Source organism: Calypte anna, chromosome 4 (assembly GCF_003957555.1).
Source record: "Calypte anna isolate BGI_N300 chromosome 4, bCalAnn1_v1.p, whole genome shotgun sequence".
Lineage (NCBI taxonomy): Eukaryota > Metazoa > Chordata > Aves > Apodiformes > Trochilidae > Calypte > Calypte anna.
In genome coordinates, this window is record NC_044247.1 from 4,781,006 (window position 1) to 4,923,101 (window position 142,096).

General features: G+C 43.1%; 3 protein-coding genes across 5 annotated transcripts; all 3 read left to right on the plus strand.

Moving 5' to 3' along the window:
- Nucleotides 1–1,962: 1,962 nt before the first annotated feature.
- WDR44 (WD repeat domain 44) lies at nt 1,963–28,679 on the plus strand. Of its 2 annotated transcripts, XM_030448854.1 has the most exons (20): nt 1,963–2,142; nt 9,034–9,067; nt 12,216–12,290; nt 12,799–13,429; nt 13,561–13,691; nt 13,786–13,878; nt 16,201–16,337; nt 17,311–17,394; nt 17,687–17,793; nt 18,782–18,933; nt 19,486–19,624; nt 19,720–19,784; nt 20,961–21,074; nt 21,877–21,999; nt 22,848–23,039; nt 23,224–23,325; nt 24,662–24,777; nt 26,167–26,294; nt 27,026–27,157; nt 27,612–28,679. In XM_030448854.1, exons 1-20 carry the CDS (start codon nt 2,066–2,068, stop codon nt 27,704–27,706), a joined length of 2,727 nt encoding a protein of 908 aa, XP_030304714.1. In that variant the 5' UTR covers nt 1,963–2,065; the 3' UTR covers nt 27,707–28,679. The 2 variants fall into 2 exon arrangements, with proteins under 2 accessions (XP_030304714.1, XP_030304716.1); XM_030448856.1 differs by lacking the exon at nt 9,034–9,067.
- A 6,832-nt stretch (nt 28,680–35,511) lies between these two features.
- DOCK11 (dedicator of cytokinesis 11) lies at nt 35,512–108,953 on the plus strand. 2 transcript variants are annotated; one of them, XM_030448857.1, is made up of 54 exons: nt 35,512–35,673; nt 52,444–52,560; nt 52,784–52,873; nt 53,594–53,676; nt 54,768–54,837; nt 56,286–56,381; nt 57,384–57,518; nt 58,754–58,931; nt 59,442–59,521; nt 60,979–61,062; nt 63,038–63,178; nt 64,783–64,992; nt 65,344–65,466; nt 66,448–66,530; nt 67,995–68,117; nt 68,286–68,362; nt 69,548–69,732; nt 69,823–69,888; nt 70,052–70,144; nt 70,530–70,653; nt 71,370–71,491; nt 71,919–72,005; nt 72,898–72,987; nt 74,453–74,571; nt 76,781–76,850; nt 76,928–77,053; nt 77,606–77,677; nt 78,063–78,209; nt 78,690–78,773; nt 79,594–79,705; nt 82,970–83,148; nt 85,163–85,279; nt 85,872–85,947; nt 86,248–86,351; nt 88,095–88,206; nt 88,356–88,422; nt 88,919–88,966; nt 89,168–89,245; nt 89,488–89,630; nt 90,305–90,420; nt 92,168–92,305; nt 97,011–97,193; nt 97,868–97,981; nt 99,637–99,852; nt 99,931–99,988; nt 101,419–101,525; nt 102,476–102,598; nt 103,445–103,558; nt 104,089–104,235; nt 105,258–105,468; nt 105,793–105,983; nt 106,627–106,727; nt 107,301–107,439; nt 108,814–108,953. In XM_030448857.1, the coding sequence occupies exons 1-54, from the start codon at nt 35,572–35,574 to the stop codon at nt 108,934–108,936; spliced, it is 6,294 nt and encodes a 2,097-aa protein (XP_030304717.1). In that variant the 5' UTR covers nt 35,512–35,571; the 3' UTR covers nt 108,937–108,953. The 2 variants fall into 2 exon arrangements, with proteins under 2 accessions (XP_030304717.1, XP_030304718.1); XM_030448858.1 differs by lacking the exon at nt 89,168–89,245.
- Nucleotides 108,954–116,043: 7,090 nt separating this feature from the next.
- On the plus strand, nt 116,044–132,461 carry IL13RA1 (interleukin 13 receptor subunit alpha 1). Its single transcript, XM_030449066.1, has 10 exons — nt 116,044–116,229; nt 119,470–119,621; nt 122,149–122,284; nt 124,029–124,149; nt 126,290–126,474; nt 126,859–127,013; nt 128,406–128,538; nt 128,978–129,074; nt 129,566–129,650; nt 131,212–132,461. Exons 1-10 carry the CDS (start codon nt 116,151–116,153, stop codon nt 131,338–131,340), a joined length of 1,272 nt encoding a protein of 423 aa, XP_030304926.1. The 5' UTR covers nt 116,044–116,150; the 3' UTR covers nt 131,341–132,461.
- Nucleotides 132,462–142,096: the final 9,635 nt, after the last annotated feature.

The following is a 142,096-nucleotide window of genomic DNA, read 5'->3' on the forward strand; positions in this document are numbered from 1 at the left end:
GCAATGCAGTTCCCCCGTTGGCAGTGACTGCCCTGGGTGTGAGCTCCTGGATCAGTGACAGCAAGAAATAGAGAAGTAATCACATAGCTTTAGCAGATTTGCTGCTATCGTAAGGCCAGTCCCTCTAAACCAAGCACCACAGATTTTCTGGGATGGTCCCACCACATGCATCCAGGGTCCAGGGATGAACCCAGAGCTCCAAGCCACCAGAGCCCAGGGCATTAGCAGGAGCTGCTTCCTCCCAGCATGAAGTAGGAAGGATATCGAGGTCCTGGAGCAGGTCCAAAGGAGGCAACCAGGCTGGTGAAGGGACTTGAGCACAGACCCTATAAGGAGAGGCTGAGGGAGCTGGGGGTGTTAAGGCTGGAGAAGAGGAGGCTCAGGGGAGACCTCATCACTCTCTACAACTCCCTGAAAGGAGGTTGGAGCCAGGGGGGGGGTTGGTCTCTTGCCAGATGACTTTCAACAAGACAAGAGGGCAGGGTCTTAAGTTGTGCCAGGGGAAGTTTAGGTTGGATATTAGAAAGAATTTCTTTACAGAGAGAGTGATCAGACATTGGAATGGGCTGCCCTGGGAAGTAGTGGATTCTCCGTGTCTGGAGGTATTTAAAAAGAGACTGGATGTGGCACTCAGTGCCATGGGCTGGGAACCTACCTATCTATCATCGGGTTGGATTCAATGATCTCTGAGGTCCCTTCCAACCCAGCCAATTCTATGATTCTATGGATCTAAAGTTACACCTCCTACTTTGTTTCTTGGCTCCAGCCTGCAAAAGTTAAAACTGTTTCTGTTTTTTCTGTTGTTAGTCATACACATGGACTGGGAGTCTAACCTGTAATTCTGGCTTTGCTGCTGCTATTAAACATTCACACTGTGCTTTTCTAAATCAGGAGCAGAAACCTTTAATTTGATTCCACTGGAGTTTAATCTAGGACTATGACATTTCAATTACTTAGGAATGCAAATTTAACATTTAGCTGTACACATCCAAAATTAAACCAGAAGAAAGAAAAATGTTGTATATAAGCAACTACAAGGATTTTATTTAAAGCCAGTCAAAGCTGTAAATTTAGGGGCAAAAATCTAAACAAAGATCATGCAGTAACCACTTTTGCCTGTTAGGCTGCCTGATAAATGGAGCTCTGTTCAAACTCAAATGTCTGAGACTTCCATTTCTCCCTATTTTCTATTTTTTCTCCGTTTCTCCCTAAATTCTGGGTTCCTTCAGTGGGTGGACTGAGAGAGAAAAATCAGGTTTTTTGCTTTTTCCTTTTCCATTGTATATTTCCTTGTCTTTATTCACAAAGTATTTTGACAGTGTTTAACTAGATTTATTTATTTAATAATATAAATAATAATTTAATAATATTTAGTTATTTAAATGTTTAGCAGGGCTAAACATTTGCACCTGATTTACTGAACTCCACTTGCACACACCCAGAAAGGCCTCAGTCGGCGCCGTTTTGGTTGGGCAACCTCCTTTAGGAGAGCAAACAGCAGAGAAGCAGAAAAACGGGCAAAGTCCCGTAGAGCCCCGGCAGCCCCGGCCGCCACACCCACGCAGGAGGAACGCGTGGGGGGAACCCCAGCAGCGGGGCTGCCCCGTCACGCCCCACGCCCCACGCCCCCCACCCTTACCCCCAAACCATGACCGGGGGAGCTGGGAATGCCCTGGTTTCCCCCATTACCCCGCGCATCCTCCGCGCATCCCTCCGCGCACCCCTCCGCGGAACTCCCCGCACCCCTGCGCGTTCGCCCCGCAGCCACCGCCCGCCCCCGCGCGTCACGTGACCGAATACCGCCCCGCCCTTTGACGTCACAAACGGGGATGGGCGGGGCTGGCCGCAAGCCCTGGCCCCTCCCTTCCCGCCGTCGCTCGCGCTTCCGCCCCGGCAGGGGGCGGGTCGGCGCCGCTCTCGCGAGAGCTCCTCGCTCTTTCCTCCCCCCACCCCTTCTCCCCCCTCCCTCCCGTCCTACCCTGAGGGTGGCGGCTTGCCGCCCCAGCGCTTTGCTGCCTGCGGCTGGGCCCGGTTCGGCCCGGGCCCGGTTCGGCCCAGCGCTCTCATGGCCTCCGACAGCGACACTGAGGAGTTCTACGATGCGCCCGAGGACGTGCACCTGGCGGGCGCCTCCCCCGCGCCGTGAGTCCGGCCCGGCCGCTTCCCTTCCCTTCCCTTCCCTTCCCTTCCCTTCCCTTTCCTTCCCTTCCCTTTCCTTCCCTTCCCTTCCCTTCCCTTTCCTTTCCTTTCCTTTCCTTTCCTTTCCTTCCCTTCCCTTCCCTTCCCTTCCCTTCCCTTCCCTTCCCTTCCCTTCCCTTCCCTCAGCGCGGCCCTGAGTGTGAGGCGGCCGCCTACGGGCGTTGGGGGCTCTTGGGGGGGAGGAGGAGGGAATGGGGGTCCCGCTCCGAGCTCTGCGTTCCCCCCCGCCTGACCGCCCCGGGCTGTGCGGGCGTGGAGCGGGGTGTTCGGGCCGTGCTGGGAGCGGGCAGGGGGGGGGGTTGGTTTGGGCGAGTGTCAAGCCCGAAAGTCAGGAGGTTGGGAAGAAATAGAGCAGTTCTGGATGTACTTGCTAAGGCTTGTGGGCTCGGCGGTAGCCATTATCTTGATGAAATAACATCTGCCTGCCTTGGCCTGGCTATGTGTAGCTTTTAGAAGAGAGGCGTGGAGGTGGAATGGGGACCGACAGTAACATCTTCTGAGGAAAAAAGAAAAGAGAGAGCTTCCTCAGTAACAGTCTGACAGTTGTAAAACAACTTGTAGTCTGCTCCGTCATTTGTTTTTAGTCGTGTTGTTTTGATGTTTCTTGTATTTAGGCAGTATGAGGTTCTGTGTAGTGGAGTTTTAACAGCATTTTAGAATGTAGATTCCAAGCACTGTTACCCCAAAACTTAACTGTCACCATATTGCTGATCTTAGCCAAATATGCTCCCTCTTTTTAAAACTGTAAATTTCTCTTTCCAGTTGTGTGCTTAACAGGTTAAGGCTTGCATCAGTTCTGTATTACATGTAGTCTGGACCAGACCTCTCTATTATCTGGCCTTACAGGATGAGGTTTCATGTAGCTTGCTACATGAGCAATAAGATATGTATTGTCCATTTGAAGCTTTAATAATTGACTAAGGTCTGGTTTTAATCTTGTGTGTCAGTGGTCACTGGATGCCTAGAACAAAGGAGAGACCAGATCTCCTTACCCACACATCCTCTAGCAAAGCTTTTCTGAACTTCGCTTTTTACATAACCAGGTGAAAAAACGTGGCATACAGTTCTGCAAGATACAGTAAGCCAAATTAACAGCACTTTTGCTGAAATAAGGTTTTGTTCCAGCTGCTTACCTTGCTCTGGCACTAGTGAGTATCAATCTTCTGTTAAATTGCTTTTACTCAAAGTAATGAAAAACAGCTGAAAAACTGAACAGCTTTTGTTGTTAAAAAAGTAGAAGTTAAAACAGCTGCAACCTGGATGAGTGGGTTCAGGAAAAGGTGTGGGATTTGTGTGGCTGGAAGAGGGAACCAGATCTTTTGGTAGAAGTGTGCCATTAAATCTGGCCCAGTTGCACATCATACTTTTTATGTGATATAGATAATGCCATATCTCCTGACTTTGCAGATTTCCTCCACCTGTATCTAAGCAGAACTTGATAATACAAAATCACTCACAAGAAATTACAATGAAAGGTGTTTCTAATTTTTCTGTTGTTCTTCTGTAGCCTATAAGGATGAATAATTGACTCAAGTCAATAGAATTCTGTTAGCTTGAGTCAAGCAGTGAGCTGATCTCAGAGGGGTTAGTTTGCATTACAGATCCTAAATCTGTAACTCAGTCTGCTATTGAATCTATGCTAGCAATATAGAGAGTATTTCCTCTAAATAAGCTTTGTGTTTTCTTGAGAGAGAATTTCACATTTGCATTGGAGACTTTTTGGAAGCAGGCTTATAGACTGTCATTTTGAGACCTGTGTGTGTCTGGTGGTGTTTTGGGAGCCACAAAACCTTGTGGGAGGATGCATCTGGAAACAAGGGTGTATTGGACTTGCAGTTTGAGGCATTTGCTTGTGCACTCTGAGTTCTGATGATCAGAAAAAAACATTTGGAAGTCCTTTTAGTTGGCATATGCTATAGCCAGTTTTTATCAAAGCAGTATAGATATGTTTGCCCTCATTAAAAATGTGGGGTTTGTAGTTTCTCTCCCCCTATGATGAGTTCCGTGTGGGGAAGTTTAATAACTTCTGATATAGAAATTCTGAAAGTGGTGACAGCTGTTAATGTAAACTTGTGTACTTCTTTGCTATTTATTTAGTAATTGTCTTGTGATGTGGGAGAGTGGAATTTTCAAGCTGGATGCCAACTCCCATTCCTACTGTCAGTCAGTAGGTACTGTTGCTTAAGAGCATCTCTCAAGGGAAGCACCATTTCTGCATCCTCAAGTACATTTATAAGTGGTGCTCTTTAAGAATTAATTTACAAATATTACAGAACTTGTTACAAAATATTTCTGTCAGATGATAATGAACTGGCATAGCTCTCCTGGATTGATGACTTCCTTAAAGTGAAGTGTGTTTAAACCAGATGTTTGGAGGCTATTGTATCCTTTCTGGCCAGTGCTTCCCTTCTGTTGCAGATCTTGCCTTTTTACATGTAATGCTACTTCGACAGGATGTGTGGAGCAAGCCCATCTGTCAACCAGATCCCTGACAATGTCTCTTTATATAGGCAAATCTATAGACTCTATTCTGGACTCTGGAAAAAAGATCGAGGTGGCTTTGTGGGTTGGTCACAGCCACAGGAGTGGAGGGGGGAGAGGTAGTGTGATAGAAACTGCTTTTATATAAACTCTGTCACTCTGCTTTCAAAAGATTATAACCACAAAAGAGATTTAGAAGAAGACCTTCACATTTAGAGGCATGAGCTGTCCCATGAAAGAGGGTGTCAGTTTTGAGAGAGAGAAAATAAGAAGTGAGGCACACTTGTGTGGATGCAGGCATGTGACAGACGCTCTTACATTGTAGTTATAAGAAAAGTGATCCACCCACTCTGAAATCAAGAGCTGTCAAACCTTACAGTTTGAATGTCATATGCTTAGCAGTAAGGGGCAAGTTTGTTCCTGGTGTACTCATCCTAAACATTGTTTTGAGGAACCAAACAGAAGAGATGGGATTCAATGGGTGGGGTAGCTAAACATACTCTGGTAGATACATTTAAATTTTTCAATTCCAACTTCAGTAGTCTTTTTGAAATTCCTTCAGTGTTCTTCATGATTAATGTAGTTTTCTTCTCTGCAGGAAGATGGAGGACATGCTTAGTTGTACCTTGTTGACACAGGACATGTTTAGTACAATTTTTGTTGGTGTGTATTTTAACCAGCATGCAAAGCTGATCCTGGCAGCAAACAGATGGTGTGTGCAGTGTTAGTTATGTTGCTGTAGTAACTTCAGCACTGCAGACAATTTTCTGCATTCTGAGGTAGCTGAAGTTCTCCACGAGTTTTGCCAGGCAGCCCCAGCAGTGTATTACAGTAATGAATGAACCCTTGTGGTTCTGAAGGTGTGGACTGCCACAGGGGGTCCATCAAGGATAATTGAAGCTTCCAGGCCAGCCAGAGGTTAGAGGGAGGCAAACATCATGTGCCTCTCTACAAACCGAAGGACAGCAGTAAATCCAGTTAGCTGGTTACTCAATCCTGTATGTTCTGTGCAGTGTACTCCTATGATACTTACACTTTAAACCTCTTTTCATCTGCCTGTTTGCACACCTGCCTTGTAACAATATACATCCTCCAGGAAAGCAGGCAGTGTTGTTCTGGGATTTGTTCAAGGCCAGTCATTCACATAATTCTTTTGTTTTGTGGGGTTTTTTGGGGGTTTTTTGTATTTGGGTATATGTTTTGTTTGCTGTCACTTGACAAAAATGTGTTGAAAATGCAAAGCTTATTTCAAGTGGGTACTAGGCTGGAGTTACCTGGTAGTGGGAGTGGAAGCCTCCTACTCAGTATTTTGATTAATTTGACAGATAAATAAATAAATTTTAAAAAGTTTTACAGCAGTTTAGTTCACTTTCAAATTAATCAGACGTGTTTATGTTTGTGCAGGCAAAATGGGATTTTTCTTTTAATTTTGTTTAATCTGGGTAGATAACCTTGAACCCCTCCTTTCTTAAACAGATGTTACTGTGGTATCATGGAACAAAACTTGTTAGAAGCATTTCATGTGAAATGCAGTCTACAAGATCTATTGTTATAATTTTTTAATACTACCACTGACTAAACAGTCATACTTGACAACAGGTTTTAAGTTTTTGCCTTATGTTTTCTGTGGCATATCTCAGTCTTGATGTTCTGCTTGATAACCCTGTAAAGCTACAGACCTCTCAAAACAAAACTAAGATGGGATTTTATATATGTAGAATTTATCTTCATATAAATACTTTCAGACACTTTTCCCACTATATAATACTTCTTTTGAAGTGCAAGCATTTCAGATGCTGCATTCATAAAGCTAGTGGCCTTAAATTAAACTAGGGAGCAGAGAATGCTGGTAAATTGAGATGATTGGGAAGACCATCCCACAATATCCTGGCACTGTAAAAGACTTCAGTTTCTGAACTTTAAGTGTAATAGCCCATAGGCAGCAACTATCACAACTAGGAGAGTGACTTAACTGTAACAATATTTACAAATATGTAGCTGAGATAATCTCATACACAACTAAACTTATTTAATTATATTATAAATTGATCTGAAAGTGGTGTAATTGCCAAACACTTTAAAAACTTTTGCAACTTTTTGAAAACATGTAATTTCAAGGCTGAAGCTTCACCTTAACATGGATGTGTGCTGCATCAGTCCATCAGCACTGTGTTGTATCCTATACCTGCAATCTCTGTTACTGTTATCACCAGTTTTTTCACCAAAGGAAAGCATGAGAGTGGGAAATAACATTTGTTTACTTTGAGTGCAGATTTTCAACAAAACTAAAAAGGTAAAGAAGCCTGAAAGGGTAGAATCTTTTGAACCTCATCTTTTGTTTTACCAGTGGAGGAAGAATTTGCCTGAATTAGCTGAATGCTAATTTGTGACAATGGTGATGTCACAACAGAAAACTGAAGTATCTGTTTGCAGATGTTGGATTTGCATTTTATTTAGGTTGTAAAGTTTCAGCAGTGCCTTGTACAATAGGACCCTACACCTTGCTGAAGCCTGAGCATGTGTTGTGATTATAAACATTTTTCATTGTTCATCTTGTGGACTTGATGAACTGAGCACAGACCTTATGAGGAGAGGCTGAGAGAGCTGGGGTTGTTCAGCCTAAAGAAGAGGAGGCTCAGGGGAGACCTCATCGCTCTCTACAACTCCCTGAAAGGAGGTTGGAGCCAGGTGGTGGTTGGTCTCTTTTGCCAGACGACTTTCAACAAGACAAGAGGGAACGGTCTTAAGTTGTGCCAGGGGATGTTTAGGTTGGAGATTAGAAAGAACTTCTTTACTGAGAGAGTGATCCGGCATTGGAATGGGCTGCCCAGGGAAGTAGTGGATTCTCCATGTCTGGAGATATTTAAAAAGAGACTGGATGTGGCACTCAGTGCCATGGTCTAGCAACCGCAACGGTGGTTCAAGGGTTGGACTTGATGATCTCTGAGGTCCCTTCCAACCCAACCAATTCTATGATTCTATGACACGTGTTTCTGTCCCTATTTCTAGGGAAATCCAAGAGTTGATAGTGGAACTGAAAATGTTTCAGTAATCAGAAATTCAGCACAGGCTATGGCTTTTCACAGTGGTATACTTTGGAAGACAGGGTTTTTTTTGTCAAAATACTAATTTTTGCCTTTTTTTAAAAAAAAAAAAAAAAGAGAGAAGAAGCACAAAAAACCCAACATCCAAAAGCAAAAAAACAAACCCAAACACTGAAATTCATAAGTGAAATGGAATTAGTTTTCTTTTTCAGAAAGTATTGTCCCTTGAAACATTATTTTTGAGAAAGGAGAAGCAAATTAGACTGAGATCTCTACATTTTTCTGTATTGCAAGATGATACTCAAAGTTGTTGAGTGTCTATGACCTTAGTAGCTGGCTGGGGTGCTTGTACAGTGCAGGCTGTAGTTCATTAGGTAGTAAGCTTTTAAGGAAGTATTCTCTAACTTGATCTCTGCTTGTGGCTGAGAATCATAGAAGAGCCCAGTTTGGAATAGACCTTGAAGGATCATCCAGTCCAGGCTTTCAACATATTTTCATTTGAGCAAGATCTTGTACTCAGAGTAGGCAGTGGGACTCAGTATTTATATATCTTCTAGAATTCTGAAGGTCTTACAGAAAATGTTTGTTCAGGCTATAGGAGGAGTTGATGTTTCACTAATTGGATTGAGTGGTGACCTGAGAGAAGTAATTATTTGATACTATTCCCCTGAAATACCTTGTTCTTTGATTTAATTAGTGAAGTAAGAGGTTATGCATGAGTAGTTGCTAATGCAGTTCCACTGTTTCAGGGTATGCATTTTGGAAAGCAGTGTAAAATTAGTTCCCTTCTGTTATCATCTAAATACTTCTACCAAGTGTCTTGACTAGAAACAAGACCTTACATTTACTGGTGAGGCTGAAGGACAGAATGGCTACAATAGTGTTGAGTCTCCAGATGGCAGTTCAGACACTTGATTTGCAAGCATTTCTGCTGAGAGTTTTGGTTTCTTTAATGTCCATCATGTGCTCCCTGCACATGCTAATTTTAAATACTCTGTCACACAAAATTTTAAAAATCTCTACGTGGAATAACATCAGTTTATTAAGAAGAGGTGGTAGAAAGAGGATTCTTAGAAGATTGTGCTGAGAAACTTTCAGGGGTTGTGAAGCTGTGGATCTGTGTGCATTATAGACAGTTGTGCACTTAACTATTTGGAGCCTTTTATGTAAATCCACTTTACTGCTGGTCTAAAGTATCAAATACACACTCACTGTAAAGGAAGACTGTATTATAGGCTCTTTAATATGAAGCTTACTGTCAAGAGATTTTTCTTCTTGGAGCTCTACTTAAGTCTGTTTTCTCTAACAGGTCACCAATGAAAGCTGGGTCCCATGTGTTAAAGGTAAGTTTCTTCTTCAAATCAATCAGATGCTTGTTGATGAACACAATGTTGAGGGTTTCTACCTGAAGTACTAAATCTGCCACAGACAGTAAATTATAGACTCCCCTTGTTGAAGATAGCAATTTTTGTGCTTATTTCTCTCCAGTTTTACTCTTATTTGGGTATGTTAACATGTCTTGAAGCTAATTTTATTCCAAGATATATATATGCAACTTAATTGAGTTCTACCTAATTACCATACTACCCTCTATCAAGTGATTGAGTGGTAAGCAAGTCTCTGTACCACTTGGTGTTTGGTCTTGAATTTATTAAAAATTGTTGACTTTGTCCTCTTCTGTCTTCAAAACTAAAAAAAAAATCTTAGTGTTTGCAATGCAAAAGCCTCCCCTCTAGGTTATGTGAAGATAAAACACTATATTTAGCTTAATGAGACATCATTGCCACTTCCCACACAAGTAATTGGTATGCTGCATCTGTGCATAGTGACAATACAGCTGAATCTGGCACACATTTAGGAAGTGAGCATTTAGAACCTTGTACACGTTACACTCAGTTCCTGGTCTCTTAAGGGCCAGAGGTGATGCTGTGTGTGTAACACTTACACAGAGTAAAGAAGGCTTGTTATTTTGTCCCAAAAGTGTTTGGAAAGCAAAGTGTTTCTGATTTCTCAAACTCTGCTTTGAATCTCTATTCTCCTTACAATGATACCCTATCTTGTGCTATGTCTTATGGAACAGAGACTTTATCTCCTATTTTTTGTTCTGTTTAATGTCCCTTTAGTGATGAATTACTTCGTGTGTGAGCCTTTCAAGAAATATCACTGTCATTCTGTCTAAATTCAGTACAATCAACTTAAACTAATGTCTTGTTGGCTGAATTGTTAGCTATGAAGTTCTGTATGGTGCCTGTAGGTTTTTTTCTTTTTTAAGTATCTGTATAAACCACTTGTACAAGGCTATGTTTTTGAAGGTGAAAAAAGTATTTGCTTCTCTACATGGTACCATATCCTTTGGGTGAATGTGTGACTAATGGTATAGTTTGTCTTGGAATGAGTAAGAAGTATTTTATAAGCCCAGATAACAGCAGTGGGAGTTTAATGTCAATAAAACTGTAAATTAATATAATGGACTTCTGTAGTCATTGATTACACCTAAGTATTTAAGTCATCATACCTTTGAAGATACATTTTAGGGATAAAACAAAATATAATTTCAATTTAGATTAAAAAAACTTGGTGGAAGGAGGAGAAGGGAACAGAAAGGGAGGAAGAATTTTTTCTGTAATTGTAGCTGTGTTGGCATGATGTGCCATTTCTTGAGGTCAGAACTCTCAAAAAAAGACATGTCCACAGGAGTTGTTTGGTTTTTGAAGGTACATTATGCTGGTATGGTATTGAGTTTCCGTTTAAGGTGCTAAGGGTCTAAAAAAGCCTAAGGAGTAATTTCTAGGTAGCTGTACTAGACAATCACTGCAAATCTTGTCAAGGTCCAAAAAAATATGGGAAGGTCTTTTAAAGAGAGATTAGGTATCTCATACATTTCCAGAACTGCATAGGAGAAATTAAATTAATAGCCTAACAAAGTTTATTGACAGCCTTTGAGGCCTTAATGTTGTTGGGGAGACATTTAAGGGCTGCTGACATCAGCAGAAGAGTTTTGTATCTGCAGACAGGAAGGAGTATAACAGCAGTGTTATATCTGAACTCAGGGAATCAGTTGAGATGTTTATTTATTTAAGAGTTTTAAGTGTAGGAATTTAATTCTTTGAGCCCATTTTGGGTTTCTCTATTAGACAAATACAGGCTTTTATCTGTAGCTTTGGTCACCAAATAGATGGTGCAGGATGATAAGGCAGTGGAGCAGATTGCACAGCGCTGATGTGCAGTCCCCATCCTTGCATATAGTCAAAACCTGACTGGACACATCTTTGAGCAACTTGTTGGCTTTGCTTTGAGGACTACAGAATCTGCAAGTAAAGTAGGCTTTTGAGTAAAGCAATATCCTTCTATGGTATAAACTTGCTTTTCTGAACTGAATTTTTTCCAGGAATTCATGAACTATGTTCAGCTCACAACTAGAGTATTTTCAGTCCATTTTTAAGACAGGATTTTTATAGAATAAACATGCTTAACATGCCAAAAGTATAATCTTATTTTTAAATACGTGGGGCTGCTTATCTTAGGTATGATTAATTATTTTTTTTTTATTAAATGAGACAAAATGTTACAAAGATTTACTACATTATTTTGGCATACAAGGCCACTTCTACTGAATTGCTTTTATTAATTTTTGGTAGGATATGCTGAAGTGCTGATGCCATTTGCACATCTCTCATCTTGTTAACCTGCAAGATGAGTTCACATCAGCAGTGTAATATCCTAGTAGTGTTCTTTGTGCATTTATAAAAAATAGTGTATTCAGTTTTGAGTAGTCATGCAGTCTCAAGATCATGTTTCAAATGCTCTGAAAATTTTCTTGGTTTTTTGCTTAAATACAGTAATTTCATTTGTTCTGCAGTACTTCTGAATTTCAGAAGGATCTTGCATGAAGATGACTGATGGCAAAAATAGACAATGTGCATTAGGTGTAAGTTAAAGAATGTAAGATTTCCTGTCAGAACCTCAAAGGCGTATTTGTAACCACTTGAAAGATACACCTGACTTAACTTGGAAGTTTCTAGAAAAATTTCTGTTATGCACTGTGATAATACATGTATCCTTTCCACAAGTTGATAAAGAAAACAAATACTTTAATACAGATTTTTGTTGCTACAGATACTTAAATATGTTTCTCTAACCTTCGTGCTACCTTCAATTTTATTTTAGTTGAAGATGAAACCACTTAAGATGGCTGCATTTTTTTTTTTAACAGAATCATAGAATGCCAGGTTGGAAGGCACCTCAGGGATCATCTGGACCAAACTTTAGTGTGCAGGCTTTCCCTGTGTGTGTGGTGGTGTGAAATACTCCTCAAGTGTGCTGTGCATTACTGTTTAGACATCTATCTGGCAACAGTAGTATGTGAAAATGTAGAATTCTTTTTGTCCTTTATTCTATGGACAATTTGGTGGAGCTATAATTTTATTAGGTCATCTTACTGAGGGGCTTCCTACCATCATCTTATGGTATCTGCTGGTTTTTTTTCCATAGCATATGGACAACAAGGAACACATAGCTGGAAATGAAACCTTTGTACAAGAAACGAAACAAGATGACTCAAAAGAGGTTAGTGAAATATTGCTTTGCACTTCTAGCATCACAATAGAAAAACTTAGATTTTGGTTTGGGTTTTTTGTGTGTGTGTTTGTTTGTTTTAATAACCAGTCTTCATCCTGAAACTAACCTAGTTTGGAATTTGTCATTACTGTTAATAAGAGTGTCCATCTCAAGGCAAATGTGAAACTAAGCATTCTAAAAACATCTGCAGGATTCACCAGTGTTGAACTATTTGTGTAGATTACAGGATTGTATTTAGCAGAACTCTGAAGAATGAACAGAGCTTGTTTCATAACTTTGTCTCAGATTGTATTAAAGATGAGTGGAAATTAGTTGCTTTGTTTTATTTTTCTGTTATGCCTATTTCTGCACCTAGGTCTCCAGAAATTTTAAAGAAAATGTATTCTGTAGCCAAAGTGACTCTTAAATGTAAGAGTCCTTGGGGATGTTGTACAGACTGATTGGTAAGTGTACCCTAGAAATGCCTATTTAATAGTAGAATGGTTTTGGTTTTTAGATTATTGACAGTATTATAGAAGAAAGCCAGAAAGCACAACAACTAGATGATGATTCTTTAGCTTCTAGAGGAGAAGGACTGACTGTTTCAACTTCAGATGCCAGTTCTTGGATTTCTGGAGCAGGTATTATTAGTAGCATTCCAGAAGTATTAGCTGCTAAAATATCATTACAAGAAGACCCTGGTGAAGCAGTGTATCAGAGTGTGTGTAAGGACATTGAATTTGAGGCAGGGAAGCCTTTGTTTACTCCTGAGCAACAGGAAACTCATAAGCTAACACAAGTAACAAATGCAACTGACCTTACAATGAATGAAACTGAAGCACAACAAGAAACGTCAAAAAATGAGGACAACACAGACAAGAAAGAGGCAAATCCTTTAGAGCAAGTGGCTTCAGAAGTATCTACCAAAGAGCTTTCTACAGCAGAAGAAATGCCTCCAGCAAAGCCACCAAGGCAGCTTACTGTAGAACCTGATATAGTTGCTAGCACAAAGAAGCCTGTCCCAGCACGGCCACCACCTCCAACAAATGTTCCTCCTCCAAGACCACCTCCACCTGCACGGCCAGCTCCACCACCACGCAAGAAGAAGAGTGAACTGGATTTTGAAATGCAAAAGCCTGCTTTAGAAGGTAAGTATTCTGTTTTGGATGGCTTTAGTTACCTATGTGGTTACTGTTTTTGTGTTTAGAGTGAAGAATCATTTAGTAGACTGTCCATGGCAAGTGTTGAACTCTTCTTTTTCCCATGAATCTCTTTTCAGTTTCTCCTGAGAACTTCATAGCTGGTGGTCTCCTAACTCCAAGTACAGTGACAGAAGGCATGCCCAAAGATTCCCAGCCTTCTTTGGATTTGGCAAGTGCAACTAGTGGAGATAAAGTAGTCACTGCACAGGTATCAGGAAAATATTTTAAGCTTAATAACTGTAACATTTTCTATCAATTTAGTATTACACTAGAGATAATGTGTTCTGTCCCCATAATTTCAGGAAAATGGGAAAGGAGATGATGGCCAAACAGCAAATGAAGTACTTGGACCACAAAGACCAAGGTCTAATTCTGGAAGAGAACTTACTGATGAGGTATTAATGACTGTAGTACATAGTGCATTCTTGTGGTTGCTTTTCTGGCCTGTCAAACAAATTGGAGTAATCACATGTCACTCTGTGCTCTGAACCACTCCATGCTGGGACAGGGGAGGCAAAGAGGAGTGGTGGCATGCTGGCTTTGCCCACGGGAGCACTTTGTGGTCCCTGAGTCATATCATAGAATCATAGAATAGGCTGGGTTGGAAGGGACCTCAGAGATCATCGAGTCCAACCCTTGATCAGCTACCGCCACAGTCACTAGACCATGGCACTGAGTGCCATATCGAGTCGCTTTTTAAATGTCTCCAGGGACGAAGAGTCCACCACCTCCCCAGGCAGTCCGTTCCAATGTCTGATCACCCTTTCTGTGAAAAAATTCTTTCTAATAGCCAATCTGAACTTCCCCCGGCACAATTTAAGACCATGCCCTCTTGTCTTATTGAGAGTTGCCTGGGAAAAGAGACCAACCCCTGCCTGGCTCCATCCTCCTTTCAGGTAGTTGTAGAGAGCAATGAGGTCTCCCCTGAGCCTCCTCTTCCTCAGGCTGAACAGCCCCAGCTCCCTCAGCCTCTCCTCATAGGATCTGTGTTCGAGTCCCTTCACCAGCTTGGTTGCCCTCCTTTGGACCTGTTCAAGGACCTCAATATCCTTCTTGAACTGAGGGGCCCAAAACTGAACACAGTACTCAAGGTGTGGCCTTACCAGGGCTGAGTATAGGGGCAGAATCACTTCCTTGGACCTGCTGGTGACGCTGTTTCTGATACATGCCAGGATGCCATTGGCCTTCTTGGCCACCTGGGCACACTGCTGGCTCATGTTCAGCTTCCTGTCAATCCAGACTCCCAGGTCCCTTTCTGCCTGGCTGCTCTCCAACCACTCTGTCCCCAGCTTGTAGCGCTGCATAGGGTTGTTGTGGCCAAAGTGGAGGACCCGGCACTTGGCCTTGTTGAAGCTCATCCCATTGGAGTCAGCCCATCTCTCCAGTCTGTCCAGGTCCCTCTGCAGAGCCCTCCTGCCTTCCAGCTGATCAACACTTCTCCCCAGCTTGGTGTCATCGGCAAACTTGCTGATGATGGACTCAATCCCCTCATCCAAGTCATCAATGAAGATATTGAACAGTCCTGAACAGGACTGATCCCTGGGGGACACCGCTGGTGACCGGCCGCCAACTGGAAGCAGCCCCATTCAGCACCACTCTCTGGGCCCGGCCCTCCAGCCAGTTCCTAACCCAGTGCAGAGTACGCTTGTCCAAGCTGTGGGCAGCCAGCTTTCTCAGGAGGATGCTGTGGGAGACGGTGTCGAAGGCCTTGCTGAAGTCCAGATAGACCACATCCACAGCCTTCCCCTCATCCACCAGGCGGGTCACCTGATCATAAAAGGAGATCAGGTTGGTCAGACAGGACCTGCCCTTCCTAAACCCATGCTGGCTGGGTCTGATCCCCTGTCCATCCTGCAGGTGCTGTGTGATTGCCCCCAGGATGATCTGCTCCATAACCCTGCCAGGCACTGAGGTCAATATGTAGTATTAGTGTTTGAATGTGTCAGCTGTAATAGATCTGAAAAGCTGTGAGTTCATGTTTGCAGCTTGCACACATTTTACAACATTTCAGTGTGAGGGAACACCAGCAAACTTGGTGTTTTGTTGTGTGTCTGAAAGGGGAAGGAGTCGCTAGGAAAATCATTCACTGATTGCTATTAGGAAATAGTTTGTTCACTTAATGACTTCCATTAATTATAATGATGTTATTGAGCTGCTTCCAGTTTTTGTTTGAATCTATATGTGTAGAGCTTTTTTTGCTACTGCTGAACAGATGCAAGATCATGAACAGATCATGAGATGCTCCAAAAAACATTTTTCATTTGTGTAATACTAGGTAGGCCTAAATGTTTTTTCTTTGTTGTTAAGAGTTGTCTTTGACTAAATCTAGGCTACAGCTCTTAGAATAGCTGAAAGGGAGAAGGCTTCAAAGTCTTTTAAGTACATCATACTTAATACTTAATACCTCATACATCATACATATTAGCATGGCAGGTGTCAGCCAGTGCTGATGTCTATACAGCTGAATTTCTGATTTAGGAAGCTGAAGCTTGTGATGACATTGTATTTCTTCATCTGTGTATAGTGGTTGATGATAATTGTGGTAATTCTCTAAAGGCAATTGTAATTTAAACTCAGCCTTTGTGAAGTAAATATCTAGTGAGCTACAGAATTTTCCATTAATGTAAATAATCTATGAGATCGGGTGGTTTATATTTTGCCCTACGTTTTGGAGTCTAATCAGATTATCTTGATGTCACATCTTATTTTTTCCACAGGAAATTCTAGCAAGTGTAATGATAAAAAACCTTGATACAGGTGAAGAAATACCCCTGAGTTTGGCAGAGGAAAAGTTGCCAACGGGCATTAATCCCCTAACTTTGCATATTATGAGGAGAACGAAAGAATATGTCAGGTATGAATAATAGTAACTTTCAGGTCTTTCCAATACTGTTTCTGTCATGGTTTTTCATACAGTGAGGCAGCTCTTAGGCAAGAAAAGTCTCAGTCCATCAGTCTCTGATTAATTTGAGTGCTAACTCCCAGTTCTCTAGGAACAAGGTTGTCTATTAAATTGTTTTAACTACGTTGATGATAGTGCTGGAACTTGACAGGATGTCCCTGAAAACTGAACTGCAATTAGTACTTGATGTGTTAAATATTGTTGTTTCTATACTGAATTAAACACCGTTGAGGGTGAAGTACTGTGTATTGCTCAGGCTATCACTTCCTGTAGCCTTTTCAGTGGTCAGTTTGCTCTGGTGCTCTGAACGTTTCTGGTCATCAGTGTAGCTGACTATTTTGAGGATTTCCTGTCTCTAGCAGAGCTTTACACCCTTTTAATGTTTAAAATTGGATCTGTCTGTAGAGTTTGAAAGAAAAGTAAAGTTTCTTAATGATCAGGAAGCTGTGGCAGTCTAGATTTTTTTTTTCAAAGACCTAGATTTATGTGAATTATATATCAGATAACTTCAGGTTTTTTGCATTGCTGGATTGTCATTAAAAGCTCTCTACCATAGGGCTGTACTCTTCTGTGTACAAACTTCTATTTCATAATTCACCAGTATTTGTTTGATCTGTGGAAAGCAAGGTATGAATAAGGTGGCATATTACAAATTCCTAGATGTAATGTATTTTGTCTGCTCTTAGCTTTGAAAGTGTCACAATAAGCTTAAAGTTTATTTCTCTGGCATTTAGAGCATATATACAGCTTCAATATCAAGATGCCTAAGAATTGAAAGAACTGATTTATTGCTTGGTTGACATCACATCCATGTATTTCTGACATATTAGATGAAGGAATGGATGGATCCTGAAATGTAGATCCTACTTTACTTATCTCATTCGTTAATGATTATGAATTAAACAATTACTTCTGTATTTCCTAGTAATGATGCAGCACAGTCTGATGATGAAGACAAAATGCAGACACAGCAAACGGATTTTGATGGAGGGAGGTTAAAACAAAAAACGTAAGATGCTGTTTCTTGTCCTTACAAAGAAAAGGCAGGTTTTGTTTTTCTACACTGAAGTCTTCCTTCTGACTTCTGAACAAGTTAACCTTTCAAGTACAAGTGAATTTACATAAGCCCATTGCTCTGCAGGTAAAGTGAAGATTACATGACTGCTGGCAAATGAAATGCTTATTTTATGAAGCATTAATGGAGAGATAATATTGCATTTCAGATAAAAACTATTGATTCATAATAACAAAGAATGAGAATTTGCCAGTGTTGTGTTGAAAAAGTGCCCTTGCTTTTTAAGGACCCAGCTGAAAAAGTTCCTTGGCAAATCTGTAAAGAGAGCAAAGCACCTTGCTGAAGAATACAGCGAACGTGCTGTAAATAAAGTTAAGAGTGTTCGAGATGAAGGTCAGTGACACTGACTTTTTATATTTATTTTTTTTAAATAGGGTAGTCTGTTTTTCCTTGGGCTTCTAGGAATCAAAGCTGTCTGAGGGACAATATACTGCTGCTTACTACCCCTATACAGTTGATGTGGCTTTTTAGAGTTAAAGTTTGTGGCTTGGTTGGCATTCCAAAACTAGTGGGCTACAAGGGTGAATTCTTGTAAAGTAGTACTTGAGACCTTTTCAGCTATACCAGTTGAATGCTATTTTTCTGTTGCACTGTTAGAAAGCTGCCTAGGTATCAAAATATACATTTTTTTGAAAGTCATTCCAGCAAAGGTAGAAGTGTGGGTTGTCTTCGTGACTTGAAAAAAGTGAAATTGTTTCCTGACAACCAGTACCACCATTAGAATTCTCATATAGCTTAAGCTGCTGTTAGATTTCCCTCCTACAGCTGCATTATGCCCTCCTGTGCTGTACTATGTACTGTTCATCAGTGTTTCTTCTAGACAGACATCAAATACTGCAGTAAGACAGTCTAACCACAACCTGAAATAAGTGCCATATAACTGTTGCACTTCATCATCTCATCTTGCCACTGGCTGTTTGCCCCAGCTCTTTTGCAGTTCTGCTTCCTGGGCAAATCACCAGCCCATTTCAGTGTTTTAAGTCAGAGGAAGCCAATACAATACAAGAGAATTTTCAGCATGCATGAAACTGACAGCAATCCCTTGGTGCAGGATCTGTGGAATGCAAGAACTGGTGCAAAGAGCAGAACAAAAATAACAGTAGTTCTTATTCTGAGTGGATTCACTGCAGACTGGAAAAAGCTTAGATGTATTTTTAACCACTGATGCAGCAGTATTCCTGTTTTGGTTTAAGATCTTAGTATTTCTTACACAAATTTGCCAAATCAAGACTAATTTGCTCCTGGAAAGTACCAGGAAATGTTTACTAAGAGATAAAATGTGTGCTGTGATACATACTGTAGAAATTTGTGTTCCTTTTAGTCTTCCACACAGATCAAGATGATCCCTCTTCCAGTGATGATGAAGGAATGCCATATACAAGACCAGTTAAGTTCAAAGCAGCACATGGCTTCAAGGGGCCTTACAATTTTGAACAAATTAAAGTTGTTCAGGATCTCAGTGGAGAGCATATGGTAAGTCTCTCAAATCTCATCTATTGACTCTTTGGACTTTGCAATGGAGAAGGAGTAGTTGTCTTCATGGGCCTTGCAAAATCCTCATGTAAGGATTAACAAATATTTGTAATACTCAGCTTGATTGCCAGAACTGATGTTACCAAACCCAATTTCTATGTTAACAAAGACAAAAGTGTGAGTACAACTTATGCTAACTTCATGTGCAGCTACAAATACTGGTTTTACAAATCAAACATAGGGATAAAAGTCACTCAGAACCCTGGCTTGCTGACAGTTATTAACCACACCAATTTTATGTAGAATGCTCTGGTGGTGCTTAACTCCTCTCCTACAGCAATCTGCCCTGTGGGCTGTTTCTTCCAATCTGTTTCTGCAAGTAGATTGCACAATCCACCAATATTAACAATTGCTTCTCGGTGTTGTAACCTACAATTTATTTTACTTGTCTTCTCTATATCCTAAATATTGTCAGTTTACATTATAGAAAAGACTTGATGGTATGAAAAAAGACACTTCATCTAATAAGCAATGATCATCTTATTCTGACAGGGTGCTGTTTGGACGATGAAATTCTCTCACTGTGGTCGGTTACTTGCATCTGCAGGACAGGACAATGTAGTGAGAATTTGGGTTTTAAAGAATGCTTTTGACTATTTCAATAACATGCGGATGAAGTACAACACAGAAGGTATCTTGCTATGCATTGCTAGAGCCCTGAAACCCTAGAAATGCTACTTCTTTGGGAACTTCAAGCTGACCATGGTGTTTCTGCCTGTCTTGTAGGTCGTGTTTCTCCCTCCCCATCTCAGGAGAGTCTGAATTCTTCAAAGTCTGATACTGATGCAGGGGTATGTACACCTAGGTACCGGGAGGGGAAGAAGTGAGGTTGTTGTGTTGTTCTGTAATGCCACGTTTTCATTGTTACTTTATCCCAAAACATTCAAGAGTTCTTGACCTGTGTCTTTCAGGCATAGAAAAACTGTCTTAACAGTATTTGATTGCAGGTGTCTATTGATACCCCATGTGTATTGGATGCAAGCAAAAAAGTACATGACTTAGCTTAAGGTATTACAAAATCTCTGTAGCTTCACTGGGGCCTTGAGGCAGAGTAGATTTCTAGGTGAAATGCCAAGGGGGAAAAAGCTACATTGTTGAATTTCCTGTCTTGGTGCTTTGCCTCAGAGCATTACTTAATTTAACATCTGACTTCATGGTGTCCTTTCTGAGGAAGGTCAAACTCAGAAGCATAATAAAGCCTGATCTTTTTAAATTTTTCACATCTTAGAACAAAATAGAACATGACTGACCAACATATTGAGACACTCTTATTTGTAGAGTGCTCAGATACTTGGTAAACTTGCCATTGACATTATTTAAGAGAGATTTTTCTATTTATGGATTCACAACAGGTGACAAAATCTGTTGGGAAAAATCTGCAGAGATTTTAGCAGTAGTGTTAGATGTGCACTCACACTCTGTGTGTGGGGCAGAAATATTTCCTTCCCATAGGTAAGTGAATAGGCTTGCTTAACCAAACACCCCAGGGATGTTGTTTTTAATGCTTTTTTTTTTGTTGGAGAACTTTTGTATAGAAACTTTCAGAGGGTTTTATTTTGTACCCATTTATTCTGAGGGTATTTTATTAGGAAATTATGCTTGATAGGTTCTTGAAACATGGAAACTTTAGCTCACAGTTTGTTCTAAATTGGAATGCAGTTTTCAAGATTGATAAATTTTGTCCCAAAAGCTTATCTTTATATACTTAAATTGCTGTCAGTCTGATTCCATTGAGGTGAATGGATGTAAAATATAGAGCTTCTTAATTATGGAATTTCAGTATAATGTTTCAAAGCTTCAAAGGTTGTAGTTGAAATTTACTTATTACTGCTGTATTGTATATTTTAAAGTCATGAGAATTGGTCTTCAAATCCTTATTGGCCCTGTACTTTTTGTAAGCAGTAATTGCATTATTGTTAATTTTCCCAGCTAACATTTTGTAATGTTTCTGTGCACTTCTCTGGTAGATTTGCAGTGGAGTTGATGAAGACCCAGATGATAAAAACGCCCCATTTCGTCAACGACCATTTTGCAAATACAAAGGCCACACAGCAGATCTTCTTGATCTTTCCTGGTCTAAAGTAAGGCACCTCAGCTGAGACTCTGCAGTTCTCCTCTGTATTCATTGTTTTCTCAGTTGCAATTGGGACCATACATCTAAACAATATGGAACAATCATTGAAGTAAAGAGAAAAGATTTGTAGAGAGAACACTTATCCTAATTGTTTCTGCTAGAATAAAAAGAACAAACTTCTTGTGCCTCTCTAATTAAATGTTGTCTTAAAAAAATTTTAAAAATCAGGCTAGTAACAATTACAATTGTGTAGTTAATAGTGGTGAATTGTTTAGAGTGGGAGGAATTTCCATTGAGCTGTGTGATTTCTGATTTATGGTGTTCCTGCTTCCCTGGTCTTCAGTATGCCTCACTGGTTTTATGTAGTGTACAAATTCTTAGGTTGCTGAATTTATACATTCATCTTAAAATCAGAGTTAACTTGTGTTTAACTTTCATAATGTTTCACCTAAAGCTTGGAGTTAATTCTCCACACTGGAATACATCAGTAATTTTAAGAGGAAAGTGTGGGTGAAGGATCTGAGGGAGGAAGGACTCACCCCTTCTCTGAAGCCTGTTGTGCTTTCTTCTCTGAATAGTTCTACTACTTTCCAAATACATTTCTATTGAGATTCTTAGAAACTTTATGACTGGGCATCAGTGTATTGAGCTTAAAGAAAGCACCAATCAATAATAATAATGTGAATTTTAAAATGTGAGAAGATAAAATACTGAATAGCAACAGAGAAATTGGTAACTTTACCAATCAGATTGACTCTATTTTCAGTTACTTATGTATCAATTAATCATAGGATTCTCTTCTTTCACAGAATTATTTCTTGCTTTCTTCTTCTATGGACAAGACAGTCAGATTATGGCACATATCAAGAAGAGAATGTCTTTGCTGTTTTCAGCACATAGACTTTGTCACTGCTATAGCATTCCATCCAAGGGTAAGTGTAATTGCTTTCTTCTAGAGGCAGAATTTGAGATCACAAGGCCTCTTCCTTTACTTTCAATTGAAAATATAACTGAATAATAGCTTATGCACTTTAAAAATATCTTTATTAGATAAATATTTAGGAGCTTTAAGTGGTCATTAAACTTTACCAGAAGGGTCCATACAGTTTGACCATTTGTAAGCATGATTTGGAAGGTGAATTGTGTACTGTTTGTAGCACTGCAGATCATACACTTTTTAGTAACTTAGTGAAAAATCAGAATTTCCAGTGATGGAAGCTGTGATTAAATTAATGGAAAAATGATGAAATAGGACAGATGTCCAGAGACCACAGTCCTTGGGGATGTTTAAAACTCGACAGGTTATAACTCTCTACAGACTGAGCGATCTTCCTGAGACTGTCCCTACAATGACCAGGAAAGGTGGACCAGAAACCTTCAGAGATCCCTTCTAACCTGTCTTTTTTTTTTATCATTTCTAAAAAATAGTAATAAAGCTTCCTAATGTTAATAAAACTCAAAGTTTTACTTTCTTTCTAAAAGTAACTGTGGTAACAGCAGTAACTGTGAACAGTTCTCTAACTTGAGGTATACACACTGTGTGTGTGTGTGTGTGTGTGTGTGTGTAATCCTGTCAAAAATCTGTTAGAAATTGAACTCTGTTTAGCAGTAATTTTAACATTGTCTTATCAGCCTTTTTAAACATTATCATCAACTCTGATGTGAGCTCTTATTTGGAAGGTTCTGAAAAGAAGTTGTTTGGAAATGGGGCAGGAAGGTTTGAAGGAAATCAGGACCCTCTCATAGCACAAGCAGAGACTAATGTAGTTTGTCCTCTCAGGATGACAGGTACTTTTTAAGTGGTTCATTGGATGGGAAGCTCCGACTCTGGAATATTCCTGACAAAAAAGTGGCATTATGGAATGAAGTAGATGGGCAGACAAAATTGATCACAGCTGCCAACTTCTGTCAGAATGGCAAATATGCAGTCATAGGCACATATGATGGAAGATGCATCTTCTACGACACAGAGGTAAAAAGTTTTTGAGAGTATGGTTCATTTGGGGGTTTTTTAACATAAATAATAGATTTTAAAACTGTGCTTATTAAAAGCACATTTTTTTAATATCAAGAAACAAACCTATTAGAACTTAAAGCAAAGTACTTTAAAGTTTATACACAATTTTTTCAATTAGGATGCATTTTAATCTTTTCAGCACTTGAAGTACCACACGCAAATACACGTGCGTTCTACCAGAGGCCGAAATAGAGTGGGAAGAAAAATTACTGGCATTGAACCCTTGCCTGGAGAAAACAAGGTACTATCTTTCAGTGCAACTTTGGCTTAGTATTGACATCTCATATTTCTATCCAGTGCTTAACAAGTTTGTGTTAAGTCTTGTTTGAAGTCACTGACTTAAATAAGGTCTTTTAATGCTACTTAAATCAACACTGCTCTTTGCTGATAAAGACTGTGCAATATTTAATAGTGGTGAAACAGACTTTTTTTAAAAATTGCATTATGCTCCAATTAATGGATAGGTGAGAAGATGGTTACAGGTGGCTCTCAATTAATATTTTTTGGCATAACTGCCCTCTCTCAAGTTTAATATTAATTCAGCAATTTGCTTCATAAAGAAGCTGAAAAAATGCAGAAAGCTCAGAATCTGTTATTCAAGCAAGTGCACTCTGTTCTTCAGAATCAGTCCTTTTGGTTACCTTTAGTCTAAGCTGAAGCCTTGTGTTGAAAGGGTCAAATCTCATTAAGGCAAGAATGTTATTTTATACATAATATAGTCATAACCTAAATTTGGAATATTTCCCAAACATGTATTTAAAGGTGATACTGGGTCAACAGGTGGCTCTATTAGAGTAGTAAATCAGTGGTTGTTTTCACCTACATTGTATTCTTATCAAAGTCACAGAAATTACTTTATTTCAAAGACATGCATAAGATTCAGAGATCAATAATGCCATTGGGTTTGCATGAAGTGCTCTGGATTGGCAAGTTAGATGATGCAGTGAAACAGCTCAGCAGGAACTCTTGAAAACTAACAGGAAGTTCAGTAATCTAATGGTCTTTCAAGTCTTGTCACAAGTTTGTTGCATAAATGATGAGATAAGTAGAGGTCAGTATTTGCTATTCTGCTGGATCCTTTCCTAGTGCCTTGAGACCTCTTGCTAACCTCCAATCTGCTCCACTTCTAATGTACCATAAAAAGGCTCATCACCTCAGTACCCTTAGGCATTTTGACAACCCTTTCATAGACTTTTCTGTTTTATAAGTGTTTTTAAGATTCTAATTGAAAAATGTGAAAAGGAAGAAACTCAGATCAACCAAGAAAAGCTCAGTTTACTGTTTACTATTTACCAGTTTACTGTTACTTTGGAATATGTCCAGAAATTGCCCGACTGGTCTTTGGGCCCACATTTTACTTGAGTACAGATCAACTGTTCTGGTTCAGACCAGCAAGAATGATCTTGACAGTGAAGTTGTCTTCTTGACAGAAGATGAGAAAGAAAAAAATGACTTTACTGTTTCTTTGAGTCTATTCTTGATCTGTTTCACTTTTTTTATCAATTCTGTTCGAGTTCAACTCTGTTGCTCCTATGCTAATGGTTTCTACTTCTAAACTTCACTTTGTTTTTTTCTAGATACTAGTGACATCAAATGATTCCAGAATCAGATTGTATGACCTCAGAGATCTGTCTTTATCTATGAAATACAAAGGTTATGTCAACAGCAGCAGCCAAATCAAAGCCAGCTTTAGGTAAGAACAATATAACAGAAATGGAGCTGTTGGATTTGGGAAGTGCTCTGCCTCAAGTACAGAGGCTTTGGTTTAAACAATCACCTTGGTATGCAGCTGAGCCTTTGAAATGTCACTTGGCTCAGAATACCATCAAGAATGACAAAGCTGCCTACAAACAACTTCTATGGATGAGAAAATCCTTTCATGTTGACAGCATTATGCATGTCCATCCCTATTGCTCTAAATACTGTGCCAGAACTGATGGGGTTGGGACACTGCATCTTTTCTCCCCTCCATGACAGTGGTTTTATTTCATTAATTTTGTTAGGTATTGTTTAAGATGTGTTGGTCACTCAACTGTTGCCCAAGGTTGTTGGTCACTGCCTTTGTTTAATCACTGTCAGAAAACAGCCTGCAAATCTGAGTTGGAATTGGTTTTTTTCTCCTTTCTCTCTGCTGGCCTCAGATGCTTTTCTGAGTTTATTATTGTGACTGTCATGGAAATACTGGGGTTTAAGGTAGTAAAAAAGAGGGAGTAGTAGAAGAGGATTATTTGCTCTGTTCCCTCTGATCCTCAAAAAAGCCAAAGGGGAAAAACACTTGGGTGTGTTTAACCTGGATATTTGAGCAGAGGAGGGCAGCAGTACTTAAGGAATAATGCCAAGTTTAATCTTGGTAGTCAGCTGTTGGCCTTTGAAAGCACCTTTAAGGCTGACCCAGTATCTCACACAACAGCTGAGGCTGGAAAGGTCCTATGGAGCTCACCAGGTCATCTTGTCCAGTCCTTTCCCCCCAAAGTTAATTTCCCAAATTAAATCATCTGTACTTACAGGGCTGTAGCATAGGTGGCATTTAGATATGTAGCCTATTCATGCAGTAGGTAAATTAAAAGTAAATACTTGAGCTGGATTTGCAGGTAGTCACTGTTGGTGTGCCTTATCCAGTCATCTGCTTAAAATCTTGTTGAATGCCTTTCATCTTCACCTGTGTAGATGTATGTTTGGTTTTGGCCATGATTGTATTGTGAACAATTGTTACACAGTGTCAGGTGTTCACACAGATTCTAGACTCAAACAGATGCAAATTGTATTTAAAGATTATGCCATTTTTGTGTTGTTGAGTATAGCTGTTAGACTAACCCTCTTCTGTGCTGGAAGCTGCAGGAGAACAGCTTCTGTGCTATTCATGAGAAGTATTTTTTCTTCTGGAGGGAGAGCATCAGAAGCTTGCATGTGCATTTATTTAAGGACTAAGTCTTTTTCTCCGAGGTGCAGTCACTAAAATAAAGAATCAGTTTGAATTGTGAACTTTGCCTGATTGCACGTGTGAAGCTGCAGATCATCCAGAGAGGTAAACGTTGCTTGAACAGCTAAAAGAAGTAATGCTTTTCCTTCTTTGAATCTTTAGCCATGACTTTACCTACATTGTAAGTGGTTCAGAAGATAAATATGTTTATATTTGGAGTACATACCATGATTTGAGCAAGTTTACATCTGTAAGAAGAGACCGTAATGACTTCTGGGAAGGCATTAAAGGTAAAAATCAAATTTGTTCTACATCTTGTTTTTTTAAAACTCATCTGATTAAAAAAATTTAAAATTTTTATCTTCTAGTTTTTATTTGCTCAGTGGTGCTGTTTGTTTAGTTTGAGCAAATTATTAGCAAAATGCACTGCAACTGGTGAATTTTCAGTAAGTGGACTGTCAGAAAACCTTGTATACAGGGAATTCTCTACAGGTGAATGATTGGGATGGCAACAGACAGAGTAGCTAAGAGTTTGTCCAGCTTTGGTTAAAGATTCTGAATTATTATAATGTTTTGCTGGCAGAACTTTATTGTAAATGTGAAGTAATCAAAATAACTATCAATCCTTAGATCCTAAATGGAAAAAGGTGACTTTGAAAACAAATGCAAGCTCTTTTTTTTTATTTCATGTAAGGATTTGGAAAAAAAAAATCACAAAACCCCTCCAAAAAACAACAAAAATCACTTATCTCCTACATGCACACACAGAGATTTGTGAAAAGGCAGAACTGTATTTACATCAAGTGTGTTTTGGGCTCTTGGGAGTTTTAGGTACTTAGAGGAACTTACGAGATCCATAAGCATATAGAACATTGATAATTGCTCCTTGAACTATTTTACTTGATAGTAAAATACTCAATAGTACTGAGATTATTGAATATTTACTAAAATTTATCTGCTATTCTTGTAAAATTGCAATTCCTTGAAACAAGGTAATCAAACTTGGATTGTTTTTCTGAAGCACACAATGCCGTGGTCACATCTGCCATCTTTGCTCCCAACCCTGGTTTGATGGTGTCACTGGAAAATTCTGAAAAGCAAGAAGCTGAAACCAAGGAGGAAGATTCTGAAACATCAGATACCATACCCTCTGGTAGGTGCTTAAGATGAGCTCTGGTTGATAACTGTGGTAGCAAGAGAAAAAGATTAGGAAGAGTACTTTTAATTTGGGACAGGGGTTTATTGAGAAAAGTCCTTGTGGGGGCATGGATCCATATTCCTACCTTAGATGCTGAACAGCTTGGCAGCTGTTGCAATCTTAAAACCTGGGAGAATGTGAAGTGAAAGGCAGAGCTCTTGTCCTGTGTAGTTAGGAATATTATTCTTATGGTTGAGCTGTACCAGCATATAATGAAAAAATCCCTGTCTTAGAAATGCAGGTGCTTCTTTAAATATTGGCTAGATGAGAGTAATATGATAGACAAAGAAGGATGTCACATTGATAGATTATCTTTTAGTGAGAACTTGATTTTTACATATTTTAAATATATTTTATTTATATATTTTCTAATGAACTAACAGTTTATTTTCTTTATTTTGTTATTAAGGAGCTTTGAAGACAGATCACACAGAAGTGCTTTTATCAGCTGACTTTACTGGAGCAATCAAAGTCTTCATTAACAAAAAGAAATATGTATCTTAGTTGTTTTGCAACTGACAGCATAAAGCTGTGGTACTCTTGGATTAAAATTCCATAAATAATGTGGGCAGAAGCAAAGTGTCTAATAATGTTACAGGCTGATTTATTTTTAAATCTTTATTTTAAGGCTACTCAGCTACTGGATCCTTGGAAGGCACTGTCTCCCTATTAACACCTGGGCTTGTAGAATAGAAAGGAATGTGTAAGGATAAACCTGCCAGACATTAAACTCCAAACTTTCTAAGAACGGTTGTTTCTCAACATAATGGTGAACCTGTACAGGTTTCTGCACAAAAATGTATTCACTAATGTGTGTGCCTTTTGGTTATATGCACTAATTTGAACATATATCAAAAGGATTTTAGTGGCGTTTGTGGCCACTAGATGTCAGGAGTGGGGATGGGAAGGGTGGAGGGATGGCTGGAAAAAGACTGAACGATCTAGTTTGATTTTTGCACAAAATTCCATTTGAGAAAGATCTTGAATTTGTAGTAGCTGTTGTTCAGAATTTTAAGTTATGCAAGTTTTTGATGGGTCAGCAAATGTGTAGATGTTTTTATAAATTTCTCAAGTTTGGGACATGAACATTTTTTGTTGTCTTTTATTGTGGACTTCAGATTCCTTTCTTATATATAATTTTTTTTGCACACTGGAGCACAATACTGGGTAAAGAATTCTCTCATTCCTTGTTCATGGGCACCAGGATATACTCACCTTCCAGCTAAAATTAAGCTGCATTAGAAAGTTCTTATATTTTACAACTATGTAAAATAAACAGTTTACATTTTTTAAGCATTGTAGCTTAAAGTTTTAAGTTCTTGTTTGTCTAGTGCCACTGAATTTTGAAAGTCTTTGTAAATATTCATATAATACACCTATGAAGTAACATTCTGGGCACCATAACCCATGAAATGTTATTGATGGTCAAGTGTTTCAGAGAACAGATGTATCATTAAACTTGGTCACACACTTGGAATTTGTTGCTTCTTTTCTATTTTGATTCATAACTTTGTGTTTTGTCTAAGTAATTTTGACCTCTCTGGTTATTGATCTAGCATGCATTTGTTAACTTGAATTCTGCTTCTCCTGATCTTACCACTTTTTGATGACAGCTTTTTTCCTGAAGTAATGGGGAATGGACAGCAGTCCCTCCCAACTTGGTGTTGTCTGCAGATTTACTGAGGGTGCACGCAATCCCATCATCCAAATTATAGATACAGATATTAAACAGGTGTGGCCCCAGTAAGGAGTACTGGGGAGCACCACTTGTGACTGGGACAAGTGTTTGGTGTTGTCAAATGCAAGTAAAGAAGCTGTTTTGTAGAGTTTGAACACCATCACTTTGCTTGCAGGTACCTTCTCACTGGTGTCTTGGCACATGTGGCCTTCGTGTCTCTGGAACAAGAATTCCAGACTGGAGGAAAAGGCATTTTGACTTTGCATTGGTTTTTTGGGTGGATGCTGCTTTTTCACGTGTGCTGCTGTTTCATTCCTGCTGTCCTATTCCACTCACTTTCCCCATATTACAGTTAAAATCATAACTACAAAACAAGTAATGGCAGGAGAGAGCACTTACCAGCTGATAAATACAAGTAAGAGGGAGAGCTTTTCAGAGGGACTGATGACAAGGCTCCTGTCACCCTGCAGTGTGTGAGGCAGATATGGGACTAAGTGGCCTTCAAGAGGGATCCTGCAATATTAATGGCATTCATCTTGACAGCTTTTAAATGTTCTGTGCAGACAGTCCCCTCTGTAACCTCTTTATGATCTGAATGTTTTGGGGTTTTTTAAGACAAACATGACTGCTTCGAAGACCTAAGTTGAACTGTAGCTGCCAGAAACTATTAACAACAAGTCCAACACAAAACCCTAAGTGAGCTTAAAAAAAGGTTATTGCTGTTTTGTCATTATCAAGGATCTTGTGCAGACAGTGAACAAAAGAGATCTTGAGGATGTTTTACTTCAATGTACCTTGATAGTGACCTTCTAGCACTTTGAACTGATCTAGTATCCGCTTTTGTCCAGAACCTTCAAGTTCTCCTTGCAGATAAATGTTAAGGTGCAGGTAAAGGCTGAGTCTGTTTTGTTCAGTCAAATGCTTTCACTGGAAGTACCTCAGGTTGAATGCTTGGATTAGGAAGTGATGTTCCCTTGAACACAAGCAAAGCATGGGTGGAGGCCTTTAAAAAAAAACGACACTTCCCCTGATCCTGGAGAGTTGCTCTTCTCTCTGGAAGTTGAACTAAGAGCCTACTTAACCTCCTTTAACAGAAGTTGTTGACATACATGTAATAAAATTTCTGCTTACAGAATGATTGAAAGTTTGCGTGAGGCAGAAGTGAGGAACTGCCATTGTACAGGACCTTGGTGCAGGAGATGTCTGAATTAACTCACGAGGATAAATAAAATTTATTGACTGGATTGTCAGGTGTCACCTGAACTCTTCCTTTTCAACTTCTAATTTCTATTGTAACTGACTCCCATCAGACAGTTCAGGCAGCAAGCAGCTAGGGATGGAGACAAAGCAATTTCTCTACTACCTTTGTCTCTTTTCATGCTGGGCATCGAGCCAAGTGCACGTTCAGAGGTAAAAAACCATCAACAGTTCAAGTAGAAAAATAATGATTACTCTGGATCTTTAAATGCTGCACAGCTCATGCTTTCTGAAGTTAAAAAGGGAAGTATTTAGTTGGTAAAAGGGAAGTATTTGGTTGGTTGGTGAGGTTTTTTAACTGAGAACAAGGCTCAACTCAGCCACTGACGTGATGCTCACACTATTAAATGTGAGAGCGTTAGCCCCAGAAGTGGCAGAATTGATTTAACAGGCACAGAAAAGCTGCTGTATGCTTTTTGTGCCTTCCAGCAGCAATCTGCTAGTGTTCAGGAGGATGTTGGAAACTGGCCACTCTTTAAACCTGATTCAAAGTGAACGTGCAAGTGTAAGTGCTAAGCTACTTTCTTCTGCTGCAACCTTCCATGCTGCTTTTTTACTGGAATATCAAATTGTTAGGATTTAGGCCCAGCCAGTACCAACAAGGTCTCCACTTGCTCATCCCCCACCCCCACTGTGGGGCAGGAGGGAGAAAATCCACCCAAAGCCTCATTAACTGAGACAAGGGTAGGGAGGTTTTCATTGCCCAATTACAGTAACAGGCAAAAAACAGACTCAACTTGGGAGGAAGAATAAAAAACCTAATATACTCTACAAGGAGAAAGAGAAGACATGGCCAGATCTCAATACCTTCCCCCACACACAATCCCTCCCTTCCTCCCAGGCCTGGATCACTTCACTCCCATCTCCCCCTCAGCATCACAAGGGGGTGCAGAATGGGGGTTTGGGGTCAGTTCCCCACACCTTGTTTCTGATGCTCTTCCTCAGGGAAAGGAGGACTCCTCACATTCTTCCCCTGCTCCAAGGTGGGGTCCCTCTCATGGGAGAGAATCCTTCACGGACCCCTCTGACACGAGTCCCTCCATGAGGTGCAGTCCCTGAGGAACCCTCAGGTTACCACAGGGTCACGGCTGCTGTGGGAACAGTCACCTCCTCCAGCACAGGGTCCTCTACAGCTGCACATCCACATTTGCCCCTCTCTGATCTCACAGAGGCTGCACCTCCACATCATCCCACCCCTGACCCTTCACTGGCTACAAATCCACATTTACCCCCCCCCATGGTCCATGGGCTGCAGGAAAATCTCTGCTTGGGCACCTTTCCCCCTCCCTCTTCACCGACTTTGACTTTCCTCTGGCATTTTTCTCTCATTTCATTCTCTATTCTGCTCTATGGGTCCTTTTTTCATATGTATTTTTGCAGTTTCATTTCCCCTTTCTTCAATATGTTACTGGCAGAGGCACATCCAGCTTCCTGTGTCTGTTTGGCCTTGGTGGGGCAGGGACTGGAACCAGGGGAGCTTCCAGTAGCTTCTCACAGAACTCAGTCCCTGCTACCAAAGCACCACTGCACCAACCCAAGACAAACGATGCAAATTTATGTGTATTTTGTCAGTGTCTGTTTTCTATGTATTTTCTCTCTCCAGTTATATATGTGATAGATATCTCACATAGGCACATTGTTTTGTGACTGTGAGAACAAACTGGAGAGCTTTAAGGAACTAGTTTCAAAGTTCTGAGGACATGGGTACTGGAGTCATGATTCCAGGTTCTTTATGGTAAAGGCTACAGCTGCTACTTCTGCTTTCCTAGGATTTTGCTAATTACATTGGCCTGATACAAGGAGGCTTCTCAGTTCACATGGCAGAAGTTGGTCGTTTTCCTCTATGTTCTTTGGTGACAGTGCTTCAGGCCTCTGTGTGGAATTCTGATTGGGGTATAATGCTAAGTAAATGGAGCACAAAAAACTAGTGAAGCAAGTGCTGTGTAGAAAAGGACATGAGTACTTGTTTAAGCCTGTGGGTAAAATCTTCTGTGCCTGCAGTAAGCAATGAGCAAATGCTTAGAGTTGTACAGTGAAATTTGTGCTTCCAATAGCTGGAATTCCTTTGACTTTTGTATGGTTCATGCACAAATATAATTATATTCTTAAGTACTCTCCTGAATAAAGACTGTTACATTATGGTGATTATCAAGAAGAGCTTATTACAGAATTATGATACTCAGGGGAGACCTCTGGAGCTATAGTCCAACACTGCCTGCTCAGATAGGGTCAAGTAGCTCAAGTTGCACAGAACCATGTCCACCTGGGCTTTTAATATTTCAAGGGACAGACACTATATAGCCACTCTGCTATATAGACCTGTCCCAGCATCTGACCAGCCTCACAGTGTTTTATTGTCATCTTTCATTCTTTTTTCCACTAATTATTCTGTATATTTAAATATCCCAGTAATACTTCTGTCTTTTTAGTCTTCCTGGGCTTTGATTAGGTGAATTTGCATCTGTTTTTAAAGTAGCTGCGAAATGCTGACACAAAACTGAGATTTGTGTTGGTGTTTAAAAGTCACTTCATTTTCATCTCTGGCTTTTCAGTGATTTAGCCTGAAGACTTAGATTCATGGAAGACTTACAGCATGGAAAGCTCTGAAAGACCTTGCACAAAGTTCTTTCAAACTCAACACTGCTGGAGCTTCTTCTAGACTGTCCCCAGTTAAAGCATTCAACAGTTGGAGGCCTTGTTAACTTTTTCAGTACTTAATTGGAAAGAGCAAATTAAGTTCTTACTGAGGTCAAACTTCCTTCAAGATGTTGTAGATGTTCTGAACTGTATTATCTCTAGTACTACTCAGATTGCACTTGGATTCACTTTGGGTAGATTTGTGAAAGGTGAAGTCTGGAGTTGATTTTCCTCCAATCAAATGGTGCTGCTCTTGGGCTTCCAGTAAATGCAGGTGCCTGGGAACAGGGCAGACAGTCCATCAGCTGTAGCCCATCAGCTGGAGAACCTGCTGCTCAGGGCTCTTGGTTGAATCTTCTGAGGCCAAAAATAAGCTGCAGCTGTGTACATGAGAAGAAAATGCAAGTGATTTCAATGATGTTTATGGTTTGGAAAGGCCCCAGGGCAATATTACATCAGGGACCTCAAGACTCTAGTCTCAAAAAAGGGGCAAAGAAGTTAATATAGTTGAATCTGAGAGCTCCCTATGGCAGGCTCTGTTCAATAAAATTTGGTTATCTGAGGCAGTGCCATTTCTCAGCACCTTCAAAATGCCTCTGCATGTTCTTAGATGTCTTTTGTATGCTGATAAACAATTAGTGGCCTTTCTTCCCTGTGATAAAGGAGGTGAAACCTCCTTTCAATCCTTGAAACCTTGGGCTTGTCTTGTCTAAGTGGTGCTATGGCTGGTGTTGACTTGCCTTAGTACTCCTTTTACTTGGGACTCTTATTCTGATGTTTGGTCTTCCTGAGAGGGAGTCACAGCTTTCTGCATGTTTTCATGTGATGTATCCTTCCCATTTGTTCTATTTTCCTTTTGTTTTTGGCTTAGCCCCCAGAAAACAGCCTCTCTGTTCACTGCTCCTCTATGACTGCTCAGCTCAGTTGAGTGGGATGCTGATGGGCAGCTGATCGGATGCAGCCCCTCAGTGGCACCACCCCAAGCTCATAACCTTAGTATGAGCTTTTTGCTTCTGACTGGATAAACAAGGGGTGAGTGCTCAAGGGATGATTTTATTTCCTGTCAAGTGACCCATCACAGCACTCTTCTCAGCCTTTTGGCAAACACTCTTTCCAGAGCTGTTCCTAATCCAGGAAACTGAAGGCAGAGATGCTATTGCTGGAACTGCAGACCCCTGTTCGTCAGTGCTGCATTCACTCATGCTCTCTGCAGTGCTCTGAGGAGCTGCAGGGCCAGGGGCACTCCCCAGCAAGCAGGATGAACAGAGCTACCCCCTTCTATGACAAGCACCATTCTGGTACCTGTCCTCTCATGGCCATAAGAATAAAACCCAACTTGTTTTATTTACCCGTATAGCCATAGCCCAGCTCATCACCATGTGGCTGCTGGAACTGTATGGTGTGACAATTAGAAGTAGCTGGTAAGACCTTTGCAAGAATGTGAGGATGTGGATTGGTGTGGGGATAAGGGAACCACAGTGTGATGCAGCTGGAATTGTCACATTTTTTGCTTCTTAATTTGGAAAAGTTTCGTGTTTGTGAAAATGCTACTTCTCCAGCTCATTAACTCCCTTTTTTTCCTGTCCCTCATACTGTAGATATTTGATAATTAACAACAAATATCTAGATTTGGTTTTCCTCTAGTGTAAAAAAAATCAGTGATGTTTAATATGAAATGGTGTCTGCTGCCCCTTCAGTGAAGTCCTAAAAAGCAGAACAATAACTGGTTTGCATGCTTTAGAAGTCACAAATAACATTTTGAATTATTTGGATCATAACAGCTATATTTATTACCCCCCTACAGATTTGCTCTCATAATCTAAACAGTTTCTTAATATGTTGTGCAACTTACAGCATGCTTATATTTCCAATAAGGTCCCTGTAGATCGTATTTAATCAGCCACATAGCACAATATGTGTAAATGCCCTAGGAGTATGACTACATAACTTTATCCGATGCAGTTATTTTCTGTGAAGACACAGCATGCAATAAAATAAGTAAAACGATTTAAAAGTAAGGCTTTAACATACCCAACACAAAGGATCAATTGCTATCTTGGCAGCTATTATAATTTCAAAAATCACCATCCTTGCAAACAGTGCCCAATGACAGAGGAACAAGTACTGGGAATTAACATCAGCCTGGCTTTTGCAGACAGGCAGGAAAATGGGTTCATGTCCTCTATAATCAAAGCATTTCCCTATAGCAAACCCTATAGGCTGGAGATGCTCAGCAATAAGATTTTCTCCTGGATCCAGCTTAGCTTTACAGAAGCACAGCTTGTACAGTAGGGACATACCTTGGGCAGAGCAGCATGGAGAGTGCAAACAGCCTGTCTGCCCCTCTGAGACCACAGCTCCTTGGCGCAGGAGAGTTACAAACCTCCAACTTCAGCAAGAGCCTGGCTGCCTTTGGGCGAGCCCAGGCACCTGCCACCCTTACTGGGAAAACTGCTGCTTTTCCCCTGGAGCTCCATCAAGGCAGCCGGGGAGCACGTCCCGGAGCGGGGAGCACATCCCGGAGCAGGCAGCATCCGTGGCACCGCGCCACCCGGAGGCTGCAGCCTGGGCTGTGCGTGCGATGCGGGATGAGCCCAGCGTGGAGAGGGGACCGCAGCACCTGCTGCGGGGACAAAGCGGGGCTGGGCGGGGTCTGGGGCGGACCGAGCAGGGCCCTCCCTTAGCTCCCGGCTCCGCCCGGCGGTTCCGCCCGCCTCGGCCCGTCCCCGCCGCGCCCGCCCGCCCGCCGGCAGGGAGGTAGGAGCCCGCGGGGCTGCTCGGTACGGACCATGTCGCCATGTCGGAAGTGAGGAAGTTCACGAAGCGGCTCAGCAAGCCGGGCACGGCCGCCGAGCTGCGGCAGAGCGTCTCGGAGGCGGTGCGAGGCTCCCTCGTCCTGGTGAGGGCCGGGCGCGGCTCGGGGGGCGCCGCCGCCGGGACCCTGGTTCGGCCCGGCCCGACTCGGCGGGGCTTTGGGCCCGCGGAAGGCGCGGCAAGGGGAAGGGGCACCCTGAGTCGGGCAGGGGATGCGTAGGGCAAGGTAGAAGGGGATGGAGAAAGGGCAGAATTAGATCGGGGCTGGGCAGAGCAGGGGATGCGCAGGGCACGGCTGGACTGGGGTTGGGAAGCGCTGGGCGAGAGATGGGCAGGGCGCGGCCGAGCAGGGGAAGGGAAGGGCGTGGACAGAATCCTCTCTTTGGGTTCCCCTCTGTGCCTTCCCATCCCACCATCTGCTCCACTTGCTGCCACCGTGCCGGTCTGAGCGTGGTTCGGGGGTGCGGGGATCCCAGGGAAGGAGCAGTTTGCTGCCCGGGTTAGTGCTGGCGTGTGGGACCACGGATGAAGGAGAATTGTGCAGGGCATTGAGCAAACAGGTAACGGAGATCAGCCTGCATAGGGTGCAGGCAATGTAAAATTAGGAAATAAGTAGGACAGGACTGAAGGGCATGGCCTGAGAAGGTGAGAGGGAGGCATTGGCGTCAGCTGAGAGTTCAATGTGTCCCAGGAATTATGCTCAAACGTCTGGAGCAAAAGTCATGTGCTGTATGGGATGCATTTCATGCCTGCATGTGGGATGATGCTGCAGCAGGTTGTCTTTATTGTGCTCACAGCTCTGCAAACGTTGGCTGCTGTACCCTGGGTGGATGCTGGGGTTGGATCAAAGCTTCCATGGGCTTTGTTGCATGGATTGCACTGTTACTCATTGAATTACTCTAGCGTGCAGTCAACTTTGTCCTTGACTTTGATGGAAGGTTAGTCAATGGGTTATGCAGAAAGTGCACTACAGGTTCAGCAAGTAATCACTATTAGTTCTCTACTGACAGATTAAATGGCCTGTTCTGTTAAATTAATTGAGGGTTTGAAACAATTCTAAAAAGAGTTTCCTTGTAAATTTGCTGAGTTTTTTAGCTGAAAAAGCTTTAGGAATTATCCGTTCTAATTTCCTAGTGCCATGCCTATTGCTTCCTACGTGCAGTTGTTCAGGGATCCTTATGGGTTACCATGTGATTTGTCTTCCCTCTTCCATCAACAAAACATAGAGACAAATGCTTTGTACAAATTGATGGAACCTCTCATTAAAAATGAAACTGTTTTTCTAGGACCTGAAGAGCATTGGTATCCTATGGGCAGATGTTTTACTTGGTGCCAGTACAGGGTGCCTTCTGTCAGAGAGGGGTGGTGGACCTACAGATGAAAATAAAACTCTTACAGCAACCCAAAGGATCCAGCAGTGTCCAGCATCTATCACCAGCTGCTTTCTTCCTGATCTATCTCTAGAGTTTCACTGTCCACTCTGTCCCTGCCGACTCTCTCTGACAGGCAGATCCTCCAGAGCTGCTGAGCTGCTTAGTGTGTTTGCAGCCAAGTGCTGGAGGAGGGTGAGGGCAAGTGGCTCTGATTCCTAGGTCTTGGCAGAGTTTCCTGCTTTTGACAGTTTAGCAGCAAGGGATAAATCCCAGCACTTCTGCATCATTAGAAAGAGCCGTAAGACACTGCAGTGTTCAGGGAGCAGGGAAGGAGATAGCATAAGCTTGTAGAACTGTCTCAGAAGGAACTGTGGATGCCCTCAGTGATAAAGGATGAGGTGTGTGCTCCTCAGGTTGCTCTAAGGGAAAGGTGGTTCCTCTCCATCCACCAGACCATCTTCCTTGCAAGGAAGGGATGTCTGTGTTAAGGGGGTAGAGAGGGCATCGTGGGAAACAATGATGGGGAGTGATGGAGAGAGGAAGGCCAAAAAGCTGTAGTTTCTGAGTCTGGTCCCAAAGCAAAGTTCAGCCTCAGTGCTCCTGAGGTGGGCAGCAGCAGAGCACAGTGTAGGTGTATCCCCTCCCCATCTGCCCCCTTGCCATGGGCAGAGTAGGGGAGAGCAAAGGCCACAGAATCAGGTGTGCTGTCAGGCTTCAGTTCCAGCTCTGCCTCACCCTGGGACAGTGGTGAGCTTTCCAGTGCCCTTGTGGGAAGGGGGTGGTTGTGGTTCCTTGTGGGAAGCAAGGGCTGGTGCTTGGTAAGTGGATGGAACAGGCTCACAGGTGTGTGGCACAGTGTGCCCTGGGGCTTTCTGGCAGTCTGAAGGAGGCTGGAGTCACACCAGTGACCTTGCTTTGCAGAATCCCATCCCCTCCCTGCAGCTTGGGCACAGCAGGGAGTGTTAAGTCCATAAGAGCAAGCGAATACTTTAATACTCCTCAAGACCATGAGGACACCTTGTCCCTTGGTGATCCTGTCAGATACCTTTGCTGTCTGCTTGCTTTGGGATAATCATAACTGAGACCACAGGGATCTGTGGTGGTGAGTGTGGATGAAGTGAAGGGGTGGGGAGCAGAGTTCATGCTGTGTCTACTAGAGCACACAAGGAGTGGGCTCTCAGGGATAAGGGTTGAGGTGTGTGAGGTACTTTAAATGCATTGATTGAGCTCAGCATTTGGGGCGTTCAAGTCACTTCCTCAAGACAAGGAACTGTCTGGAGTAAAAAGCTGTTTGTAGTCGGTGAATGAAATACTAGCAAATAAAAACATCCTGGTGACAAAAGCATTTGGTGTTGTGGAAGTGGTTAGCTTGGATGGAGCCATAATTTGTGTGTTAAAGGAGATGCATCTCCAGCCAAGAGATCTGTGATGCTGTGTATCCAGCCTGAGCAAGTGTGATGTCTGCTGTGATGCAGCTTTGAAAGTCTGGTAGGTGCAGTGAAGCTCCTGGCATGTTGGTTCTGTTCCTGATATTGTCTTTGTCTCATGCAGGAGAATATTTACATTTCTCTTTGGTGCTCGAAGCTGGAGTGAAGTTGGTGGGAGTTTTGTCAGTGACTTCTGGCAGAGCTTTGGTCTTTTGAGCCTGTGAAAGAGGAATGTTGGATGGATGCAGTGGGGGTCAGACATCATCAACAAAGGGATGCTGTCCCATTCCAAGGTGTCCTGGGGTACCTGTGTGCTATTCATTTCCCTTTGGACCAGCTGCTAGGATGCAGTCAGTGCTATCAGATGTGATATCAGTGAAGCTGTAATCCTGAGCTGTAGCAGCAAAGGTAACCTCATGTGGTGAGGAGCTCACAGGCTCCCTGTGGATTTGGGATCAAGTGCAGCTTTCACTCAGAGCTCCTTTGTTTCCTCTTAACTGCACCGGTGTTCTCAGCACCACTGCTATTCTTCTGGCCTGGCATCACAATTGCAGACAAGCTGTTTACACAGGTCTGAGCCAGGAGAGACAGTTTAGTGGGAATCCCTTTAAAGTCCATAACCCTGTGGAGGGGAGTGGGAGCTCTGGAGGTGCTGGAGGCAGACGGGGTGGGTGGGAACACGAGTGCTCTCTGCCTGCTTTTCTTTGCAAAGCTGTAAGGCAGCTGTAAGGCAGCTTGTATCAATTTCAGCTTTGAATGGTCCTTGATGGGTGCCACTTGATCATAGCAGAGAGGAAAGAGTTTTGGCAGATAAACAAGGTCACTTTAAATAAACAGACAAATTTAGCAAAAGCATGAAGTTGGCAGGTGGGATAAATGACATGCTAAAAGATGCAGGGAAATTACAAGATTTGGTCAGAGAGGATCAGTCAAAGCCTAAGTGATAACTAAAAACATTCCTAACTAAGAGATCACCTGCAGCATTTTAAGTGTGGAACACCAAAGGTAAAATACTGTGTTAGAAGTGCAATTTCTGAGCCAGAATACTAATAAAACCTGGAAGAGGCATCTAAGCTAGACCTCAAGGAGAGCAGCCAGGGACCCAAATTTGACAGTTGGCTCAGACCTTCGGTGCAATCTCCCTCCTCCCATCCTCTCTGCATTCAGGATGTTGCTGAGTATTAATGGGAAAGTCACGTAGCAGGGCAGCAGAAACCTGCACTGAGGTGCTGGCCAACACAGGACCTGGACAGCTGCAGGAGCATGACAAAATGGAGATTAATTCCTGCCAGGAGGATGTAGATGAGTGCTCTGGTGTTTGGTCCCCTGGTCTGGCAGAGAAGCCCAGATACCTCTCTATCCCATCTTTGCTTTCTTCCCAAAAGTGTTGTGAGGCATTGTAGAGTTGAGCAGTTCATGTGCGTGTGAATGAGGTCTGTATCTTGGATCTTGTTGCACTGCCAGGAAAATAGCAAAGGACCTTCTGTCTCAGGGTCCAAGTCAGCTGCATATGGTCACTTGCGTCCCTGTGTGCATGTTAGGCCAGGGCTGAGCCTCCCCTCTCTCTTTGGGAGTGATGTGCTCAGTACCTGCTGGGCCCCCAGAAGGAGAGGGCTGTGTCTCAAGCCAGTTGCACATTTTCCAAAGGTGTCATTCACTGTGTTGTGACAGAGAAATAAAATGTATGGGAGATCAGAGGAACAAGCACTTGACAAAACCCTGGCAATCCTTTTTCCCACAGTGCTGCCAAACCAGTCATCTGGTGGCAATTTTAAGTCTCCTACAGTTGCTCTGATTTTCTTCAGATCATTTCTATACAGACCAACTGAAGATATGTTAACTTCTTCACCTGAGAGGTTTACAAAGGATGCAAAGCCAGGGCATCCTATCTGAGAAGGAGGAGCTGCAAAGGCTTTACCCATGCTGAGTGTCACCCAGCCCAGTGGTACATCCTCAGTGGCAGGTGGTGACAAGCAAGGGTTGGACTCGATGATCTCTGAGGTCCCTTCCAACCCAGCCAATTCTATGATTCTATGATTCTATAATCAGAGCTCTCAGCCACACATCTGCATGGGCAGGAACTTCCAGCAATTGCAGTGTGGGAGAACCACTGCTTGCAAACAGCTGCATTGGTTCTGGCCATACAGAGATATTCAAACCGAGTGTCAGCTCCTCTGTGTTTCTTTGTGCTTTCAGATTTGCTCCCTGAAACCTCACTGTGAGGTGGCAGGCAACATGCCAAGAGAATGATTTCGTTTGATCCTGGATGGGCTGGGCTTGTATGGGTGGCTCAGTTTCAGTCAGATGCAAAATAGGAGATGAAACGGATGAAAAGCTCCTTAACTTTGATATTAAGAAGGTTTTGACTAGAGGCAAAAAGGCATTTTGTTATTTCTGTGGTTTATTTCAGCTTAAGCTATATTATTAGTGTCAGAATTTATACTCATGTAGAGAAAATCAGCTTTCTGCGTCGAATTCCCTTTTAATAAGCTAAATTCACTTTGATCAGTGTGAGGTCTGTTTATATGCAGCATTTGTAGTGATCTTGGTGCTCTGGAGAGACACAGAATATATGCATTTTCTCCCTCAGATGTAGCCAGTACACTGTGTTTACATAATTTAAAAAGAGACCTGTATGAGGCATGGGAGGAAATTCTGCCCCTGAGTCAGTGGGAGTTTTGCTGTGGTTCAGCCAGGGCAGGTTTTGCCTGATGTGGCAGGGTGCCTCCAGCATCTGCCACCCTGGTTTGCTTCTGTGACTTCTGTGAAAGTGTTTATGGAGGGATTATTGCTCACAGGGGCTTATTCAAGAAAACACTTAAACGCATTCTTAAAATTAATCACATGCCTTTGTGAATCTGGGCTCATGCTGTAAGGGACTGAATTTAGCTCAGTGCTGGCTGGGTGCTGTGCCATGGCATCCTATCCTATGCACGTGGCTTGGTTTCCTCTTGCCTGAGCCCACACTGGTGGTGCAGTGGGTGAAGGGCATCATTTTAGGGAGAGGAGCAAGGTCCCAAGGACCCTGTGCAGCTACCTGGGGCAGCTTACACATCTCTGGCATCTCTCTTGTCAATACCCAGTCCAGAAGAGATGAGACAATACTTTGCTCACCAGTGCCCTGAGGAATTAGTGCTATAGGATGAGCTGTAGTCAATACATTAATTTCTTGAGGTTTTTGGAGGTTACCACAAGCTTTTAATGGTCAAGCTTTTAATGCCCAAGGCATTATTTAAATATGTTGTCCTACCCATTATAGGAAAGCTCTAGGAAAAGAACAGAGCATCCAGCCCTAACACACATGTGCATATACTTCTTACCACGTTTTGCTAGCCATGTGCCCAGGGTTTTAGCACTTGCTGGGAATGGTTTGTTCTGTGCCAGTGACAGTATTGGGAAAATGCAAGTGTCCCTGCACTGACAGCATCTGCCCAGACCTGCCACCATCAGTGCAGTGACACTCCTGGAACAGATGGTTGGTGGTGTCTGCAGACAATGCCAGCAATGCGGGTGAGGATTTGGTGCACTCAAAATCAGGTGAGGGGATGACTCTTGGGCTTTGTCTCAGCCATTTCTGATATCTGGAGATATTTGCAGAGATTTCCTCCCCAGGACCAGGACCATTTGAGCCTGGACTACCTGCTGTAGTGTGTATTGTAGTGTCCTTTTATATGTGCAGCTTCATGGCTCATACAGTGTTTCACTGAGCCCTTTGCACACTGATTTATTATCTCTAATGATGCAAAATTACACAAAGCTTTTGACATTTCTGTGGCTTGAGAATGTCACAGTCACTGTCACACACAGCAGCTGAACAGCAACCAGGCTTCAGAAATGCATGGGCTTTATCTTCCCTGGTTAATTGGCCTCCTCACTTCTGTCCAAGAAATAAAACTGTGGTTTCATATGCCTTTGTGGCCACTGCTGTCATCTCAGAAATATTGAAGTATGTTTCCCTGCCACCATCTCCCTCCCTCTCTTTCATTACCTTAAAAGTTACAAATCAAAGCTCTCCCTTGCTGGCTCCTCTTTCCTTCAGTACATCCCTGACTTAGCTTTTCTCTGCCTCCTGCTGCTTCTCTAATGGGGTCAGGTCTGCTTGTTCCTGACCCCTTTCTCACCCCTCTCCTTTCTTGCTGAAACACAATTTTTTTCCTCTCCCTTATTAATATCTCCTGCCACAGGGCTGTCCCCAGGGAGCAGGTGCAGCTGTAAGGACACCCAGCCTCTCAGTCCAGGGGGCTTCCAACTCCATCATCCTGCTCCATGGCTCCATGCTGGGTGACATCCCCACTGCAGCCTGGCCCCTCTGTTCCCAGAGTGGGGACTCAGCACAGGTGCAGCCAGAAAGATGGATGTGTCCTCTGTGCAGTGACAGGACCTGCTTATGTCGAAGTGCTGTACTTTGCTCTCTGTAGACCAAAGATGCCCTCATATATAACTGCATTTTGGCAGTGGTCATTGGGCTGTGGGTTGGAGCTGCCCTGCAGTGTCTGTGGGTGGAGCAGGGCACATCTCCTGATCTCCTGGCAGGTCTGGAGGAACTCAGGTTGGCACCTGGCCCCATGCCTGCCAGGGCTCTGCCAGCCTGCCAAGGCCAGGGCTCTGCAGCTCAGACCTTGGGGACAAAGAATTAACTGGACTGGGGGACCTGAGGGAAGTGCTGTGCCTGCTGGAAAGGGGTGGAGGAGCACAGAAAGACCAGAGGCTTGGAAGGAGCTGGGTTTGTGGTGGGAGCAGGTAGGAAGGGCAGTCAGGAGAGGAGAAAAGAGCCACCATCACTTGATGATGATGATGGTGCTGGCTGGGGTGGGCTGGACAGCTGCCAACAGATGCGTGCTTTCCGTAACAGTGTGAGGGTCCAGGAAAGCTGCAGTGACCTTAGAGAAGTTTCCCTCAAAGTTCTGCCTTTCCCTCTGTCTGGGGAGCCCTAAGCACTCCCTTGACTCTTTGTATAATGCTGGACAACATATGGATGTCTTCATCTGGGGCAAACTTTGAGATGGTTCTGCCAGCACCAGCATTTCACCTGCAGGTGGGTTGAGATGTTGTAGAGCTGATCAGCTGCAGAGCCCATCCACAGACCCTTCAGCATTTCCTGGGGAGTGTAACTTAGCAGCTCCTGCAGCCTCCTGTGTCTGCACCCATTGCCTTCAAGACTGAGCATAGATGAAAGGCTGAGACAAGCAACATCCTGGGCTGGTTAAACCACCACTGACATCTCTGGAGGTGACTTCAGTCTGGGCATGTTTGCTGTATTGCTAAGGCAACCCAGAACTGTTTTGTGAGTTCCTGCTCCCCAGAGATGCTGTGGGCTTGGGCAGGTGTCTTCAACATTGTGTGACCCCCTTCATGCCCAGTGATACCCTGGGGAGTTTTGCCTGATGCCTTCAGGGAGTGGCTGTGCACTTGGCTTGGCCCTGTGTACAAGTCATTTCTTGAGTGAAAAACAAGAGTTTTTAAGAACAGGCAGGAAAGGGAGGAGTTCTGCTTATGTGCAATTAATTGGTTTAAGATGTTCTGAAGCTGGCTATTTTAGAACTGGATGCTAAATATAAAACTGATACTACATAAATAAATTATGAAATACCAGTGACATCTGAAAAGCACTTTGGGATGCTCCAGTTAAGAACTTACATAAATAACATGTATCACTGTCATTGTAATTACTATTTTCCTTTTTTAGCATGCCTGTGCTTACAGAATGTTTTGAGAAGTCGTATCTGATGGAAATTCAGCTGGCCCATAGGAACAAACATGCTTTTGCCAGTTTCTGTTAATGCTATTGTTTTCAGAGGAGAAAGTTAAAGCTGTGCTATGTTTTTTTATCTTTCATGCTCTGCAGCAGATGCTCAGCTTCAGCTGGATGCAGATGCAGCTCTGCTGACATAGAGCTATGCTGATCCCTCCTTCTGCTCCTCATGCGGAAGGGCTGGATTTGAGCCAGGATGTACCCGTGCAGGCAGGGACATGAGGGACTTCAGGTGTAGTGTCTGGAGACTGGAGAAGCCCTGGCAGCTTGTATTGAGCTGTCACTGGTGTCTCTCATGCACAAGCACTCAGTGATCCTAATGAAGGTCAGGGCACAGGGGACAAGGGTACTGAAAGTAATCTCAAGTGCTTGCCCTAATTCAGTGCCCTGTGCAGGAGCAGTGCTGGATCCCCTCAAATATCTGCTTATGTCAGAGGTGGACCAAGCCCTCAGTTACCACTCACTTCTAACTATGCTATTCCTAATGATTCTGTACTTGTTCAGAGCACTGGTTTCAGAGGGGATGTGCAGAGGTGATGTGAGAAGGTGAAGTGCAGGTGGCTGGAGCAGCCTGGGCTCCTCCCAGGTTAGCTGTGAGCTCTCATTGCTCCAGTGCAGTTCTTTCTGACTGCTGGTTTGAGTGATTGATCCACTTCTAAATAAGTGGAAGAGCCATATGCTGATTATTCTGACTTCCTGGAATTCCTAAGACAGTTTGAAGATGTTTCAAGGCCGGAAATATTTGTATTTGCCAGGCCTAAGCAAGCCTCTCCAAGCTGGTGAGTAGCACTGATGCTGTGCTGCTCTCAGAGAAGTGACAATAACTGCAAACACTTGCTTTGTCACTGAGGAATTTGGTATTACATTGAAAAAGGAGACATCCAGGTTACAAAATACCCAGAACCCAGTCTGCCCTCTGTGGTGCTCAGATGAGGTTCTGCTGCCTTCCGGGGCACTGAGATAACTTTTGCACAGGACTTGAGCAGGGGGGAGGGAACAGCAGGAGAGGGGAAGGTCTTTGCTTTTGCTTTTGGGTGGAAAGCCTGAGTCATTTCCACTGCAACGGTACCAGAACTCTGTTCCTGTCCTCCCTTTGCCTGTCACATGGCTTTTTACGTCTCAGAGAGCTCCTGTTAGATGCAGCCATCTCCATTTAATGCAGACTAGAGGGAAAGAGGTGTACAACAGCCTTGTGCTGTCTGTACAGTGTTTCAGAGCTGGAGTGTGGCACAGGCTGGCACATAATTCCTTTATGGAGATGAGTATGTGGGGACTCTCACCAAGACCCCTGGAAATGATGCTCTTGCAAGTGTCTCTCCTCCTGTCCAGCTGCTGAGCTCTCCATTGCCCATTTCTGAGTCTAAAGAGACAAAGCCAGTCCTGTGGCTTAGTGTGGGGGTGCTGGAGAAGGAAGAGGCTGCTTGCCTGGACTGCAGCTGGGAAGACATTTGTTTTCCAGGGTATAGGATGTGTACTGCAGAGGGTAAAGGAGGTGCTGAGGTACTCTGCCAAAGGAATCACCTAACAAGTGCCCTGGGAGCCCACACTGCCTGAGGGAGCATCTGTTTGCTGCTGGGAGAAGAGAGCCCTCTGAGGGCTGGCATGCCCTATGGCCATGTGCTGCTATCTGCTCCTGTGTGTTGGCCCAGCCCCTTCAAGCCTGTGCCTTTGTGTCCTCTTTCTTCTCTGGGCCACTGAGCACCCATGTGCTGTGAGCATCCTCACAAGGCAGCACTGCCAGCTTCGTGCTGGGATGCAGGATTTGGGTGAGCAGGGAGGGGTGCAGGATGGGCCACCCTTCCTCTCATGCTCTTACTCTCTGACCAGTGTGAAAATAGTTTTGGCCTGCTCTACCCAGCTTTATTGACTATTTTTTGTGGTTTTACTGTGGCTGATGTCTGTGCATCTCCCCCTGGGCCCTGCTCTTAGGTCCAGCTGAGTTCTGGTTCCACAGCAGGCTGCTGTGCACAAGCTTGCCATCAGCCCGGGAGGGATGATGCTTCATTGCCTCCCTTCTGATTTCCTCCCAAAAATGTGGCTTTGCTGAGACGCCCACAAACCTCTTGGCAGCAACAAGGCAGTCATGTTGTGACTGCTGCCATGTGTGCTGGCTCACACTGTCTCCCAGTCTTCTCTTCCTCCCCCAGTTCTGATTCCACCTCTTCCCTCTCTCCTGTGCATTTGAATGCAAAGTCTTTGGGGTACAGAATTTTTTCTCCCAGGGGAAATGGTAGATTCCCCCACTTCGAAAAGTTTGAAATCTCAGCTCAACAGAGTGCTGAGACATCTCACATAAGCAGTGATATTAGAAGGTCTGAACCAGATGATCCTTGAGGTCCCTTCCAACCTGACATTCTGTGATTCTGTCATGCTGGCTTTGCAAAGGGTTATGGCAGTTCCGGACACTGGATTCCCAAGCTCAGGATTTCTCACTTTTCATTGGTCTTTCTTATGCTAAAGTTCGTGGAATAATGAATTAGGTTTGAATCTCAGCTTTTTTAAAATGAAGCTGCATACCCCACCCTGCAGACTTGAGTTAGAGCATGGAAAGGGGATCAGATGGCAGTGCAGAAACTAGAGGCAGAAAAAGTAAGGAATCATTAGTGTGCTATTAAAATAAAACAAAATAAAACCAAGCAAACAACAAAAAACTCTTAAAGACTCCAGAATTTGGGAGAGCCCTGACCCAAGATTTTTGAATTTCAGTATTTGGAAAATCTTTTTATGGATAGAAATTCCGTGGTTCCATGTGTCCATATGCGTTGCCAAGTGAATTTTCTCAGTTCCCGTTTAAATTCTCCTATGTACAGTCGAGTTGCATGACCAAAATAAAATAAAATTAGTTCTCTTTGCAGCCTTCAAGGTATTCTTGCATTTCCAGATTGCTCATTGCAGTGGGAAGCGATCCCTTGCTCCCCTGGGCTGTTGTCAGTCTCAAAAGTTACGTGAGCATGACTGGTATGTCCAAAGGGTAGTTTATGCTTTCTTTTCCCACCCTTTGGCTTTTAATCAATTCCCCAGATTGACCCTGCCTCCAATTTAATGTGTATTTCAACTACTTGGCCCTTTGGGTTTTGTTTTAAAATGTGGTTTTCCTGGGCTTTCCACATGAGTACAACTGATGAGGCAGTAGAGAGGCTGTAAAAATGCTCGCTGGATTTTGAGAAACAGTAGAAACAGTCCAAAACAATACATCTATTTGTACGTGTGGTCCCTCCTATTTCCTCTTCTCTCTTCAGCTGCTCCAAAGAACCATCACTTTTAATATTTGGATCACTCATCTCTCTGGTTGCTCTGTGAGCCTGGATGCGCGCACTAAGCAGAGCTTCTCTGTGGAGGAAGAAAGCACCGGGTGCTGGGTGATGGCAAACCCACGAGTTTTTTCAGTGGAAGGCACAGAGGAAGTGTTGCAGTGCCAGGCGGAAATGTGTGTATGGGTGTGAGTGTGTGTGTGGCCCTCAGCACCCAAAGAAGCCAAAGCCAAGCAGGGTGCAGCTCTTGGGCAGGGCTGTGGGTTGCTGGGTTTGGCTTCTGCCGTGCAACAGGCAGCACCCTGGCGCTGGTGTGGGTGCAAAGGGATGAGCAAAATGATTGGTAAAAGTGGAGCCAAACCAGAGAGGTTTGCTGTGTTCTTCTCTGGATATTGTTTGAAATGAGAGCCAGCCTGAAAGGACTGATAACACAAAAGCTTTCCTTTGACTGCAGCTTTTTTTTAAAAGAAAACGTTGTTCCTTCACTTTATATACGTTCACATCAGTTGGATTGTACTTGCCATCCTGGGAGAAAAGGATCACAGAAAAACATTAATAACATAATTAAAACATTGGCATTTTTGTGTTATATACAGATGCAGAACACGAGAAGACAGGTTGGATCTGGTTTTCAGGCAGTGAAAGTTTAAAACAGAAATGCTCTTTCCAGCACTTCCCCACATGAATTATCTCCAGCTGTCATTGTGGGTCTTTGTTTATAAAATCAAAAATAAGGATTCTTTTTTAAGCTTTACAAATGGATACAGAAAGGTGACAACTTAATCTGACTTCTTAAGATTCCCCCCTCTTGGTTAATGGGTAAACCTTTCCCTCAGACTCTGGTGGTTTCTATCTGGTGGGGGGTTGTGCTTAGGCTATCAGAGGGCTGGAGGACGAGCAGGACACTGAGGGTGAGGACCTTTATTTAGGGTTTTCCTTGTGCCAGTCTCTTTGAGCTTGCCCTTGGCCAAAGAGCCTTGCGTTGGTGTTTGTGGGCATGTTTCTGTTGAAGTAATTTCATTGAATTTCCTGTTAAAATGCCAGCCAGCTTGCTTGCTGGTGGAGTCAGTACTCTAACAGATAGGCTGTTGTTTTGCCTCTGCCTTTGTCCAGGCAGAGCCTCATGACCCAGCCTGGATGCAGGCTTGAGCACAGCTCTGCATGGCTGCATGCTCAGGGAAGCAGAGGGACAGAGAGATCAATGTGTGTTTTTTGGGAATAGGTTGGTGTTTGGGGCTTGAAACAGTGGTGGGGTTGTTTTGTTTTCTTTTTTTTTTTTTTTTTTTTTTTTTTTTTTTGAGAGGTGAATGGGCTCATCTGGGAGGGTGCACTGCCGACTCGTTGACATTTGATTTAAATTGTGTTTGTGTGGTTTTCCACCAAGAGGTCTTTCCCACAGGATTTGATTCTGATGAGCTGCAGTGCTTTGGGCTAGGAGCTGCTGATAGGTATGCTCAGGGTGCTCCAACACAGGGGCCAAGGGAGAAAACAGCTCAGCCCAACCTACCCATGTGGCTGATGCACAAAATGTCAGAGGAACCCAAGGAGCATCACAGAGAACCCATCTGCCTGCCCAGGGTGCATTGCTGCTGCTCTGGCAGCACTGAGTGCACTTTTCTTTCCTGCAGAAATGGATTGGGTTTGGTTCTGGACTGGCAGCATTTCTTTGTACTTGGATATTGGCTTTCCCTGTGGGGGAATTTGTGGTTTCTAAGACTCTTAATTGCTTTAAGTGTAATAGTTTTTTCTCTGCTTTCATAATGACTTCGGTGGGTGCCATCTGCTGTTGTGACAGGGCTGAGCACCACAAGGTCGAGCCCTGAATGCTTTTTGTGCATGAGGTGGGTATTTTTTCAGAAAAGCTAAGACTTTGATTTTCAGGGCTTAAGGCTTTACCTCCAGACTTGTTGGTTCAATAGAGTGGGCCAATGGGTGAAAAATACTTGTGTTGGCTTCCTTCTTTCTCTACAGGTCTGTTTGCAGAGGCAGCATCATGCCTGATCTCACTAGGCAGCCAGGACAGTTTGGGATGGACAGAGGAGTCTGTGTTTCCTCAATGGCAGGCAGGGCACAGGCCACATCTTTACATGAGCAGCTGCTTTGCTTGCAAACAGCTTGACCTACATCTTTTAGCTTCACTTTAGAAACATTGTTATGGCTCCTGTGGCAGCCTGGCAGTGTTGTGCTGGGTGCGAGCATCTCCAGGCACAGTGCTGAGGGTGATGGAGGTATGCAGTTTGCTGAAACAGAAAAATCACACAGCTTGGGTCAGGAGAGCTTTAGGGACTGCACTTCTAACCACTCCAGAGGAGAAATGCCTGCCCATGGCTGCTTCAAAGACCATCTGGGTTACAGCCCTCAGCAGCCTTGCTACCCCACATCCCTCCCCTCCTGGAGCTCCCTGGGTCATTGGCTGCATGTCCCAGAACTCAACTGGCCCTCATGGGATGCAGATCACAGCACCAGACTGCACAACTTATTTTGTCCAATATCACTAAATCAAGAAGAGTGGAAGGTCTGTGGTGATTTACTTTAAGGAGCTTTTTCAGTGTTATACAGGTTTTAAAGAGTCTCATGAGAGGATATGGGACCCTTTGCAGTCACAGCATGTTAGGGGTTGGAAGGGACCTGTGGAAATCATCCAGTTCAGCTCCCTGGTCAGAGCAGAATCACCTGAAACAGGTTGCACAGGATGGCATCCCGGTGGGTTTTGAATGTCTCCAGAGATGGAGACTCCACCATCTCTCTGGCCAGCCTGGTCCAGGACTCTGCCACCCTCAAAGCAAAGAAATTCCTCCTCATTTTTAGATAGACCTTTCTATGTTGAAGTTTGTGCTCTTTATCTCTTGTTCTGTCACTGGGCATCACTGGAAAAAGACTGACTCCAGAGTCCTGACACCAACCCTGAATGTATTTTGAAGTGTTGATAAGATCCCCCCCTCTGTCTTCCCCAGAATAAAAAGACCCAAGTCCCTCAGCCTCTTCTCATAAGAATCTAGTCCCCTAATCATCTTCGTAGCCCTTTGCTGTACCCTCTCCAGCAGGTCCTTGTCCTCTGGGAACTGAGGAGCCCAGAAGTGGACACAGGACTCCAGATAGGGCCTCACCAGGATGAGTCTTACTCAATAAAGAGTCCTTCCTCTTTAATTGTCATCAAATGCCACGAGGGTCACTGCCAGGACTTTGTCTTGGTGGTCATCAGAGATGCCAAAGATAGACAAGAAATATTAGAAATAGTATCAAAACCTCACCTTTGAAAAAGAACAAGTTTAGAAACAGAACCCCAGTTTCAGGATCATGTTGCAAAATAGAAAAGAACTGAAAATGTTGTGTAATAAATAGGGAGGCCTAAGTTCTGGGTACCCCAAGCCACTATTTAATGCCATAGTGATTGGAAAGGCTCTTAGAGACAATCTGATTTACTGTTACAGCTGCTGTCAGGGCAAGGTGAGAGGGGGAGCTGATGAAAGCCATGCTTGGACTCATGGCACTGCTCTAACCAGGTCACACTGCTGAGTTTTGCTGGGATTGTTGCCATGATTAGCAGCAAGAAAAGCAAACTGGGAGGTTGGCAGAGAGCTGTGTACCTTGTCTGTTTGGTCCTGCCTGGTCTTATAGGGTGGGCAAGCTTTGGAGTTGCCTGGCCCCAGACCTGCAAATGGGACAGCAGCTTGTGAATGTCCTGTTAATTCACACTAATTTGCAAAGCTTGGCAGATTTTCAGAGCACACAGTGTTATCCTGAAATGGGACCAGTGTTTCAGATGCTTAACCAAATTCAATTAACACAGTTAAAGTGCATGAGGCTGAGAGAAAACAGTTCCTTTTCTCCATCTACCTATTGGGTTTTTGGGACACCTGTTTCTCAGGTGTCTTCATTTGTTTGGTGAGACTCCTGTGCAGCTCAGATCCTGATGAGGCTTTCAGGATCCAGGATGCTTCCTGTGCAGTGGGGCTGACAGCATCTGCCACCCATCAAATTCACTGGGGAGCAGCAGCACCCAGGCAGGCTGGCACCCAGCATGAGCTGTCTGCTTGGTTCTCCCACTGATGATCCAGTGGGCTTCTCCTGTGATGGCTGCAGTGCCAAACAGACCCTGTTTGATTTTTTTTAATTCTTGGTTTTTTTATCAAGTACTAGAATATGGCTGCAAAGGAAAGTCATCAGTTTGTTTTTAGTGTAGAGTTTAATTTTCAAAACTGCAGTGCTAAGTGCCTGACTCTAGCTTATGAAATCTGAAGTCTAGGGCTGGGCAGCTGGAATTACATTTTCCTGCTTCAGAGGTTTGTGTTTTTCTCTCAGATTTTTTTCTGGGCTTGTAAGACAACTGCAATTGTCAACGTAATGGTGTTTTCCTGATAGTTTTTACTCATGACTCCAGGGATTTTGAAGAAGTTCTTGCTTCCCAGAAATGTAAATGTGAGCAGAACCGAGCCCTTGATTTTTCCAGCTTTCAGCTGTGTCTGAGGTGTGATTTATGGAGAAGGTTTTCCTGCCTTTCCAGAGGGATGTGGCTCTTCCTTCCACCAGATTCCATCTCTGCAGGTTATAGCACCTGGCTGGCTCTCTTCTCCCAGCAGCACATTTCTAGAGAGATCACAGCTCTCATCAGCTCCTCTAGCAAAACCTGCTTGGAGCTTGAGTGGATCCAGTGTAGGAGCCATAATTTTTTTTGAGCTGTACGGATGAGCTGCTTGTACATAAAGAGGCTGAAGCTTGCAGCTGTTAAAGCTGTGGCCTGTCTGGGAGGATTTTTTGCTCCATTAAGAAATTAGAGACTGTGCTTTGACAGGAACAGCACAGTGCTTTGTTTGTTTCTTCCTGTAGCTTATTATCAGGCACAAATAACTTAACCCCTCATCTCCCTCTCTGTAAAATGTGCAAATCATTGGTTACCTACATCGCATGAGTACCAGGCTGCTGAAGTAGCAAGCAGTTCATTAGTAATACAGTTTGAAAATTAAGGCTAAATTAAGCACAAAATGTAAGTTATTGGTTATTTTATCTATTTTATATATATATAAATTTTATTATCTTCTATTTTTCCTGCAGGAAAAAACCAAAGTGGTTGAACCCTTGGACTATGAGAATGTGATCCTTCAACGCAAAGTTCAGATCTACAGTGACCCTCTCCGGGACCTGCTGATATTTCCAATTGAAGATGTATCTGTGAGTTTGTGCAGGCTGATTCTCTTGTTTGAGGCTCTCTCAGCCCCAGTCCTGTTTATTTACCATAGAAAATTTCCACTGTTAATGCCACGTTGATTTTTGGCTGTGTTACTGACGCATAAACCAGAAATGACCTTCTGGTGCCCACCGTGTTTGTTTATAGCAAGTATCAAGCCCTAAAGACCCCCTTTACACTGAAACCATGTTCTTTCTTTCCCTGCAGATCTCAGTCATTTGTCGGCAGAGAAGAACAGTCCAGTCTACAGTGCCAGAAGATGCTCTAAAAAAAGCTCAGAGTCTCTTTGTCAAAGAGGTAAGGGCTGAAGCCCAAGCAACACCTGCCTTCAGCTATTCCTGCCTTAGGCAAGATGTTCTGCCGTAGCTCCTGGTCTGTGAGGTTGCAGATCACTTAGGTTTTCCTGTGTGTGAAGTACCAGTCAGTGGCAGAATGACCATGTCAGAGAGTTCTCACACATGCCTCTTGTGTGGTGCTTCTTTCCAGTGGTTATTGGATGCAGCAGACAAGGTTTGTGGTTTTGCATCGCCTGCCTGAGCTGCAAGGTGTAGGGGGTGCAGCAGGGTGGGCTACACAGCCTCCCTGGAGCATCCCCAGGGCCACAGGTTTGTTCTGTAAAATGCCATTCTCCTGGACCATTCCATCCAAGTGCAGTGAAGATCCATGCCAAGCAATTGTCAATGTCAGGTTAGAGTTACGACATTTCTAAGGGCAGAAAATTGGTACTTTCTGGAAAACTGTCCCCTCCCACATCACTTCTCCCTTTTTAAAGCCTTGGAGTGATGTAAATCCAGAATGAGCAGCTGCGTGGCAGACCAGATGCTGTGTGATTTTTGTCTGTGTGCTGAAAAGGTTCCTTATGAAATTCTGTATTGCAATACAAAACAAGTGAAGCAGCTTGCTCAGACCTTTCCCACTTGAGCTTACCTCACCCAGCAGTCTGTAACCATCCAGACTTGTGCAGGGTTTTGTTTTGGTTGGTGTAGCTTTCAAAGAGCCGTATTGTTTTCCTTTCAGTGCATTAAAACCTACAGCTCAGACTGGCATGTGGTAAACTACAAATATGAGGAATACTCAGGAGACTTTCGGATGTTGCCATGGTAAGTGTTGTGCTCCCTTGGAATACAAATGCACAGTCACAGGACTGGGGTTTGGTCAGGCTTAGGAAAAACTGTCTGCCCTTTTTCCTGGGGCCTGTCCCACCAGAAGCATCCCCTCTAGATGTATGTTGTACTGAAGTTCAGAGAGCCAGAGGTTAATTTTATCATGCTGTTGTCACTAAGCTCTGTCAGGGAAATGCTGACAATACTGCCAGCACACAGTGTGGGTCATTAGTTCACATGCTGTCCACCAGTGTGCAAACAGCCCCCTCCATCTAAGATGAGGATGGATTGCAGTCTGGGCAGAATAAATAGTGTTGGCAATGTCTGCTCATCCCAAATTGGGAGCCTTGTTGTTTCCCCTCATATTCTCTGCATGCTGGACATGGTGTTCCCACGATGAGCAGATCTTTTCTGTGCTCCATCACTGAGATGCAGTTTTACAGGTTCAGTCTGGTGGTGTATATTGCTGTTAATGCTGGAGATTTCTGTGCTCTGAAATGCTGGGCTGTGCCAGTGATTCCAGTCCCAAAGCTAATTGGGTTTTTCAGACAGGGATATACATCTCAGATTGCTGCTGGATTTTCATTTACTCTCTGGTGGTACCTGCTCTGCTCTTGCACTCCATGCTCCATGCATGTCTGGACCACTCTTCAGGCTGCTTGTACAGACAGCATGATAAATGCTTTTTCTCATTAGCTGGCCAAAATGGGGTCTGTTCTGAGGATATTGCAGGGAAATGAAGCAGCAGTGGGGCAACACTGTTGATCAAATAGTATTAAAGTCTGTGAATAATCTTGCAGTCTGATCTTGCTGCTTTTTTAGCAACATGGTAGATAAATCAGCCTGTGGCATCTCTGTGTTGCATAAATGCAACTCAGCAGAAACTCTGCAGAATCAGATGGCTGACATGGAGAAAGCTAATTACCTACTTCATTGTGCTTAGTTTCCATGAAATGGACTCAGAATTTAGCTCTCTCCAGCTGTAAGGGGCTGTAGGTCTCCAGCATCAGCTGGATCCAGCACCAGCTGCTGGCTTGGAGGACTCTTGTTTCCCAGTCATTAAAAGTGGAAATGTGTTGTGATTTCAGCAAATCCTTTAGGCCAGACAAGATTCCAAGCCATGTGTTTGAAATTGATGAAGACTTTGAAAAAGATGAGGTAAGGAGATTATTTTTATTTTTTTTTTACATATTCTGCTCTAAAATTCTGTTACAAAGCAGATTTCACAAGGCAAAGTCATAAATCAGTTCCCAGGAATGGCCTTCTGGTGAGATGCTTTGTACTGTGAAGATGGGACCAAAACAAGGTTGGTTGTGGAAGACTGTTCCAAGTGTTTTGGCATTTGTCTGTTTTGACATAGCCATATCTAAAGGATTCAGTTACAGCTTCCTGATGGATCTTTTACATTTGGATTATGTAATGGAAATTCAAGTATAAGAAATCTCTTGATGGGAAGAAAGTGAACCATTATAAAGGAGAAATCATGGGTTGTTTTAACTGAGGAAATAAAGCATTAGATAATTTATTTTCTCATTGTAAGTTTGACAGGAAAAGGGTGAAAGCCTGCTATTTGGGATGCAGGAGATAATAAAAACCAGTCCCTTTATAGCTTGTCTGCAGACAGTGCAGGTCTGCTTCCACTGCTGAGTCACTGGAAATCCCAGGGTGAGGTTTTTTCACCAGTCTGGGATCTCATTTCACTCCCTCCCCTGTGGAGGTCACAGATAAGTGGGGATGGAGGAGTATTCTCTCTTTCTGGAACCACAGGACAGGAACGAAGATGGAAATCCCAGGTGGGATGCCAAGAACAACCTGGTTGAGTCACTTGAAAATTTTTGCTTTAATAATATGAAACCACTCAGTTACACTTCAGCTATTGGTGTTTGCTGGGTTTTGCCTATATTTAAAATGGGGAGTGGATTTCTACAAAAGGAAATGACCAAGTAAGTGTGGGTTTCTGCATTTTGCAACTTTCTGAATAGACCAGTTGGAACATTTCCTTCTTCCTCAGGTTTTTGAAATACTGCCCAAGAGCCAACATGCATTTCATCATTGCAAAATGTGCAGCTCTATCTGTGTAGATGTAATCTGTCTTGTTTAAAGGGGGCCCAAACGAGCCTTTTGTGCCTCTGTCTTGGAAACAGAAAACACTGAAGTTTTTTGTGATGACACTGTACATGTAACTGTACATGTTACACATACATTCCACCTGTTACTGTATTGCTGTAGTTAAAACTGTATAGTATTCCTGTGGGGACATATCCTTTGTGTCCAAGAGGAGTTTTGCATGAGAGGCTCTTCACTGGATCTGAGTGATCTGAGAGGAGAAGGGGCAATGGTTTAAAACTTGAAAAGTGGATATTTAAATTAGATATTAGGAGGAAATTCTTTACTATGAGGGTGGTGAGACATTGAACAGGTTGCCTAAGGAAGTTTTAGATGCCCCCTCACTGGAAGTGTTGAAGGATGGGGTCTTGAGCAACCTGATCTAGTGGGATGTGTCCCTGCCCATGGCAGGGGGGTTGGAACTGGCTGATCTTTAAGGTCCCTTCCAACCCAAGCCATTCCATATGATCCTCTTTTTCTGGCATTTTGCTGTCTTACAGGATTCCTCATCTCTGTGCTCCCAGAAGGGTGGTGTGATAAAGCAAGGCTGGCTGCACAAAGCAAACGTAAATAGCACAATCACTGTTACTATGAAGGTGAGTTTGATCCAGCATTCTGTAGAGTATCCCAAAGCGGACTGGAAAAACCAGCCTGGTAACAGCTGTTGACCCTTTCCACCTTCAAATGTAAGACTAATGCACTTCAAATCATGACAAGAGAGATGAACAAAAAAGGCTGTGTTCTATTAAACCTATATTAAACCTAATCTATTAAAAATTGTTTTCTGAATAAGCAGCTGGAGCCCAGAACAGGAAAAGGATTTAAATAACTGAAACAGCTGCCCTGCAAAGAAGATTTTCTGAATTGGTAGTTTCCTTGCTGCTAGAAAATATGTATGGATGCCAGCTCTGAACTGAAATTACAAGTCTTTGTTCTAAAAGCAGGGGTGATATCATGGAGGAGATGGAGCAATACTGGCCCAGAAGCAACAGCTGCATCACCTCCTATTCTCTGCCATGCATAATCCAGCATGACATTGCTTAGATTTGGAAATGGGAGCTTTTTAATATCTCCACTCCAGGTTTTTGCTGGGGTAATAACCCTGTCTGTTGTTCCACCACACAGCTGCCTTGTCACAGCACAGACAATATTAGGGAGTGCTAGGAGTTCTCACATGTCTGTTCCAAATTCTTGTGAAGAATTGCTTTGTAATTCTGACTGAGGACTTTATCAAAAAGGCTCTGGAAATACCTGCTCTAGGAATCTTCAAGCAGTGTGCTGATCTAAATTTACTGTGCAGTGTAACTTTGAGATAAATGAATCTGGAACCAGCTGAGAGACAGCTGGAAGCGTGGGGCTTTGTTTTAGATGGACAAACCTGTAATAACAACAAGGACATTAAAATTAAAGAAGTTGACAAAATCTCTCTTTACAAAAACAAATCATACTCAAAGGGGTGAATGTGCAACACCAGGATCAACTGTGTTTCTTCTTAGGGTATTTTCTTAATAGCAGGAGAGCAGATACTGAAACTGAGACTGGTTTGTGATCTGCAACAGCCTGAATGCTTGTGCTAGCAAGACTTTGTTCTTTTGCAGGTATTCAAGAGGAGGTATTTCTACCTGTCACAACTCACAGATGGCTCCTATATTCTTAATTCCTACAAAGATGAGAAAATTTCAAAAGAATCCAAAGGCTGTATTTTCTTGGATGCCTGCAATGATGTTGTTCAGGTAGGTGTGCTTCCTGCATGGCCATGCTTGTGCTTACACATTGCTTACACATTGATCCAAGGCAGATACACTCTACCAAGGTCTGTGTCATCAAGGAGTAAAGACATGAGTTTACAAACCAACCCAGAGCTGGTTTGCCCTGTCAGCCAATCTGATTAAAAGGCAGGCAAGGAGTTTTGTGAGTGCCACGCTTTGGGCCAGGAAGACAGCAAGTGGAAGAATTGCTGTCAGAGTAAAATGGAATCATTTCATCATTACCTCATCTGCTGTATCCCTGCACTGTCCATCTCTTTTATCTGGTTTTCATAGGTCAGATGCCTTCCAAAACATCCCAAACAATGAATCCAGTAAGTAATTGGTGTGACTTAGTCTTGGACACCTTCCTCCTCTGCTTGCTGCTCAGCAGCTGTTAGTTTCTTAAGTTACTTCCCAAGATGTCCATTTAAACATACAGCCCTTTGGGACTTATGACCTGCAAAGGGCTTATAATGTTTTAGGAACAGGTATTTGTCCAGGGCTTAAACCTGGGTTTGCTTTGTTATGCCAAGAGTGAAGCAGAGCAGGGGATTGCTACTGGGCCTTCTGCTGTTGCTGTCTCTGCAGAAGCTTCCAGCACCAAGTGTGGTGGAACTGGTACAAGTGCAGCTTGAGTTACTCTGGTGGTTTGCTTCAGCATGGCTGAGTCAGAGCTGGGGGCTTCCATTGACCTTTCTGAACACAATAAAAGCAGTAGTGTGCATGCCTTGGTGATGCACAGATTGTACTCCCCAAGTTGCACCAGATTTGCCTTCGCTTCTCATTGGAAAGTGTTGTTTAAAGCCAGCAAAACTCAGGAAAATTCCATTGAACCATTTGCTTTTAAGGTAGCACTTAGATGCCTCCAAGTGTCCTGGAGTGCAGCATTACTTATGGTGTCAGAGAAATGCAGTTCCTGGTTTCTCTGGGTAAATCTCAAAGGTACACTGATGTAAGGAGGTTGTTTCTGTTCCTCAGTGCAGTGGCTGTGACTCAGTATGGGGTTCTTACACCCTCAGAGCAGTTGGCAGCTGTGGAGCTGTGTGCTGCTTGAGCACAGTGATTACTGCAGGAGAGATGCTGTGTCAGGGGGGAGGCTTGACTTGTTAGGTGATTTTTTTCCCTGTCGTGTTATTTCAGTTCAGGACCCCCACGGCAGATATTGTGCTGAGTCACTGAGGAAAATGTAATGGAAATCTTGCTCTTTCTCTTTTGTTCAGTGTCCTAAAATGCGCCGTTATGCGTTTGAACTCAAGACAATAGACAAGTACAGTCACTATCTGGCAGCTGAAACAGAGCAGGAGATGGAAGAGTGGCTAGTAACTCTGAGAAAGATCATACAGAGCAACACTGAGAGTTTGGTGCAAGAAAAGAAAGATACCGTGGAATCTGTGCAAGGTCAGTTCATAAATAAACATCTACCTTCTCCCTTCTCCAGCAGGATGCAAGCAATGTGCCTGATGTGACTATATATATATGTATATGTATACACACTCATATACACTTTATATATGTGTGTGTGTATATATATGCATACACACATATGTATATACTTTTCTTTCTGGATTAATATCAAGAATTGTGGCTGACATATGATATCATGGAAAAGGGCTGACTATTATGTTGACAATAGTCTGAGGAATAAAAGTGGAGGGAAACATGACCTATCCCCATGGAAAAATTTCAAGACTCCTGGAAAATTGGCTCTATGCTGAAGTTCTCCTTTGGAAAAACCTAGCAGGCTGTAACACTACACTCTGGTACTAGTAATATATGGAAAAATATTACTCCCAAAGTGTGGAAAAATCTCCATAAACTCTGCTATTGTAAGCAAATATTGCAGGATGCTTTCTGGCACAGTGATGGTTTAGCAGTTGTTTTGAACATCTGGTTTTTGTGTCCCTGCAGATGATGAATCAAGCACGCAGGGAAAATCAGAGAATATCCTGGAGAGCCTGGAGAGAAGCATGCATCCAGAACTGATGAAGGTACCATGCTTGCAGAGGTCACTCCAGCCCATAGCTAGTGTTCTCCACCATCTCTATAAAAGGAGTTTCCCACACTCTGTGTCTTCAGCTCTGGGGGAGCTGGCCAGGATGCTGCAAGTGATGGTGGGGTCCCTGTTATCTTGTCTACATGTGTCATGGTTGGAGCTGCATGGTCTGAGGCTGCTTGCTCCTTTCCAAGTGTGGGATCCCTAAGGAAGAACCAGAGCAAACAAAGGGACATTGGGGTCAGTACTGCTCAGCCCTGCTCAGCAAGGGTGACTGTCCTGGCTGGGAGAACAGTTGGCCAGTTAAATGGCAGCTGCCTCCTGTATGATCCAGAGTGTGGCTGCCTGCTTCTGTCTGCTTTCTCAGAATGTCATAAGTTTAACCTCATCTGACAAGTAAGCACCACACAGCTACTGACTTCCCCACAGTGGAATGGGGGCAGAGAGTTGGAAGGGGTAAAGTGAGAAAACTAGTGGGTTGAGATAAGAACAGTGTAATAATTGAAATAAAATATTAACAGTAATAATAATAAATTGTAATCAAAAGGGGAACGACAACTTATCAAATATGTCTGCCCTGTCTCATGAGAGCAAGAGCTCACTGGTAACACAGGAGCATCATCTAAGCATATTGCATCATTAGGCTGGTTGTGTAATTTAGAGGTGATCTGTTTACACAGATTTGCTTTTGTGGGACAGATTTACTCCTACAAAATTCTTCCTTCAGTCTCCTAAGGTTAACTTTTAGGTTGGATATTAGGAACAAATTAGTCACTGAGAGGGTTACCAGGCTCTGGAACAGGCCGCCCAGGGAACTGGTTCAATAACTGTCCCTGGAAGTGTTTTAAAGGCATGTAGGTGTGGTGCTTAGAGATGTGGATTAGTGGTGAACCTGACAGTTTATGACTTGATGATCTTAAAGGTCTCTTCTGACCTAAATGAGCCTGTGATTCTAAAGAGAAAGAAATAAAACCCAAACAAGTGATGGCAAATGAAAACAATTGTGGTGAGCAGCAGTCCCCCTGTCAGCCTTTCCCCTGTTTTTGTTGCTGAGCATGATATGATATGGTGTGGAATATCCCTTTGGTCAGCTGGGGTCAGCTGTCCCAGCTGTGTCCCCTCCTGACTTCTTGTGCACTCCCAGCCTGCTTGCTGGTGGGGTGCTGTACGAAGCAGAAAAGTCCTTGATGCTGTGTAAGCTCTGCTCAGCAGAAGTGAAAATATCCCTGGTTTATCAGTGCTGTTTCCAGATGAAACCCAAAGCATAGACCATACCAGCTGCTATGAAGAAACTCTGCCCCAGCTAAAACCAGCATGCAGAGCCACAACAGCAGAGAAGCCTTGCAACAGCTCACCTGTCACAAAGCAAAACCAAAAAGATTATTTCCTTTCTTTACAAATATTTGCCTCTGCATGGGCAGGCAGTAATTGCAGTGCTTTCCTTTATCGTAGTACGGAAGAGAAACAGATCAGCTGAACAAACTAAGCAGAAATGATGGAAGACAAAACCTCTTTTCTTTTGACCCAGAAGTCCAGGTAAATATTTGCAAATGTGAGGTTTATTATCTGTGCTGTATCTTCCCTGTTCCCTTGCCATGGGCACAGCATTCTCCTCCAGACAGGATGTTTTCCGGTGGCCTGGAGAACAGAAACGTGCAGCTCATGGCCCTGTCAGTGGGAGCTGAACAAGATGTCACAGCTTAGGTAACACCTCAAACAGAGGGAAGACTGACAGCAGCCCCACAGATGGCCTTCCTCCAGCTTTGCTGGCTTTTGTGTGATGCGTCTTGATGTTGTTGGATTTCAAACCCATCATCTGGGCCCCTGGAAGTTTCCTATGGTTGCAGAGGCAGTTGAAGTGGTATTGCAAGGAAACCCATGATGCTGCATGGGCTCAGCATGTCTGGAGCAGGGAGCAGTGATGGACATGGCAGGGGTTTACAGGGAGAGTCTCAGTCTTCAGGAAGTTTTCACATAGAGGGGATGTACAGGAAAAACATCCCAGGCTGTTCTCATTCACTGGTGTAGGGGTTCATTGACTCTTGGCTTGTTTTCTTCTCTGCTTTGACATCTTTGCTGAGCTCTCTGCCACAGTGCAGGCATGGGATTTCAGTGGAATGAGCTGCATTTGCTAACACAGTTTTAGTTGTTCCAAGTTATTTCATAGTTTATGGTTCTCCTGGCATGCTTTGACTTGTTCACACAGGTGAAGAACAAGGAAATATAATCAGTCTTTAAAAGGTTCATTTGTACAAAGTGAGCCTTTCTCTTGACACTTTTTAAGGTCTTTAAAAGGAAGAAGATAACCATCCAGGAGGTTGGTTTGGTTTGGTTTTTTTAAAAGAAGCTTTGAGAAGTTTTCTATATTCTATTTAGATAATAAATGTGAGGCATCCAAGTTATCATTTCTACCTTACCAAATGGTTAGGTTGACTTCACTGCCTCTCTACCCAAAGCTCTAAATTCTGCTGTGGGTCAATCAGATTTGCTATAACATGGGGCATTCCAAATCACTGTCCCAGTCAACATTTTTGTGTTTGTGTATGCTTGTATTCCTGGTGCCAAGGAAAAAGGGGGCAGGAACACCTACCTGTCATGTACTGTCCTCATTGAAAGGAAATAGGGGAGACAATGGGAAGAGTTTCCCAGAATCAGATTAACAGTTGCAGCCTATCTTGCTGAAGATTTCAGCAGAAATCAGTGCCCCATTTGGCACATGAGTTTCCACCCAGGGAAAGATTTTTAGGCTGTGCCAGATGATTGCTCAAATACATGTTGGTATTTAGAGGTGTTTGGTAGCTCTGTGTCCGCAGTGCCTTGTACCATGGCTATGATGAAGGCTGAAGGTCCATATCTGCCTGGTGGTGTTTAGGTTACATACATGTCTGCTCTCCAAGAAGGGTGGATGTTGAGACACAGACCACACATGGGTGTTCTGGGTTAGGAAGGAGGCAATTATCATCTGGATTGTTTGGATTTCCCAGCCAGCTTTGCAGACAGTCTGTGTTGTTTCTGACCATGCCTGTTGTAGCTGTGCATCTACAACTGCCTTCCACTGTGAGATGTTGTTCACAATCCCAACAGCATGTGCCTCTCTCTGTTTCAGGCACAGAGACCATCTCTTAAACTAGTCAAATCTTCAAAATGGAAGAGCCTTTTCTGAGTGTAACGACGGCTTTTGTTCCACTCTCTTCCCCAAGCTCTAAATGGTGTTTGGGAAGATCCCCAGGGTTACAGCAAAGCAGGAAGGAACTGAAATCACACTGAGGTTTAGTTTTCTGTGCTCTACAAAGTAGATTGCTAAAAATTGACACATCCCTATGAACTCATGTCTTGAATACATTTGTGTAACATCACCAAATAGCACTCATTTGTGAATGTATTATACCTTCTGTAACACTTACAACCAATACTATCTTAATTATTTTTTTTAACGTGATCCTTTGATGTTATTCAAGTGTTTCTTTTCCTTTTTAATGAGACCAGATTTGTTTGTTTGTTTGCTGTCTAGAGGCTGGACTTCTCGGGGATTGAGCCAGAGGTGAAGCCATTTGAGGAAAAGTGCAGCAGGCGCTTCTTGGTCTGCTGCCAGGACTTCTCCCTCAACCTCCTGGCTCAGCTCAGTGACAGGTCGGAAGGAGGACCCACTAATGTAAGGATTGGCACGTCCTGCTTTGTCTGCTTGCTTCCCCTCAGCAAGAAGAATGCTCAGTATATTAATCTGGTTGAATGAAAACATCCTGTTTTGCCATGAGCTTCAACAGGAGCTGGGCAGGTGGTGGCTGCTGGCCCAGGGTCATGACAGGATTTATACACCTTGGTATTTTGGTGTCCCAAAACTGTCTGGGGACAGGGTCTATCCTGACGTGACTTAACTGGACAGAAAGTGGGACTGCTGGGAGACCATCAGTTCAGAGGCATAGGGAATAGGAAGCATGTGTCTGCCATTTTCTGGGTTCCTGTTAAAGTCTTGTAGGTAAATGACTAAACTCCATTTCCAAACCCCTCACTGCTGTATTTTATTTCATTTCCCCTAATGGCAAGGGATTTCCCTGTTCTGAAACCTCCTTCTGACTCCCAGCCTAACTATATTCACAGCCACTCTATTATATGCATTTGTTACTGTGCCAAAGTTGTGCTTTAGCCTAAAAATCTCTTGGCTGTGCTTTCTGAGGCCCTGATGTCTGTAGACAGCTATTACTTCTCTCCTCAGCCTTTGTTTTGCCAGGCTGCAGTCTACTGCAGTCTTTCCTCCCAAAGCACAATATTGTTGTCATGTCCTGCATTTGCTCTGGCTGGAGTTACCCCTTGATGTGAGGGAGCAGCAGCATGAGAGGCAGCAGCTCTGGCACTGCCTCATCTCTGCTGATAGTAACTTCTCTGCTGCTTCTTAGAAATGCAAAGGCTTTTTTGTGTGTGACTTCATATTGGCAGCTCACAGCTAGTACATCATGCTCGCTCTTCTTGGTAGCTTCCAGCAGATGAATGTGTGGCTTATAACAAAGATTTTTGTTACTTTATTCATGCCTGGAGTCAAACCTAATAAGCACATTTTTAATGTCTTGGGCACACTACAGTCTTATTTTCAGGCCTTCACTTTTATCTTTACAGGGACACATGCCTGCCAAGGTTTTTGAAGTAAAAATACATGGAACTGTTACCTTGTGCTGTCAGGGACAATATCTACAAACAAACATGCAGATTCCATGGAGTTCCTCAGCACAATTAACTTTGTATCTGAACTCTCCTGAATGGGAGGGCCAACTTCTGTCCTGCTTGACCTGTAATAGCTGAAGAACGTTTTGAGTGTCTTGCAGAGCTGATTGAATTTGGACAATAAGTGGTGTCATCTTTAGCAAGTGAACATGAACATTCTTAAGCAGACTTTTTTATTGCCAAGGATAAGCAGCTCTAACTGATGGATTAGGGTCCTCTTTTCTTCCTAACTTCATAGTTTACCATTTATCCTATGAGATCCCTATGAATTTAGTTATTTAAAACCATTGATGGTTTTAAAGTATCTTTGTTAAAATTGACTCAATCAAAATGCAAGGAGATGCAGGAAAAAATGGTTTTCTATATTATAAAGCAAATATGCATGGATTGTCTGTAAGAATTCTTTAAAATGCTGGAGTACAAAAGTAAAGGGGCAAACAGATGCAGAAGGAAAACTGAGTGGGCATGGCAATAGATGTTGATATTCTTGAGCCTGTACCATGAATTTTTTTTGACACATACATTCAATCAAATTTCCAGGTTGAGCCCTTTTTCCTAAGCTTGGCATTATTTGACCTGAAAAATAATTGCAAGATTTCAGCTGACTTCCACGTGGACTTGAACCCTCCTTCTGTCCGTGAGATGCTGCTGGATAACTCTGCCTCTGGAGCAGAGGCCACCAGGGGATGCTCACCAGGAGAGAGCCTCGTGCATGGGGTCCCAGAGTCTTGCCTGCGCTACATAAAACGGGTGAAGAACTGACTTTCTCTTCATTCTGTACATTTGTCAAGGCTGTGGCCATTCAGTGTGTTGTTATCCACTGTGTGGAGAAGTAGAAGTCAGCTTTTCTCTTGAGCTGTGGGGTTTGGTCAGCATCTCAAGCCAGTTGCCACTTTGGGCTCCCTGGAAGCAATAAGCAAACATCCAAGTAGAGTTTTTCAAGACCTGACGATGCTCAGGGCTTGTGAGCCCCCATTTCCCATCCACAGCAGCAACCAGAGCAGGGGCTGTGTGGGCTGTGGGGAGGGACATCAAGATGACTGGGACCAAACCCAGGTAGGGTATCCTGTTCTCTGACAGCCTGCCATCTGTCTGTTGCAGGGGGTTTTCTCCGTGACCAACCCACACGTGGAGATCTTCCTTGTTGCCCGCGTGGAGAAAGTGCTGCAGGGCAGCATTACTCACTGTGCTGAGCCTTACATCAAAAGCTCAGACCCTGGGAAGGTACTGGATGGGGCTATGGGAGTATCTGCTAAGGACACTGCCTGCTGCTGCAGGAAGCAGTGTGGTCTGAAACATGAGTTAATTCTGATGCTCTTCAGCTTCTTCCTGGCAAATACTGTTTCTTCAATCATTTTGTTATTTGCACTGTTCCCAGGCTGGCTTCAACTGGGCTGTCCTGGGAGAGTTGGTTCCTACCCCTGGAAAGGGAGGTAGTGGATTTTTAGGGGCAGGGGGACCTTCTCCTCTTCCACTTCAACAAGGCAAAGCCTGGACTGGCAGCAAGAAAGTGGGATACTTAGTGCTGCACACAGCATCTTGGACTGGTCCCAGTTTGCTCCTACTGGGAACAGTGATGTTTTAGTAGCAGCAGAACACAGGCTTCACTTTTTATTATGCTCACCCTGTCTCTGTCTTGCCCCATGCAGAGTATTATATGGGGGAGCTTATGAAAAGGGCAGTCAGGGAGCAGTCCTGGTGCTGGCAGCATCAGTCTCTGCGTCCCAGAGGAGCTGATGCTGCCTTGCTGCAGCCAGTCCCTGGAAAATCAATGTATGGAACACCTGCTGTGTGATTCCCTTGGCACACTTTGTAAACTTGTACAGGATAAGCCAATTACAGTCAGTTTTGGAAAAGAAACTAACACCCTTTGGAAAACAAGATATTAATATCTGTACAGTTTAATGCAGAACCAAGAGTTTTAGAGTGACTGAGCCTACAACATCTTTGCTATTGCTTTGCAAAACTCGTAAATGTGCATGGTGGTGTGAAGTGGCACAAAAGTAATAAATGTCTTTGGTGTGAGGTGACTGGGATGTCTACCAGCTGCTTAGTTTGGTGTTTGGTGTGCTGTGTCCCTGGGGAGCTGAGCCTTGGGGAGTACAAAGTTTCTTCTCCCCGGAGATTTGCAGCTCTCTTTCTTTACTCCTTTTCCAGGGCAGCATGGAAGCTGTGGCACACAGTAACTTCTCTTGTATTTTGCAGACTGCCCAGAAGGTCCATAAGGTGGCCAAGCAGGTGTGCAGCCGTCTGGGACAGTACAGAATGCCCTTTGGCTGGGCTGCCAGGTTGGTCCCCTCAGAATGGGCTTTGGCCATGCTGGGATCTGCTGTGACTTACCCAGAATGGGCTCTGAGCAAACAGGCAAAGGGCCAAGTGACTGAAGTCAGTGAAGTAGCTGAGGGCAGAATCTGTCTCTAATTCCCAAGGCAGAATGGGGATTGGCCTGAAATGCTCCATCTAGATTTAGAAACAAAATATTAAAATGTAAACAGTGCTGGGAAGGCAGTAACCTTCCTGCTGACCTGTAGCTACTGCTCTCAGGGCAGAAAATTTCTTTTACTGTCCCATGCTAGTCCAGAAACTGGTGCAGAAATTCCCTCCTGGCATCATCCATTGCCAGGGACAGGATGGGTCCTCCTGGCTTGGTGGTGGCAATCACCTAGGGTTTGTCTCCTGTCTTGGACTGCTTTAATTTCTGTTCTTGGGAATCAAAATATTGCAGATACAATTCTTGGGAATGGAGATAGTGATCCCATTCCCTTGCTGTTCTTTTACTGGGACTGCTAAAGTACATCAGTGCTAACTCTCTTAAACCTCACATCAGAGGTTTATCTCTCTACCCCTGCCCCCTATTGCTAAATTACTCTTTGGCACTGACAAAAGGGGTGGTAATGGCATGGGAACACCAGATGGGTGTTACAGTGGACTGGGATTTGATGGTACAGTTTGTAATGTGTATTCTTGAGCTGAATTTTCCTGTGTCACTTTCAAGATTGTGTTTCTGGGATGCACCTTGCTCCTGGGTGTCAGCACACAGCCTGCACAGTGTCTCAGCCCTCTTTCAAGTGGTGCCTCAGCCTAAAGATGGGCTTTGTATGGACACTGATGGGCTTAAGATTTGTTCCTGCAGGGTAAAGAGCTGCATTTGAAGACCAAGGAGTTGAGTGGCCTGGTGTGGGGATCTGTGGGGGGTTCTGCAACCCTGAAACAGTTTCGTTGTGGGTTTCAGAGAAATGCATTTGCCCAGAAAGGCAGTATGGATGCTTCAGTGTTGTTGATGTGCACACACACCTGCAGCCTTTATGTTCAAGGACAAAGATGCCAGTATTCATCCAGGACAGAGTCCAGTCTCTTGCTCTGTGTTCAGGAGGAAGCTGATACATGTCCCGAGACTGGTCTTCATTTTCATTTTTTAGGAAGATTTCCATGCTCTAACCCCATGTGCAACTAGGAAGATACTCTACCAGCTGGTGTTACTGGGAGGGAATTGAAGGGCATTTGTGATTGTGGACCAGGCTTGGAGCTGGGCTGGTTGTGTAGTTCTCTCCTGGCTGGTGAGAAGGTAGAAAGGTGATGTCCCGTCCATTTTTATGTGACACAGGGGATTGCAGTCTGGGGTCTGAGCACCATGTCAGGATGTGAGTGAGTCACAGGCCAGTGAACCTCTTGCCTGCTAAACTTCCCTTCTGCCTGACTTGTCAAAGGCAGATTTACCAATATTTAAAAATTGTGTCTCTTCTTTTCTGCAGACCAGTTTTCAAAGACTCCCAGGGCACTCTTGATGCTGAAGGGAAATTCTCACCTCTGTACAAGCAAGACAGCAGCAAACTCTCAAATGAAGATATGCTGAAGCTTTTAGCAGAGTATAAGAAGTAAGTGGAAGAGGCTGAGCAAGCTTTTTAATATACATTTTTAAACAGTTAAGCATAAGCATGAGTTAACAATTTCTAAAATGCTCAGAGGGTAACAAAAAGCCCTGCTGATGTGCTCAGCAGTGGAGCTTTTAGCGTTTATACTTTGTTGTTTTTTCCCTAATGCAGACCAGAGAAGACAAAACTACAGGTCATTCCAGCCCAGTTGAATATTGTCATCAAAGACATTCCACTAGACTTCACAAGTAAGGATCTTGGATCTTAAAATAAATCCTTATGGTTCTAGCCTTAGGACTTAATTCTTCTATGGGGAATTTTTCTGTTTCATTAACAGGAGTATTTTGGTTCTACAATAAGAACTTAGTAATTCAGCACATCCACTGACTTGTGAGACATTCTGATAGATTTGGTGGGGGGATGTCATCTAAGTGCAGAGGTCTACCTAATGGGTACAACTCCTTTGCAGTTTGGCTGTCACATTCTAAATCTAAAGGAAGCCTTTACCCTACCTTCCTTACCATTTGCCTTCCTTTACCATTATTAGTACATCAATCTTGTATAACAATTTTGATCCATAACACCAGAGGGCTTCAAAACCATGGTCAGTGTGGTTCTTCTCTTTGAATGTAAAGTAACTGATGCAAGGAAAGGGCTTGTGATATGTTCAGTGCCATTCCATGAGCCTTTGGTAGCTCATGTTCTGTAGTCTAGTCCTGTCCAAAAGGCTTCTCTAGTAGATGAAATTCTTTTTTTTTCTTTGAAAGGCCATCACCTGAAATGCAGTCTCCCTCGTGGTACATGTGAGTCCCACTGAATTAGATGGAGCTTGTGCTCTGGTATTTGGAGGCAGGGTAACCATCAGAACTCTCTGTGAAGCAGAGTGGAAAAGGGCTGATGCAGTAGGACTGATGCAGTAGGACTGATGAACTTCGAGATATCAGCTTTAAGTCATCATCTCAGTAGCATGTTTGCTTCAGTGAGGTGACATTTTCATGATTTATAAAACAGCACTTCAGTGGAATTCCTGGAAGTCTCAAGGTACAAGCCTGGGCAGAGCAGCTGTTCCTGCCCAGGCATGGGTCAGTCACAAGACTCCTTGACTTTGCCCCAAACTAGAGGAAAGTGCCATTTCTGCAGTCCTCACTGGCAAGGAGAGCAAAGCTCCATGGTGCCTCTTGCACCTGTATTGTGTCAGTACTGCTGATGCACTTGGGTACCAGAGTTACTGCATGGTCAAGGGGAGAATTTTCCCCTTGTTGTTTCAACAGCACTGGGCCAAGTCCTGCTGCCTGGTCAACATGCAAAACCCTCTGATGTAAAGATTCTCTAGAGCAATGGCAGAGTTTCAGGCCCATGAAACACCTTTCACATAAGCTGTACTTCCCGTATTTGTGGGATATGCACTTATCCAAGCTTTCTGTGTCTTTTAGATTGTGTCACAGCTTCTTATATTCCTATAAAGCCTTTTCAAAAGAGCTGTGAGGACATTGCAGTCGAAGTGGAGGAATTTGTGCCAGAAGTTGCAAAATACTGTTACCCCTTCACAGTCTACAAAAACCACCTCTACGTCTACCCCTTGCATCTGAAGTATGAGAACCAGAAGGTGTTTGCAAAGGTGAGCACAGGCAGACTCAGCATGACCCACAGGTCAGGTGATGCTGCTGACCTGTAGCAGTTGCTGATCATCATGTTCTCCCTATTTCAGGCAAGGAATATTGCTGTCTGTGTGGAGTTCAGGGATTCAGATGAAGCTGATGCCAGGCCATTAAAGGTGGGTACCTATTAGTGGGGCTGCCATTTGCTCTCTGGCTGGTGCTGGCCGGGCTGAGCAGGACAATAGGAAGGCTCAGAGTTTCCATGCTTGCTGTTTTAATGTGGCTGGCTAACTTTTGGTCACAGCAGCCCTGAATTCAGCTCTTTGTTTGTGTTTCCAGTGTATATATGGCAAACCTGGAGGCCATCTCCTGACCACAAATGCCTATGCTGCTGTGCTGCATCACAACCAGAGTCCAGAGTTCTACGATGAGGTAAAAATGAAATAGTGGGAAACAGCAGATTTTTCCTGGATGCTACAAAGCCAAGGGACTTTTAAGGATACCTCTTTTTCCTGGGCTGGGTGAAGTAAAAATAATCACCAGCTGTTTGCCTCAGTAAAAGTGCTCAGCAAAGCCAGAGACTCTGCCAGTTTGTGCTCTGCTGTCTTTACTGTCATGCTCTGTGCACTCCAATCACACACCCTCATTAATAAGTAATGTGCAAATGTGATGAAAACATTAGCCAGGAGGTATTTAAGATGGGCAAGAATGTGTTTTGTGTAACTGCATACGCCATATTATTTGTGAATTAAAATAGAACTTAAGATATTACTCCACAATTAAAAATACAGTCTTATCTATCATGATATCATTTTAGATTAAAATTGAGCTTCCAATTCACCTCCATCAAAAGCATCATTTGCTTTTCACCTTCTATCATGTCAGCTGTGAAATTAATACAAAGGCAACATCGAAAAAACAGGACACCGTTGAAACTCAAGGTATGTTCACTGCTTCTGCTATTTCTGTTGGAGTGCAAGAGTCCCAAATAAAACATGTAGTGACATGAAAAAAAATATATTAAAATACTAGCCTACTTGAATTTCCTTCTTTTTTTTCTTTTTTTTTTTTTTTTTTTTTTTTTGAGAATAACCTCATAAGTCTAAACTAGAATAAAACACAATGTTTTAAAGTGTGTACAAAAGTTCAGATTTTTGCTGTTATCTGATAGCTATTGCTGTGTGTTCCTGACTTGGCTTGCATCAAAGGGATGTTGTCAGTCAAATCACCAACAAAAAATTGACAGCTGATCAGGGCCTTGGGGGCTGGTCCTGCCAACATGAGGCATGTGGGCACACCTAGGTCTTACTGGTTGGAAACCCTTCTGTTCAGCCAGGCTTCAGATGGCCTGAGGATCTTCATCATGGTACACAACCATGGCTCATGCTCAATTTCTGCCCCTCAGACCCACTCCTGATCTTGATTGTGCTATCCCTGAACTTTGCTCACTAAGTCATGAGGCAAAACATATTTTAACAAGGCTGAAACATATTCTAACAAGGCTGCCATGGTCAATCCTGACCTCATTGAAGCCGCTTGCACAACTTCAAGTCTGATCTTTGGATGATTTTTGGGTGAGATATGGCTCTTTTTGGAGCTTGAGCTAAACATGTATTGCTGTGTGTCTGCCAACTCTGGTCACTGGTTGCCCCCACAGTGGGATACGCTTGGATCCCGTTGCTGAAGGATGGCAGGATTGTCACCCTGGAGCGGCATTTGCTGGTTTCATCCAACCTCCCACCTGGCTACCTGGCTCTTGGGGACACAGAGGCACGAAGGGTAAGGAAGCCAAATAAAAATGGACTCAAACATAAAGGGAAGAGAAAAGCTGAGCTTCTGGGACCACTGGAAGTTCTGGGCTTCTGTTGGTGCTCTGCTCAGCTGGAGAGATCCCCACTGCAGGGCAGCCCCCAAAGCTTAAGGGAGTCAAGACACTTTTAATTCCACTTTTTATCATGATATAGGTTGCAGGGAATATGTGGCAGGCTGGACTGGGCCATTCCACATGGTGTAGAGCAGGAGAATGGGAATGTGCTCTCTGTGCATGTTCTCTGCATGGGGCTGCAGTTAGGTCAAAGGTGTTTATGCTGGGGTTGAGTCTGTCCTTCCACTCCAGCCCATACCTTCTGACCAGATGCCAAAGCCACTCTCCCACTGCAGTCTGAAACCCAGTTCTTGAAATTTCTTGAATGCTCTCTGTTCACAGCAGCCCAGCGTGGATGCAAAGTGGGTGGATGGAGCAAAGCCATTGTTTAAAATCAGAATCCATCTGGACTCGACCGTTTACACCCAGGTAAGTTGAGCACCTCAGTCCTAAAGACTTTGAACACAAATGCAGAGGAAGCAATTGCTGTGTCTTTACAGCTACTGTGCTGTAGGTGCTGTGGGAAAGAGGTACTTTTCCCTTTCTCTGTGTTGGCAGAGCAGCTCTGAGATACTTCTGGGATTACTTGCAGGCCCCTGCTCCTTTGTCTGGATTTGATGAGAGAATTGTGTGAGTGAATGAGCCTGAGGAGAGGCTGTTTTCTTGGCCAATTGCACTGTAATGGAAAGGACCAAGGAAAAGTTTAAGTAAATGAGCTGCTTGTGTTGCAAAAGAGAGAACTGGTGGAAGTGGGAGTTTTCCTCAAATATTAGACTGTTTATTAGGTGTAGAAAGTTCTGTTTAGCACTGGAAGGAGCGCAATAGTTCTATTCCCCACTAAATTACATTCCCAGTTGCTTTTCAGGGTTAAATAACTCAGTAATTAAGCCTAACCTTGGAGGGGGAGGATGAGGACTGGGAGCAGGGTCTGGCTCAGACAGACAGTGGGAGGTTGATGAGGCAGATGCTGAGATGGTCTCAAAGAGTCACAACGGGGAAAGGAGAGCTCCTGCTTCTCCAGCCCGGTGTTGGACAGGGATTGTGCCTCAGGGTAATGCAACCACAGGAGAATTTTAACCATGCTGACCATTTAGTGCTTGGTCTTGAGATTGGTTGAGTGCAGGATGACTGGGTAAGTTTGAAAGGGAGCAGTACTGTAGTCCTGGGAGATGTGAAGAGTGCCACTGGTAGTGACATGGTGCTTGCTAGGGACATGGGGCACTGCAGCAGGTATGCCAGCAGATTTTTGGGTGTAAACTGCAGAGTAGGGGCTGACTAATATTGAGACTGCTGCATTGAACTTGTTTTTCTTCTCTTCCAGGACATGCACTTGCACAAATTCTTCCAGTACTGCCAGCTGGTTCAGGCAGGAGCCAAGGAAGTCCCAGGAGAGCTGGTTAAATACATAAAGGTGAACAGTGCTTGCCAGTGGGCTTTGTGTTTTTACAAACCATCAGTAAATACCCAGAGCCCTGCCCTGTAGGAACACACCTTTGCTGCAGTGCTGGGACCAGTGTATTGTGCAGTATCCTTAGTTTTGCAGTATCCTTACTTTTGCATCCTGGCACAACTGTGTGCTGCTTCCAGCTGCTTTTAATAGCAGTTAAAGCAAGTGCTCAGCATCTCCCAGCCATGCTTGTGGCAAACCCCCCTCCTGGTGGGCTCCCACACTCCTCCCCCACTGCCCTAGATCTCATTCAGACCTTTTAAACTGTAGCATAATTCCTTGTTTTCAGGATTATCCATTCAAAACAGGATTTTTTTTCAGGCTGAAAAAGATCTACGAGATTATCAGTCAGCTAAATTTTAGTTGAATTTGGCTGCAGATGCCCTCTGACACACACCCAGCTTTTTGGCAAGCACTGCAGCACGAGTAAGGGGCTCAGAGCAGCTCCAGCAAAGGCTTCTGCAGGGAATATGTTTCTTGGCTGTCTGCTGTCCTTGTTTCCTTCCATACCACCTGTTTTTGAGAGCACTGCCATAGCAACAGCTTCCACCAGGGGGTATTTATCATCACAAAGTTACTGGACATATTTCAGATGATTTATGCATACTTTAATAATTTGAAATAATGGTAGGTTTTGAAGCCAAGCATTAAAAGAAGAGTTGTTAGTTGTGAGCATTTTGTCAAGAGGCTGGGTAGGTCCCAGCCCTGCCCAACCACAGTGACCTCGCTGTGACCTGCAGACAGGGCAATATTTACATGCCAGACACAAGTAAGGGCTTCTTACCAGCAATACTTGAATAATTTCAGTAATGTAAGTTAATTTGTGGATTTGAGAAGCTTTCCTTAGGTTTGGAGGTTTGAAAACTGAAAATGAAATGCCCTGTCTTTCCTAGAGTTGTGTTGTAAGATTCAGGCAAAAGAGATTCTTTGAGGTGGATGGGAAGGTGTATACACCAAATGATCTTGACCTTCACCAAGTCACTTAAATCCCATTTCCAATAGCAAGCTATGCCATCAGTTTTCCATGCTCCAAAGGCATTTGTTGAAAATGGAACGTAGTCACTTCAAAAAAACTGCAGCAAGTAATAATGAGAAGAGTCGGGAACATAACTTCAGCCTTAAATTCTGGATTATTGGGGTCCAATCATAGCACATGACCTCTAGTTAAGTCATATCTGCCTGGAAACATCTGATAGGAGGACTAATACTGCCATGAGTTGATTTATGTAGCTCCCTGAAGGCATCCAGCTGCAATTTGTCAGCTGGAAGGAAGGCAGTAAACACTGCCATGAGTCCAAGTTCTGTCCTCTGGCACAACCCTGAAGCATTTGCCTGTCCTATTGCCACAGAAATGTCTGTGGATTATAAATATTTTACATCTGCAAAATGTTGAACTAAAAGTTGTCTGTGTTTTGAACATTTGTTTTAGTGTTTGCACGCCATGGAGATCCAAGTAATGATTCAGTTTCTACCTGTAATTCTTACACAACTATTTAGAGTCCTTACAAATGTGACCCAGGAAGATGAAGTAGCTGTCAACTGCACCATGTGAGTGTCTGGTAAACCACCCATTTTTTTTCCAGTTACAAATGCAAGGCCACAAACTACAGTGCAAAGCAGGGTGTGGTTTCCCTGTACAAGGTGCTAAGTGATGGCATTGCCTGTCCCCTGCTGCTTGCTCCCATGCTGTGAAGCTCCAGCTGCTGACTTCTGATGGGTGGCATGGGGCAGTGTGGGGCCCTTGTCCTGGGAGCTGCATAAGGGTAAATGTGGTATTTTAAAGCTACTACTTTTGTTTTTCAAAAGAAAAAGGGTTTGCTGGTGGGGATGGCTCTGGGAGATGAGTTATTGGGGTGTCAAAAGGCTCCAACATGCTCAGACATCCCAGCTGCAGGCAGCAGATGCTGTTTTCCCAGAGGATCATCCCTGCACACCACTCCCCTGTGTCAGAAGAACTGCTAAAATTCACCTGGTGCTGAGTGTTACCCCGTAGCAGTGGCCTCCACATCCGTGTTGTCTGTGAATGTACAACCAGAGGGCTGTGGTTTGAGCTGTGATGCTCACTCGATGCTCACTCGATGCTCACTCCGGTGCCTGCAGCCCCAAGAGGGCAGCACCGACCCAGTGCCTGCTCCCCCCAGGACGTTTCTGCTGCATGAGGCTTCTGCAGGGCCCAAAGATAACAAAAGGTGCAAAACCACCTTTCTTGTCTAGTTCTGGCCACGACACTCCTAAACTCATAGATGCATTAAAACATTCATCTTCCTCCCATGGTTCTGCTTCTGTGAAATGCTGCAGTGCAGCAGGGATGTTGGGGACACCCCATCCTGGAGATCTTTCTCTGATTCCAGGAGGTACCCTACCATGGTACAACCATGTACCAAAAGCTTCTCGCTCCCATGAAACCAGAAGTCAGAGGCTGAGCCCTGGTCCCCCAGGGATACGTGGCCCAAGGCAGTCACAGCACTGAACCTGCAGGTTGTGGGGATTTTTCCTGTGCAGAGCACTGGAACCCCACTTGTCTTGAATCACCAGAGGACAAGGGAACAAGTGACCCTCACTATCTGCTGGGTGACCAGCTCCCACCTACTCTTCTAGAGATTTTCTTAAAAGCTTGGCCTGATGCTTCCCATTTTGTCAGTAGGTTTCTGTTTTCTCATCCAGACTTTCAGAGTGGAATTTAGGACCCACTTTATCTGATAAATGGCTTGTAAATTCCTCCCTGTGGTTTGGCCTGCGGGGTCTGTGACAATGTGCACTGCTTTTTTGTTCCCTCTGGCTGGAGCTGGAATGTAAATCCCCAATGTTGGCTGGGGAAACTGGGCACTTGCTGCCTTCATCAGCTGCCTGGAGTGCTTCCAGAGGGCTGGCATGTTCTCCAGGGTCAGCCTGTCCCCAGTGAACTGCAAGGCAACAGCCCAAAAATAATACAGTGCTTGTACCAAGGAGCAAGGGAGGATACAGATGATGGAAATTCAGCAAAAAGTGTCTTCCAGAATGAATACGTGCAGAGAGGCATCAGGATAACAAGCACAGACAATTTTTCCGTGCTTCTCATCAGAGATTGTGTGGAATTTGGGTACTCATTTTGCAGACTTGGTGTGGTAGCATAGCTGTTAGTTGTCACTGGCATCATCATTAGGAAAGGGCTCCCACTGAGGGCAGATTTAACATGTGATAAGATGTGGGGATGAACCTGTGGTGTGCACAGGAGGGGAAACTGGGCTTGCTCTCCATGTAGCCTGTTCACAGATACAAAGAGAACTGTGTGCAGAGCAGATTAATTTAGTGGTTCTGGTTTTGACTTGCCTAACATCTGAGTGCTGTTCAGGTGGCTTAGTGCCCACTGCAACATGAATTTAAGTTGTTGCAGACTTTAATCCTGGCATGCACAGAGGCCAAAGGACAGAATGTGTCCCCTGCGGAGAGATGTTCCTCTTCAGCTCCTCACACAGGGAGACTTGGGCATTGAAGGTGGCTGATCTGGAGGGCACCTGGTCCTGCACCAAAGTGTAGAAGCAGCTCTGGGCACCTCAGCTGTGAGGGGCTGTGCTGGGGCAAGGACAGTGGAGGCACAGGGGCTGTGAGGGGCTCTTAGCCTGCAAGTACTGGCTCTCTGCAAACCAGGCTGTGCCAGCAGTGAGGCTTTGGGTGTTGAGCAGGATAAGACACAGGTAGTTCCTGCTTTCATGAGGTGGAGAAACTGGTCCTTGCATTGTGTGCTGAACAGGAACCACATTTCTCCATTTCTCCCCAGGGTTCTTCTGCACATCGTGTCCAAGTGCCATGAAGAAGGTCTGGACCACTACTTGCGCTCCTTCCTAAAGGTCAGTCGTGCCATTCCAGCCTGCAGAACTCCCTGCTGGGATCAGGCACACCTCTGACCCTGTTCCTCTTCCCTCAGTACGTCTTTCGAGCTGAGAAACCCAGTGCCACACAGGCGAAGATGACCCATGAAATCCTGGTCCTTTCCATGGCCACAATCTTGAAGCAGTCAGCAGATTTTCTAGCCATCAACAAGCTACTCAAGGTGAAGTACTGGCAATACTTGGCTGCCAAGGGTGGAAGGGTGAAAAAGGGGGTCAGGTATAAAGCCCAACAGTTCACCCATCCCGACCTACTGCAGGATCAAAGCTACCAGGGCAACTCCTTGCATCCATATCTTTGCATTTTTCCCCTTAAAACAGAGATGAATTCTTGCAGGGAACCTGCAAGTTCATGGCAGCATGCAGCAAAGGGCTTTTCATTTTGCCACTTATATCTGTTTTCTTCAGGCCACACATGAGGGGTGACTCAGTTAAGTCAGACTGAGTTTCTGCCTCTCTGATCCTTTGCACCCCAGACTCTGCTGGTTTCTTGCAGGGTGTGTTGGGGTGCACAGGGGATGGCACTATGTCCACCCCAAGACTGGCAGGGTTTCTGGAGGTAGCAAAGGCACACGTGCCAAGCTATCTGTGCAAGCACAGCTTTGCTTGCATTTGAAAATGAGTTCTCCCACCCACACTGCTGCTTCCTCACATAGTCACAGAATCACTGAGTCAAATGTGTAGAGAAAAATAATAGTATTCTTTGTTTATTCTAGTACTCGTGGTTTTTCTTTGAAGCACTGGCGAAGTCAATGGCAATGTACTTACTGGAAGAAAACAAAATCAAGGTAAAATGAGTTTGTTCACTGCTGCATTGCAGAGCTTTCACAAACTGCACTCCAAAAGTTTTTCTGAAAACCTATATAAGTCTTTATTTAAAAAAAGCCCTATCAAGCTGAACATCTAGAGAGATTTTTTCTTTTTTTTTTTTTCCCCACTTTACTTTTGCCTTTACTCTGCTTTACACTCTGAATAATAATTAAAAAACACCAGATCTCCTTAGGGCTCCTGAAGCCTCCTTTTCTGTTGCCAGCTACTGCAGTTCCAGTTGTCTTTGTTTTCTTTGTGCCGGTGTTTTATTAGGAAACAGCATAACCAAATGCTAAAGTGACCTTGTTCCTGCACTCAGTTGTCCCCAGCAGCACTGAGTGTAGAACATTCCTGTGTTTCCAGCTGCCCAGAGCCCAGCGATTCCCTGATTCCTACCAGCACGCTCTGCATTCCCTGCTGCTCGCCATCATCCCCCACGTCACCATTCGCTACAATGAAATTCCCGAGGAGTCCAGGAATGTCAACTTTAGCTTGGCTAACTTCCTGAAGGTCAGCAGTTTCTTTCCTTTTCCCAGGCTATTGTCAGGAAAAAAAAAAAACGAAAAACAAAAGAAAACAATTAGAACTAAGCATCAAGCAAAGAAATGGGTTTGTTTATCACCTGTTTGGTTTCCTCAGTGATGAAAACTCCAGAGGAAATAAGCTTTCTTAGGAAAGAAACTTCTGGTTTCCTAGAGAGACTGTGATACTATATATGTTTTCCCATGGTTTTAGTCATGTCTAGTAACTGTTCAAAACCTGAGAGGAAATACATGTGCACTCGTTTAAAATATTTCTCTTGTCCACTGGAGACTTATGTGAGGTCACCTAAATAAATTCAGAGAAATGATATCAAGTAGGTTTTGGGGAGTCAGCAGCAGCCCAGAGGATCAGTTCTGTCTGCTGGCAGAACAGCAGTATGAAGATAATTTAGAATGATTGATTTTATTTTACATGATTGATCACCTAGTGCTATTTTTTTTTCTCCAGCGTTGTTTGACCTTTATGGACAGAGGATTTGTTTTTAACTTGATAAATGATTACATTTCTGGATTCAGCCCAAAAGATCCCAAGGTGAGCTGTAGGTTTCTTGAAAGCTGGTTTGCAGTTGTACATATTACAACTCCTCTCCTCTCTTCTCCAAGTTTAACAACCCCATCTCTCTCATCCTGTGTTCATACAAGAGATGCTTCAACTCCCTCATCGACTTCATGACTCTCTTCTGGACTTACTCCAACAGGCCCATGTCCTTCTTGTGTTGGGGCTGCAGGACTGGACACAGTGTGGTTTGTGGGGTCTCAGAAGAGCAGAGTAGAGGGGTAGAATCACCCCCTGTGACTTGCTGGCCACACTCCTTTTGATGCAGCCCTGCACATGGTTGGCTTTCTGGGCTGCAAGTGCACGTTGCTGGCTCATGTTGAGCTTTTCCTCAACTAACACCCCAAGGCCTTTCCCTCAGGGTGTTCTTAATCCATTCTTCACCCAAGCTGTATCTGTGCTTGATATGATCCAAGAGTTGTACAGATCAGAGTTGTACAGATCTACATCAGCTCTGTGGTGATTGTTCTGTCTGACTCCTTGAGGCCTTTTAGACACTCTTCCTGCAGAAGATCTCTGCCAGGGCTGAGAGTCTGTATGCAGCTAAGCTTTAAAATGATGTAAAGAGTCACAACTAAAGGAGAGTTCAGTTGATAATCTGGATGAAAAGGTAAAGAAGTCCCAAGTGACAGCCACAATGCATTGACACTTCGGGGAAACAAAAGAAATTTCCCAGTTACAACTGAATTTCATCAAATGCTATTTGATACAACAAACACACTGAAGTGGTAGCACGTGAGACAAACTGAGAACTTGGTTTGTGCTTGTCTTTTATTTTGTTCTTTTTCTTCCTCAGCTGCTGGTTGAATACAAGTTTGAATTTCTTCAAACCATTTGCAATCATGAGCACTACATTCCTCTGAACTTACCAATGACCTTCTCCAAACCCAAGCTTCAAAGAATTCAAGGTAAGAGACTGGCTATGAAAAACATACATGTGAAAAAAACACGTAAAAAACACACGTAAAAAACATGTGAAAAACCATACGTGTGAAAAAACACACGTAAAAAAAAGACCTGTAAATCCTTTTTTTTGCTGTCAGAAGTAGCAGAACCGTTCTTTTATTTTGTCTGTTTCTGACAGCTCAGAGCTTTCTGCTCCAGCTGCTGATCTCTTACCCTTACATCAGTCGGGCCGCTTGCCTGGCATAGTGTAACAACGTGCACTGCTAAAAGTGGCTGAGAAAAAGAGAAACACAATCACAGTGCCTCCTTGTTGCACATTAGTGGCATGATAACACAAACATCTTTCTTTGGTAACATTCACCTTTGCGTTTGTGATGGTTGCCCCTTGTACTCAGCGCAGGTGAGGCCACACCTTGAGTCCTGTGTCCAGTTCGGGGCCCCTCAGTTTAGGAAGGAGATTGAGATGCTGGAGCAGGTCCAAAGGAGGCAATTAGGCTGGTGAAGGGACTCGAGCACAGACCCTATGAGGAGAGGCTGAGGGAGCTGGGGGTGTTGAGGTTGGAGAAGAGGAGGCTCAGGGGAGACCTCATCACTCTCTACAACTCCCTGAAAGGAGGTTGGAGCCAGGGGGGGGTTGGGCTCTTTTCCCAGGCAACTCTCAGCAAGACAAGAGGGCAGGGTCTCAAGTTGTGCCAGGGGAGGTTTAGGTTGGAGATTAGAAAGAATTTCTTTCCGGAGAGGGTGATCAGGCATTGGAATGGGCTGCCCAGGGAAGTAGTGGATTCTCCATCCCTGGAGATATTTAAAAAGAGACTGGATGTGGCACTCAGTGCCATGGGCTGGGAACTGCAGCAGTAGTGGTTCAAGGGTTGGACTTGATGATCTCTGAGGTCCCTTCCAACCCAGCCAATTCTGTGATTCTGTGATTCTATGGTTCAGCTGAAAAGCTGCAAGAGCATCTCAACTTTCTTCCTGTTTTACTGTGACTAGGACCTACCAGCTGATGTTTTATTTTTAAAATATATATTTTAAAATAGAGGTAGCAATTGTTGTTCACCCCCAACTCTTGACAGCAGAGCAGCCTATCCTCAGGTACCAGAAGTGCCTTTGCTCTGCCTGCCATGGTAGAGATGTGTCCATTGCATCTGCATGGCAAACTTGTGTGTTTTTGTGGGCAGACTCATGATTACTGTGGGCAGTGGGCTCAAGAGAAAGGGAGGTATGATTTACACATTGCTGAGGAGATATTCTGCTGATGTGCCTCAGCTTATTTTAATGAAGAAAGGAGATATACCCAGCCTCCTATGACTTGATTTCTGAAAAAATAAAAGGAAGAATAGCCCCTGGGAATGTGGGACTTCCTCAGCAGCAGCTGGTGCAAACCAGGCTTGCAGGCAGAGCACATCCCTGTGACCACATCCTGTTGAGTTTGAGTGTTAAATCTTGGAGAAGTTTCCCTGCAATGTCTCTACTGATAAGGCTGGTTGCTGGTCTGCATCCTTGCTGCCTCTCCTTGGGGACATGTGTGTCATCAGCCAGAGCAAATCCTGAAGCCATTCCTCAAACAGCAGTACAGGATTGTTTTTGCAGTCTTGTGATAGCAAAGAACCCAAGAGTTACACAATAACCTTACGAGTAATGTTAGAACATGATGTACTATCTTGTTTCTCCAAGTTTGTGTTTATATTTGCTGTCTTTTTGTTTGTCCCTTTTATTTTCACACATGAATTAGATGCATTTTCATTTGCTGTGGAATGGTTCAGTTCAGTAGGTAGGCCCAGTGGGATCACTGAATCCTCTAACGTCAAATTAAATACACAGCTTCCCATCAGTTGGCTTGCATCCCACCCATGAAATAACTGTGATGTGTGACACTTTGGCATTTGTTAACATGACTAACAATGAGAACTAGATGATGCTCCAGATTACTTTCTCTTACCTCTGAATCAAACTTTCACAGACCAGTAAATGCCACTTATGACTCAGTGAGCTTAAAAATACCCATTTTGCAGCCGCAGAGGTATAGGAACGCTTTGGATGGGATTTTTCAAGCTGCCTGTAAGCTCCTTGCCTTACCACAGAAAAACTTTCACACCTGTGGGAATCTAAAAACCCCAAAAAGCCTGAGCTGAGCACACAGAATTTGCACCCTTTGGGGAAAGCACACAGGGCTTTGGGGTTGTCCCTCTGGGAGGCTTCGTGCCAAACTGCAACAATCAAATGGACCCTTTTGTGGCTTTGATTAGGCTTATGGGTTGCCTGGAAGAGATAATGGTGTCAGGGCAAGGTCATTCACAGCAGCCTGAATGCACATGCATCATGCACTGAAATCTGTGTCTCTGTGGCTTCTCCACTGCATTATTCAGGCAAATCTGTGAAAATAATGCCTTATCCTTGTAGCAGTCACTCCTTTGATAAGTGTATAGCCTGAATTTACATGAGATGCAGGATACCTGTTAAGTTAACCAAGGTGATAGGTACTGTGCTGCCTTTCTGTTGGTAGTCAGTCCAGCTTTTAAGGAGCTGTGTTCAGTATCTGCTGATGGGAAGCTAAGGGAGTCTCACAGTTTGGCAAGCCCTGGCTCCCTCATCCTTGAAGTGGGGCTGGAAAGACCAGCTGTATAAACTGCTGCAGATGCAGTAGTGGTCAGCTGGCACCTTGTCCTTGTTTTCATCTTTCATCTCAGCAGGAGTGTTTGCCTTTGCTCTCCTAGAAGGAATGCAGATTTCCCAGAGGATGTGGAAAAAGCTGCAGAGATGACATAGTTAGGACTGGGAGGCTGGGATAAACACACTGTCTCCACTGCCCATTAGCACCCTCATAGCTGCTCCGTGGAAGTTGGCATCTCTGCTGCCTGGGTAGTTTGGGGATTTACAGGGTAAACCCCCAGTCAGCAGCAAAGTGAGAGCCCCCAGGCAGTAAGTCTTTCCCCATTTATCTGTTTCTGACTTTACAGATCACTCTTCAGAGCACTAAGCTTTGCAAAGCATCACACTGCAGAAATCCTCTTAGCTGCTGTTGAAATGGTGAGGACTGAGATTACTGATCAGCTTGAAGTGGAAGATGCCAGGTTCTTGGATATATCTTCACTCAGTGGGGGAGAAAACTATAATCAGTTCAGGGTTTGTTAAAAGATCAGTGTGCTCTGGGAGAGAGAGTGAGGAACAAAGCTGGAGGAGTGTTTTGGCTTACATGACCATTATGTCTTACTCTGAACAGATCCTCAGAACAGTTCCCTTAACCATTGCTTTGCTGTTTCTTTCAGATGTGAATCTTGAATACAGTTTAACCGATGAGTATTGTCGGCACCATTTCCTGGTGGGGATGCTTCTCAGAGAAGCCTCTGCTGCCTTGCAGGACAACTATGATATCAGATATACAGCCATCTCAGTCTTAAAAAATCTCTTGATCAAGCATGCCTTCGACAGCAGATACCAGCACAAGGTCAGGCATATTTTGTTGGCTTCTAAATGTGATGTTCTTGAATTTTACAAAAAACACGTGTCAGCATTTTAGATCTTGCATGGTGTGGTAAGGGTATTGTCTTTACTTTTTAGGGAACTATTGGAAATAACTGATAGTTGTGGCGTTTCATTAATAGCTCTGAGAAATCATCTAGGAGCACAAGCAATCCAGTCAATTAACTGCAGCACTCTTATTTATGCTGAGTATTTAGATACAAAAGCCCTGAGAGATTTTTTGAATTTTTTTTTTTTTTTTTTAAATTAAGCAACGTCAATGTTGTTCTGGTCTTGGGCTGAAATTAATATCCTGCATTAATATACTCTAATTGGGAAACAGGACTGATCTCTATTACAAGTCATCTGCATGTTTTACTTATTAGAGAATCAAAGAGGATCTGTGGATTCTCATGAGAAGCTGAATTTCTGCTGGGTAACTTTCCAGCTTTCTTTGCTCAGAGGCTCAGCATGTGGTAGTGATGAAAGAGCCTGGAGATGGGCTTGTTTTTTTTCTTGATACTGCTTCCTGCTGACCTATCCAACCTAGGCCAGGTTGGATGAAACCTTATGCAACCTGGTGTAATGAAAGGTGTCCCTGACCATGCAAGGAGGTTGGATCTTGATGATCTTTAAGGTCCCTTCCAACCCAAACCATTCTATGATTCTGTATGTCCTTGGAAGTGCTCAGCTGCCCTGCAGACACTGCCTGTCCTTGCTCTAGGCTGAAAACATACCTCTAAAAAGAGCTTGGTTCCTCAGATTGCTCCTAGTGTGCTGCATTCCTGAGTTTTATCTGGGAATGTGGATAGCCTCCTGGGTATGAAGAGTGGGAGGGGTGACACCCAAGTGTGCCCTGGGCTCCTGCAGTCACACACCCAGAGCCAGCTCCTCTCCTCTCCCTTCTCTTCTACAGGAGAAGGGAGGAGGAGACTTACACAGCCTAGAAATAAAACTGCAGCCCATGGTATGCAAGACTGGATATTTCAGGAGAGATTTCTTTGCTCCCTGCCAAGACTGGTTCAGAGGCAGGCTGATTCTGCTCTTCTGGGAGCTTGAAACCCCGTACACTAATTCAGGAGCTGTTTGCCCCGTTGGCATGCAGCACAATTCCTGCCTCCTCAGAAACACAACTTGTCTTAAAACTATCCCTCTGGATTTTTGTATGTGACTAGGAAACTCCCTGGAGCCAGGACAGGATGCTCAGCCAGAGTCCTGAAATGGGAGCAAAAAATGATGTCACAGGCAGGACAGGCTGAGTGTAGCAGGGGCTATTGCAGTCTTGCTCCAGCCAAGGAAACCCCAGCTCAATCAGTAGCTGAGAGAGGGTTTTCTCATTCCATGAGCATTTTCAGGGCTTCTTTTATCTTTTGCATTACTGAATCAGAAGAAAAACAATTCTTGCATTGATCTAAATGTGCCGTTCAGTTTGCAAATCTTGAATATTTTTTTTACACCTTTCTGACAAGTCCACAGTAATAAATTTTTAGCAAAGAAAGAATTGAGTGTAACAGAGCCCTGCATTTAGAAGACTTCAACCAGCCCGTTTTTGATCTGTATCAGTTTTAATCCAAATTAATCTCTTTCTACAAACTGTTTTAATTAGAAGCATTTGCTGTGGGCAGTTTCTGACTAGAAGCAATATGAGCACAAGGGGAGGAAAACCTGTTTTTTGTTTCTTTAGTTCTGAGTGTTACACTTCAAAATCAAGCCATGTGAGTGAAGTGCCTGGTGAAGAGTTATGAAATCCAGGATTTAGTTTGCCACACATCCTGTATGACCAGGAATGTTGTTCAACCCTCAAATTCCCTGAGTGCCTCAAGCTCAGTGTTAGATGTGTGTGATGTTCACCTGGCAGCCCTGGAAGCGGAGCTGAGACGCCAGGATGTCCTCAGGCATCATACAGTGTCCGTGTATGTGTGTGTGTGTTTTGGCTCAAAGAGTTTTTGCTCCGTTTTTTACTGGGCTTTCACCTACATTTTTGGGCCTCTCTTCATCAGAACCAGCAGGCAAAAATAGCCCAGCTCTACCTGCCACTGTTTGGGCTGCTCCTGGAGAACCTGCAGCGCGTGGCGAGCCGGGAAGCGCTCTACTCCTGCTCGGCTGCCTCCAGCCCTGTGAGTAAAGCCCAGCAATGCCTCTTTGTCCCCCTCCTGGGTCCTCCTCTCCCCATGCACCCCTTGTGCAACTTCCACTCCCTGCAGCCAGGCTCAGCTTTAGAAATAAGTGTGGTTTTCTTCTCCCTTACAACGTCTCTGCCCTTCTCCTATCATTTAACATGTTTCTGTACAGGATGTGCAGTGAGATGGTGCAATGAGTTGCAGCAACAGGACTCAGCCTCCAACTCCAGCAGCTTTTCTGGGAAGCTGCCCACCTGCCTGAGGGCTGTGTGTGGTTCCCAGGCAGACTAGACTTTCTTCCTTGTTCAGGGCACAGCAGGAAAAGATATTTCAAACAAACAGTTCAAATTGTCAGCTCAGATGATGGAAAACAGAAGGGAAAAGCTTGACTGACTTTAATATATTCTGTTACACTTGTACTTCTCCACAAGTTATTTGCTTCTTTGTTATGTTAGTAAGGAAATAGATGTCTGCTGTGTTTTAAAAGCTGCTCTCTTTTGCTTTTCTTATTTCATTATTATCTTCTATAAGAGAGTAGATGTTATCTTCAGCTGGTCACAAAAAAAAAACCCCTCATATTGCTTTACAGGCATCCAGGGATGAATTCATGTGCAATTTTGCATCACCCTCAAATAGATCCAGCCTGATTGCAGACAAAGATCCAGGTAAATTTCAGAAGTTTACCTTTTCCTTTGTTTTTTGAATGTAACCAGTTGCTAATTGAAAACAATCAAAACGCAAGACCTGAAACAGACATCTGCAAAAGGCCTCTAAGGTCTTGTGTCTGTTTCCCTGGATATGGTGCCATCCCAGATGTCTCTTCCAGATTAATCAGCTTTCAACATAGGGCCTTGACAAGCTGTGTTGTCAGAACCACATCCTCTGCTCCATCTCCATGGTGCTCTGAGGAGTTCCAGTACAAAGAAGTTAACTGTGGGGTTTGATTTTTATTTTTTTTTTTTCAGCCTGTGGAGCATCACTTCCCAATGGCCATGTAATGAAGCGAGAGGACTCAAAAGGGTCTCTGAACTCAGAGGGGACAACTGGTTCTCCCGATCAGGGTGAAAATGTAATGTATCTGGTGTTAGAAAGAACACTGCTCACTGCACAAGTCTGTTGGCTGTTTCAGATAAGGGTGAGGGAGAAGATGTTCCTTGTAGTAATGCTCTCAGAAGCCACTTTATGAGTATCTCTGTTTGGAATCATATTTGTGTTTAACAGAGGAGATCAGACTTGCAATTCTGGTATGCTTTTCCTCTTCAGACATCTCTGAGCCAAAAATATAACTGGTGACAAATTAGTTACCTACGAAAAAATCCACAGGGAAAATATCTGCTCCCAATGTGCCCTTACCTGTAAGCAGGCATGTTCCCTGTCTGTGGATGCATCTGAACAGTGTGTGGTGCTGGGAACTGGTTTCTTGCACATGGTTGGAAGGCAAAGCACCACGATGTGATATTGCCAATAATTGCTAACTTAAGATGACATTTTTGCAGGGAAGTCAGCACAGGTTAACCACCACAGCCCCAAACTTGCAGAAGGTGACCATGGTCACACACAAAGACCCCTGGCCCCAGTATTCAGACAGGGTGTAGTCTCCTTGTTGGCAGATTGCACACATGGAAATCAGGTATTTGTGCTAACCAGCCCCTGGCTTTCCAGATGTCTTCACTTGACATGAATTATTGATACATCTTTCAGAACTTTGGCCCTTACAACAAGCAAGGCAAAGATTATCTGGGCTCTTGCTGGCTGTGTCCTGACATGCTTAGCACAGGCAGGGCCTTTCAAGTTCTCCCACATGAATCACAAAGCTGCAAGACCAAGTACAGCCAAACACCTGACTATCAAACTGTTCATTTTCAGCAGAAATCTGAGCATGTGTCCTTTACCTGGCTGGCAGCAATGCCTGTCAGGGCTGGCAAAATAGCCAGGCAGCCTTTTCTGTGTCCTTCAAGGTACATTTTTCAGTCACTGAAAACAGCTTTCCTGCTTAGGAATGCAATATCAACAAAACATTTAAAAGCAATGCCACGTGGCAGAGCACAGCTTTAACACTGCTCTACAGAGGTAGACAGGTTGCTAATTTTCTGTTACCCTGAGTGAGCTCTTCCAGAATAAACAACAAGTATAATATGTGGATCATTTTCCAAACACCTGAAGCACAGCTTTAAGAGAAGTCTCCTGCTTAAAGCTTAATATTGTATTCATTTGCCAGAGAATACAGCTAGGGCAAGCACAGATAATGCAAAAAAAAAAATTCAGTAAAGCTTTAAAAGTCCAGTTTTCCACCACACAGTGCCCAAGACTGTCCCACACAGACTGACCCCCCAGCAGGATTTCACTAAACTTTGCTTAAATCACCACAAAGGAGGAAAAATAAGGAGACACTTTCAAAAATCTGGGAGAAAAAAAAAAGGTGGAAATTTCCTCTTTTTTTAATAACTGACATTGTGTTTTGAAGTGTCTTTAACAGAAAGTTAGATTCTCGCTTTAAACTGTGAAATCTAATTAACTCATTTGACAAGAACTGCCTTAAAATGTCAGGGAGCTGCAGAGAGCATGGGAAGTGAAAGCAGGGCTGCTGTGCATTTGATGGAGAAGCCATCATTCTCTGCCTAGACTTTTTTTTTTTTCTGGGCAGAGAAGCATTCAGCCATTATATCCAGGGTTTCCAGACTGCCCATTGATGTCTGGACAGCAACCCTGAAGGATGTGATGTCTTCAGAGCACGTCACAAATGGTGCTGTGGGGGTCTAGAAGCTGGATTTGTGCTGCCTCTGGCCTCTGTGTAATGTTCCCTGTCCATTAGATCCGCAGAAGCTCCACGAGGAGCAGCGTGTCCCACTGCAGCCGCATGGACCCCTTTGAGATCCGGATGCTCCTGATGTGCTATCTCTACATTGTCAAGATGATCTCTGAAGGTTGGTAGCTTTTGCTCACAGAGGGGCAGGCAGAGAGACAGGAGACCATCACCAGTGGTTTTGATCTGTAAGGACCTCCTTTTATTTGTATTTTAAATCTCAGTGCACCATGGGGTTTTTTTTGTTTGTTTGTTTTTTCTTTATTTCAGATACACTTTTAGCTTACTGGAACAAATTCTCACCCCAAGAGCTGAACAACGTCCTTGTGCTTCTGGAGTGAGTATAATGCAGGTCAAACACCTGCACCTTTGTGCAGACAGCATTAGCCAAGAAGATGTGTAGTGTGCCTTCACAGGATGCAACCGTGGAGGTGTCTGACCAGGGTGTAATGAAATGCTTTTCCTTCCTCTGAGGAGAAACGGGTATTTCAAGGGATATTGAGAGAGCAAGGTAGAGTGATGGCACCCTGTGCTTGGTCCAGGCTGTGCAAAGGGTGTCCCCCCACCCATGGGTGAGCAGGGCTCATGGTACAGCCTCCCACCCTAACTGGCACAACCTCCGCTTTTTGGTGGAATATATGGGTGAAGGATCAGGGATGTGCTATGGTGTTCTGACCCAAGGGTGTGAGGTCATAAAAAACTTGTAAATACAGCCCCCAAACCTTCATGTGCAAGCAGTGTGGCTCCAGACAATGGCAGGGCAGATTTAACTCTTCTGGGTTGTTTGTGATCTGCAGGATCTGTAACGGATACATATTTTATTTTCTTTATAGAGTGTGTTTATTTCACTTCAGATACGTGGGGAAGAAAAATATTGCCAGGTACTGTATTCTTCCACCCTGGGTTGGGTTGGGGGACCCTCCCTGTGCTCCCTGCCACAGCCGAGGCAGAAGGGGAGTTTGCACACCTGTGCCAGGTGAACCCAGGCAGGTGGAAAGTCTGTGGGGCCGGGACTCTGCTCAGTGCCATGCTGTGAACAGAATCCCCTTGTCCTAGCACTCTGCCCCTTCCCTCCCCTCCAGCTCCTGCATGAGACCCCCAGGCCCAGGCGCTCCTGGCTACCCACGCAGGTTGCCCGTGTCCCCTGTGGTCAGCTGCAGGTGAGACAGTAGTCACAGCTTCATGTCTGCTCCCCAGGCAGCAGCATTCCTGCTTCGTTAGCTCTAGGACCAGCTGGTGCAGGCAAGACCAGGGTAGCCTGGTTAGTCCTGCTGGGATTGTCTGGGATAAACCAGATCAGCACATCAGAGGGGGGCCAGGTCTCCATCCTGGTGCCTTGTGTAATCCTGTAGTGGTGTGGCCACTGCTGCTCGTCCAAACCTAGTCTTGCTTCCCCTTGCAGGGTGCATGATGCCTGGTTAGCCAAACATGCAGCAGCTGACAGGAAATCCCAGACCATGCCTGCGCTCCGCAGCAGAGCCGGTGGGATGCAGGTGCGGCTCCAGCATCTGGGCAGCTTGGAGACCTCCTTCACACTCAACCACAGTATGTACAGCACAGCAAGATGGGACCATGGAGTAATGGCCTGTTGGAAACTGCACATAGCCATAGCCATGTTTGCTGCTTGTTGGTTCAGGATATTCAAACTCTGCAAGATTAACAGTGCTCACAACTCCTTCCTGCAACATTCCTAGATTGGTGGGGGTGGCACTTAAGACAACTATTTAAAAAACACACCTGGGACTTAAGACTTGCAAGGCATTTTCCTCTTGCTTGTCTTGGCTCAGCTCCTTGGCTGAGTGTGTGCAGGTGGCAGTTTGGTTTGGGTGAGCAGGGCAAGCAGGAGAGCTGCCCTGGGAGTGCAGTCCAACCCCATACAGAGGCTTGGGGCAGGATCTAATCTCTGCACGTGGGTGAGTTTTGCCCTGTAGAAACACATTGCCATGTCACCTCTGTGAATGCAACTTGGACATCTTGTTCTGTCTGGCTTTAAATATGGTGATTTTAAGGGGAAAGACTGACATAGGTATTCTGGGTTGGCATCAGGCTGAGGCAGCTTCTCTGGATGGTGCTGGCAAATCCAGCATCTGTCTGTTCTTACCTCATCTTCCAAACCTAGTGAGCTCTAAGGTGAGAAACTTATCTGGATCAGCATTGAGATCTTGTAGGAGCTGGACTGTTGAACAACTGTTACCTCCTGATTTGCTTTTTGTCCACAGATGCAGGCACCTCAGAAGCAGATATTGTGCACCAGGCATTACTGGAGGGCAATATTGCCACCGAAGTGTGCCTGACAGTCCTGGACACCATCTCCTTTTTCACTCAGAGTTTCAAGGTCAGCATTGAGCTCCAAAGGACTGTAGAAAAGTCTGTGGGAATTCTGTATGTGTGTTGATTTTGGTGACCCATCCTCCTAGAGTGGCAGATTATGGAAGGCTTTACAAAAGCAAATCAGCTGCAGCTTGTTTATTTTTTCAAAAGGCTGAGGGTTTCAGAGTCTTAGAGTTATTACCCACTTATGCAACCTTGCAATTTCTTCAAAACTGCAAGACCAGAGAAAATTCATGAAGGTTATACCATGTGTGTAGGCATTGCAAAAATAGAATATGAGGAAATTAACATCATATAGAAAGAAGGGACTAGAGGAAGGGGAAATGAAGGTCTAGCATTCTTAGAAGAGTCACTGTTTTCTACCGTAAGTTGCCTAGAACTGAGGCCCAAATTTCTTTGAATTGCTGTACATGAATGTCTGTGAGGCTGAGGCATTCCAGCTGTGGTTACCAGTACAGATAGGACCAGTAGCACTGGTACAAGTCTTCTCCTCCATATAGTGATTCACACTCCAAGCAGTCATTGACATCTACAAGAATTAAAGCCTCTGTGGTAAGGAAAAGCCCAGGCTCGAAGCCAAATGCTGGAATACTATTCCAGAAAAGCTTTTCCTCAAATTATGGTTGGAGGAATTCTGCTCATAGCAATGTGTCCTGTATAAAGAGAAGGTCATCATATCCTCTGCTTCATATCCTTTGCTCTGTTTTGTAAGGAGCAAAAAAGCCATCCTGGTGCATATGTTAATTTATTCCTCAATAGTTTTGCAACAGCAGAAGGATTTAGCTGCAAGAGTTAAAACTTGCTTTACTTTCTCAGTTGCCTCTTTTTTCATATGGTTGAACCACAAAGCAATGGATTTTCAAACCACAGGATGGACTTAATTCCCTCCCACTTCAATGGACTTCTGCTTTGCCTTTATGGTCACACAGTGTCAGCACCCAGAAGTGGGCTCTGTATGGCAGTAGGAGTGCTGCTGATGTTACAGACAGTTACATTAGGTCAGTTAAAAAGTATGGATCCTAAACTTATCCTGCTTACAAGATCTGCATGTCAAAAAACAAATCTGAGCTAGCCCAAGGATTGTTTGTACTGGCAGTACAGGGGGGACTATTGATCTATTGATATGGGGCATCCACATCCTTGCTGGGTAGCCAGGATGTCCTGCACAGGAGCTGCAAGGATGATGGCAGCAACAGGCAAGATAACTCTGACACTAAACTTCATTAATCCCCTCCAATTAATTCCATTTTTCAACCATTATTCTGGGAAGGGGGAAAAGGGAGATAGGTTCCCAGGAGATGCAAACACTCAGAACTTTGCTGAAGACAAGGGGAGGATGCTGACTGACTACAGCTATCAATCTGTCTTTTCTCTCTCTTGCTCTTCTGGGTTGCAAATTAAACACTTGAGATAAAAGCAAACCAAAACAAAACGGTGTGATAATAATGTTGGTAAAGGTCTGTTTTATTTAAAATAACTCCAGGCAACAGTGCAAGTTTAGTAGATTATTGAATTAGGCTTTGGAATTAGTGATACAAAAGTACTAAAATATTTCTGTTGTATTCTCTACTTGTTCTATTCTTCTGATCAACTAGAGTAAGTTCTTACAGGTTGTCACTTTTATTGGTTATATTTTTACTGAAAACTCTGTGGCTTAAGAAGGGATGTCATTAATTATGTGGGTTTATCTCTGTGATTTCCAGCTTCAGACACAACATTTCTGCAAAATAAATTCTCTTATTGCTTTACAGACCCAGCTTTTAAACAATGATGGCCACAATCCACTCATGAAGAAAGTTTTTGATATTCATCTCGCTTTTCTCAAAAACGGGCAGTCAGAAGCAGCTCTTAAGCATGTGTTTGCCTCTCTGAGAGCTTTCATTAGCAAGGTAATGACTTCAGAGATGCTGGAGAATCTAAATAGGTGTGACAGAAGAAATCAGTACCTAAATTCCTCTTAAACTGCTGGTTTGTGCTGTTTATAGATGCATTTTAGAAACAATTCTACGTGATTTGAAGAACAGCTGAGGTTAAATTATCTGTTACAACAATTATTTATTGTTTCCAGGATGCCAAGAAAGACAGGGAGAAATAGTGAGGAATTCCTTCACTTGCCTTGGTCACAAAACTGCTGTTAAAGGTTGCTATCTGTTCAACCCAAAGCTGGTGCTTCTTCAATCTTTGCTCCAAACAGGATGGTGATACTATTGCTTGAATAGTACTTGTAATTACCAGCTGCTCCTCTCCCACTGCATTTGAAAGAGGGAAGTATTTGCTGAACTTCTTTCTACATTTTTCTGAGCCCTGGCACACAGCAAGGCTCTTTAATCCCCTGAGCTCAAGCAGCCACAGTTAACCACAGAAGAGCAGTGACTGATGCTATTGCTGACTTTTCCCTTCATGCTTGTCAAAACCTGCTGCTTCTCTAAGTACATTTTCCAGACCAGATGTACCTGAAAACTCCATTCTTTCCAAACTCCACAGTTATCATGAATTCAAAATTAATTAAAACCTCTCAAATCACTTGAGTGCAACATTTCATTAATGAGGTAAATCCATGTGTCATGAGATTGCAGCCAGCCAGAGCACAGTATGGGAATGGTATGCAGCAAAGTGCTACTTCTAAAGAAGGTCCTGGACTTGTTGCTGAGCAAAGTTTGATTAAAGAAAGAGTTTGATAAACCATTTTTCAAAGGTGGAAAAGGTCTGTGCTATATACATTTTACTATAAACCCACAGCAAAGCTTTGCTTTAGCTTTCTTTTGAGTTTTCTGCTTGCCTGTGAGCTGCTTATCCTGGAGATTCATCCTACTGCAGATCTGCACACACCTTGCTCAGACACAGACTCTCTGCATGGCTCTTCTGTTTACTAGTGGAAAGTCTGTTCACCCAAAAATATTTCTTTAGTGCCTGTAGCAGATAAGAGACCTTCCTTGCCTCCTTGCAGGGTTTCTGTGGTTGTTTAAGTGTGAAGCCAAACAGGCACACCTGCTCAAATTGATCTCTCCATCACCTTCAAAACATGGAGCCCTTCAGGGGTTCCACACTCACTTTCCAAAACGCTGGTGACAGCAACTCAGGCTGTGTCCTTGGCTGCTGGAAGGATGGGCAGTGGAGTTGTTTTCTTGGGTTTATGCTAGCCTGAATCTGCCAGCTTTGGCATCGTGGGCCTTCAAAGATAGGAAAAACTGATTTTGGTTAATTTCTCACGTTTCCCTTATGTCAGGAAGTGTTGCTTCTGTAAAAACAAGATATGAGCCCAGCAGATGGTATCTATAAGGAAGTGTTTTCTTTCTCAACTCCATAACCACATGAGTCACAAACTTCCTTTTAAGTCCTCTGAAGGGCTTTTCTAAGGCCCAAAGGGGCAATAAAGTAGGTGGTAGCCACTGCTTTTCATGACAAATGGGAGGATAGTGTGTTCTCCTCCAAGGTTGTTTTGAAACATGAAAGCTGCACTGCTTTGTTTTGGGTTGCATATCAGTTAGTTGTAAATTAGTGTTAACTTGGAAGAAAACCAGAAGTATGTTGTGCCTTGGACACAGCTAGAATGGACAGATCATCATTTTATGGCCTTCTGTAGCTGATAATTTAATGAAAGTAATCCTCCTCTTACCTAGGGTGACAGCAAATGGTTATGGGAGGGGAAGAAACTCCTGAGAATTATTTTGCATCCCAAAATCTGTCTTAAAAATATCTTTCTTTCTGCATTCTATTGGGTTATTTGATTAGCAAAAAACTTTTTTTTTAAAAAAAAAAAGAAATGGCACAAAAAGGCAAAGAACAAACAAGTTACGTAATTGTTTGCGTATTTGGTTTTGGTTTTAGGATGAATCATGCATGTTTGCTGGCAAGTTGGGAAGAAAGCTGTCCCTCTTTTACTGGCTGGGAAGAAGCAGCACAGGCTAGACTGCTCGTTTGATACTCTTAACTAAATCCTTCTTTTTAGAGCATTACTTGCAGATTAATATATATATCTGTGCTTGGGAATGGTCTTGAAATTAAAGATTATGGGGGAAAATACACAGAGGAGGAGGCTGAGATAACTTGCCTTGCACTGAAGAGCAACTCAGATGCAGAGATGTGAAAATGATGGAACCCCCATGTGCAGCTGCCTGCTCCATCCCTGCCTGACCCTGAGTGTGCTGACACTAGCAGGGCATGTTAGAGGCATCACAAATCCCAAGCCCTGAAGGACTAGGGCAGCAGAGCCTTGTTCCTTTCCTGGAACAGCTAATTCAGGAAGCTTTTCTCTGTCAGCAGTTTCCATGTCAAGCTCTGCTTTCCCTCCCCATTATTGCTCTGGGGATGCAGCTTCATTACAACCTCCCATGTAGTTGTGAAGGGCACCTGGCGTGTCCTGCCTGCTGCTTTGGCTTCTCTTATGTCCCATTTTGCTGAGGCCTCTCTGGGAGCTGCTCACTGCATTGCCTTATGCTCTGGCCCTTTGTATTAGAGCTGGATCAGAAATGTGTCACCTCCACATGAAGTGTTCCATGGCTCTTCCCTCTTTGTGTTCCCTTGCCAGCTGGAGAGCTGCAGGCAGAACCTGGACCCATCTGGACCCAGGCACACACCCTTGGGTCCACTGCTCTTTACCTGGCACCAGCCACGATTGGCTCTGCTTGGACTTGGTGTCCAGAAAGCAGCTGGTTGCAGGCTCCCTCTGAACAGGTTTTTCTCCCATAGCTGGTACAGTGTGGAGGGGAGCACGCAGGGAGGAATCTTGTTCTGTTTCTGCTGCAGATTCCCAGGCAGTTTTTCTCCCTAAGACTGGGTTGGAAATGTCTCAAAAGCCTCTGCAGGCAAGCAGTGGTTCCTGCTGAGAGCAAGTGCCAGCTGTATCTTCTTGTGTGCCTGTGTGTGCCCAGTCACACATCGCTGGCCAGCTCTGGGCTAATCCCAGTTCTGAGCATGACCCCATCTCACTATGGGAAAAGGATTGCCTTGCAGCAGGCAGCGATTACTTAGTAACTCCTTTCCCCACAGACATATGATCTTCCTGGCCCTGTGTAACCACAATGTTTATTTCCTCTTTTCTTTCTCCAATTTTTTTTTTTTTCTGAAAATATTTTTGGCAGCAAACGTGAAGTATTTGGTCAGTGTTTTCATTCTGCCTGGTAACCTCTGTTGCTCTGTGTAATCCCAACAGTGTAGTCTTGCTGTCTACAGCTTCTAGATTCCTGGTTTGAGACCCTTTCACCATTGCACCATTGTGGTGGTCACAGTAGTACCTGCAGGCTTTCCCAAATTATATATATGTAATAGAAAGAATAGAGGCCCATGATTACAGCTCTGGGCTCTGACTTGGAGTAGGCCAGTGAATACTCTTGCAGTATTTGCCGTCATCTCCCATAGTGAGAGTTAGTGGGGCTGATAGAAGTGGCTGATGAACCATGCTGCAGGAAGACTGCTGGGTCTTGAATGAACTTGGTACATCTCTCAGACCAGACAAAAAGTGTGGTTGCCTCTTTGTGCCAGGAAATGCCCTGGGGCTGGTCCCCAGCTGGGGCAGAGGGAGCAGAGTTCTTGCTGTGTGATGCTCAGACAGCCCCTACCCAGTGCAGGAGGTGATGGCATCACCCCTCTCCAGCCAGGTCCCTGCTGTGGCTGCAGAGGCAGCTGCATTCCAGCACAAAACCCTTCATTCTTCTGCTTCCCTGTGCCCAGTCTGCTGCTGCTGGGGTGGAAGGAAGCCTCAGGCACTGCCAGTGACAGTGACCAGATGGACACCAGCTCTGGAAAGCCCTGCATGGAGGCCCCTGCTCACCAGGGCAGAGCACTGCTTCTGCTGTCTGCTTTTCAGGCACAGCTGGGCTTGTCACTACAGACATGATTGGAAGATTGTAGGCATGATTGTAGACATTCTAGAGCAGTACAGGATGTTGGTCTTCCCCTTCTGCTTTTCTTGACCCTACTGCAAATCTCTGAGCCCAGTTGCTAATTGAGATCTCTCATGCTGAAGCTTGGTTTCAGCCTGCTGGTTTCTGGAGATGGCTCTGTCTGAGAGGCCCGGGCAGCTCACTGTATTTTGGGGACTCTGGGACAAGGAGGTCTCTTGCTTGCATTTCTGACAGCAGTCATGATTGGAGGCTTTTTGGGGGGGATGGGTAGAAATAGTTGTATGAGCTTTGCAGGTCATGTTCCTTAGTGGGGTTGGACTTCTGGATGGGCTTCAGCAGATTTTCTGATGTCCTAGATGGCAACCTGTGGTATGAATGTCCATGGAACCTCTGCTTTCTGCCCTGCTGCTGGTGTTTGTGGCTTTTGTAAGAGGATAAAACTTTTCTATCCCGATGTGATGACAATTTGATAATGAACCTGAAAGTTGTTAGAGGAGGGGATAAATGAGCATACATGAGTACATCCCCAAAACAAGTGACAGCAAAATTCACATTGCTCTAGGAAACTTGTTGAAAAATAGGTCCTTGATTCATTCCCACAAATAATTCTGGGCTCAAAATTCTGGCAGAATTTCTAGTGAGACTGTCTGGGCTGGAGGCCACTGTGTTGCCTCATGCCCCTGCCCATCTGAGAGCTCTGTGGGTGTAATTAAATGATGTATTTTCTAATCTATGCATTCCTCTTGTGAAGTTTCCCTCAGCATTTTTCAAGGGAAGGGTCAACATGTGTGCTGCTCTCTGCTACGAGATCCTGAAGTGCTGCACTTCCAAGGTGTCCTCCACGAGGAATGAAGCCTCTGCTCTTCTCTATCTCCTGATGAGAAACAACTTTGAGTTCACCAAAAGGAGAACATTTCTGAGAACACATCTCCAGGTCAGTGACTGCAGCAAGGGTAGAGAGCAGGATGCCTCATACTTCATTAACAGATACTTCAATATAGCTGTGTCACATCGTGTCTGCAGAGGATCTTGTCCTTGTTACATGGACATGAAGCCTCTTGATTTCCAGACTTTGCCTAATTCCTGTTGCCAGTGACTGGCCCAGGACCCTGTGTGTAGGATGCACTGCTACCAAGTACTACAAGCTGTTAAGGTTTTGGAATCTTAAGACACAAGGTGTATCTCTGCCCTGAAGGTTGGCAGAGCTGGGGTGGAAGGGGTGGCAAGGGGAACTGTCTTTGAGGAAGGAGAAGGGATTTTTCTGAAGCTGCTTTTGCAGCATTGTGGTTTTGAAGCAAATTTAGATACCTGAGGGCATAGATGAACACTGCCTGGGTTGTAATGAATCACAGAAGAAGGTAATTAATGTACAAATGGGGATTTGTATTGTGATTGCTATATTGTTAATTCTGTGAAGCTGCAGTTCAGCAAAGCAGTTTGATCCTCTGGAGAGTGTTTGTCCTTGGGGCATGTGACAGCAAAGCCACAACAACACCCATTGCTTATGTTGTGGGAAGGACCTGTTTTCCTAGGAGCATTTTACATAACTATGACAGTAAAACTCTATTTGGGCTACTTTAAATGAAATTCCTACACTTGTCCTAACAGATAATAATTGCAGTCAGCCAGTTAATAGCAGATGTGGCACTCAGCGGTGGGACAAGGTTTCAGGACTCCTTGCTCATAATTAACAACTTTGCAAACAGTGACAGGCCTATGAAGGTAAGTTGGAGGTGTTAAATCACAGCATGTGCTATCAGCCATTAATGCAAGACATGGAAATCATGTTTAAGTGGAAGGCTAATGATAAGAACTATGATTTATAGGCTGTATTTGCTCAGTAAACAAGTATTGTGGCAGCTGCATGGGGAGGTCATGTTCTGCCTGAGGTCTCACCCCAAGAGGAGGCAGCTCTGCAGTTCAGGTTACACTTTGCAATGTGTGTGCTGCTTGCCAGGGTGTCCAAAGAGCTTTGCAAGATTTTCCAGCTTTGAGAAGAGTGACAAGGGAGGGTTTGGTACTTCTGTTGCCTGAAGGCAATAATTAACAGCAATTCATTTTGATTAATTGAGTGTCAATAATATTAGAAAGCACTCTTTCATGACATTAATGGTTGTATTTCTTTGTAAAATTAATTATCTGTCTTTGCACTAGAATTAATAACTTTTATCCAAGCCACTGAACAATATATCATCACCGCAGCTTGCTCCATTGCACACAGGGTATCTGCCAAGGTAGGATAGAAGAAAACAGGAAGTATTTTTACAGTTCTGTGGTTTTCCTATGGCCTAAAGGTGTAATGGCAACCTCAGATAGGTATTGAACTGTGCTATAACAGTTATAGTTAGGATGTACCTGGCAAAACGCAGTTCTCTTCTGTACATTGGTTTAATAAGGGTTTCATTGAACCATATTTTGCTGATCATGTTTTATATCACGAGACCATTATGTATTATAAGTTTATGTATTACAAGTGCAAGAGTACAAGATACGTTTCAGTACACTGGAGAGGATGCCATGCACATCCACAGAGATAGCAGCAGGAGCCTGAAGAGAGGTAATGTGAGACAGGCTTATCATGGAGTAGAGAAAGATGGGGAGGGACCTAACAACTGCTTTCCACTACTGAAAGGGAGTTTATAGAGATGAGGAGATCAGGCTTTTCTCAGAAGTGTGGAGTGGCAGGACAAAAGTCACAAGGAAAATTTCAACGTCAGTTAAAGAAAAAATAATTTCCCAATAACATGGGGCATCCTGGGACAGAGCCCAGAAAGGAGATGGGGTTTCTGTTCTTGAGTATTATAAAACTTGGCTGGATGAGCCTTGCTCAAACTAGATGATGGCCCTGCTGTGATCAGGGCATCAGATTGGAGCCTGTGTTTTTTTCTCTATAACATTCCTGTGGTGGGAAGCTCCTCAAATGCCTTTGCTGCTTTAGGAATTAAAAGAGTGACCACATCAGAGACCAGCAAGCCAGATGTTGAATGACATGAAAAATACTCCAGGCATGGCTTATGGTCCCATGCTGAGACATGAGCATCCACTTCTGTCTCACTCACACACCAGCTCCTCCAGATGTCCCAGTACCTTCCCTTGCTGTACAGGGAACAACCAACCTGGCATCCTGCCCCTGACCAGCAGGGATTGGCCCTCTGCACACCCAGCTTGAAATGCCTCTAATTGCATGTGAAATGCTCTACACTGTATGCAGTGGGAGTTCAAAAAGCAAAAGCTACAGCTAGTCCTGTCTCCTGTGTTCTCAGGGTTTTCAGGTTGGCAGTAAGTGGAGTGTTGGCTGAAAGGGTCTTTCTTTAGCAAGGCCTGGAACACCAGTTGTTTTCCTGTATTTGCTTCTAACCAGCTCTGGTTCTTGTCAGGCAACTGCTTTTCCTTCCGAAGTCAAAGATTTGACGAAGAGAATCCGTACAGTGCTTATGGCTACTGCACAAATGAAAGAACATGAGAAGGATCCAGAAATGTTGATAGATCTGCAATACAGTTTAGCCAAATCGTATGCAAGTACCCCAGAGCTCCGGAAAACATGGCTGGACAGTATGGCCAAGATACATGTGAAAAATGGAGACTTTTCAGAGGTAATTCATGTCATTAAAGACACGTTGCACAAGACAGAGGTATAGATGACATTTTAATTTTCTCTTTGTGCTTTGCAGGCAGCCATGTGTTATGTTCATGTAGCAGCCCTCGTTGCAGAGTTTCTGCACAGAAAAAGTAAGTGTGGGAGGCACAAGGGAGATGAGGCAGTGATGGGGTTTGAGGGACATCAGAATTTGGTTAAAGTTTGTCTTGATTTGGTAAATGACTGTTTCTGAAAGAAGCTGAAAACTGGAAAAAGAATTATTCAGTGGATAAATCTAGAAGAAGATGAGTATTTTTAAGGGATTGTCATACAGAGACATTTACTAGGTTGGCCAGGTCTGCTTAGACTGTCATGTTGTCATGTTGCTGGGTCAAGTAATGACAATAAATCATATCTTGATTTAAATATTGGGTTATATTTTACATTTGGAAATACATCACAGGGGAAGCCCATGTTAAAAACTGGCTGTTAGTATGTTCATCAGGAGAATCACTATAGGCAGTGCAGAAAACTCAAAAAAACCAGTCAGAATTCAGTCAAAAAAGACACCGTTGCCTAACTTATACAAATATGTAAAGAACAACCAGAAAAAAAAAAGAGTGTTTTGGTTTAATGAAGAACAGGAAGGAAGGAAGGACAGACTTGTGTGTTCCTAAGTACCACTGCTTTGCACGTTTTCTTTTAACTATCTGTGCCATGGTTGATATATTGGCCCCAATTTTTTTCTCATTTCCATGTAAGGGAGGAATTGTTGAAATGGATACTTAACATTTCAGAAAGTTAAGGCTGCATAAAATCTGATAACATGTGTTGCCTCAGCTGGAAAGGTTTTTAGTGCCTTGCTCAGGGGGCTTAGAGTCCCTCCAAATTCTGTACATTGTGTTGCCTAAGTGGGAAAAATCAGGACTTGTTTTTCTGATCTATATTTCACGAGGCTGCAGAGGGGAGAGTACTGAAAGTTGGCAATTCTTTTTTTCTACCCTGGAGTCTTCTCACCACAACCAGTGGTAAAGGAGAACTTCTGAAAAAGAAGAGGAACAAATCCAGAAAAATATTAAGTGAATGCATTGGGTTATCTTTTTCTCTGGCAAGGCTGGAAAGGGTTCAGTAAAGGCTGACTACTCAGAGTTTTGGGGTACATAAAGAACTGTACTTTCTACTAGGAGTGTACAATCCTGTTTATCTACTACCTAGTTCTCCAGCATTCAGCAGTAGCTTTTTCCTGGCCATCTCCTGTGCAAAAATAGCCTCTGTGCTTCTCTCCTGACTTTCAGTTGGTTGCAGCCTGTTAGGTTGGTCAAAGAAGACTTCCACTGAGCACACTGAGAACTCTGTTGTGCTTGACATTATTTAGTAGATAGTAGGAATGACTCCTATGGCAAATGGCTGAGGATGTTCTGATGTGTTCAGTCTCATATAGCAAATCAGTAACAAAAATGGGAATTGGGTCCCCTGCTGCTTGTGGGACTTTACTAACAGCTAGATTGCTTCCCTGGCCATTGAAGCATGGCACATTTCAGATGCATTATTCCACTAATCCATTGGCTTTCTTCTGTTACAGAACTCTTCCCCAGTGGATGCACTGCCTTCAGGAAAATCACTCCCAACATTGATGAGGAAGGTGCAATGAAAGATGATGGTGGGATGATGGATGTGCATTATAGTGAGGTGAGGTCCTTTAGTACACACTACAGGATATTTGGTAGCTGAACAGGATTTAGTTTTTGAGTTCATTCATGTGAGCTCTAACAAACTGTATTTGTTAACTGACACCTGTAAAGAATCCTGTTGCATGGCAATTTCCCAAGAGAAATCTGCATTGAAGGATTTTCTGTGTATTAATTCAGAGAGGTAAAACTGATGTAAGTTCTTGGTCCCTTTGAAAGGCTTTTCTAGCAGACTGAAAAAATTACACCACAGCCTTTGCCTGCCACATCTGCAAATGCAAATTCTACCAGCACCGGGCAGTGCAGCTTCATATTTCCAAGGAGGAACAGAATGGAAGTGAGAGGTCAGCTTAGGTTCTTCTTGAGTTAGGGTTGTGCTGCAGGACACCCCCTTAGCAGAACAATCCAGAAACCATAGCACAGCACTGGGGAAGTGGGTAGGTCCTTCCATTAGCCATGGAAATTACTTCTGCACCAGCCCTGTATAACTGCATTGGCTGGGCCATGTGGGTGAGCTAGGTAGCCCTGCAGACCCACTGCCCAATTGCAAGCCTAGTCTTGAGGATCCTTAGCTTCACATCCAACAGCTATTGCACACATGGTCCTTGGATGTGTTTCTTAGACATAAACCTCTGACATTCAGGGCTGTCACCTCCATGTCCTCACAGAGTTTTGGCATTGTCCTGGGGAAGCAGCTAAATAACAAAGACATACGTGCTGGCTGCTGTGCTAATGATTTATTAAGAATGAATGAACTTCTGAAAAATAACTTGTCTTTGGTTTGTTTCCCAAAAACTTTGTAATACCTTCAGAAAAGCCAGGGACACACAGGATTTAAACTTATGTAACTATGGCTACATATACTGAGGCCTGTTAAACTATCTGAAGTTAAAATGGTTTTCTCCTCTAACTCTGACTGTTATTAACAATACCCATTTGGCTGCTCTCAAGGAAGTACTGGTGGAGCTGCTGGAGCAATGTGTGGATGGCCTGTGGAAAGCAGAGCGTTATGAAACAATTTCTGAAGTTTCCAAACTGATCATTCCTATCTATGAAAAGCGGCGTGAATTCGAGGTAGGCTTTCCACTACCAGGTAATTTCCTAGACCACTAATAAAAACATGAAGCTATTTTACTGTTGAAGTTACGAGTTTATGAATTGGTGTCTGTAAAGCACACACTGTGATCCATTGCTAGTCATCAAACAAATCAGAAAAAGAAATGATCTGGTAATTGCTGGAGCTGAAGACATGGAAGACTCATGCTTGGTGAGTTGTTCCCACCTTCCTTCTCTTATAATAAAGCTGTCATCCCATATGCTCATCAAAGCTAGATTCTTTTTGAGACTTGACCATTTTAAGGGTTAAAAACAGCATGAGAACTGTTCAAAGAAAGGATTAGATCTGCAGGTAATTGAGTCAGAAGTGGAGAGGCAGGAAGGAAGCAGTTACCAGCCCTCCACCTTACTCCTTCACAGCACCTCCTACACTGCAGCAAGGCTGCTGCTCCACTGCTGAACAACACTCCTCTTACCCTCCCTCTCTCATGACACTCCCAGAACAGCATTCAACTACATAATTGAAGCTCAAGGAAACCATTATCTCTTGTTTTTTACCATAAAGATGGGTAAAGTACTCAGAGCTGCTCTACCCTTAAAGGCTCAGTGAGGGAAGAGGCAGTAGGCTCAGCATTTTCTCAGAGGGTCATGAAGTGATTGCATGCTTAGCTTTTGGACCCAAAGCTAAGCATGTGCTTAAGACTGAGGTTTGTTCAAAGAAAACTGCATGAGTGCAACCTCTGTAGAAATTCAAGTCTGAATTCTCCAAAGGTCTCTGTCTGGTTATCACAGTAGTTACCAGTGTTAGCTGGAGTTCTCTGCTTGCAAAATTCTGCTTTAATGATGTCAAGATTTGATTTCCAGAAACTAACTCAGCTGTACAGAACCCTTCATGGAGCATATGCAAAGATATTAGAAGTAATGCACTCAAGGAAGAGGCTTCTGGGAACCTTTTTCAGAGTGGCCTTTTATGGACAAGTAAGTAAATACCCAGGCTCACCAGCTACCCCTTACCAGGTGTCCTGGCCCCTAAAGCTGCTGCTCTGTCAGACCTGAAGCTGAAAATCCTGTTAGCTGCTTTGGTGCATCCACTCAGACTGTTCATGTGGCTCTGTTATCAGGGCTTCTCCAATACATGTGTCTTTCTGATCCTTCTGTATGTCTTGTTTTTGTGGTTTTTCTCCTGCTTGCTTCTTTCCAACCTTCCTAAACTTCAGCTCCAAGCCAAGCCCCTCTTCCACTTGGTATAGATTTGTCATGTTCATACTCAAGCCTTTGTGCTCACCAGTGACCAGTTTGTGTTCACTGGGGAATCTTTTTCACAATTTATGAAGGAACCTATTAAACAGGCCAAGTCCAGTCAGGCTTCATGCAAGCCATAGCCTTCTAAACCTTCTTGATTTCCTGAAGTGTTAGTAGAAAGTTCTTTTCAAAGTAGCAAATCTAAAATAGTTTTCCAAGTGAAGAAACCCAACTATTTCTCACTACTTGTTTGTGATTAATGCCAGACATTCTTTGAAGAAGAGGATGGGAAGGAATACATCTATAAAGAACCCAAGTTAACAGGCCTCTCGGAGATCTCCTTCAGACTTCTTAAACTTTATGGAGAAAAATTTGGGTCTGAGAATGTAAAAATTATCCAGGATTCTAACAAGGTAAGAGATAACATCATGAACAAGGTAACAAATTGCTATTAGCAGTCAACATCTGGGCCACATACAAGAGAGTGCACTTAGGAGTGTGACAAAACTAGCAATTTTGTTCTGATACTATTCAGGAACTGGTACTGCAGTGTTCTAAAGAAGGATGAGCTTTGCTCTGTGGAACTGAAAATGGGAGAGAACAGAGCATCCTTCCTTTCTGCCAGTAGGGATGGATGAGTGAGCCCCTGTCTTCCCCCCTCTTACAAGCACCTTGCTTCCAACTGGCCCCCACATATCCTCATGTTCCTGTGTGGATATGTTGCACAGCTTGAGAAGTTTTAATGCTGATCTGGCTCCCAGATGGAAATAAATTAATTGGGAATTATGAATGGGAAATCACAATTCCTATCTCACTGAGCCTTGTTGCAAGGAGTTAGAAGCCAGCATAGAGGAGCAGATGACTGGAAGCAGAGTTGCATGTTGCTTTGGCACTGCAAGTCTAAAAGAAAATCTTTTGTGTTCTTGCAGCCATAGCTCCTTTTTCCTATGGAGTATCCATTTATGCACCCTGCAAGGGCTGTTCACACCCTTTGGTTGCAATTGTGGAGATGTTTGGGTTGCTAAAGAGAGTGCTGGCAATCCCAAATCTTGCTTTGTCTGCAGATTTGCATGTTACAGCATATTAATATGAGTGCTACTCATGGCCTGGAAGATATATGGTCATATTAGGAGGACTAAGTAGCTTACATATGTGCTGCACTGATGGATAAGGTGATATGGCTACCTATTCCAGATGCAACTTTTTAGGAAGCAGATAAGGTATTTCTTGTGCCACAACTCCTTGTTTTGTGTGTGTGGATAATCTAGAGATCACAGCTGAGGTCAAAGGGAGTTTTGTGTGTCATTCACCTGGATGTTAAGGGGCTGGGTCATCAAGGAATTGGTTTCAATCAGATTCCTGTCAGCAAATTAAACAATTTTAAGTTAAGTTATTAGCCTTTTTTCGTCTAGTGACTAATCCTCCTATTTTACAGGTCAACATTAAAGACCTTGATCCTAAGTATGCCTATATTCAAGTGACTTATGTGAAGCCCTACTTTGAAGACAAAGAAATTGCTGAAAGAAAGACTGAATTTGAAAGAAATCATAACATCAACAGATTTGTATTTGAAACTCCTTATACTTTATCTGGAAAAAAACATGGCAGTGTGGAAGAGCAGTGTAAAAAAAGGACCATTCTGACTAGTAAGTACAACCATCTGACCATGAGACAGAATGCCTCAGCTGTTACTTTAGCTCATAAAAATATCTCAGAAGAGATACCAGAAATTCTCTCAGCTACTTAATCAGAATTGTAAAGTAATATTCTGGTTTCAAGGAGGAATTTACCTATGTGCAGATTTTTGCAGATTAATAAATTGTGCTGGTAAAATTGTAGCCTTGCTTGGGATTTCACACACACCAAGTAAAACCCTTAGGCAAGAATCTGCTTGTGTGTGCTCTATGAAGTGTGCTCCTACTTGCTGCATGACTTCTCAATCTATACATTTCTTTTGCTCTTTCTTCTAGCTTTGAACTCCTTTCCATATGTAAAGAAGAGAATTCCAGTCAATTACGAACACCAGGTTAATTTAAAACCAATTGATGTTGCTACTGATGAAGTAAAGGATAAGACAGCAGAGCTGCAAAAGCTTTGCTCTGCCAGTGATGTGGACATGATCCAGCTGCAGCTGAAATTGCAAGGCTGTGTTTCTGTGCAGGTGAGGCTGGGGGTCTGCTCAAAATTACAGCTACATTTACACCTCAGAATGAGTCAGCTTTTCAAAATGCAAGACATTTACTTTCCAGAAATCATTAACTACCTCGTTTGCAGCACTGAAGCCATCAACCTGCCAGTAGAGCTTGCTCTGCTGCATCCCGTGGTACATTGCAGGTGTTTCATGGTAATTAGGATTTTATCCAGTGACAAATCCCTGTGGAATTACAGTTTTGCTGGCAAAGAGTAAATGGTGAAATATATATAATTCTTGAAGATTGTGCCATAAATACCAAGCACATATGGAATTATTGTGAGCCTGACTACTCAAGCAGAATAGATTTATCTTAAGCCTCAGACCATACTGCTTTTCCAACTGGAAATAGGAATTAAGTATGAGGAAACAGATTACACCTCTCTTTTAGATCTCCATTTCTCTTTTAGTCTTAAAAAACGTAGACAGAAAAACTAATACTCTATTTTGAAACTTCAGGTGCCTCCTGTGACATTAGTAATGCAGATGTGGTGGCATTCAAGTAAATTCAAATAACTTTTGTAAAACAAACAAGCAAAAAAATTCCCTTCATAACTGCCTTTAGCTACTCAACAATAGCAGCATAAATGATTTCTTGCTTCTTTGCTTCCAGGTTAATGCTGGCCCCTTGGCCTATGCCAGAGCTTTCCTAAGTGACAGCCACTCCAGCAAATATCCTACTAAGAAGGTGAACGAGTTAAAAGAACTTTTCAGGTAGGATTTCTAAAGCAATTAAAACCTAGCCAGCAGCTGGAACATGATACTTGCTTTTCTTATATTTTTCTCCATCTCTAAAATGCTGAATGTTCAGATGGGCCATATAAAGATCCGGGTCTCACAGGCTCATGGGTGCTCAGGCATATGAAAAAATCCAATGTAGTGATGTATGTCAAGGGTTTCTAAACTCAGAGCTATGATTTCCATGCAGAGATGTACCTGAATGGCCCCTTCAGTGGTTTGTGTGGGTATTGGAGGTTATTTTGTGAAGAAAGTATGTTTGCAAACCAGAGGTCTGACAGTCCTCAGTTCAGGGAGCTTTCATATCATGCATTTTTTCCCAATCTTTCCAAATGGATTTTTTTTACTACATAATTATGTCTCAAAGGAGCTCCAGGAGAAAGCCCAATCCCTGTGTTGCCTCATCCACTATGCCAGGGATGCTCCTAGAACCTGACATGCCCCAAACACAGGAAAGAAATAGGGAAAAAGATATTTGGCTGTTTGGTTGTTTGCTTTGTAGAAGACTGGGCTGTTATAATGGCCAAAGTTCATTCTTTTCCTCCCCAGAAAGTTTATCCAAGCCTGTGGAATTGCTCTGGAGCTCAACGAGCGCCTCATTAAGGAGGATCAGCTGGAGTACCATGAGGGACTGAAATCAAACTTTCGGGATATGGTGAAGGAGCTTTCTGACATCATCCATGAACAGGCATGTACTGCATGTCAGGGAGGTGGCTCTCTGCGTGGAAACAGCTAATGATGAAAACTTATGGAAAACTGATTTAAAACTTGATCACCCTTCATGTTATTTAACTAGCTGTAAAAAAAGGCAAGGAACTGAATGTGAAAAGCAAATGATACACAGAGGTGTATCCACACAGGTGGATTCCTGGTCATTGAAAGTCTCAACATGGTGTTGGTATACAGGGTGCTTCAAGAGGGAGTCTTGACACACACCAGTAGTTTCCTGGCTGCCATGGTCATCAGAAATCCTGTGCCATGTTTTGACTCATTTTTTTCTACAGTAACTCTTCTTTCTGCTCATCTTGTGATGAGTCACAGGTTGAAATTTTCTGGAAAAATTTCCATTTTCTCAGTTACATCCAGCTTGTTTGGGGTTTTTTTACTTTTTCTGCAAAGGATGATGTTTACAAGCCCTGTTCATTATGGTTGTACAACATCATGCTGACTTGAACTTCTCTATTACCATCAAGTGACTTAAGTGTGTAACAGATTAAACCTAATGGAACATATTTTCTGCAGAATTACTCAGTGAAATATAAAAGTATTTTACATTAATTTAAGGCTCTTATTGCAAATACCATATAATTTTCTAAATATTGTCAGTGCCTCACAGCAGAAGCACTTAGTTGGGCACTTAGTTTGAGATGTCAGGGCAGATGGGTAACTCACTGAGTCAGCCTGTGACCTTTTAAGTTCTTTTAAGTTTAGGAAATGTAAATGCAAAAAATTGATGAACTACAGCTGAACAGGTACAGGAAGCCTTGGAGAGTGGCAGAAAAGTGGATGTCAAGAAACTGTTTGTGATGAGCACTGATCTCAGCTACACTGATGTCAATTCAGTCAAACTTGTTGACTGGTGGAACCCCAGGGTGAAAACCAAATACCCAGCCAGCTCTAGAGCTGCTCTACCAGTGAAAGTAGAGCCTGTGCTCTAAGACTGTTTTTCAGGTTATAAAGTGTAAAGTCTTGCCACATGGTGCAGATTTAGGGAGTGTTTGCTGTATTTAGCTGTCTGTACTCCCCAGGTTTATGAAAAAAAAGACATTAGAATTCTGTCACTTCTGAGATACAATGAGGAACTGTTAGAGAGGGAATTGTTTCTTCCCTATAATGGGTAGTTGTAACAAAAAACTATCTGGTAATACACAGAATATGTGGATAAATGAATGCTACAGAAATTGCTAAATTACTCTTCTTTCTTATTTCTTCATTATGCTGCCTTTGCGAAACAGCTTTGAGGACAAGGTTAGATACCTCTTTGGCATCCCCTTTTAAACAGCTTGATTATTAAAAGGAACTGATACTTCTACTGATTTTGTGACAATTTTGCTTTGTCTAGATCTACCATGAAGATACAATGCATTTGCCATGGATGCACGACTCCCTACATGTCTTCTGTGCAATCAGTGGAACATCTGGTGATGGGAGTTACTGCTCACTCAGACCCACTGCTGAAATCTGAATATATCAGTCAGATTTTACAGACCTTCAGAGCTTTCTCAGGAATACTTGGAACTGTGCAAAGGATGTTTAAAAAAATCCACGCTGAACAAATATTCAATTTATTTTTTGTTTTTCACAAACAAAGTTGCCATGCTTTCAAACAGGGTGCTTGCTTATTTTGCTGAGCAACATTGAAAGTGCCTGGACATTGCACCACTGTGCTTCTTTTCTACTATTTTTTTTTTAAGCTAAACTTAGAACAGGACATGGAGAAGCAGTTACTGAAGTATGTTTTGATTTGCTAGACTATGAATTGAGATGTTAACAGTACCGTGTAAAATTGTACAATGGAATATAATAAAATGTAAAACTACTCTGTAAATAGAAGGACCATAGAGTATATAGAACTTAGCATTTTATCATATTTGCTGCTAAAAGCTTTGTTGGACAGGGAACATGAAGAAGAAATTGTAGTCACCAGTAAGAGACCATCCTCTTCTAAAAAGGGACTTGGGGTCCAGGTGCCCCTATTGCACTCACAATGAGAGTAAACTTGCCCAAATCTGGAATAACTAAAATCTAGTTCAGAAATTATAATTTTCATACATGCTCTGACCAGATAATTCTAAAGTAACATCCATGAGAGCTGAGCTTACTAAAGCTGATTTCAGTTTTGGGTAATTTTCACTGCTCCAGGAGGGTGGATTGTAGTAACTGAGGCCAAACTCAGAGATCTGTCACTTGATACAAGTTTTTCTCTTTACCACTTATGGCCTGGCACAAATATAAATTCTGAGGACACCTTAAAGCTAGTTGGGAATTATAAGGTGCTTTAACACCTTTAATTTCAGAAAAAATAATGTGTGAGATGAACTTTTAAAACAAAATAATGCAGCACATCAAAATAACTCTCAGAGAACTGAGGGTGTTGGTTTTGTCTGACAGGTGGTTGGAGAAAATGCATTGTCCGGAATTCTTTTATTCCTTCTTTCCCTCCCAAAAGCTCTAATGCATTCTCTCTGTGTCTATCTCTTTTTTTTTTTCTTCTTTGTAAAAAACCACTTTGAGATGCAGAAAGAAAAAAAAAAAATCAGTAATTCTTTTATCCAGCAACATCTTAACATCTGTGTTGTCCCATCAATTGTAAATATGGTTCCAGTAGTTCATATGGGAGGGGTGGGTTTTTTTAAGGATATATAACAAAATGCCATAATAAAAGGACTCTAGCTGGGTATTTAGCCTGGCTATAGTCTATAAAATGTTAAGCTTCTAATTTCTGTAACAAGCAATATCTACAAATAGTAACTGGACCACGGTTTAAGATGTTTATTATGCATGATTTTAAACACCTAAATTTAATTGTCTTTGAAAAAAAAATGTGCTTCATAAATTCACCCATCATCTGTTGCAAGCAAAGTACAGAGGTTCCTATGTAGCCAACAGACCACGTTCTGTTTGTGTGTGCTGCTGTGCCAGGGAGGCTGGAAATTTCCCTTAGCAGAAAAAGGGAGAGAGAAAAATACGTTTAAATATGGTCATGCCCACACTGATTTTCATCTTTAAACAATATTTAAAGGCAAATAGTTAAGAGTTTTTCAGATTACTTTACTAAAAGGTGATGAAGATGTTTAATAGCCGATCCATTGTAAGAAATTTTTTTGGAGCTAATTAAACTCTAAACATCAGTATTAATGTCTTACCTTGAATGGAACAAACAGTGCAGAGTTGCTGACATCCAAAAGCTCTTGTGCTATAGCTCTGTTAAATACTAAAGCTAACCTAGTAGTTTTCCTGGAATTGTAGTGAAATTCGTGTTTTTTTGATGTCATTAGTGTTCTGAAGCAATATTGTTGGGTAAATTTTCTGTTCTTATTCCTTATTTTTACTGGAGTTCCAGTGAAATTCTCATATCTTCAGATGTCTTTAATGGTCCAAAATGAATTTTTGCCTCAAGTTCTCAATTATTTGTGGTATTTTTTGGTATTGAAGTTGTCCTGTTATTTCAGTTTTATGTACTAGAAAGCTGTCTTGGTAATTCAGCCCCCAAAAAAGTATTTAATACCAGTCCTATTATAATACATTCAGTCTGTAGAGTTCAGGATACACATTTGAATGTAGTTTTGAAAACAGCAAAAATTATCTTGCCCTAAGGATTTGCCTTCTGTTCTGCAGGTAAATAATTCAAGTGGATTTTTAACAGAAAAATCTCAAAGGAAAATTCATTCTTTTAGACAGGCTATAGAAAAACTGGTAATAGATTAGTTTGGTTTTTTCTTTACATTTTCCCCAATCTAGGGAGTGGTTATTTGGTGTTTTACAGAGGTGTCTGGACAACAGCGCCAATAAAGTGTTCTTATTTTCTCTTCCTATTCTTTTCCTGTGGAATTATCCCAGTTTAAAGAAGTCTTCCAATTTTTTATTCTTGTTTCTGGTTGAATACAGATTAGGTAATTCACAAATATATCTGGGGAGCATAGTGTATGGTAGGTAGCTGGTACTCACACTGAATACTTCTGTTTGCTGCCTTTTTTTGAAGGACAGAACTCATTGTTTCACAAACAGAATATGTAAAGCAACACAGTCTGCCAGCACTTTACAAACAGGGACATTCTTTTAGAGCTTTATACACACAGACAGGGTAAGCAAAGTATAAATATTTATTCTCTTCTTTGACTTACTGCTTTACTCTTTGCAGAAAGATTTGAATGTAGTATTTTAAGGCAAATAACTTCACAAGTATAGTTCTTTCCCCCCAGAAAAAAGCTTGAAATGCAGAATTTACTGCAGCCAAGGATATATATATTTCTATATGCTACTCAGTGCTCTGAATTTCTTCTGATAACAGAAATTTTCATGAGCTAGGCCAACAAATAGAAAAACATGGATGTGAGAATACCTGTAGTGTGTCAGGTGTTTATTTTGTTCCAGAAGCCATATGGTATTTTGGTATAGAACAAGAATTTACATAAACATATCACTTTTTGTCTCAAAGTAGACAATTTTTTTTTTCCTTCCTGTAGAGACAGAATCCCATGGACTTCACAGCAGGCTACAGAATAACCCTAAAGTTTGTAGGAACACAGCCCAAGAGACTGGAGGAAAACAAATGAGAGTCATGGGCTCAAAAGCCTCATACAAATTAAACTGCATCTTACTAATTCACCCCTTTGAGTAGATTTACACATTTTCATTTGTCTTCAACGAGCTGAGTTCTTCACCAAGGTGTTCTTACTGGATTGAGGAATACTGTGTACAGCTAATTATTATCCAATCAGACTGTAGTACTTAGCCTTTAAATAATATGCTTGTGTCAGGCAGTAGTAAGGATATATGCATATTATTTCAGCTATTCTGGATTTAATTTACTCTCTTTTCATGTAAATTTAACACCTGGTACTACATATTCATAGTAGAAGTGCTTTTGTCGTTGGTGTTGTATGTAAGTGTCTCATGGTGTCTTAAATGTGTGTTGTACAAGCCCTGTGTGTGACAGCAGAACAGTACATTCCATTTGCCTCTCTTGTTAACTGATGTACCTCTGGCACTGAGTAACACTGTCCTGTGTTGCTGCTCTTATTCTCAGTTTCTGTTTATTGAAGAATCAATAATTTTAACAAAACAGCACGGCAAAAATTACATTTCAGTCAATCCAGGTAAAAAGGAGTTTATTCCAGGTCCAAAGACTGCAAAAGTGGGGAAAAATAAGTGTTACAATAAACATGTTTTGTTTAGGTTTTGGTTGTGGTGTGGTTTTTTTTTCACAATAGTGATCTGAAGCCAGCATCAGTGTAACTCATGGGACTAAAACCTGATCAAATGAGATTCTGCAGTGCTGCCTCTAAAAATTACTGTAATAAATCTTCAAATACATAAGTACACGAAATAAAATTGTTAACACTCAATTATTCAGTGGCAAATAGAAGGTGTGGATTCAGAAATACCACCAAAAGAAAACAAATGCCACACATCCAGCACAGAGGCTCCCCAAAACACCATTCCTCGGGGAACCTGAGTCATACAGAAGCACATACAAATTTTTAAATAGAAATAAGATGTGAGTCACTAATAAGGAAATGTTCCAGCAAATCACCCTACTTTCCCAAAGAATATTCAGTAACTTTGAGATCGGGATTTTTTTGTTTCATGGTTCAGATTTAAAGACCCAGACCAATACTATTTTATTTGTATTTATTGTCACTCTACTCCAGCTGGGGTACTGATCCACATGCCAAGCTTAGGCAGTTGCATTGGCTATTACATGATGTAATGGAATTCAGGTATAACTTGTTACTTACATCACACTACCAAATAACAAACTGCTTTTTCTACTGCTGTCTTCTCTTGCAGAGGCTTCCTATCCAGGGCTCTTGCAAGGCTTGACCAAACACATGTAGAAGCAGGTTCTCATCCTGCCTCTCTAGCTGGTTAGTAGGAGGCAAAGGAGTTCCTCCCTTGCCAAATAAATAATTATGTAGACGTCGATTTTTAGGGTCCTGTGAGCAGCAAAGTTGATGCATGGACTTCTAGAAGCAGTTTTCAGAGAGGGATACAATTTTTGCACAAGCATATATGGTTCCATACCTATTCTAAAGCATCCTTCAAAGGACATAGTTTTTATTCGGCCTGATTTCTAATTTCCAGGGATGCTTGGGCAGCAGTTTGGAGAGAACTTGTAGAGTTCATGGCCATTTTTAACCTCTCACACTGCTCTAAACGTCCCACAAAGAACATTGGGATTGAAAAGGGAGAGGTCCTGTGAGTCAGACCAGGCTTTTTCAGCTGGTTTGGGATGTTTGTGCCTCAGATCCATCATTCTCACTTACTGAGCCCTTTTTTTGACTGACCTCAGCCATCTTTTGAAGAGCCTATAATTATGTCAGTTGAGACCTGTTCACGGAAGCTGCTGCAGAATCAGAAATTATGGAGCAATCTCACCATCAGTGTGGAGCAACTAAGGACTCTTCTACTCCCAAAAGGAACAATACCTCATTGCTTCATGCTGCTTATTACCACTGCCTCTCAATGGACCAGGTGGTAGTCATGCAGCCATACACACCATGCCTCAGTGTCGTTTTTTAATATGATTTTCAGGAAAAAAAAAAGTATTAGGTGGTTTTTTTTTTCAGTGCCTCAGCAAACTTGCTGCACGGCCCCACAATCACTAACTGCGGGTGGAAACAGCAGGAATATGTGGCCAAGGGCAGATCACCAGCATGATCAGAAATCATTTTACACCAAGAAGGAAACCATACCCCAAAGTATCTATTTAGCAGATCATTTTAAAGATACCTGAAGTGTGTCTGTATGAGTTCCAGTCACTGCAGTGCAAGGGTATTGTATAAGAAAAACGTGAACGAGCATGAGATTTGCAACAGAAAGACATAGGGCTCCAAGAGGCTGAAAAATGTGAATCCGGAGTGCATGGCAAAGGCTTTGGCAGGAATTCTGCTTGTCATGTGCTGGCAATCAGCAATTTTGTTTGGGGAGGACGGAGAGTGCTGGGAAAAAACCATCTCAGCAACAGCAACAATGGACAGGCAGTCAGAAGTGTGTGAACCATGGGAAGTGTGCTTGGCCCCAGCTTTACCAGGAGAAAGAGTGGAGAAAAAAGAAAGAAGGAAGGAAGGAGAGAAAACTGAAAGCAAGAGGGATGTAACTGTGTCTTGGATCAGTTCTGCTCCACAAAGGTCATCGCTAGCAGGCAGAGTCCATACCAGCCATAGGTGGTCACCCAGCCTGTGTGACTCAAAGGTTCTACATTCTGGACCTTTAAGCCACAATTTTAATTTGATCATAATTTCAGACCCTTGAGTACTTCATAACAGCAACCAGGAAATTTGCTGAATTCTCTTCTTTTCACAGGAGTGTGAAAACAAACAGACAAAAAAATCAAAAAGCCCTCAACAATAACACAGGATATTCCCCACCCTACCATAAAAAGACCTGCTTCCCTTTTTCTAGAATGTCTTGCAAAACTCCTTGAAGAACTGATTAATACTGAAATATTCTGTTGGCTTAGGAAGAAGTAATTTTCACTAATTTCACTGAATTTTGCTTTTCCTTGAAACTTAGCCAAGGTTTCATCTCTTATAGATCTGTACTATTTTCCTAATACCTGTATTTGGATTGCAACTGGGACCAAAGCTTGCTAGCTACCTCCAAGATCTAGGTCATAAGAAAAAGCCTTATGCCAAATGTTTTCCTATACTGAGTGTGTCCAAATATCATGTGTGTGATATCCTCACTTTTGTGGAAATCTGGGAAAACTACTTGCCATTCACACCAATGAAAGGGAGAGAATTACAAGTGACCTGAGCATGCCTGGAAGGGGCTGAAGCAGAGGGCATTTGGGGAAGTTCAAAGAAAGAAGAACCTGTAGCACTGCATCAGAAAAAAAACTATGTATGTTTTTAGTATAGATGGGAACTATAGAAATGACCTGAATTTGAAAAAAAGAAGTTCTGCCAGGGAGATTGGATAACTAGCTTTAACATCAAGAGAATTAGTAAGAGCTGTGCTATCATAGTTAATTTCCCTGTGAGATGATAGGACTGGCTTGGGCATGTTTCAATAACAGGAGCCAAGTATGGATCTGGTTTTAACAGGAAAATTACTCTGGCTCTCAAACCAAGATCTTTCCGAATTTCTGGCCGTGCTGAAATGCTGTGTGCAGGGAGCGGGGTGAGTGCTCCAGGAGGGTTCTGCGGACCACTGGACTGGGGCCGGGGAAGCTGCGCAGTGCCTGGTGCTGGCTGTGGGGCTGTGGTCCCTACAGAGGGTGTGCGGGAGGCTGCGGGGTCCTTGGTCAACGCTGAGTTCGGGTTTTGCAGCAGTGTTTGGGGAGGGCCCCGGGACGTTTAGAGAAGTCCGGAGGAAAGCAAAATGTCTCTGTGATGTGGGTGCGGGAGGCAGCGGTGGCCAACGGAGACCTAAAGACAGGCAGCGGGTGACACGTGGGGTGACACAATGGGTGACAACGGGGAGAGGGGACAGCGTGAGGCCAGCGTGTGTCGTGGGAGGGTCCCCCACGGCAGCGAAGACGCAGCCCAGCTCCCAGACCACTGCCCAGGTCGCGGCCCAGGTGGCGGTCCGGATTGCACCGGACGGGAACGCTGCTGCCGCTCCCCGTTCGGCTCGGGTTACCTGGGCGGGACGTGGCGCGGCTCTTCCCGTCTGGCCCGGCCTCCCCGACGGGAAGTGGGAGGGAGAAGCCGCGCTGGGGCGGCTGCAGCTATGGATGCTGCTGGACTGCCAATGCCATGCCGGCTTATCCTCGCCCTCTGCTGCGTGGTTGCCGCGGCCGTGGCAGCAGGTAGGAGCGGGAAGGGGAGCGGGACCACCGGCCGGCACCAGCCCCGAACCGGGCTCGCCCCTCTTCGCTGCTGGGGGCTCGCTGGGGCCGGGGATACCCGCGGGGGATCCGCTGCGGGCCCGTCCCGTGCGGGGATCGGGCGGCCGCGGGGGCGGTGGGCTGGGTGCGGGTATGTTTCAAGTTAAATGTTTATTTATGAAATCGCCCGAAATGCCTCAGCTGTGTGGGGGAGCAGAGCTCCCTGCCGCTTGCCGGGCAGGGGAGCGGGAATGCTTAAAAATCTGCTTTTCTGTCTGTGTACTACAGCGTTTTGACAGGGGCAGCAGAAATCTAAGCTCTGTTTTCGCTTCCCGGGACTGTCTCTGCCTTAACCACCAAAACCAAAGCCCACCCGTTCTCTCTGTGCCTGTGCTTGCGGCGGATCCCCGCACACTGCTGAGCCTCGGGGTTTGCGGGAGCAGAGGTTGCGTGTTGCGGGAGCGGTTCCCTCGCTGGGTGCTTTGGGCTTTGCCTTTGGCGTCACTTTTATTTTCCCCGCGGCTGGAAGCACGAAGCTGCAGGGAGGATGTGTGAATGTCCGAGAGGGTCTCTTAAGAAACGGGGCTCGGAGCCTTGAGTTGTCTTTACTAATGTTACGCAAAAATACAGTGGCAAACATCAGAGTTATTATTTTCAGCTGGCTACAGTTCGGTTTGTAACTATGAAATCAACTTAAGAAAATACAGGAGAACAAAATACGAAGTATTTATGACGCTTCACTCTTACGATACTTAGTGCAAAGTATTTGTTGATGCTTCCACGTTATTTAATTTAGAAATAAAACTGGTTTTATGCAGGGTTACCTCAGCTCATCTCGGCGAGTTGCTGCTGCATTTTGTTTTTCTTAGAAGCATCACTGTGGTTGTGTTTTTTAAGAGGGATATAATGTCTTGCCTATGGTTTGTAGTTGGTCTTTGAGTTGCTCTGATAAATTGCTGTAGTGATAATTATTTAATAACAAAAGTATTCGACTGTGTGCATATTTTGTACAACAAAAGTATGAGACTGGACAAACCTATGAATAAAAGCTAATCAGCTGAATATAATATTAAAACACTTCAGAGCTTCAGAATGATATAGACTAATCTAAAACCTACTAGATTTAAAATTCTCATGCTAATATAGTTTATTCATTTATTAATAAACCTTGAGTATTTCCAGCTTCGTGAGCTTAAGTATCTGCACACTTGAATACAATTGCTTATAAACAAACCTATTAAGAGGAAACATGAAGAGCTTTAGAATAGTAATCGGAAATTAGACAATTTATTAAGATATTTTGTTGCTTATATAAGTAATAAGAAGTGTGATTATGGGAAGACAGAATTCTTGAAGTCGTGTAGTCTTTTTGATGAAATATATTTAAACTTTTTTTTAGGTAATGTAAGTGACTCAGTATTTGCAAACTTAAGCCCGTGCTGCTGTTCCTAAAATCCATCGTAAGTTTTTGTTGGCTGAACAGGTAATAAGCAAAGATATTCTGGCTCAGTTCAGGTGTCTCAGGGAAGGCTATTTCTGTCAGAACAAAAATTCATCTTCTCTGCTCCCAGGGCTGACTATAAAACTGAAAATAAAAAAAACCAAAAAAGCCAAAAGTTACAAGTTTTTTAAAAAATTAAGCATATCCAGACTGAAACAGTAAATCCTATTTATTACTCTCATTTTCTGTGTGAGCATCTGTTACCTGCACACACACACACAGGCATGCAGGTGGTAATAATGCCTGATCACTATCATTGCCTTTTAACTGTGTGGAGGTCTGAGAAGGCTCCAGGAATTTGATTAATTTTCTTCAAGCTTTGACAGCTGAACCTCTCAGGAAGTGTAAAATAATGGTGTCATGGATGTTTTGAACAGAAGTCTCACTGAAAGAAGCTTACTTGCTTTTCCATCTGCCCTCTTCTTGGAGCTAGCAGAAGGAAATAGGGCTGCACAGTGATCCAGATGGCAAAACCAATCTCAGTGAAAATCTGCCCTTTTCCTGTGTGCTCCCCCAAATGTTGGCACGAGTTGAGACTGGTGTCTTGGGACAAACAAGTTCCCCAGGCTGAGCAAGACCTGCAGCCCTGGTTGATGCCACTTTGAAGTGTTTGTGTAACTACTGAGGCACAAGGGGTACTTTATTTCTGCAGACAGATGGGTGTCTCAGTAGTGATACCTGTAGGTACCTTTGAAAAGGAGTCTCATTTGATCTCTTATTTAATATGTCCTAAAAGCACACATTAGAGTAGCCCTTTTTAAAAAAGCAAAATTCACTTTCGTTTCCTTAGGGAATTACCAGTTGGTAACTATTTCTAGAATTCAATTCTGATGCATTCTTTACCTTTTTGTGGCAGTTTTCTGTTTTCTGTCACATTTTACTTCTTTCCTTTTCTAATGCGACCTTCAAGCCGTGTGACGATATTGAGCAAAGTGTGACTCAGTGCACAAAAGTAAGGAAAGGTCAGTGCACAAGTGGCTTTGTCCCAGCAACTCTCTGAGTCAGGGCACTTCCTCTGCTTCGATCTTGCTTTTGGGGAGATTAAGAAGTGCACCAGTAGTAAATTACTATTTGTCCCACGCTGTTCTTGCTCACTGTGTCACAGCTTAGCATGAAAAGTTTAGGTGAGTAATTGAAAAAGCACTCAAATTTCTTTAGCTTTTTGCATTCTTGAGTTTTAACATTGTTGGTTTTTAACGTCCTTGGTTTTGCTTGGACTGGGCTAAATGGTGTACCAATGTACATCTATCACTTGCAAGATATAATCACTTTTAAAAAATATTTTCTCTCTAAAACTGCATTGATGGATAATTTTGGGGTAGAATAAAGTATTAATTGCTCTACAAAATAAATGTATATACTGTTTGTATTAAAGATTCAGCATGGGGAGTGCAAACTCACAGCAGAAAAGACCTGAGAAATGAGACTCACCTTCCCTCCACAAGCATGTTTCATTACCACAGCCAATACATTGTTGCATGCTGCAGTTTCTTAAAAATGACTTTTTGTGTCTGTGTTTCCCATAATTATTTAAATTATTAATAGACTGAGGTAACAGGAATAGTAGAACCAGTTCAATGGGCAGTAGCTTATCTGATAGCAAATCCGAGCTGACAGAGCTGAGCTCTTTTGTGGTGTTTTCTGTTGGAGAGTTAAAAATCTGTCAGAATTACTAATAGAAAAATGTGGACCAATAGGGCTGATATATCCATAACTTTCAGGAGCTCTTCCACCTCCATCCAACCTGGACTACTCATTTATCCAAATCTGCACCCTGAACTGGACATGGAATCCCCCAGAGAATGTCAGTAGTAGCTGCGACCTGGAGTATTCCAGTGACATTATGATTGATCAGGTCCCTCAGGAGAAGAGGGTAAGTACATCACCTCTTTAAACTGCTGTGGTCCAGTAAATGCCTTATTTTGATAAAATTATGTGTGTTTAAGTATGCATGTGTACGTACATAAATATCTATAAATACAATATTAATACAGCATTTAATTTTTGTAATGGTATCAGAACCTCAAAAATGAGTCACACCACGATGTGGGATCTTCAGATCAGAAAAATCTGTCTGTCACACTCTGATAATTGAGCTGCTACTGATAATACAGAAGCACCATGGTAATGATTTTAAAAAAATTGCTTCAGTCTTGGCTTTTGCAGCTTTCTAGAAAAAAAATATTTATAGAGTGATCTGCATCCTTAAGACTTAAATGGCAGCTTGCAAAAGCAGATCTTCTTCACTTTGAACTCAGTTTCAGGAGGTGCCTACCTTGGTGTAGTCATGATTTGATGGCACAGTGTCTTCTGCAGGTAATGCTGATCCCGATGTATTCCTGTGTTTGCTCTGTTCCAGAGCTTTCAGTTTTCCACAGGGATTGTGTTAATGAATACAGCATGGAACACATTTGTTCCCTGGAACAGAACCTGTAAAACTTCTTGGGGGCTTTTATTTCTGTGTTAGATGGCTTGCAGGCCATATGCAAATATGGAAATAATGTGTGGATTAACGATTTGGAAAGGACTGAAAGCAGCATTGCCATGATACTGAAAGGGCTGTGGGACAAATATTTTTACAGTAAGATAATCTGTTATCAGTCCATAATTCCAAACCATCTGAATTTGAAGTCTTAAATATGCACTGACTGTGGGATCTGGAGCATTGCTAATTTGGATGTGGTTAAAATTGACGTGATGCCTCTTGAAATAGTCCTTTTTTGGGCCCTATGATTGTTTTAAGGGCTGAGGTTTACAATGGCCTTTTCATGGTCACTGCTGTATTTTTGTGATAGCTCCAGGATCTCTCTTATTTGAGGTAAAGCTCGTGTTTCTCAAACAGCTGAACGTATTTAATGGCTTAACACTGCTAAAAGGGTAATTCTGGTTTATTTGGAGAATCATAGAAAGATTTTGGTTGGAAAGAACCTCATTTAATTTCTGTCCCCCTCTGCATGGGCAGGGATGGAGATATCTAGACCAGGTTGCTGAACGCCCTATCCAGCCTCTCTGGGAAACCTGTGCCAGTGCCTCACTGCCCTCACACTTAATTTTTTCCTATTACCTAAGCTAAATCTACCCTTTTCCAGCTTAAAGCCATTACTCCTTGTTCTGTCACTGTGTGCCCTTGTGAAAAGTCCCTTTTCAGTTCCCTTGTAGACCACCTTGAGGTACTGGAAAAACTATAAGGTGTTCCTGGATCCTTCTCCAGGCTGAACAACCCCAACACACTCTCCCTCAACTTGCTGGCCACACTTCTTTTGAAGCAGCCCAGGATAGGGTTGGCTTTCAGGGCTGCAAGTTCATGTTTTGCCATTGTGACCGAGAGCTGTGCATTTTTGCATTTTTGACAGCTCTATTTTTGATGCTTTCTCTAGTGACCTTCATCAGACCTATTACATGAGCCAGCTAAGCTTGCTAACTCAGCAAAAACCTGTTTACCACTTCTGATGGCTCACTAACAAATTATCAAGTTAAAAGTCTTCTTGGTTAATGAGCTGGATGAATTTGTGGAAGGATCTAACCAATTCTAAAGTCAGCAGCAGTGAAAGAAGCTCAGTGAAAGGGACAGGGGTTCAGTGAAACAGGATGAACAAGGCTGCGTGTCACCTTGTCGAGTCTTTTTGCATTACAGCTGTTTTGTTCAGTGTTGTTTGATTTCTCTGCATTCTCATTAGTGCCAATACTTTTTTTCCCATACAAGAGTGATTACACCATTCATTACATAACAATCTATTTTAATCCTGCTTCCAGTTAGTAACAGATGTCCCTCTCACCCAATAAAAGATGACCAAGAAAGTGGAAGAGAAGGGAAAGCCTTTTTCTCACATAAACACGTCCTGTCTTATGGAAAGCTCATGGGCTCCTTGGGTTGTGTTGTATTGGGCAGTGTTGTATTTAATACACATTTTTGGATTTGTATTGATAATTGTTTTCCTTTGCTCCTTAAATCCATGCAGACTCTTTTCATTGCTTTTTGGTTGTCTTCAAATGCTCTTTCTTCTGTTTATGACATGCACATGTGCACACACACAGAAAGATGAAGGTTAGATCTGTAAGTTTTTTCTTTATATAGCTAAAGTATTAATGTGCTTATTTTGCATTGTCCATAAAGGCTTACTGTAGGACTATTTTCCCTCCCATTATAGCTGTTCCTTGCTGTGGCCTCTGCTCATGCCTGCAGGTCAGTGGAGAAAGAGAAGTTCTCCTTTGAGTTGTGAGCACATCTGATGAGGAGAAGGAGAAGCTAAATGATGCCAAGACTTCCCATGTTGTCAGACACATTTGATTTGGCTTTGAGATGCTGTCTGAGGGGCTTTAAAGTATTTATAGTAATTGCCATGTGTCTGATACAGTTCTGATTTTCTTACACCTCACCCCCCCTCCCCATCTAAACCCAGGAATGGAGCAAGAGTCGCTTCCGTGTGACAAACGCGTTCTTGAGTGAGGAAATGCGTTTCAAAGTGAGAAGTGAATGCAAGGATGGCAACAGCAGTGAGCCCAGCCAGTGGGTGGAGACCTCTCTTCTGCCAACAGGTAACGTGTGGTGGTGGCCAGATGTGAGCCAGAGGTGGCTCTCTTGGCATGAGGAGACACGGCCTTCTCTTCCATGCTGGTTTCACTGAGTATCATAGATGCGTATCAGACTAATGCGGCCATACGAGCAAGGAGGGCTGGTTCACTTGACAGTTTAAACAGAATGATTATACTATATTTAAACCCAAATGGAGTCTTCTGACACTTAAAACTTTATGGGCAAACCTGTAAATTTAAATGCTTTTCCAAAACAATGATGTGATGGCTGTTATTCTTGTCATGCTGTGTTTGAAAGAAAAGAAGCAACATTATTTGTTTTAAGCCTGCTGACTTCATGAGTAACACTGAAGCCTTTGAAGCCAAGATTTTTCTGTACAAGTAAATATCCCTAAAATAACCCTACATTTGTAAATATTAGGGGAAATAATTAGCAAATTTAACAACTTGTTGAATAAGTGACAAATAGTTATAGTTAGGCTCTCTGATTTTCAAAGAGATGAACAAGGTCTGCAAAACTCTGGATAGCGAAATGAATAGAGAAAAAATATTTTTTATTTCTTGAAATAAGGGGTCCGAAGTAAACTTTAAGGAATAATATATTCTGTTAGATATTGGAAGGTAGGATGTACAGCAAGGAAACAGAGCCCTTTGCCTTCATTAATAAAAGTCTCTCTAACTCAGGAGCATGATTTGATGCGGATGAAAACTACATGTGGATGGGAGAATCTGAGAGCTTATCAGGCTTGTCTGTGTGTCTGTCAGAAAAGAATTCTGCAAATCAGGGAAGTCTGTACCAAACAGATTGGGGCTTTCAAAAGTCTGCTTGCAGATAAAATACTTTTAAATACTTCTTGGAATAGGAGAAATGGGTTCGGTTTGCAAGCTCAGAAATAAAATGTTATTTGGAGTTTGCTATCAATAAAAGCCTGGATTTTTAGTAAAATTAACATGCATTTTATTTTTAGTTTGGTGAGATATTGCTACTTGTTACAAGGAAGAAATATCTAACATGCTGTAATATGCCAATATAGTACAAAGAACTTGTACTATTCCAAAATGCAAGTTGGATATGAGTAGACTATTCCATAATTACTCTGCCTGGGAGATACATTGACATCTGTACTCACAATTGCTATGTACTCGTGTATTTATTTTCTGTAATTTGGGTTTCCCTGTGTTGAAGAAGTTGAACGTCTAGAGGTGTATGGGTCTCAAATAAAAATTCAACTTACCTCAGTTCTGCTTTTGTCCATATATAAGAACTTCAGGTATTTCCATTTCCAGAGTACTGGAGAACTAATATTGTATCATAACTAATTAAATGCTGAGTAATTTTAGTGCTGATGGCTGTAGCAACTATAAAACTAAGTGCTGTCCATATAATTGCCAATTACTTTAACTCTTTTTTAATAAGTGTCTGTATTTTAGTACTTTCCTGATTCAACACCTTGTCCTTAGCATCAGGTAACAATAAGTAGTAACAGAGTAGAAACTGAGATTCAGTGTTATGATTAGCTGGCATTTAGAAGTTGTCCTGGTGCAATTTCAGCTCTTGCAAGTGATAAACAACTGGAATTCTTCCCTGGCTGTGCTGAGGCAGGCACTGCAGGCTGGGAAGTGACCCACCTTTGCCTTCTCAACAGCTTCAGTTATGTAAAAAAAGGGATGCTTTGCTTCTAGAAACTGGGGAGAAGACTTTGCTGGCAATAGAAATCTGAAGAGAGCTCTCCAACTTGCCTCGCAGGTATTCCAGGTACTGCTGCTGTTGACTTGAGGTGTGCTTGGCACAATTTGGAATACATGGTTTGTACGTGGCGTCCTGGGGAGAAGGCAAACAGCAACACCAGTTACACGTTGTACTACTGGTTTGTATAACTTTTTATTCCTAACTCTAAAAGTGCTTTAGTGCTGATCTTTAGGTTTACATTACATGTTTTATTTATCTGCTTCCTGTTGCTTTGAGAGATTCCAAGGCATCATGTACAAGTTATTGTTGGATCCTGTCCAGCAGATAACTTTGCTGCTGAAGGGTGAAGAGGTGGCTGTTGTTGAGACTTCTTGGGAAACTGGGAAGCACTGGCTGCTTCTGTAGTCCAATCTAGAATAGCTGCAGTTGCTTTCTAATGTTTTTCTAATCTGGGTTCAAAGAGGGAAGAATTAAGAACTAAACTAGACCAATATACTAACTGCTTTCTTGGCAGCCCAACCAAAACATTTAAATCAGAATCAGTCACTAATGTATCTGTTAGATCTTAAATGATTGGAAAATGGCATGAAAGCATAAATAACATTTAGCAATAGTTTTGTTTATATCTTCTATGTCATAAATAACTGATTCACCTCGAGTGTTATGGAGAACATCTTTTTATCATCATCCACACCTGCCAGCTGAGTGCCATAAACAGACTTTTCTTCCAAGGGAACAGAGTTGTAGTGTGAGCAAAAAGTTGGCAGCAAAGTTTTTTAATCTATGCATACTTCTGCATGTTGATGGGGCTTGGGAAATGACAGATTACATTAGCTTCTGTAGAAATATTGCATTTTATTTTCTGAAAGACCTTTGTACTTCAAAATCAACTTTATGACTTATCTGCACTGAAATTGTTTTGCTTCCTTTCCCATGGCAGTCTTGCAGGCTGTTTAATTATTGAATTTGGACAGCAAAAAGCAGAAAACTTGCTGCTTTAGTTAAATCCTGGGAGGACTGTTCTCTCTCTAAACTGCTACTCCAATAATTTTTTTCTTTATTACAAGAACAATACCAATGACACCTCGGCAACCTGAATTTCTGAGTTTATGGATAATCACTGGAATAAGGCTTCATAATAGAGCTGGTTATTTTCAGTTTACCTGAAAGATGTAGCTGCAGTGTCAGAACAGTGTTTTCAGGCAGGCTGCATGGAAAGAAAGTTGGGGTATTTTCAGTTTTAAAGCTGAAAACTACAGAAAAGCTTGGCTTTTGGATCGAAAGATGCATTTTCTGTAAGGTCAGTGAGGTGGGATTTTTTGTTTGCTTTTCAGAAATGAGTAAACAGTTACCTGAAAAATTATGGCTTAGTTCCATTCTGTACTCTCCTTCACTGATGTTTTCTTTTTAAAAGCTCTTCCTTTCATCCAAAGTGAGTATAAATATGACATGAGCTTAGAACAAAGAAATCCAGTCAGTGCACAGTAGTACTTACTGAAAATGAGGTTTATGAGAGCAGGTTGGTGCTTTGGCACAGTATTGTCTGTTTGGAATGTTTCCCATCCTCAGGAAGCCCCAGTGCAGAAAAGTGGCAAGGGAGGGATCAAAAAGGAGGCTGGACCTGAAAACGAGAGGCAGTTTTGTCTTCTCCTGCCCCTGTGTATTGAGATGTGAAATAGGGGAACATCACTCCTGTTGTTTTCCTAAACAAATAATTTATTTACTCTGTATCACTTTGAAAAAATAAAGATAATCAATTTTCTATGGAGGAAAAGCTACTGGTGAATTTTCATTGGAACTTGGAAGCTGGAAGCAATGAGTCAGTTTGTCATAACTTCTCTGCTATCAGAAGGGAGTATTGACACTTTGAATAGCAAATGCAGGCAATAGATGAAACTCAACCATCTCAACCAAGAGCCACAATCCCTAAGGCATTGGTAAAGGCAGCTGAGCAGCTCATCCTATCCCAGAAGTGATCCAAATTACCTGGCTTTCTAAATATTTTTTTTTTCCTTGAAATAGTTTTCCCCTGGGGAGAATGTGGACCAAAGCTGAAAGCAGCTGTTATCTTTGATGCTTGGGTATAGAGCAAAACTGCCTCACTTTCTGCTAGTTGACACTCTTTAAAAAAATAATGTTCTTTCTAAAGCTTGAGATAAATTAGAACCTTCTTACTTGCTTAGCTTTACTTTTATATATGCTATAGGACAGCTTTAATGCAAGTTTTGTCTTAAGAATTTGTAATACAGGTTTAAAAATAAGCTTGTCCATTGTTCTCCTATTCTTTTGAAATTTAAAAATTATTAATATTCCTATAGGTTTGATGGTTTGAAAAACCATCAGAAGTGCAACAACTATTCTGTGGACCAAGGAATCTTCAGATGCATTTTCAATCTTAGCTTCCCGAAAGTCACCAATACTTACCCAGATATAAGTATTTTGATCAGAACTGATGCTGAAGAAATTAGGCCTGTGTGTGCAAATAAAAATCCTACAACTCTTGGTAATTTTAACATCCCATTACAAAAAATATAACAAAAGAAGCTTGGTAGTACATCATTGTGTTTGAGAAGCTTGTGATACATCTGTATGGATGAGACAACATGACTAAATGCTCTCTTCTATTGAGCTTTGATTTAGAAATTACATAGAAAGGGTTTGGTTTGGGGGGATATTGTTTTGGGTTTGGTTTGGCTTTGTTTTTCTTTTTTTTTTCCTTTTCCCCTAATTTTCACTATTACTCATCTGTTGTTGTTACACTTTCTTTACTTTTGGGTGCTAACTTGGTTCACTTTCTGTTCCTGACCTGTAACATTATGCAGTATAGGACTTGAACCACTTTTATAACTAGTGAAATGTAAAGTAATTCTTCCACTTTGTTTTTCAGTAAAACCTGCTACTCCAAGAAGAGTTACACTGTCAAAGATTAATGATGGAATATACATGGAATGGAGTGTTTCCACTTCCACCTTCCCAGAAAAGTGTTTGGGTTATGAAGTTGAATATCACAGTGGTGGTTTGGATACTGCTCAGAGAATTGAAGTAATTTTTCATTACTTGAGTTGACCAATTTTTTCCTGTGTATCTTTTATAAACTTGTGTTGATATCCACAGTAACTCAAATATTTGCTGTTTAAAAGTGAAAAATGGTGTATGCTGCATGTGAGTGGGTCTGGTACAGTAGCTGGAAGCATTGTGTGGCCATAAGATTTTTCTCCCATGCAGTAGGTTTCTGGTAGCAGTATCTGTGCAATACAAATCTGTAGAGAAACAAGATAAACCAGGTGCCTCGGGTTGCCAGAGAGTGGGTGTGAGTCCACCTGTGCCTGGTTAGGGCGGGCCCCCTATTACCAGGGGGCCAATAAAGGTGGGACACACACCCACAAGGAGGAAGCTCACTCCTGTGTGAGGCAATGGAGAGGCCAGCAGCTCGTCGAGCCTCAGGAGCAAGAAAGGCTCCTCCCGCTACACAAATCAGAATCATAGAATTGGCTGGGTTGGAAGGGACCTCAGAGATCATCAGGTCCAACCCTTGAAGGGATTGAAGTCTTGTGAATCCTTGCCATCATTTGTTATGGCAAAGCAATAAAGTAAACACTTAACAGGAAATACACTGAGGTGCATGTACCTGTTTGCTTTAGTATATGGGATTCTGGTCTGTAGGTGTTGGGTTTTCCTGTCCTGGTCTGTGCTTGGTCAGATTTGGCCTTGATTGTCATAAAGTGAAATTCATTGCTGGTACACACAGGAACACTGAGTGTTACGCAGAAAAGTAAGGGGATAAAAAGGCATGGGGGTGGGGAAAGGTCTGTGCTCTTAGATATGCTAAAAAAAGTGTAATAAAGCACTGAGTTTAGTGTCTGGATGTCCTTGTGCCTGTATCTGCATTGCCAGGCTGACTACTATTTGGTCAGTGGTAAACAGTGTGATAAATGTAGAAGTGAGGTGCAGTCTACTACTGTGGAACATGTTTAGTTGTTTGTTCTACCCCAAATTTAGTAAGCTTGAATAATATCAACTTTCCACAGGAAACTGCTATTTTGGATCAAAAATAAATGAAGTTTGAGCCCAGCTAGAGTATTTGAGTGCCTCTCTAGAGGCATCACTGAAGGTTGGTGTGGTCAAAACTGCATCAACATTGCTGTGAAGGGAAAGGTGGCATAAGACACAGATGCAGTTCCAGACACCAAGTCTTAGTTTAATTATTGATGCCAAATTGCCAGGTGCTGTATGATAAAGATAGCAGTGAATATGATTAAATCACAGCTTTGGAATCTCTATTTAGGCAGTTTGTCCTGGTTCAGTGTGTCCTTTTTTATGAAGTTCAGTATTCATTCAGAATACATTAGCCACATAATGACTGTGGGCTTGTAAGTGACTGAGAAAACATTGCTCATTGGATGAAGCAAATTACCTTTTTTTTTTTAACCTTAGGTTGAAAATAATTACGTGACAGTTCCTAGCACTGATCCTAATAGCAAGTATGCCTTCAAAGTGAGAGCAAAACCAAAGCCTGAGTGTTACAGCAGCAAGCTCTATAGTGACTGGAGTGAAGAGAAGAGTATAGGTGAGAATAATTCTTCCTGCAATTTGTTGCACTTTATTCTTCCTCTGTAAGGCATCTAATTTGGAACCTTTTGTCTGCTAAGTAAATGGGAGTGAAAGCTCATCTTTGTGTATCAATTTTAGGTGATAAGAGGGCAATGTCCTTCAGCAGTGCCATCAAGTACTGCCTGTAATTGATGTGTGTGGATGGGATTGCTGTCCCTGTAGCTGGGCAACAGCCCCTTTTCAGTGCCATCAGCTTTTCATCCCCCAGTCCTGATGGTTTCCATTTTCTTGCCAAGTGTATCTACATTATAATGCTTTCAAAAAGGACTTGTTGCCTGCAGAAGTCGGAGGGTATTTGGAAAAATCCAGTCTATGAATTCATAAAAAAAAATAATTAATTACTCCTCGAGGGCCTCCCAAAACATCCCTAATTATCCACAACTTTTGTTTTCCAGGTGAGAAGGCAGACTCTACTTTCTACTTTGTCTTAATAGTGGCAGTTCCAGCAATAGTAGCAGTATCAACAATAATTCTACTGGTTTATCTGAAAAGGTAAATAATCATCTCCCTTTATTTACAATCCACTAAATCTGATTGGTCTTTGACTTGTGTTACATTTCCTCTCTCTTCCAGGTAACTGTCCCTGTTGTATCATGTTTCAGGAGCAGCTGTCTTTACCAATAACATGAACTGCATGCAAAAAGGGCAACACTATTGTGCCTCTGTCATGAGAATTAGCTTTTACACACCTTATTCTTGTTGCACATGTATTGTATCTCCTCTCTTTAAGCAATATAGTCCAAACTCGAAATTAGGCTTATAGATGAAATTTATTTTACCAGATTTTTTTTAAGTCTGCTTTTGCTGCTTGGTCAACAGTGAAAATTATTTAGAATTTGTCTGTGGGAACATTTTCCCACTTCTTTTGGCTTGGGCAGAAAAAGTGAGAATTAGGTAGAGTTGCACCCAAGTATGACTTTGAAAGGGTGGTTTTTAAATTAATAGATCTTTCTTCTAAAGCTTTTCTTTTTATTTTTCCAAAGGCTTAAGATACTTATTTTTCCTCCAATTCCGGACCCTAGAGAAATTCTTAAGCGTATGTTTGGAGAGCAGACTGAGGATTACCAGGTCAGTAAGAAGCTAAGAAGTGTTGATTGAACTGAAGTATGTAGGTTTTCAGTTTTCCTAATATCTATATCTATATTAAGATATCTGTATATGTGAAAGTGTATGTATGCAGACTGTTAAGAGTTGTTTGTTAACAATTGCTCAGAGCTGAGGGGGATTTTTTTTCCACTTCAAGTTGCATGCATTTTCTAGATACATGACTAGAATTGAGCTATTCTTTTGTTTCACAGACTGCTACTCCTTTAAGTGTGTTTTGCTTTGCTTTTAGGGTTTTTTTGTGTTTAGATTTTTTTTAACAATTGATGTTTTGTTTGGTTTTTGCTCATTGCAACTCCACTAAACTCCTTCTGCTGAACATTCAGGTCTTTCCTAGTTGCTCACTTACGATGTTGAATAGTTATTCATATTTGACTCCCAGAAACCTGTATCTTTAGCACTTTGACTCCCTGTACCACAATCACTTAGCTATGAAGCAAATCAGGGCATTTAGCTTCTCATCTGCAAAAAAACAAAACTAACTGCAGCTGCTTTAAGCTTTGATTCATTAAAGACTTGCTATGGGGCACTGTATCAGGAAATATAAACATACATATTATGGGAACTCTTCTGCAAGTTTTTATTATCTGGGTTTCTAAACAACTCCAAGTCAGTAACTCTTTATGGAAATCCTGAGGGTAGTCCATTGACAAGCCTTAATTCAAACCTGGATGTGAGGCAAGTATCTTGTTCTCTGAACACAGTCCTTGTGTGGAAGGGACCTTCTGACCCACTGGGGCATCTCAAAATCAAATTGTATGGGCTAATAACTGCCTGAGTGTCTGATGCTGCCTGTGCATTGGGTGTTCTCAGCTGTACAGGAGTTGTAGGAATCACTCACTTTGTGAAAGTTTCCTTTAGTGGCCTTCCTATTGCAAATGGTTTTGGAGGCCAAATTCCAGTATTCCCTTTTTCTAAAGGGCATTCTGAATTCACCAAATAATAAAACAGGACTATGTGGAAAGAATAAATCTAGCCTCCTAGTTTACTATCTTTTGCATAAGTATTTCAGCATGTATTGGTGATTGTGAGACTAAGATGGGACCCATGGCCATGAGAATCATAAGTATTGGTTATACTTCGTTGTGCTTGGACACAAAGCTCTAAGTAATGCTGCAGTCCTGCCTCTCAGTACTGTCTTGGTAGTCTAATTGTGCTCAGGGTCTCAGTGAAAACTCTCCAGGCCTGTACATCCCCATTTCTTTGTACTCCTGGTTCAGCATCACCCATTGGTTCAAGGGTTGGACTCGATGATCTCTGAGGTCCCTTCCAACCCAGCCAATTCTATGATTCTATGATTAGCTGTGGCTGGAAACACTCTTTAACATGGGTACAAACCTTCAGTTCTCCTTTACCTCCAGAAAGGACAACTCTTTTGTCAGCCAGGCTAAAGCCATGTCCCCAGTAAGCACAGTTTCTTTCCCAGCTGCCTTGGCTTTTTCACCATAACACAGGCTATGTGTGAAATGGGCTGAAAAACCAATGCTCACGAAGCACTGTTAAAAATGTTTTTGTTCTCTTTCAGAGCTGTGCAAAGGATGATTCTGTGAATGCTAACAACAGGTTAATTAAGGAAGAAGAAATTCATACTTTAATTTTAACAGAGACTCCAGAGTGCACTATTTCTGAAAAAGAAAACCAAACTCTGCTTTAACAGTGAAAGATGAGGAAACTTCCATTCTCATATCTCAGGTGACAATGTAGATGTGAAGAGAGACATCTACCAGCTTCCACCTCTCTGGGCCCTGCTTCTCTGGTGCTCAGAAGATACATCACTAAGAGTGGCCATTCCTCCATCTCTGCTGGGATTACTCATCTTGGATCATTCAAGATGAGCTTTTACATAAACTTTGTGTGGCTGCATGGGAGCATCTCTCATTCTCCATCCATCTTTGACCTATTACTTGTCATTTGCACTTCTGTTTGTGCCTCACGTTGGACTGTAAATGGGATTTTGGAGCAAACACTGTGAGTTCTCTGAAGTATTTGGCTCTATTTTGCAGCAGATGAAATGAGTGATTATTAGTGCTACTAAGATCAACAGCTGCAAGGTAGGACACCAGAGCACGGACCATTTCTGTATGGATTCTTTGTGTGCTTCAGGGCAGGGTGCTTTCCAGAGGGCACTTATGGACTGAACTTGCACTTTTGGTTGATGTTCACCAGCTGTGGTGTGGTTAAATCCCATAAAAGAGGACTGCATTTTCTTTTTAAAAAGTGTATGAAAAGCCTCTCTGTTCTCCAGGTGGTATTCTGACTGTCCTTAGAAAAGACTTTTTGTTTTGTATCCTTTAAAATACTTGTCCTCAGATGCCTTCATGGACTTCTTCAGTTTTTTAAAATGAGAATGAGATAATTTTTTTAACTTGTGTTGTACAGTGGCAGATAACTACATTGAGTCTCACCAGGCTGTGATTCTACTTTGGCCATATTGGCCTGAAAACATCTGATTTTTGGAAGCTGAGTCATCCTGAGTCTGCCCAGAAAAACTACCAGGATGGATGTATGAGTCTAAGGAACTGTGGTCAAATGGATCAGGAAGTGAGTGCTAAAGCACTGAAGCCAAATTAAGTCAATGACAAAGATCTGTCCTTACTGCTGAGCTGATGGATTTGTGGGAAAAGATGATGACAACTTTGGTCTGCTCTCTATGGGAAAAGCCTTATTCTTCCTGTAGTGATGAGGCTGTGATTTGAGTTTCACCTCCAGGTGCTTAGCAATTTTAAATGAGGTAGTGACTTGAATTTAAAAAAAAAGCATTCTGTATTTTACTGAAGCAGCTTGATGACTTTTTCTTTTTTTTTTTTTTTTTTTTTTTTAGCTGTGAACAGATTTATTCATTTTCTTGATAGATTTTTGTTTGGTTGGGGGTTTTTTTGAGGTTGCTGTACCCAGCAAAGCTCAACAGACATTTTCTGGCTCAACTGGGTTACTTCTCTGCTCTGAAGTCTGAGCATTAGTTTCTACTCTGTGCAGCAAGGGTAGAACAGCAACTTTACCTTGATTATGCTGGAAGCAGAAACTAATGTCAAAGGGAGGAAAAGGTGAGGTTGCACTAACCATGCCAGCTGCTTATGGTTAATGTTCAGGAATTTCTTGCTCCTCCCAGTTAAGTGCAGACACATAAGTCATTGATACAGTCAGTCTTAGCAGACAGGGAAGAGATCTCCTTAGTAGTCTGATAGGAATAAGCTTTATGGCCACTGACCTTTTAAAGTTCAGCCCTGTCCTCAAACTCCATTCAGTCAAAAATCTGAAATTAAATGCTACATTTTTAGAACACACCGTTCTGCAACAAGTAGAACTAGTGAAGTTTATGTTTTAGACACATATATCCATTCCCCTCCTTATGTATTCCCTCCCTCCCAATAAAACCAGTTCTTTCCCCAGTCCCCACTGAACCTCTCAAATAAACACTTTCCTCCTTATCTCTTACCTACCTCTCACTAGTGGTGGTAAAAAGGGGAGGAGAAATGTAACAGAACTAGAAAGCCCTACATTAGCTTGAATATTTTATTTATTTACTTATTTATTTAGCCAGGCTAAAAAAATAGACATTATAAAAAATGATTAATGAGAAGGAATGAGAATAAACCCTCAGGGATTTCACTGAGACAAACCAAAACTTGGGTTATACAAAGCCAGCTAAAGGCATAATGTGGGGGAAAGGGTAATTAAATTCCTGTGACAGCTTCATTCCCTCCCCCATACAATGTTTGTATCATTATAGTGGCACAAATATTTCTCAAATCTACCTCATCTAGAGTTTTGCTCATCACAGACCACTAGAGAAAGAGAAATCTATGATTTCAAGATAAGTGAGTGGAACTGTAAGTTTTGTGGCTTTCAGTACAGCAATCTAGGAATATGATTCTCTGTACTTTACCCTTAATTCTTTTGACTTTGTTTTCATATTTGCGGTAAACTCAAGGGTTATTTGTTTGAAAAATAATAATAACAACAACAGAAAAATACAAAAAAACCCCAAACAAACAAAAAAAACCTAAATTCATAAAGTGGAAAAAACAGATGAAATGTGCTAGACCAAAAGGAAGACTCAAATGGTAATGATTGCTTAGATCATGGAAATGTTTTGGGTAATTCTTTGTTTCCCATCTAACAGACATAGTTGCTAATGGATGGTTTTCTTGATCCTGTGTTTTGGTAAAGTAGGTGTCTGAGTATATTTTAATCTTTAACATGTTTTGTTTATGGTTAGGGGTTTTTTTTTAGCTTGATGTTTTCCAAGTTTTGCTTGTTCTTCATTGCAGTTACTTGAATCACAGAATCACAGAAAGTGGGGGGTTGGAATGGACCACGAAAGATCATAGAGTCCAAACCCCCCTGCCAGAGCAGAGTCACCTACAGCAGGTCACACAGGAACACATCCAGGTGGGGTTTGAATGTCTCCAGAGAAGGAGACTCCACAACCTCCCTGGGCAGCCTGTGCCAGTGCCCTGTCACCCTCACAGGGAAAACGTTTCTTGTGTTTATATAGAGCCTCCTACACTCAAGTTTATATCCATTGCCTCTTGTCCTGTCATTGGACATAACTGAGAAGAGCCTGGCACCATCCTCCTGGCTCTCTCCCTTTGCATATTTATAAACATTAAACATTCACCCCTCATTCTCCTCCAAGCTGCAGCCCCAGCTCCCTCAGCCTTTCCTCATAAGGGAGATGTTCCACTCCCTTCATCATCTTGGTTGCTCTGTGCTGGACTCGTTTCAAGCATTTCCTTGTCCTTCTGGGACTGAGGGCCCAGAACTGGACACAGTATTCCAGATGTGGCCTCACCAGGGCAGAGACTTGTAAATTTTCTTAAAGAATGAATAAATATGTTTGAATACTTTGCAGTATAATTGGGTGGCATTTTGTTCTTGGGTGGCTGGAGTGATGAGATAGGGATGGAACTGTACACAAGATTTGTGCTCTCACCCTCTGGATACTCAGTGCCATGCTACTTCCTTACATTGGCATGGTTTTCCATAACACTTTACATAGTTAATAAATTCTTAGTGGAAGCCCAGGTATGGTCACAGAAAATGCTGCAGAAAATTCCCCCCTTCTTATACCATCAATGTGGTTGGGCAACATCTGAGCTTTTCAGGTCCAGGAATGGGCATGGTAGAGCTCAGAGGAGCAGATCTACCAGATTTATTGAAGGTTCATCAAGGTGATTCTCAGATACCTCAATTTTCTCAATATTTGCAAAAAATGTTTTGTGAGAACAAACCCCCTCGGTTGTATTGCCAGCTGTAGAAATAAAGCTTTTAAATAACACTCAAAATCCAAATGCAAAACCAGATTAAAATCTCTCTATTTGAGCTTCCTGCCAGCTAGGTTGAATGATAGTGAAAGTAGGAGAGTTGAGATCACTTTTATGTGACTAAATCCACCACAGCAAACTGATACAGTTTTGAGTGGGAGGCACAGAAGAGAAAACCTTTCTTTCAGGTCCGGAAACTCTGCCTCAGGTTTGTAGTGCCTAAGAGCCTGAAAACTTGTTGATGACTCTTGAGGCTTTTTTGTTTTTTACTCTCTTTTCTCCAGCTGTGTTGGTAGCATTTGTGACATCCTTTCTCTTTGCTTGCAAACCTTGTGCTGTTGATCTCTGAAGTTTCCTGTTTAAAGCTCTACTCTGATTATTGCTCAGTAGCCTTCTGAAGGTAAGAACTCAGCAGGGAAAGTCAATCCCTGCTGTCACTGCAGGGCTGTAAAACAGCCAGGGTATTCGAGTAATACTCAGTTCTTTGTTTTGTTTTTGCCAAAGTACTGCAATTATTTTGATGACTCTTGCACAAAGCATCTACAAAGAGATGCTTTCCAGTAAACCAGTACTTCCAGTAATCATACTCTGAGATTATTACATTGGAGTTTTCTACTATTTAGTTTGGCTTGAACTGCTAAAATGGACTTGGCTAAGAGCATGAAGATATTAAAAGCTCAGTGAGAAAAGGGGTTTTGTTAAGCTCACGTACTGTCAATTTTTGGAACCTGGACAGAATTTACTGTGCTAAATCAAAAGTCTGTGTGGTTCTGTCTGTCTCTTATTTGTCTCTTTGCCCAAGTTCATCCAGCATGAAGAGCTTCTTTCTGTGGCAACAGATTTCTGTGGCAACTCCCCAGATTGTGGCTTTCTGCAATTTCTGAGCATTTTTACAGTGCTGCTGCCCTGTCAATCACTCCTTATTACAAAATTGATTTCTTCTGCCTAAGAGGAATGCTTTTGACAATTCTGTTGGATTGCATTTTTGTCACTTGTGTTGCTGTGCCATTTGGAAAGCTGCTGCAATTTTTTATATACACATTAATTGTGTCCCCAGATGTCTTTCTGACCATTCCTCCTTTGATATAATCCATAGAGGGCCTTCTTTGACATGATCAGATTATTTAAAATGCTGAATAAAGCTGCTGACCTGACATGCCTGCAAAATAGCAGCATTTGCTGTCCTGCACCCAGGCCAAGTGCTCTTTAAGAAGGTTTTGGGATTTTTTTTAGCTAGCTGCATAGCCATGTCCGTGATTAACTGTTCTATTTCCTCAAGCTGATTAGTAGGATGTTGCCACATATCTTAGGCTCATGAAACTGGATTGATTTGGCAGAAACACTTCTTGATGGCTGGTAAACAATGTGAAGAGGGGATTTAAAAAAAAACTTGTTTACTCCATTCCAGAATTACTCTAGGGACAAAAGTTGAACAAATGAACCAATGATTTCTTGGTTGCTTCCTTTCTGAAATCAAACAAGATGTTTCTCTTTAGGTTTTTTAAGGCTTCTGTTTGCTACAGGGCTTAAGGAAAACTGCTCAGGTTTCACGTTACATCAGTGTTTAGATCATTACATGCTGTGGGAGTAATAAGGCCTTGCCTACCTCAAGACATGGAGTTTATCTGAATGTTCTCCAGCCTGCTCATCTGGATATATGTTTATTTGCTTGTTAAGGTTAATTTACTCTGGTTACAGCTAATTCTCTTTGTAAAGACTAAAATGAAAGAAAAACAAACTGCACCAAACTGTGCTGCAGCTCTTCCTCATATTTTCTGTCAGGTCATGAGCCTGCACTTCATCTTCCTTTAGCTCATAGAGTCTCCAGTGGCTCTTTTCTTGTCTGTTTTGTCCCCTCTTAATCAGGACATGTTTTTTCTCCTGCTTTCATGCCCTCAGTTGTGCTGAAAGCTGTGTTTCAGAGCCCTGTTCCCAGTGGAGTCGGGGCTGGAGGTCAGAGTAAGGGCATGGTCAGAGCAAATGAGGCACCAGCACTGGCTGAGATAGTGACCACAAATTACAGCATATACAAAACAGAGTTTATTATCAGCTGCCTGCCAAGCTAAGCTCTTCCTTCTGGTCTTTGTCCTCATTACTCTACCAAATATGGTACAAATGCCTGGTGCAAAGGCATCAGGGAGGCAGCGTCCTGCTGGTGTGCAGGGCAGCCCACTCTGACCTGATGTTTTCTTCTGCTCTGAGAGCTCTCAGAGGCATTTCAGTGTTGCTTCTAAATAGTTTGATGGCTTGTTTTCTTTACATACTGTGTATTTTTGCACACTTTGCAATGGTAATTAAAAAAAAAAAACAAACAACAAACATGTTTGAAGGTGTACATAATGCAAAGTTTTTGCTCTGTTATTGTGATCTTGAGGTAGAACAAAAACAGCCAAAATGTGAAGCATATTCCAAAAAAACATCAGCCAGAGGGTTCAGGGCCCTGTTGTGCTCCTGTATGGTCACTGTAAGTAGTGAGATTTTCAACTTGCTCAGGCCCAGCATCATGATATTGGCCTTTAAATAGTTTTATTTACACCTGCAACCTTTTGTTTTATCTCTAAGTGGGGAAGCTGTATAGCAACTTCTTCTCAAAGCACATGGGGTTTGTCGTGTTCATTTTATTTGTGTGAAGACTTCCAGAGCTGCAAGCTGACCATAGCAGGGTGGTCCATGCAGATTTGTGGATGTCAGTAATGTTAGTAATACTGGGATTAGAGTGGGTGTCTCTCCCTGGGTGACAGAGGTGTTGTTTATACAGCCCACAGTTGATTTGACTGTTGTATAGTTTTGCTTCCTCTTGAAGAACTGTAACACCCTGCCTGGGACTGGGAAATATAATTTTTTAATTTTTTTTTTTTTAAAGCAGCTAGAAAGAGGAAGTAGCCAAGAGCTTTGCCACCAGTGCAGAGCAGACCATTGCCAAGCTGTTGTCCTTCCCCCAGGTGCAGGTAGGCAGCTCAGAAAAGGGGTGTGATGATGGCTGGTTCAGTAGTCACAGTGTCCCTGGTGCCTTCAGCTGAGAAGCAGCTGAGGACCCAGCACTCATCCTGCCCCACTCAGCCTGTGGATCAGGACATCCAGGGCAGGGAGCTGGAGGCAGCTGGGGTCTGCTTGCTGAAGCTCTGCTCTTCCCTGGGCATGGCTGCTCCCAACCTTTCAGCTTTTCCTTCTGTCTGTACTGACCCAGCTCTTGGAGGGCGGTTTGCACAGGGGAAATTTTCCTCCTTTATTTGGATTTAAGTGTCTTTCTGAATGATCTGGAATATGACCATAATGCTTGGAATCTAAACAACAGCCACGACAGAGCAAAGACTTCTTCTGAATGATTTGTAAATGTGCTTCTGCTTATATTGTCTTTCTACTACATTTATCCTCTGACTTGTCAGCTGTGTTTCCAATTTTATTCCTCACTTGGTCAGCCAAGTGAAATAAACATGCAAAAGGAGCATTCTCTTCAGCATACATAGCTCATGATACAAAGGACAGACTGGTTGGCAGATCCTCAAACAGAGTCCCCTGATGCGATTATAAATGAGTTGTGGGCGGCCCCTACAGGAATTGCTACACAATTAATGCTTTTATTACATTGCTTAACTTTTATGAGATGCCTCTGATCGAGTGATAGTGAGACAACTAAGATGAAACTTACGGTTGTGGGTAAGCTACAATGATGCATTTTATTTTGTAGTCCTGCTCTGATTCTTGAGTTGTGGGGCTAAAACCTTTCACCTTGCTGGAGGTGGGGAGGGAAGTGCCTCTACTTTTAAGACTAAATAAGAAATAGAAATAAAATTGAAAGCTTTAGCATATTTGAGCTCCAGAAGCACAGAGTCCCATCTGACTGATCAGAATTGATACAACATATATACAGATGATCACATCATCCCAATATTTCTTTTCCTGGTTTCTTTGCCTTTTTGGTACAATGAGGTTGGGTCCTGGTTCTTAAAAGAAAGCAAACACTTGGCTTTCTCGGGAAGCTGTAGCCATTTGTCTACAGAACCTGGAGCTTGGGGAACATCTCAGATACTGCAGGATTCATGACCAGCCCAAGTGTTACTTGCACCTTATTTCCAGGTACTCTACGGCAATGCTGTTGCCTGCTGCAACTTGGACTTGTTTGTCTGTAGGTGTTAATGCTGGAAGATAACTCACTCCCCAGGAGAGCTTGGGCTCCTCTTACGTTTTATTTTTGGAGCTTGAAGGGTGGAGAGGGAGGAAGGTGTCAAATTTTCAGTGTCACAGAAAGGACTGTGAGCACTGAAAGGAATGAAGCCGTGGTTCCTGCAGGTTTGTGCTGTGGAGTCTCTGACTTGCTAGGATGTGCTGTAGTCACTTGCCCAGTGTGGATTCCTTCTCTCTCTCCTATCTTCACAGGCTGGTGGAAGCAGATCCAGTGAGGAGCCTTTTCAGCCCTTTAACAAAGTCAGCTGAAAGCAGCCAGAAGGTCCAAAACTTACTCTGGAGAGTAACTCAGCCCGGTTCCCCTCCCCTCTGCCTCAAAAAAGTCAAGTGGCAATGTGAAATCTGGGTGCAAACTGGTGGAGTATTGCAAGGTGATTCATGTCCAGGGAAGCCATGGTGGTGGCGATTATGGTGATGATGGTGACTATGATGATGGTGATGACGATGATGGCAGGGGAGGGGAGGGCTGGGACTGCCACCCTCACCATGCTGTGTGAGAAGCAGCCATGGCCAGGCCCGAGGGGACAGACCTGGGCCATGGGGAGCTGTCCCTGTCACACAGGTGTTTGGGCTGCTTCCATGGCTGCTGGTGGTGTTGTGAGGTGGGGTATTTGTTCGGGGGCTGGTTTGGGCTTTTGGTTTTGTTGTTTTGGGGTGCTTTGTTTGTTTTTCAGTTTCTGGCTTTAAACTGACCTTTAACAACACGTTTGCCTGCAAAGCCCTGCTCCTGCTAACCCAGTGCCATCCCCGCAGGCCCGGGCTGGGCAGGGCCGCTCCCCGGAACCGACACTGGGGGGCAGGAGTCTCCCGCGAACCGGCCCGACCCGGATGCCCCCCACCCCCCCTCCCCGGTACCGCCCAAACTCTGCTCTCTCTCCCTTCCCCTCCCCCGGCAGTTCCCGCCCAGCGCCCCCGCGCGTGACCGCGCCCCCTGGCGCCCCGGGGCGCGCGTGCAGGTGTGCACGTGGCCCCGCAGGAGCGCGCACGGGGGCGCGCCAGGGACCCGGGAGACGTCCCAGGGCATGGACCCAGCCGGTGCTGGTGCCGGTGCCGGTGCGAGTCAAGTCGCAGTTGTCTGGCATGTCTAATATTTCCATGGTCTCATCAGAGTCATGAGCGGGACCTTCTGCCCGGGAATGTCCCTGATCCGCAGCCTCCTGCCAACCTCGTGTTCCTGTGCCAGAGCTCTCCTGCTCTTCCTGCTTCCCCCTTACCCACAGCCCTGGTCCCGGGCACTTAGTACCCAGAGAGACCAGAAAGGGCTTTGGCAAGGTGTGAAATTCAGCCCAAGGGGGAGAGGGAAGCGGAGGGAGGGATGGATGAGGCCCTGATGATGTGACCTGCCTGGAGCCACCCACAGATCCATCTCCTGACATTTTTCCCAGCAAGTGCAGTGGGTGAGAGCTGCCTGTGGCTGCATTACCCAAGAGCTAACTGGTGATGGGAGTGAGTCTCACTTTCTCCCTTTTTGCAGAAAGGATTCTCTCACCCACCTTCAACTCTTACTCCTGGGCAACAGCCAGTATCTAATACTTCAACAAAATTTGCTTTTCTTGTTTTAACCGAATCTGTGTTTTCTAAGTAGCAGCTGGTGGCCCCTGGCAGCCACTCCTAGGTTGACAACGTGCTACATCCTGCTGTAGGGCTCCCAGAACCAGAAGATGGACACTGTGGCTGGGCAGCACACAGCACTATTAAAGCCTTCCTCTGCCTCTACACATCTCTCCATGGTCAGCAAGTTGCTTCTGCAACAAAGGTGTCCAGCACTGGTACCCAAAGGAGCATCCATCAACATGACACAAATGTGATGTCTGCTCCTCCCAGATCAACATTGGTGCAATGGGACTGATAAATGGAGAGGACTCAGGGCTGCTCTGCCAGGGCAGCCTAAATTAGTAAAGGTAAAGTACTTGGGAAGTTCCTCAGGGGCAGAGTGGAGTGCCCAGGCCCTATTTGAAAGCCTGAGATGACAGGGAAGGGTGATACTTCATTAATAAGCCACTAATGACTGTCTCTTTGGTGTTTCCTGAAAGCTTTGCACCTTGGCGGGCTCTGATGTCAGCAGCCAGAAATCCTGATGAACCGGCCCGACTTGCAAATGAATGAAAGTCAGGTAATCTTCTGTCTTATCTTTCCTCCGCCCCCAAACCCCCATCCACTTCAGGCATCAGAGGGAAACTAATTGACTACTGAGTTTCCTTTTCGTGCTTGGACACCTCGAGTGACTTGGTTATTTTCTCTCGTTTTTGTTTCATAAACAAATGGGCTTCAAAGGCAGTGCCAGTGCAGGTGTCTCCATGATAAATATCTACAGAATAACTGGGGGAGAGGCCTTGCTTCACCAGGTGCTCACTGCCTCTTTGATCAATCTGGTTGCAGTTTTGCTGCCTCTCCCAGCTACCCAGGGTGAGACTTAACGCTGGGGAAGGACATCTGCTGCTGCTCACCATCCCCCATTTCCCTTATCTTCCAAAGCAAAAGGGGAGTGAGGTCCTTTTTGGGGAAAGGACCAATATGAGGTGGCTTTCCAGGGAATGTGGCCTTTGCAGGGACAAGGCATCATCAGAGAGGCTTTTCTTAGGAGAAAGGTTATGGGAATAGTCCCCTAGTTAGGGGCTGGCCTGAGAGGGAGGCTCCCATCTCCACCTTACCTAACCCAGAGTAAAGTCTGACCCTCATCCTAATTGTCCCTGCAAGAATGCTGATCTGGGCATGCTGCCAGACTGTGTTTTCCTTTGCCAGGTTGGAGATGCAATAGAAACTAGGAGGGAAGAACAAGATGCTGATCTTTTGCCCTGGCATCAGCTGGGGCAAGCCACTCTCCCACTCCTACAATCTTGCCAGAGTGAGAAAATAGGAGCAGGCTGCAGGAGGTCCTTGCAAGGGCCTCCCTTTCCTTAATGCCTGGGGAGTTGCAGGGAGCTTTGCTGGGAAGGAAGCCATAGCCCTCCCCGTTGG

Coding starts and splice junctions, on each gene's coding strand:
- IL13RA1 (XM_030449066.1), top strand. CDS start 116,151: ATGGATGCTGCTGGACTGCCAATGCCATGCCGGCTTATCCTCGCCCTC. Junction 127,014..128,405: donor ATACTGCTCAGAGAATTGAA/GTAATTTTTCAT, acceptor TTTTAACCTTAG/GTTGAAAATAATTACGTGAC. Junction 128,539..128,977: donor GAGTGAAGAGAAGAGTATAG/GTGAGAATAATT, acceptor TTTGTTTTCCAG/GTGAGAAGGCAGACTCTACT.
- DOCK11 (XM_030448857.1), top strand. CDS start 35,572: ATGTCGGAAGTGAGGAAGTTCACGAAGCGGCTCAGCAAGCCGGGCACG. Junction 105,469..105,792: donor AAAAAGGACCATTCTGACTA/GTAAGTACAACC, acceptor TCTTTCTTCTAG/CTTTGAACTCCTTTCCATAT. Junction 106,728..107,300: donor GAGTTAAAAGAACTTTTCAG/GTAGGATTTCTA, acceptor TTTCCTCCCCAG/AAAGTTTATCCAAGCCTGTG.
- WDR44 (XM_030448854.1), top strand. CDS start 2,066: ATGGCCTCCGACAGCGACACTGAGGAGTTCTACGATGCGCCCGAGGAC. Junction 9,068..12,215: donor CTGGGTCCCATGTGTTAAAG/GTAAGTTTCTTC, acceptor TTTTTTCCATAG/CATATGGACAACAAGGAACA. Junction 12,291..12,798: donor AACAAGATGACTCAAAAGAG/GTTAGTGAAATA, acceptor TTTGGTTTTTAG/ATTATTGACAGTATTATAGA.